Here is a 144,179-nt window from a genome sequence, read left to right as displayed (position 1 = left end):
GCAACACAGGCCTCCGATCACAGGGCATCAGCCAACATTATTTTGTGAGTCAAGGGATCTTACTTTGAGTTGAACCAGAAATACCTGATGTCTGGTCCTTTTTTTTCTAGAATTGCCAGTCGCTACATCTTTGTATTACAGCTGTTTCCTCTTTAACGCCATGCCTCTGACTAAAAACTTAGTTTTTCTTCATCATGAAAAAGTCACGGAGTCAAGTTGCTTTATCTCACCTATTCCAGGCCTGCTGTTCAAGCTAATCAGTGTTTCTCCCCAGAACACTCTTTAAATTGAAGTGCTACATAAAATTCAAAATTATACATTACAAATTGTTTCCTTTTTTCGGGGCTCTAGTATAATGGTACAAACTTCATAAAGTACTTAAGGGGAATGCTTGTATTTTCAGGTTGCCCAGGCAGGGGTTTTATGAACAGCAGACTTCCTTTTTCTAGAAAAAGTTTGGTTTCCTTAAAAGCCAGGAAACGTTCAGGTTGCCATCTGAGGGGCTGACCGTTTGGGACACTGAGGAAATGATAATATTATTTTGGAAGCCTGGTCAGTGTGATAAAATAATTTACCCATTTTGAGAAAGTGAAACTAAAGAAGATTGGCATGAGATTATTTTGCAATGAGCTTATACATAGGAAGATAAAAATCAGACAGCCTTGGGGACTTTTGGCTACAGCTGCGTGAAAAGGATGGTGAATCCTGTTGGCAAAAACAAAGTGTAAAATTAGATAAAATTATAAAAGAAATAAAGAAATAAAGTATCAGGGCTCTGGAAATTAACCACAGGCAGAAAACAAATTGAGAAACGTATACTTGTAAAAAATTGCTAGACTTTCAGATACAAACAGTTGTCTACAGTTGTATTAGTTATCTGTTGCTGTGTAACAAACTGCTTCAAAATGTAGTAACTTAAAACAATAAACATTTATCATCTCCCGGTCTCTGTGCATCGGGAATCCTGTAGTGGCTTACCTGGGTGCCGCTGGTTCAAGGTCTCTCATGTGGTTGCAGTAAAGTTGTTGGCCAGGGCTACAGTCTTATCTGAAGACTCAACTGGGAGAGTCTGCTTCCAAGCTTCCTCAGGTGGCAGCTGGCTGGCTTCAACTCCTTACTGGCTGTTGGCTGGAGGCCTCCCTCAGTTCCTCATCACATGAAGTTCTCCACAGGGCGCCCTCACCTCATAGCACCTGGCCTCCCCCAGTGTGACTGCTCCAAGAGAGAAAGAAAGAGAGCACCCAAGAGGCAAGCTGCAGTCTTTTTTTTTTTTTTTTATGAGGAAGATCAGCCCTGAGCTAGCATCCATGCTAATCCTCCTCTTTTTGCTGAGGAAGACCGGCTCTGAGCTAACATCTATTGCCAATCCTCCTCCTTTTCTTTTTCCCCCCCAAAGCCCCAGTAGATAGTTGTACATCCTTCTAGTTGCTGTATGTGGGACGCGGCCTCAGCATGGCTGGAGAAGCGGCACGCCGCTGCGTGCCCGGGATCCGAACCCGGGCCGCCAGTAGCGGAGCGCACACACTTAACCGCTAAGCCACCGGGCCGGCCCCTGCAGTCTTTCTTAAGATATGAATTTTATTAATTACACAACTTTTTTAGAGAAGAAGTAGAAGTCTGGTTTGTATTTGGAAACACCAAAGAATTTAACAATGTACCTCCTGGTTTAAGCAAAACACACTTGTGTACTCACGTGTGCAGCCTAGTTCCACTCAAGAGTAGCTTAGAAGGCATTTCCACAAGCCAAACTCCCAAGCATTTCAATTCTGCCTCCCCACTGGTTACGTTTCCAAAATGTCTCCCTAAGCTTTTTTTGGGGGGGTATTGAGATAAAATTCAAATAACATAAAATTAACCCTTAACCATTTTAAAGTGTACAATTCAGTTGTGTTTAATGCATCTAGTCAAAACAATTTTGAGAAGAACAATGTTGGAATACCTACCTGATTTTAAGACTTATTCTAAAGTGGCAGTAATCGTGACAAGGAGATATTGGCATAAGGATAAACATTATAGACCAATGGAACAGAATAGAAAGCGCAGAAATAAACCCTCCATTTATGGTCAGTTGATTTTTGATAACTGTACCATGGTAGTTCAATGCAGAAAGGATAGTCTTTTCAACCAATAGTGCTGATTGGATATCTACGCCCCAAACACACACAAAAAAAAGAAAGAAAAAGAAGGAGAAAGAGAAGGAGGAGGAGGAGAATAAGAATAAAAATAAGAATGTAGACCCTTACCTCATGTCATAACCAAAAACTAAGCCAAAATGGATCATAGACATATGTGTAAGAACTAAAACTATAAAAATTTCTGGAAGAAAACATAATAGAAAATATTTATGTGTTGGGTTAGGCACAGATCTCTTTGTACACAAAAGTATGATTTATAAAAGAAATAATTGATAAGTTGGACTGCAACAAAATTAAACACTTTGTGCTTCAAATGACACCATCAAGAAAGCGAAAAGAGGGGCCGGCCCAATGGCATAGTGGTTAAGTTCGCACACTCTGCTTCAGCGGCCTGGGGTTCACGGGTTCAGATCCCGGGTGCGGACCTACGCACTGCTTATCAAGCCATGCTGTGGCAGGCATCCCACATATAAAGTAGAGGAAGATGGGCGCATATGTTAGCCCAGGGCCAATCTTCCTCAGCAAAAAGAGGAGGATTGGCAACGGATGTTAGCTCAGGGCTAATCTTCCTCACCAAAAGAAAAAAAAGAAAGAAAGAAAGTGAAAAGTCAACCCACAAAAGAGAAAATATTTACAACCAGATATCTGATAAAAGTCTAGCATCCAGAATATATAAAAAACTCTTACAACTTAACAATAAAAAGGCAAATAACCTAATTTTAAAATAGGCAAAAGATTTGAAAAGGCATTTCTCCAAAGAAGATATTCTAATGCCCAATAAACTCAACATCATTACTCCTTAGGGAAATGCAAATCAAAACCACATGAGATACCAGTTCACACCCATTAGTATGATTAGAATGAAAAAATTTAAAATAACAAATGTTGGCTAGAATGTGGAGAAATTGAAACCCTTGTACGTTGCTGTTAGGGCTATAGAATATTGCAACTGCTATGAAAAACAATTTGGCACTTCCTCGAAAAGTTAAACATGGAGTTATGACATGGCCTAGCAATTCTACTCCTAGGAATATACCCAGGAGAATTGAAAACATGTGTCCACACAAAAACTTGTGCCCAAATGTTTGTAGCAGCATTCATAATAGCCAAAAAGTGGAAACCACTTAAATGTCCATAATCTGAGGAATGGATAAGTAAAATGTGGTACAGCTGTACAATAGAGTATTATTCAGTCATAAAAAGAAACGAACTACTGATACATGCTACAACATGGATGAACCTTGAAAAAATTATGCTTAATGAAAAAAACCAGAAATAAAAGACCACATATTATATGATTCCATTTATATGAAATGTCTAGAATAAGCAAATCTGTGGAGACAGAATATAGATTGGTGGTTCCAGGGATGGGAAGAGGAAGGAATGCGGGGTGACTACTAATGGGTATGGGGTTTCTTTTTTTGGTGAGGAAGATTAGCCCTGAGCTAACATCCGTTGCCAATCCTCCTCTTTTTGCTGAGGAAGATTGGCCCTGGGCTAACATCTATGCCCATCTTCCTCTACTTTGTATGGGACGCCGCCACAGCATGGTTTGGTAAACAGTGCATAGGTCTGCACCCGGGGTCCGAACCTGCAAACCCCAGTTGCCGAAGCAGAGCGCACGAACTTAACCACTCCGTCACCGGGCTGGCCCCACGGGGTTTCTTTTGGGGATGATGAAAATGTTCTGGAATTAGATAGTGGCAGTGGTTGCACAACCTTGTAACTATACTAAAAACTGCTTAATTGTACACTTTAAAAGGTAAATTTTATGGTTATGTAAATTAATATCAATAAAAAAATGTTAAAATTTTTGCACTTCAAAAGGCATCATTAAGAAAATGAAAATACAAAGTATAGCTTGGGAGAAAATATTTGCAAATCATATATGTGATAAAGGACTTGTATCCAGAACACATAAAGAACTCTTACAACTCCATAGTAAGACAAACAAATCAGCAGAAAATAGGCAAAATACTTGAGTAGACGTTTCATCAAAGAAGACATTCAAATGGCTAATAATCACATACAGAGATGCTCAACCTCATTAATCATTAGGGAAATTCAAGTTAATATCACAGAGAAACCACTACAGACTCACTGGAATGCCTGTAAGCAAAAAGACTGAAAGTAACAAGCACTGGGGAGGTTGTAGAGAAATTGGAATCCTCATACATTGCTGGTGGAAATGTAAAATGATAGTTACTTTGGAAAAGTACTTTGGAAAACTGCTTTGGCAATTTCTTACGTTAAATCTACTTAAAACCTAGCAATTCCACTTCTATGTATGTATCCATGAGAAATGAACATATATGTCTACACAAATACTTGCTCATGAGTAATCATAGCGACACTATTCATAATAGCCCAAAATTGGAAACAATCCAAATGTCCATCAACTAATGAAGATATAAACAGTCGTGGAAAACCTATACAATGTAATATTTCTTAGCAATAAAAAGGAACAAATTACTGATGCGTGCAACAAAATGGATGAACTTCAAAAACATTATGCTGAGGAAAGAAGACTATATATTGCATGATTCCATTTATATGAAGTTTCTAGAAAAGGCAGAACCACAGAGACAGAAAGCAGATCCATGGTTGCCTGGGGGAAGAGTTTGCAAATGGGCAGGAGGGAACTTTTTGGGATGATAGAAGTGTTCTAAACTGGAGTGTGGTGATGGTTGCACAACAGTATAAATTTACATAAAATCAATGATCTGTTAATGACATAAAAAAACACTCAAGGAAATGGACAAGGAGAAGTTTGGGGATAAAGGTAATATACTTTTTCTTGGCCTTGGTGGTTTCTGGATATGTTCACTTGATGATAATTTGTGCTCTTACATATATATATATATTTCTCAAACTTATGACTTATTCCCTTTACTGAATACGGCATACTTTAATAAAAATGTTTAAAATAGAAAATTAATAATTCAGACAGTCTAAACGATTCATTGATGAAAGCAGAATCAGGGTGAAGTTAAGCATATTGCTGATGCCGTCTGGGCCTGATCCGTGCTATTATAAACAGCCAAGAGCACTCATTCTCCCCATAAGTTAACAGGAACGCGTTTTCCACCCATGGGGTCTGTTTGGCCTTCTCTCAGGGGGTCACCTCACGACATCTTTTGGTTTATTTCTATACCTACTGACTCCTACCTGTTCTGAATCCTGTAAGATAGGAGGAGAGGTGGATGCTTCTCAGATAAGGCTTTTTTTAAATTGAGATATAACTAGCATACAGTAAAGTGAACAAATCTTATGTACACAGCTCAGTGAATTTTTACACATGGATACCCCTGGGTAACCATTACCTAGATCAAGATAGAGAACATTTGCAACACTCCAGAGGCTCCTTTGTGCCCATTTCAATCAGCAGACCCCCACCAAGTATAACCCACCAAGTATAACATCCTGACTTCTATCACCATTGATTACTTTTGCCTGTTTTTGAACTTCATATATGGATTAAGACAGTGTGTACATTTTTGTGTCTGACATTTTTCATTCAACGTTATGTCTGTGAGGTTCATCCATGCTGTTGCACTGTACCAGTAGTTCACTTTTTCTTTGCTGTATTCCATTGTGTGACTATGTCACAATTTACTTTTGAGGGACATTAGGTTGTTTCTAGCTTTTGGCTTTACAAATAAAAGTGTACATGTCTTTTGGTGGATATAAGCACTCATTTCTGTCGTCACCTAGTGATATTTTACACTAGGTTTTAATAAAGTGCAGCATCCAGACCAGAGTAGGCCCATGACATTTGGACTTACAATACTTGATCTCTCCCATGCAAGGGTAACCCCAAAAGGCTATGATAGGGAGTAATTTTGGAAACAGAAAATAATACCCATTTCACAAGTCTATGCAAGGTCTAAATAAGAAGGAACCTGTGAAGACCCCGGCACAAATTGAAATCTGTCATGTCTTTTCCCAGCTAGTGTGCAAAACTGATCACTACTGAGTGAGCCCAGACTTCTGCCCAGCCTTCATAACCACTAATAGTTTTAAAGAATTGGGGAATTCTCAAAGAACTATAAACAATTCATTGATAATGTAAAAGATTTACTTCAAATAATATTTTCTCTATAAGGTCTTAAGAGGAAAGAAGATGAAGGGCAAAGATAATGGGTTTGATAATGACCCTGAGATATTGACCAGTCCTAGAGAAAATTGTGAAGTAGGTTAGGTGCCTTTAAGAACCTCCCCCATCCATGCTCTTCTCTTCTTTGGAATATCTTGTTCCCTGTGACCCCTCCCCTCAAAGCTTTGCCTCAGCATCAGGTGTCCTCATGAGGCCCTGGACTGGTACCTCATCCAACCTACTCTTCTCAGGTGGTGCCTAAACTCTGAATCTGCCTTGATCCCTACAGTGCATGCCCTTGGGGGCTGGCTTTCTACCAGGTGACAGGCAAGCTGAGAAACTTACACAGTCTATGTGATCCCTTCCCTCTAGGATGTTATAATAGGAGTCTTCTAGGAAGAAAGCTGGAATTAAAAGGAGCTGTTTTCATGGTGGAAAATCTGGCTGGGGAGATGCTCTCATGGGACTCACAGGACTGTTTGTCTAGCTCGGCCTGGCACAGCTCAGCAGGTTCTGCATTTCCCTGCAGATGTTTGGTTTGGCAAGTCCCTTGGCTATTTGGCTTCTGGAGTCCTCTCTCACCATGGAGCTCCTCTGTGGGAGAAGAACTCATCAATCACATTCCCCAAACGTCAAGCTCCTGCTGTGTGACCCCAGGAGAACCTTGCTTTTCATCAACATAACAGAAGCAAGGACTCTACATCTGCTGGATAGAAGCTTGAACTGCTGGGAAAGGTCTTCCCTGATGATTAGTGTTCCCAAAGATGGCGACTATTGGAAGACAAACTGCAGTATACATGTCACCCCCACCCTCTGGATGTTTGTCATTTCACCCTTCCTTCTTCTCTTTCCTACAGTCTCTTAAGAGATTCTTAGGGGATGTAATTCCCCAGCCAGAAACTAAATTATATTTAACTTTTCAATTAGATGCTATTTCAGCTATGGTAAGCCAGTACTTGAGATGCCAAGCCAGGACTTGAGATCACTGGAAGAGGTCACGGAAACATTCAGGTTCAGACTTGTAGAATTGCTTGCACTTTCCAGAACCTGCCACAACTTCCTTTAACTGCTGCTCCCTTCCAAAATAACCTAGCATAATGGAGAATATTTCCAGAGAATGTAATTCAATTCAGAATTTGCTTGCTATGCTCAAGGCTTGACCCTGAGGGATAGGGGAGAAGGAAACTAGAAATACTAATTGTAATCTCTGCCTTCAAGGAGCTTTCCATCTTTTTGGGGATGGTGCTAGTGTTGGTCACCTCCCTGCATCAGGTCAGGTCCTCTCAAAGCCCTCCTCCTCACTCCAGCAGTGCCCTGGTGACAAGTTTCATGCAGGCTCCTCCAACTGCACGTGTTCAAAGGCTTGTGGGTGAAAGAGTGCAGTGCATCCACGGAACTTCAAGAAGTTCAGAGTAGCTGAAACAAAGTGCTTTCATGGTGGGGAGGAGCAAAGGCAGTGGTGGGAAGAGATGAAACTGGAAGGCTTGGCAGGAGCCAGATCTTGAAGGGCATTCTGATCATGCAAAGTAATCTATACTGATGGCAAGGAGCAGTCATGGGAGGGTTTTGAGCAGGGAAGTGACTTGATCAGACTTATGTATTTAAAAGATTCCTCTTGGGCCGGCCCTGTGGCTTAGTGGTTGAGTGCACGCGCTCCGCTGCTGGTGGCCCGGGTTCGGATCCCGGGCGCGCACTGACGCACCGCTTCTCCGGCCATGCTGAGGCCACATCCCACATACAGCAACTAGAAGGATGTGCAGCTATGACATACAGCTATCTACTGGGGCTTTGGGGGGGAAAAAATAAATAAAATCTTTAAAAAAAAAAAAAAGATTCCTCTTGAGCCAGCCCTGATGGCCTAGTGTTAAAATTTTGCGGTCACCGCTTCAGTGGCCTGGGTTTGCTTCCTGGTCACAGAACCACACCACCCATCTGTCAGTTGCCATTCTGTGGTGGTGGCTCACATAAAAGACCTCGAAGACTTACAACTAGGATATACAGCTATGTACTGGGGCTTTGGGGAGGGAAAAAAAAAAAGAGGAAGATTGGAAACAGATGTTGGCTCAGGGTGACTCTTTCCCTGCAAAAAAAAAAAAGATTTCTCTCGGGCCGGCCCCGTGGCTTAGCGGTTAAGTACACGCGCTCCGCTTCTGGCGGCCCGGGTTCAGATCCCGGGCGTGCACCGACGCACCGCTTCTCTGGCCATGCAGAGGCCACATCCCACATACAGCAACTAGAAGGATGTGCAACTATGATATACAACTATCTACTGGGGCTTTGGGGGAAAAATAAATAAATAAAATTATAAAAAAAAAAAATTTTCTCTCGATACAGTGTAGAAAATTGACCCCCATTGGACAAAGCTGGAGGCAGGAAGTCCAGTTGGCAATTACATAGTCTCAATTCTGGTTGCACATGAGAATCATCTGGGGAACCTTAAAGAAGTATCTAGAGTTGGAACCCAGGCCTCACTTTTTTTTCTTCTAGCACCCTAGTAATTTTTGTGTGCAGCCAGGGTTGAGGACCACTCATTCGAGGTACTAGAAGACTCAGTATGGCTGGAGCATAGAGGGACATGGCGTAAGGCAGGAGAAACACACGGGAGAAAGCTGAGGTTCACATGCCCTATGGCTAGCGTCCAGGTTGTTCCATTTTCTGTGATTCACTGTAATTTTGACCCAAGTGGGTTTTAAATTTGAAGCGTTGCACAGAGGGTTTTAAGACAGTGAAACTACTCTGTACAATACTATAATGGTGGATACAAGTCATTATACATTTGTTCAAACCCATAGAATATACAACACCAAGAGTGAACCGCAGTGTAAACTGTGGACTTTGAGTGACAATCATGTGTCAGCGTAGGTTCATCAGTTGTAACAAACGTACCAGTCTGGTGGGTGATGCTGATAATAGGGGAGGCTGTGCACGCGTGGGATTGGGAGGTATACGAGGTATATGAGAAATCTCTGTACTTTCCTCTCAATTTTCCTGTGAACTTAAAACTGCTCTAAAAAATAAAGTCTATTAGAAATTTTGAATTAATTGCCAATATTATAAAATTCACACAAAATATCCAAATTTCTGTTTCTCTAAGGAAGTTGGAAGATCTGGCCACACTGGGTCTGCACACTCCCGAGGCAACAAACCAAGTACTGGCTGCCCGCTGTAGACATAGCGTGCCCTCCCCAGGCCGTCACAGTCCCCACCACTCTCCATCCATTCCTACCATTGCAGCTAAGTGCCAGTTGCTATTTCATCTCACACCCAGCCAGCTCACTTGTTTCAGTTAATTGTCTAGTCCCTATCAGGATTGGAGTTGAGAATTCAAGAGTTCCTGTTAAGGATTTTGTTTTTCACCCTGGGAGCAGCGCAAAGCCATTGAAAGGTTTTACGCAGAGCAACAACAGGATCAAACCTGTGATGTTCAAAGATCAGTCTGGATTGCTTAAATTCCAAGTGCAGGAACTATCTTACTAGATAGTGAGGGCAAATCAAGACCCCTCAGCCTCCCCCAGCTCTTTTACGTTCCTGTAATCAATTACATTATTATAATCAATTTTCAGTAAGAATGGATGCTTTTCACCAATAATTTGTCAGAAATAATAGGCAAAATAACAAGATAGGATGAAAATAGAATTGAACTAGAAGGCGAAAGGTCTGGATTTGAATCCTAAGTGACTTTGACATTGATCCCCTTACTTTTGCTGTCCTCCTCTGTAAAATGGAAATAATATCCGATTCTTCTACATGCCTCCCAGGGTCATTGTGAAGATCAAGTAAAAAATATATGATAAATGCTTTATAAACTGCAAAGTGATTCATAGATGTAAAGAATTATGATTATTCATTTATTTACCAAACTCACACCCATTCCTACTGTTCGGCCTCTACTAGGCCTGGGGTTATAAAAATGAATGGGATAAGCCCTAGTGGTCTACAGTCCACTGGAAGCACAGGTGTTGTAAAGAGATAATCATTAGGTATATACCCCAAAAGAATTAAAAACAAAGACTCAAACACACACTTGTATGCCAATGTTCACAACAGCATTATTCACAATAGCCAAAAAGTGAAACAACCCAAGAGTCCATAAACAGATGAATCGATAATCAAAATGTGGTACGTACACACAATGGAATATTATTCTGCCATGAAAAGGAATGATGTTCTGATACATGGATAAACCTTGAGAACATTCTGCTAAGTGAAATAAACCAGACACAAAAGGACAAATATTGTATGATTCTATTCATATGAAACATCTAGGATAGGCAAATTCATAGAGATAGAAAGTAGGTTAGAGATTACCAGGGGCTGGAGGTGAGGGTGGGACTGGGGAGTTATTGCTTAATGGGTACAGAGTTTCTGTTTGGGGTGGTGAAAATTTTTGGAAATAGTGGTGATGGTCATACAACGTTGCATATTTAATTAATGCCACGGAATTGTACACTTAAAAATGGTTAAAATGGCTAAGTTTATGTTATATATATTTTACTGCAATAAAAAGGAATAAATAAATAAGTTCAACTAAAGACGTCAGAAAAAGAACAACAGAGTAAACGTAATGAGAGTCTAATTAAAATACTAAAAATAAAAGAAAAACTAATGAAATAGAAAACAATAAAGAAAGTCAACAAATCAAAAGCTGACTCAAGGGCAGGAGAAAGCTAATAAAATAAATAAATATAAACAAATAAATAAAAAAGAAGTAATCATAACAAAATGTGACAAGCGCTAAGAGACGCACTCATAAAGCGCTAGGAAGAAACTCCTAATTGGAGGGGGAAGCAGGAGAAAGCATCACAGACGTGCTTTTTGACCTGCGAACTTGGGAGAGGAGAGTAGGAGTTTTCTGGGGCACAGAGCCGGGTGTGTGTGTGTGTATGCGCGCGCGCGTGTCCGTGCACGCGTGTGTGCGTGCGTGTGCGCGTGCGTGTGCACGTGTGTGTCTGCCAGGAAGAGGGACTCACGTCCTAGTCACCATTGTATCCCCTTTGTAGCCCAGTGTCTCAAACAAGGGTGTTTAATAAATGTTTGCTAAATGAATAAACATCTCCACTGTCTTATGTGTCTTTTGTCTGTCCATGGATTTTAAAGAAAATTTTAAAGTAAAATTTCCTAAGCCCTTTGTCTATAATTTCGGATTTGTCCAATTCCATGCTATAGCCTTTCAAGACAAAACAGTGTGATACCGTTTTCCTAAAGACGTTACATTAGAGCCTCCCAACCTTTTCTCCCATTTCACCTAAAATGAGGCCTTCAACACCTAGGCCTGAACTGAAAGCTAAAATTGATGGTGCCTGTTGAAGAAAAAACTGAAATTCACATATAACAGTGGCTGCCCAAGTACCTTAAGGATACATATGAGGGTAGGACGTGCCCATTGTGTGCCCCAGCTTTGAGGTACTGGTGTTTGCTGTGGGTATTTGAGGTGCCAGGAGGAGGTACTGTTGCTGCATCATGGCTGCAGTGCATGGTTGTGCAAGTTGTCCACTGCACAAGGGTTCCTGGCAGAGGTGAGGAGGAGGGCTGAAATACAGCCTATATTCCACTTATCAAGCCATGCACTTTGGGGCTCTGTCCATCCAGAAGAAAGAAGCCTTTTTCTATTTGGCACAAATGCATCCGTGAATATGGGCTAATTGCAGCCCTGTGTCCTTGTCTGTCATCACTATGCTGTACTGGCTGGCGGATTCAGCGCCTGAGTCTCTTGTCTGTCCCTTCAGGAAAGCCCCCTCCATTCTCTTCAGCTTCAAAGCACCTTTTCAAGCCCTTGGGAGGATGACTAACCCACCACTGGCAATCCACAGATGGAGAATTATCTTCTGCCAGGAGACCGTCTGAGTTCTGCAGAAAGGCATAAGCTCATTTCCCCCACGCTGCTTTTAACCCTGTGGTTGCCTCTCCCGCCACTAGATGGCAACCTCGCCCAGGGACTGGAAACAGACTTTCCTGAGGCCCGAACTGGGGGAACAGGAAGCAAGCATGCAGGGGACGCCTGTGTGGAAAAGACTTTAGTTTGAGCCCAGCTTTTTTATTGTGTGATTTGGAAATATCTTATCATCCTGTCATGCCGTTGATTACATGGAATAACAGTTTCACAGCGCTCGTCAAGCTCATATACAGCCTCTTCTTTTCTAGCTCATCTGACTGTTTCCGTCTGCAGATGTTCAAATCCAGAAGACACAGGTCAAGCCACAGGGAACTCAGCTCCCTGACACCTAGTATTTCTGGGAAATACTAGGAGGACTTACTGATAACATAATGAGGTGTTGGTTTAATAAATTCTGACTCCAGGCAACTAATAACTATTAGTCGTTTTAGCATTCTTCTTTTTTAATTGGGGCATAATTTACATTACACTTAAAGACAATTTTTAAGTGTACAGTTCAGTGAGTTTTAATAAATATATATACCAGTGTAACCACCACCCCAATTAGGACATAGAACATTTCCATCATGATTGGGAGATCTCTTGTCTGCCTTCAAAGTCAATCCCTGTGACCTGAAGAAGGCTGAAGGCCCAGAGGAGTGCAAACAGTGGGTTGAGCAGGGAGTACGTGGTCTTGAGGAGAATGTGTGCTGTAAGAGGCCAAACACAGCTCTGAATTATTCACAGTTATGTTTTTGTTTTTTCCTGGTAAAATCAAGCAACCATTTATTTATTTATTTTTTTTTTTTAAAGATTTTATTTATTTTATTTTTCCCCCCAAAGCCCCAGTGGATAGTTGCATGTCGTAGCTGCACATCCCTCTAGCAAGCAACCATTTATTTTAAAGAAAGAAACGGAATTTTAAGAACCAGTTTATTTTACCCAGCATTTTAGTAATGTAATTTTCTTCCAGATATGTAAATACATGAAATTATCTAAAATATGTTTAGTTGTTGCTTCATGATTGATTCTTGTGAAGTTCTTTTACTATGCAGTTATTAGGCTGCAGCTGAGAAAACTATCAAAACTGTTCAGTGAGACCATTGATTCGTTTTGAAAATAATTTTTCCTGAAGAACCAATCAAAGCATTCTTCAGCCCAGGAGTTGAATTCATCTGTCAGCCTGCGTTAGCTGTGCCTTGTTTACTATGCTAGAAAAATGCGGTGATTTCTACTAAGAGATGATTTCTTTATTGTAAACTTTTTATGAAAGCATAACACACATATGGAAAAGTGCACAGCTCAGTGGATTTGTACAAAGTGGACACACCCATGTAATCAACACCCAGATCAAGTACCAGATTACTAGAACCCGGAAACCTTCTAGTCACTCCAAAGATAACCAGTACCCTGACTTCTAAGAACATAGATGAACTTTACCTGCTTTTGAACTTTCCATAAATAGAATCATATATTAAGTTGCTGTTTTTTGCCTGGCTTCCACCACTCAATGTTTTATTTGAGAAGGATATTCACGTGGTTGTGTTGTAATTTGTTCTGTCTCTTGCTGTACAATATTCCATTGTGTCACCATACCACAATTTCTTTATCAATTACACTATTGATGGACATAAAAATTGTTTCCAGTTATTGGCTATTACAAATAATGCTGCTCTAAAAATTTTTGAAAATATCTCCTGATGCACATTACCTGCACATTGCTGGGTCATAGGATGTACATTTGTTCAGCTTACATTGATGCTGCCAAATGTTTCCCAGTGTGGATGTTCTAATTATAGTCCCACCAGCGGTGTAGGAGAGTAGTAGTTGCTCCAATTTGACATTTGATATAACCGGTCTCTGATATAACCGGTCTCTTTCCTTCCGGACACTCCGGTGTGTGCAGGTGACTCTCACCAGGGTTTTAATTTGCATTTCTCTGGTAACTAATAAAGTCAAGCTCTTTTTCGAATGTTATACTGGCTATTTGGATCTCTTCTTTTGTAAAGTGCTTGTTCAAGTCTTTTGCCAATTTTCTGCAAAATACTTGAACAGGTACCTTATGAAAGTTTTTAATTTTTTATTTATTTTTAACTTTTTGTTTTGAAATAATTTCAGACTTTTGCAAAAATAGTAGCAAAAAAATCCCTTATTCTCTTCACCCAGCTTCATATTTGCTGTCTTGCATAACTATAGTCCAATGATCAAAATCAAGAAATTAACATTGGTACTCATCTACAGACCTTATTAAAATTTCATCAGTTGTCTCACTAATGCCTTTTCTGAACCAGAATTCAATCCAGGATTACACACTGCCTTCAGCTGTCATGTCTCCTTAGTCTCTGTTAATCTGGGATAGTTCTTCTGTCTTACTTTGTCTTTAATGATCTTAACGCTTTCAAAGAGTACTGGCCAGTTATTTTGTAAAATTTGTCTGTTGTTCCCTCAAGATTACATTCAAGTTATGCATCTTTGAAGGAGTGATGTTGTGTCCTTCTCCGTGCATGACAGTGGGAGAACGTGTCCATATGTCTTATCAGTGGTGATGTCAGCTTTGATCACTAGGTTAAGGTAGTGTCTGCCAGGTGTCTCCACTGTACAGTTACTATTTTCTCCTTTGTAGTTAGTACATATCTCATAAGGCAGTATATAAATACCCTGTTTCTTGTCATTTGTTTGCTCTACAGTGGTTTTAATTTAGGTATTCTTCATATATTCTTGTCATTAGTCCTCTTTTTGATATATGTGTTGAAAATCTTACCCCACTGTAAGGCTTGTTTTTCACTCTTCATGTCTTTTTTTTTTTTTTTTGGTGAGGAAGATTAGCCCTAAGCTAACGTCTGTTGCCAATCCTTCTCTTTTTTCTGAGGAAGATTGGCCCTGAGCTAACATCCATGCCCATCTTCCTCTACTTTATATGGGACGCCGAAACAGCATGGCTTGAGAAGCGGTGCATTGGTCCGCACCCAGGATCCGAACCTGCGAGCCCCCGGGCCACCGAAGCCAAGTGTGCGAACTTAACCACTACCCCACCAGGCCGGCCCCGCCAATCCTCCTCTTTTTGCTGAGGAAGATTGGCCTTGGGCTAACATCTGTGCTCATCTTCCTCCACTTTATATGTGGGATGCCTGCCACAGCATGGCTTGATAAGCAGTACGTAGGTCCAAGCCCAGGATCCCCCTGCAAAGTCCGGGCCCCTGGCAAACCAGAGTGTGCGAACTTAACCACTACGCCACTGGGCCAGCCCCACACTCTTCATGTCTTTTGATGAACAGAAGTTCTTAAGTTTAATATATTTAAATGTATCAATTTTTACCTCTATGGTTACTACTATTTGTGTCCTCTTTAAGAAATCCTTACCTACCCCAAGGTCATGAACACATTCACTTATGTCTTCTAAAAACCTTATTGTTTTTCATTTCATGGTTGGATCCACAATCCATCTGCAATTGATTCTCTTTAAGCTAAGTATCCAGATTCATTATTTTTTCATATGGTATCAAATTGACTCAGCACATTTATGGAAATGTCGATCCTTTCCCCTTTGTTAGAAATTAGGTGACTGTATGGGTGAAGGTCTGCCTCTGCCCTCTCTCCTCTGTTCCATTTGTCCATATGTCTCTTTGTGTGAATACCACACTGACTTCAATGCCATATTATTAAGTCTTGATGCCTTTATATTTCTGGCTTTGATCTTCGAGAGAGAGATTTGGCTATTTTTGGCCCTTTGCATGTTCAGTCTAAATTTTAGAATCAGTTTGTCAATTCTCATATGCCCATCATAAACCCATGCTGGGATGATTTGGATAGTGTTGAATCTATAGATCAGTTTGCGAGCATTACATATTTAAAATATTGAATCTCCCAATTATAAACATAGTACCTCCCTCCCTTTAATTAGATCTTCTTTATTTCTCTCAATAATGTTTTATAGTTTTCAGTGTAGTGGTCTTGCACAGCTTTCATTGATTTATTCCTAAGTACTTGATGTCTGACAATTTATTTTTAAAATATGACTACGTGAGAAGAGCAGTGTTTCTCGGTGGGAGGTGATTTGGCCCCCAGGACAACTTTGGCAATGTCTGGAGAGATTTTTGGTTGTCACACTCGGGGTAGTGCTACAATGCCTAGGACAGTCTCCCACAACAAGAATTATCCAGCCCAAAATGTCCATAATGCTACTCTCAAGAAACTTTAGCATAGAGTTAAGAATTTCCAGAAAGATGTCACTTAGTAGTGACATTCTTTTGTGTACATTGTTTACGGATTTTTGTATTTCATGTGGCGTAGTGACCTACAGTGACATTTTCATCATGTGAAAGTTATTCTTTACTACTGGGGTGTGAATAAAACTTCGCATTTTCAGAAATTTATAAAAAGGATGTTAAAATTATTGGGAGATAATTCTCCATGGGTTTTGGGTTTCTGTACATCTTCTGAGCAAAAGGCATTGACAGTTTTGTTCAAGGATGTTTACATAACAGACAGCCTCGGCAGGTAAAGACAGAGATTCCCTGTAGAGAGATTTGGAGACATCTCTCCCTGGAGATATTCCAGGGTAATAAATCTAGAGACAGTGCATTTACTTCCCTGGAGATGATTTGCTTACATTCCAGGGTAATAAAAGATAATAGCTCTCTCTGGGGGGATAGGCAGGTTTGTTAGCAGTCCCCTTATAAGATTAGGGGTTTTCTAGGTTCTCAGCTGTGCCACAGATCCGCTGTGTGCCCAGTATCCACTTGGACCTGCCCCTGCATCACCCCATGGGACTTGGAGGCAAGAGGGAACCTATGCTGCCTGGTTTATATTCACGGTGAGTAATAAAGTGTCTAAATCTATTTGGACTTGTTGTCTCCTTACTGGCTGAATCTATAGAAGTATGTGAAGCTGACTTAGCAGCTGTAGTAATCTCTGTTGCTTAGGGATTGTTTAACAATGACCGGTTAGGAAGGCCTACCATCAATGTGGGAAGGGGAGGAGGCACCACTAATGTCACAGGTTTGTTTCCTCTGTCTTGTAGTGATGATGCAGTTAGACAAGGCAAAATTGTGTCTGCATCAAGGGTTCCCAAGACCTGCCTTTTAGGTAGCTGGGTTTGAGGGGCTGGCCCTAAGACATTCAGAGGAGCCAACAGCCACCATGTCACTGTCTATGTTCAAATTCACAACTTAGTTGCGTTACTGAACCCTAAGGGACTGGTGACCCGCAAGTGGGTCCTTTTGCCTGGAGCCGCTTGTGCCAATAGAATGAGACCAGGTTTGGAATAGCAGAGCAGAAACTTTATTTATTGACCAACGAATGGAGGAGGCAGAGCTCATGCTCTAAAATACCTTTTCCCTAAAGGGAAGGTGAGCAGAGATCTTATGGGACGTGAAGGGGCAGGGTCTCCAAGTCATTGCTTGGGGCGGGGACATTTGAGGCATGCGCAGATCTTCCCTTCTTGCACACAGCACGTTTAGCACATGGCACTCCGTCACCATCTTGGACATTTCCAGTTTGGACTGGTTCTGGGATTTGGCCATCTGGCAATATTCTGCTGTGGTTCCTGTAAGCAAGCACAACTTAAAAACAAAGCATTAGACATGGAAAATGTTTTAGGGACTTCTCTGGGTGACAGTTGTAGTCATCAAAGGCCTACCTTTGTCTATGCAGATGATAACATAAGGCTTGGTTCAATCCCACTCAATATTTGACACTTATTTCCTGGAGGCTGAGTCCCAGTTCTGTTCTTGGGGTCCTGGATCACCTGTAACGACCAGGTCTTTGTTACTTAATTAAGTTCAGCATGCCTGGCTCCTTTCCCCTCTTGGATGAGGTTTCTCAGACCTCTGCTGGACCTTTCCCACCACTTCGCCAGACCTACCCAAACTTGCCTGAACCCGGCAGTGGCCACAACCTCAATTCAAGCTAAAAGCCCCTCTACACAAATACAATATATGAAAAGGATGAGTTATCATGGTAACTCTCACCCTGTACCATTTGCAGCTGCTGTGTGTTTGTGATTGCTGACACAACTGCAGTCACTTCAGGGCTGTCCACATCCACCTGGAGTATTTGCAAAAACAAATGAGACCATGTCAATTCCTATGATCAGAGCTAATTTTCACAATGATGGTTTGATTTCATGAGGCATACACGTGAGCAGCAGGACAGCAGCAGGAAACATATAAGCTAGAAGAGCAGATGTTAAAAAAAAAAACAATCTTGAAGGGAAAATATCTTCTCTGTCAGCTGCCATGCTTCTGAGTGAGGTGAGGGGTAGGGGTGGGGCACTTCCCTGGAGGCAGTGATCTGCAAATGCGTTGTTATTTGACTATCAAACTGTGCTGAAGTTTATACTGATATAATGCAAATGATTAACCTCCCTGTGCTCAGATCAGGTTTCTTTTGTTGGAGCTGCAGCAGCTCATGGTAACCAAACAGGTTTTGGAGAAGAAAAAAAAGGTGTTCCTCCATTGAGGCATGGAAAAAGGAAAAATAGCAAATGCTGCTGGTTTTCCTAGATATATTTTCTGTAGAATATTAGACCACCTCCTGATGGGGAGGGGGGTTTGCAGTATAGAGGATTCATCACCTTTGCTCACCATGTCTGTCTGTTAGGCACACATAAAGTTCTGACATCCTATATCTAAAAGTGGAATAAATCAGACAATACTTCTTTCCAAATACCAATAAAGTTCACTGAATAAAGAGTATTACAATAGCAAAACAGGACCCTAATCAAAAGCTTGTGCTAATCTCAGGTGTGTTGCTCATCTGCTGCCATGCTGTGCCTTAAATTCCTTAGAAGCCCAGACCAGAGGTGAAATGAGTTGTGGTGGATCTGCTGGTTCATGCTTGAGAAGGTGGGGGAAAAGTGGAAGTCGAGTGCTAGACATAGAAGGTGGAGCTGTCACTACCATTGGACTGGGGCTGTCCCAAAATAGACCTGTCTTCCTATCTCCTTCTCACGGTTCCTTCCCTCACTCTCAATTTAGCAGATTGGAAATGTTATCGCACAAAATTGGGGTTCTCTGCTCCATGTGCATAAACAAGCCAGATAATTATGGCATCAGCCTTTGGGGGAGAAATCAGCTCTTATTCTGTGAGATTGATCTGCAGGGAGACAGGGGGCATGTGCCCTCAGATGTGTCTCCCTGATTCAGGATTTGGGGAAAAATTTAAGAGGTGAGGGAGAACAAGCTGGCATGCAGAAATGCTGGTGGGACAGGATTGGTGGGCTTCAAACATTTATGGTAAGGTTTTTAAACATTTATGACAGGGTGGGGAAGGAATTTTAACACCAGGTTTTCCTGAATGAGGGACCCCTTGCTTCTGATGAAAGTCCGACTTGCAAGTTCCTGTCATGTCCTGGTCCTTGTGTTCCATGGGGAGGAGGATCTTTAGTTCCGAGGTCGTTTCAGGTCACGATTTCTTCTTTTAAGCATGCTCTGGCTGTGTGACTTTGCAGTTTTTCTGAAAGACAATCCTTAATCACTTTGTTGATAAGAGATGGGGTCTATTCAAAGTGGCTCTAAATGGGCCTGCAGTTATAGACACACAAGTTTTCAACGTGAGAATCCTTCTCACAAACCTTACGTGTGTGTATATATATATATATATATATATTTTAGCAAGCCTAATATGCTGCTGTGACTTCTGATTGGGATGTCCTATTCCGTAACCTCAGGAATCAGTGGATTCTATGGACCTCAGAAGGGTTTATCCTTAAAGCAGCACTAGTTGCCTAGAAGGGTGAGAATGCGGAGATGGAAAGCTGCTTTTTTCTTTTCGTAACAAGCCTTGTAGAACTATTCACCTCTTAAAACTATGTGTATTTGTAACTTTGATAAAAATAAAAGTTATATTTAAAAAAAAATTGGTAAATGAACTGAATACAGTGGACACAACGGAAAATGGAATTAATGAATTTGTAAGCTTAATCCTAAGGATTCTCTCAAACTAAAGCTAAAGGACTAAAATAAAACCAAAAACAGAGGCTGGCCCCGTGGCATAGTGGTTGAGGTCGGTGCGCTCTGCTTCAGCAGCCTGGGTCCGAGGGTTTGGATCCCAGGTGCAGACCTATACACCAGTTGTTGGCCAAGCTGTGGTGGCGACCCACATACAAAATAGAGGAAGACTGGCACAGATGTTAGCTCAGGGCTAATCTTCCTCAAGCAAAAAAAAAAAAAAAAAAAGAAGGAAGATTGGCAACAGATGTTAGCTCAGGGTGACTCTTTCTCAACAAAATAAATAAATAAATAAAAAATGACCAGTGAAAGAAGGGTTAAGTGAGATGGAGGATAAAGTCAAAAGTTTCCACAACATCAATTGAAATTCCAGAACAAAAGAATGAGAATAATGGAAGAGAGAATAATAGAATAGAGGAAGATTTCTGAGTTCGGAAAAGATTCAAGTCTTCTGAGTGAACAGACCTAAGACTGCCTACTAGAAGGAGCGAAACAGGTCCCACTCCTAAACACATTCTTCAAAGGAAAGAGGAAATCTTAAGTTTTTCTAGAAAGAAAAACTAGATTACCTACAAAAGAACAAGAATCAGTTTGACATCAGGTTTTTCTTTGATACCATTGGATTCTAGGAGACAATGGAGAAACATCTTGAAGGATGATGTCAAAGTTAGCTTCTCTTAGAGCCCCCAAAACATGGCATGTATATAATTAGGTGGTAGCAAACACTGCTGATTGGGGAAGGGAGCGATTGGTTAAAAGTTTTACTACTAAATTTTAATTTTATTTAATTGTGACCAGAAAAATAGCCAACATTAATATACAACTTACAATGGGCCAAGAACTCTTCAAAAAATTTTACATATATTAAGTCATTTAATTCTTATAACATAGCGCCTATGAGGTAGGTACCATCATTATCCTTATGCTACAGATGAGAAACTGAGGCACAGAGAAAATAGGTGACTTTCTTAAGGTCACCAGCTAATAAATGGTAGAGCTGGGACTTAAACCCTATTTTTATTTTGAAATTTATTGAGGTTTTCTTTGCAAATAAATATTTTGTCAGTTTTTAAAATATTCAGTAGATAATTGAAAAGAAAGTGCTTTCTCTGTAGAATATGGAGTCCAGTCCAGTCCATAACTATCAATTCTACCTCATGAATAATATTACTCAGTTTACTTCTATGTTTTTTGGTCTATTTCATCTATCAAAGACAACAGAAACAGTTTACTTCTGCTTTATATTGTAAAACTTAAAAAAATGGTTTCTTCTCCTGCCTGTTAGATGTTGTTTTCTTTTCTATGTTCCAGAATTTTTTCATAGTACTATGTGCTTTTTATGCTTACTCATCCTTGAACATTAAAAGTTTTATCTATACTTTGCATTTGTCCTCAAACAGGATGAGGTAATTCTTGGCTCCCTGCCTGTCTATTTGGATGCTTTTAGAATTTTCTGCTCATATCTTAGGTTGAAAAGATAGTGGAGGGAGCCATCTGGCAAGAAATGTCACCCCTGCAAGATTTCTTCTCAATGCAAAGCCACGGTTATCTGGCCTTTGTTCTCAAATATTTCCTGGCCAGCAGCCAAACTGGGTGTGGCCTGGCCATCCTCCCGAGATTGCCATCTCCTGTATCAGAGAGGAGACTTGCCACTCAGGGTAATAATTCCCCCTCTTTACATGCAATGGGTCTTTTCAATGAGTGTTGGGAAGGGAGATTCAGAAGTATGGGCTAAACCCCCACGTTTATCTGGAAGAATTCTGGTTATCAATTGCTTCGTAAAATACCCCAAATTTTAAAGTGTGAAACAACAATTATTTACTGTTGTTATTGCTCATGATTCTGGTGATTGACTGGGCTCAGCTAGGGGGTTCTCGCTCAGGGTCTCAGCCGGCTGCTGTGGGACAGGAACAATGTTGGAGTCATCTCCAAGGATTCCTCATTCACACATCTGGCACTGAGACTGGGAAAGTTCAAACTGCTGGGGCTGGAACAGCCAGGGCTCCTCCGACTCTCTCTTTATCTTCATGTGGGCTGACCACGTGGTCTCTGCAGCATGGCGGCTTCAGGGCACCTATACTTATTACATGGCTGCTCGGGGCTCCAGAGGCAAATGTTCTGAGTGAGAGAAGTAGGTGGAAGCTGTATCACCTTTTAAGACCCAGCCTTGAAATTCACATAGGATTACTTTTTTTTTTTTTTTGTGAGGAAGATCAGCCCTGAGCTAACATCCTTGCTAATCCTCCTCTTTTTGCTGAGGAAGACCGGCCCTGAGCTAACATCTATTGCCGATCCTCCTCCTTTTTTTTTTTTACCCTCAAAGCCCCAGTAGATAGTTGTATGTCATAGATGCACATCCTTCTATTTGCTGTATGTGGGATGCAGCCTCAGCATGGCCGGAGAAGCGGTGCATCGGTGCGCGCCCAGGATCCGAACCCATGCCGCCAGTAGCGGAGCGCGTGCACCCAACCGCCAAGCCCCGGGGCTGGCCCACATAGGATTACTTTTGTTGTGCAGTCACAGAAGCCCAGCCCAGAAGCCCACCCAGGTTGACGGGGGCCAGTTGGGAGCAGGGTTTTTGGAAGAGCATGTAAGACTGAATATATTATTTCAATCAACTTTGAAAAATACCATCTACCACAGGAAGTTTAATACAATTTTGTTGAATTAATAAATGACTGTATACCATCAATAGTGATACCTATTTACCTCTACTTTATGGGAGTATCTAACTCGTAGAGCTGTTGTGAGGATTAACTGATGAAGATTGTATATCTAAAGCACTTAGAATACTGATTGGCACATAGTAATTGCTTATATAAACGTTAACCATACCCCACAATTAAGGAAAATTAGAAATCAATAACTATATGTAGTGTTAACTAACCACTCTTCCCTGCCATTCAATTTTCAGTTGTCCATTCTGCTATTCACTTTTTTTTTTCTAACCATCTCGGTTTACCTCCCTGTTTTGGTGGAGCACGTCATCTGAAGGCTTCTTAAGAAAAGGTAGATGGGAGATAAATTTTTTGAAATCTTGAATGTCTGAAAATCTCTTTATTGACCCCCACACTTGACGGATAGTTTGGATGGGTATGAGAATCTATGTTGCAAATCACTTTCTCTCAGAATTGTAAAGGCATGATCACATTGTCTTCCAGCTTCATGTGTTGCTGTGGAGAAATCTGATGCCATTCTGGTTCTTGGCCCTTTGTATGAAACCTCATTTTTCCCTCTGGGTGCTTGTAAGATCTTCTCTACGTCCCCAGTCTTCTGAAATTTTATCATGATGTACCTTAGTGTGGTTCTGATTTGTCCATTGTGCTGATCTCTGTGAGCACTTTCAATGTGGAAACTCACGTCCTTTAGTTCTAAAAATATATACAATTGAATTATTTAATTGCTTTCTATTCCTCTGTTTCCCAGATGTCCTGGATGGGCTTTCTAATTTTCTTATCCTTTCTTACCTCTTTCTCTTCTTTTTGCCTTTTATGTATACATTCTAGGATATTTCCTCAACTTTATCTTCCAGCCACTCTATCATATTTTTAATTTTAAAGAGCTGTGTTTAGTTCTCTGAGTGTTCATTTTTTAGATACTCTATTCTATTTTTATTCTATTTTAATCTATCTTTATTTCTCAAAGGAGGTAATAGATTTTTCAAAGTTTTTTTCTCTTCATGTAATGTGTTTCTTCCAAGTTTCCTTTTTCCTGTTCTATGTTTCATTTCTGATCCCTCCCTTAAATTCTGATGACTTTCGGCTGTCTGCTCTTATTTAAGAATACCAGACTCAGCATGGGGCCGGCCCTGTGGCTTAGAAGTTAAGTGCCCACGCTTCGCTACTGGTGGCCGGGGTTAGGATCCGGGCATGCACCGATGCACCGCTTGTCCTGCAGTGCTGAGGCCGCGTCCCACGTACAGCAACTAGGACGATGTGCAGCTATGACATACAACTATCTACTGGGGCTTTGGGGAGAAAAAGGGAAAAAAAAGGAGGAGGATTGGCAATAGATGCTAGCTCAGGGCCAGTCTTCCTCAGCAAAAAGTGGAGGATTGGCATGGGTGTTAGCTCAGGGCTGATCTTCCTCACAAAAAAAAAAAAAAAGAATACCAGATTCAGCAAAACAAAATACAACAAAACAAAACAGGACAGCTAGTTAAATTTGAATTCTAGATAAACAACAAAAAATTTTTTGGATGAATATGTTTTGTGAAATATTTAGGACATACTTATAGTATATCAATATTTTATACTTTAGTAAAAAAAATTATTTCTTTATCTGAAATTCCAATTTAACCAGGTGTTCTGTATTTTACCTAGCAACCCTACGAGTAAAATATCACATGCCACCTGGGAGCTCTGTGTGTAGATGTAAGTGGGTGGGGCCTGCCTACGGAGAGTTGCTCAGTTTCATTAAGTAACTGATGACAGTCTCTTTAGGTCTCTACTTTTCCCCTAAGGAGAATATTCAAACTCCCCATTTTGGCTGCCAGTGTTTTAGGAGCCAAGTGAAGGAAGAACACTGAGCAGCTCAATATTCATCATATTAAGTTTCAGACAGACCTTCAATGTCAGTACAGTTCCATTAGCCGTGTGTGGCAGATAAAGGTGGCTGCAATTTTTTTTCTAGTTCACCATTAGGAGATGGAGCCTAATCCCCCTTCCCTTGAATCTGGGCTGGCCTTAGTCACTTGTATGAGCTATGCGATGCAACAGAAATAACGCTTAGGCGCTTCCAAGCCTAGATAATAAGAAGCCTAGTAACTTCTGCCTGGATCTCTTGGAGTATCCTTTCTGGGAGCCCTGAGCCTCCATGTAGGAAACCTGACTACCGTTAGACTGCCATGTGGAGGGAGCATGTATAGGTGCTCTGGTCCACAGTGCCAGCTGAGACCAGCCTTCCAGCTACCCTTGCCATGGTGCCAGACATGTGAGTGAATCCTCCAGACTGGCCCATCTACCAGCTGAATACCACCAAGTGACCTTTGCTGATGCCACGTGGAACAGAATTGCCCAGCCAAGCGTAATCCAAATTTAGACCCACAAAACCATGAGATATAATAAAATAGTCATTGTTTTAAGTCACCAAGTTTTGGGGTAGTTAGTTAGCAGCCTCAGATAACCGGAACATCTTGTCTACACCCGGTGTGCCCCGTTCCAGAGATCCTCTGCTTTATCCCGTCCAGAGACTACGTTTCCAATCTTCTGCCCAAGTGGGAGAGGGGCAGTGGCAGCCGTGCAGTTTTGGGAAGCGGGTGGAGGAGACTGCTTCCTGTACCGACTTACAAAAAATCCTCCTGTTTTTAGTCTTAACTATATACCCACTTTCAGAAGCACCTGGGGCAGCAGTTTCCTGCCTATCCTGAGAAAGTCTACAGTATCGTGTTGCTTCTCAGCTTTCTCTACTCTGGCTGCAGAGTCAGTTTTCTCAGGTCTAAGTCAATTCTTACCTGTCTATCTGCTTTCCAGTTTCCAAAGTTTTGTTATTTTTCCTGTCTTGTTCTCTTGTTCTTGTGAGATTTAAAAAAAAATCTCCTATTGCTTGAGTTGGATTTCAAGACGGAGCTGAGGCAAGTGCATGTGTTCATCCTGCTCGCTTGAATGCAAAGGCTCCCTTGAGTCTTTCATTTCAACACTTACATTAATTTTTAAAATACTCTGTGTTAGATCAGATTCCCCAGAAGCAGAGCGTAAGAAAGGGATTCCTGTGCAAGTGCCTTAGTGAGGGAGGATTCTCAGGAGAAACCCGTGAGTAAGTGAGAGAAGTAAGCGCAGAGGAGGAAGCCAAGCAAAGCTGTGGTTTCCCCTGAAATGCAGCCTGAGCCTAGCCCCAGGCAGCTCCCCAATATGAAGGGCATCACAGGTTTGTTCCTGATCTTTGGTACTCCGTAAAAGTTGGCGTCTCACTGTGGCCTCTCAACCTGGTCTGAGGGCAGTTATGGGGAGAAGGGGGCATCTGTGAGTTGGGCGCACCCTCCTAGTAAAGGTGCTCGGAAGGGTGCTAACAGCATCTGCCCCATTCCTAACCTTTTATTTTTTTAGGGTAGCCTAATAGTTATTTTTTAAGGGATGCAATAGTTTCTCTAATCTCTCTGAGGAAATGTATTATCCTTATTTCCTTCTTTTTGTACTGTTTGTCTTGTTAATTTTGTTTCCTCCAGGTTAGTTCATAAACTGAATCTCAGGGCCTTTAAGTTACGAAGCAGAGAAAAGGGGCAGACCCAGGTCTAGAATCTGCATCAGTCTGATCCTTGCTCTTAACCGTGTTAAACCACCGCCTTTAGCTACATCTTTGTGTGTGTGTGTGTGTGTGTGTGTGTGTGTGTAAGGAACATTAGCCCTGAGCTAACATCCGTGCCCATCTTCCTCTACTTTATATGGGACACCGCCACAGCATGGCTTGACAAGCAGTTCGTGGCACCGCGCTGGGATCCGAACCCGCGAACCCCGCGCCACTGAAGTGGAGTGCGGGAACTTAACCGCTAGGCCACCAGCCGGCCCCAGCTACATCTTAATGAAATAATTTCATGTTACCTCTCCAGCTTTAAGGGTGCTAATAGTCACTTGGATTTTGGTCTGCTGGATAGCAAACACAGTCCCCAAAGCTACCTATACTTTGTTAAATAAAACCGGAATTTGCCTGTAGACTCAACGGATTCATTCTGCAAGCATTCACTGAGCACCCACCATGTGCCCGAAATGGTACTGCGCGCGGGTGCGAAGACGCCTTAGACTCAGTTGGTGCGGTCAACAGGCTTGTGTTCAGTCGGGAAAGCGGATAGGAACACACAAAACTGTATTACAAGAGGCGAGCGCTGCACCAAGGCCGAACCCGGGAGCTACTGACCAGCGCCACACCCTGGTAATTTACAGGTGAAGAGAGAAAGATCCGGGGCTGCTCCTAACTCCCATTCCCAAAGGCTTCCCCAAGGAAAGGGAAAGCAGTTTTCCTCAAGGGAGATGAGGAACTGCTGGGAACTTTTCGGAATGCATGCTTTATTGTGCAAGAGGGAAACGCAATGTGCCATCCTGATTTGACTTTCCACTTTCCCGGCCACAGGCTCGGCGTGAGTCCTGACGTTGAGAGAGTAAGTGCCGTTTCCCGGGAGGAAGCGTGGACTCGCGGGCGCAGGCAAGGCCCGAGGGCTTGGACCTCCGACGGTGTGGGGGCGCCCGGGCACCGGAGACCGGAGAGTCCAGCTGCTCCGGCTCTGCGGGGGCAGGAGCGGGGCTGGGCGGTGCCGGGCGGGCTGTGCGATCCGGGCGGGCACGAGGCGGGGAGCCGGCAGAGCCGGACTGGCCGCCGCCCGGGGCGCGGGCACGTGCCCGGCGCAGCTCCCCGCCTGGGGGCGAGGCCGGCCCCTCCCTGGGCGCCCGGCGCACGGTCCCGGCCCCCGGCTCCAGGTGCGCTTCGTCCGCGGAGGATTTTCCGGTCCCGTGGGCAGAGGGACGACCAGGAACTCGGCTCAGTCTCCACCCCGAAGTGGGGCGGGTCCGCCTGGAATAAGACCCGCTGCCCGGCCCCGACGAGGGTGTGACCTCCGTGGCCGCAGAGGACGAGGGCAGTCCCTTCTCGGCACGAGCGGTAAGGGCGCCCGGGGCCGGGGGTCCTGGGCTTCGGGAAGGGGGCGCGGCAGCCCCGGAGCGCCTCGCGGGGATGGCCGGCTCTGCGCCGGGCCGAGGAGGGGGTGCCCGTCGCCGGCCTTCGGGCGGGGCCCGGGCGGCCACAGGGTGGAGCCCAGCCGGCGGGCCCGAGACTCGCTTGCAGTGGGCAAGAGGCAAGCCCGGCTTTTATCCACTGGCACCGTCGAAAAGGCCCTCCAGAGCCTCTTATACTCAGGACGTAGAGTAGTTAGAGACCAGAGCAGCTCCTTATTGAGTTCTCGTGCCGGAAACACTGTTTCTGGCATTAAGAAGGGTTTCGGCATTAAGAAGAAAGAATTTCACTCATATGTGGAAGGTAAAAACAACAACAAACAAACACATAGACACAGATTAGATTGCTGGTTAGAGGGGGGAGGGGGTAGAGGGGAGGGGGGAGGGTGAAAGAGGTGATAGGGCACATGTGTACCATGACTAATGGTAATTAGTCTTTGGGTGGTGAACATGGTGTAGTCTACACAGAAATAATGATGCACACCTGAAATTTATATAGTGTTATAAACCAACGTGACCTCAATAAAACTTTAAAAATTAAAGAAGGATTGAGTTCATATTCCCTGGAGCTGACTCAGACTAACACCTAAGTTTTCTTTCTTTTTCTTTTTTTGTGAGGAAGATCAGCCCTGAGCTAATATCCGTTGCCAATCCTCCTCTTTCTGCTGAGGAAGACTGGCCCTGGGCTAACATCCCGTGCCCATCTTCTCTACTTTATATGGGATGCCGCCACAGCAGGGCTTGACAAGTGGAGCGTAAGTCTGTATCCCGGAACCGAACCTCCAAACCCCAGCCTGTGGAAGTGGAGCGCCGGAACTTAACCACTATGCCACTGGGCTGGCTCCCTTGAGTTTTCTTTTTAACTGTTTTACTTTTAAATTCTTTCTTTGCTCCTTTTAAGAAACTTACTGCTTCCTCCTAGTTTCTTATCCTTTCTCTCCTTCTTATGTATCTAATGCTTTCAGTACAATGCTTGGCGCATGGGAGCCTGTGATTATGAAGTCCTTGACTTGAGTCTACCAGTGGCACAGTCTCATTCTTTTGTCATGGCTTTGACCAGCTGGAGACTTTGGGACCAAGGAGGTTATTGCTTTTCAAGAGTCGGCCCAATTTTAAGTGCTCCCCAAGTTGATGCAAGTCTTCTCTGAGCTGTTGGGAGCATTGTGAGTCCTGATTAACCCCCACCATTTATGGAAAATGGGCATTTGCTCACTCCAGCTGACTGGGAAGAACGGATAGGGTGTCCTCCTCCAAATTATTCATCTCACTGCCCATCAGTTCTAGAACTCTCTACCTCCTCCTTATATTGCAAGTACAGTGGTCCCTCAATATCTTGGCGGGATTCGTTCCAGGACCCCCACGGATACCAAAATCCGTGGATGCTCAAATCCCTTGTATAAAATGACGTAATATTTGCATATAACCTATGCATATCCTCCCATGTACGTTAAATCATCTCTAGATTACCTGTAATACCTAACACAATGTAGATGCCATGTAAATGGTTGTTATACTGTATTATTTAGGGAATAATGACAAGAAAAACAAGTCTATATGTGTTCAGTACAGGCGCAACCATTGTAGGCCTTTGGATCTGCGGTTGGTTGAATCTGCGGCTGCAGAGCCGCGGATACAGTGGACAGATTGTAACTGCTGATGGCCAAACCCTAGCTCTTTAGTTGCCAGGGAATTCTCAGATGACAGAGAGATGGAAGGGCAAGCAGGAGAGGAAGGGGACAGGAATGAGAAAATGGGTTACCATGGCTGCCCAAGACCTGCTTTCTTCCCAGAGCCCCGTGTGGCCAAGGCCAGATCCCCTACATTCAGCTCAGGTCAGATTTCTGTTGCTTTGGGGACATACGCACGCACCCATACACACATATACACGAGCATGCCCAAACACACAACTGCTAGATCAAGGGGTCTGTGAATTTCCCTCCTAGATGTTCTTGCATTTGGTTGGGGATAATTTTTCTCTGAAAGCAAGTTAGAGAGTAACATGCACAGTCAAGTTGGAGCATAGCAGCCCTCAGCATCTGAGGAGAGACTCGTGGTCATCCCCAGACTCATAACCTGTGGCCCATTTCTTTGCTTATGTCTAACACTCATTTGTTTACCCGATCTTGCCCATCTGCTTGTAGACTAAGCCTGCTCTTCTCCAGGGGAGATGGAGGTGAGTGGCAGGCACTTGAGATGGTAGACTGTGTGCCTGTGAATACCTGAAGCTTCAGAATAAACAAGGGGGGGATTTTCCTTGGGTGTCAGTTTTATCCAGATATTTGAGGAAAAAACACTTTTGTATTAAAACAGTCACAGATGTATTTTGGAGTAGAATTCAAAATTTAGATACCTTTTTAATATAAAACAAGAAACTTCAAACAATTTTGCTTGGGTTTTGGGCTGCGATTTGGCCCAAACCTAGCCCTTGAGTTAGGGCTACTTATGGAGGCAGTTTGATAGATGCAGGAATGGCCTCCCTGGAGGGACTTTGAATGACAATCACCCTAGGTTACTCATTTAATCTTTATTTCAACCAGAAGCGGGGTTATTATCCTTGTTTTACAGATGAGGATCCCAAGGCTCCAAATTGTGGTCCTTGGTCAAGGTCAGACCACCTGTAAACAGATTTATTCTCTCTGTCCTACTGTGGCTCCGTCAGCGCTTGGTTCATAGTGATTTGGGATTTAGATTTGTGGCTTCCTGGCTTATTAACTAAATCTTGACTGAATGTTTTCCTTTTCCTCTTCAACTTTCTTCTTGTCAAGCTGACGTGTGAGATATGATTGAAAGAAATGGAGCCGTTTCAACTAGAAAGGGAAGATTGCAGTGGGTGTGGGAACTCATGTTAAGGGCCCTAAGTTGTTTATTTTATTGCGGTAACATTGGTTTATAACATTATGTTAGGGCCCTAAATTCTTGAAGGGCTTGGCATGTGGACGAGGGAATAAATTTACTCCTTGTGGCTTTGGGCAGAGCTGGGTAGGAGTTTTTTGGATGGTGAGTTCTGGTTAAATTTAAGGAAATTGCTTTTGAAACCCATAGGGTAGGTGGCCTTGGAGTTGGCGAGAGCTTTCTCACCAGAGGTGTCTAAGCAGAGGCCCCACAGCTCCTTTTTGTTGGAGCTGTGAAGGATAGAAGGTTAAACTAAGATGACTTCTAAAGCCATAGTTCCCAGACTTCAGGGTCTATCAAAATCCCCCAGTAAGCTTGAACAACATCCAGAATCTTGCCCCACTCCCCAAAATTCTGATCCAGTATGACAGGGTGGCACCCAGGAATCTGAATATTTAATAGGCTCCCTGGATGATTGTAATTCAGGTGTTTCTTGGCCCTTTCTTTGAGAAACTAAGCTTTAGAAACAGTTATAGGAATATATGCATGCCTGATAAATTGAATAAGCATTAATAAAAACATAGGACTTAAGGGAACTTAGGCCTGTCCGTATACTATAAACTCTAGGAAATGTGCTTAATGCTGAAATTGTCCCCATTCACAAGGATAGCTCTTTATTACACCTATCATATCAAATTCACCCTATAGTTTTACAGTGCTTAACACTTCTAGACCAACATGAAGCTCCGACTAAAGGTTTTTTATGTTGTTAAACTTAATATAGTAATCCTTCTCAGTTTCAATTAAGATTAATTTCCCTAAGATAAGTAAGTACTAGGGATATAGTTATAACATGAAGACCATAGGTAACACTGCTGTGTGACATATAGGAAAGATGTCAAGAGAGTAAATCCTAAGAGTTCTCCTCAAAGGAGAACCTTGTTTTTTTTCTTTTCCTCTTCCTTTTCTTTTTATTGTATCTATATGAGATGATGGATGTTAGCGGAACCTGTTGTGATAATCATTTCACAATATACTTAAACCAAAAAAAAGAGATTAATTTCCCTAGGAATTTAGGATTTCCGTCTAAGGCCTGTTGTTTTTTTTATTGGGAGTAACTTGTAGTGTTCAGTTGTGTTTGAGCTGAACTGAGAGCTATGGGAACCTGAACCACTGCCTTTGAAGAGTTCTTTTTAAAGGTTCAAGATGTTTGAGGTCAGTAGATTGCCGTACTGCTTCTTGGTCTGGACTGCTAGACATAAAACCCAGAGTAAATGTTTTATCCACAATCAGCCTCAGGGATAAATCGAAGCTAAAAGCCAGACTGTAAATTTTTCTGGAAAAGACCTTCACCTTTCCCCCTCAACACTGTTAACCCTTTAAGGCCTAGGTATAACACAGCATGAGCAGCCTGACTTGTAACAGAGCAGGAGGCCCCACAAGTGGACTTTTGTCAAGTCGTCAGAAAGACCTCCCTGCCCAGTTGCTGTGGCTTCCTTCCTCAGGGTTAAGGTACTCTCCTCCCCTCTCCCAAGAGGTAGCGTTAAATTATTACCAGAAGCTAGCGTAGAGGGGCCCTGTGGGGAGTGGGAACAAGTTCTCCTGCTTTCTATGTAATTGACCCATCTTGCCTGGAGGAGGTCCTATGAATACAAGCCCAGTAGTATAACGAGCCCCCAGCATCTTCCCTCTCACTCCTCTCCAGGGGCCTCAGGAAGGCATTTTCTGGGTCCTGCTTACCTTCAGCTTCTGCCCTTCCTGCTTTTTGAAGCTGTACAATGACCTGTTGACTCAGTAGTTCTCGTCTTTGTTAGAGTCACCGACCCGTTTGAGAATCTGATTAAAGCCGTGAATCCTCTCTCGAGAAAAATAAACACATATTTGACATTTTTCATACAACTTCAGAGGTGTACGGACACCCTTCTAAACCCAGTCATGGATACGTAGCAGGTATGTAGACGTCATGTTAAGAATTGCCCTGAAATTTGGCAGTGTCTGTCAAAGTAAAAAAATGCATTTACCTTTGTTCTGGCAATTTGAATTCTAGGAATTTATCTTAAGGATATACTTGGACATGTGTGTAGAGACATGTGTACAAGGATGTATACATTGCAGCCTTGTTTGTAGCAGCAGAAGATTGGAAATGACCTAAATATCTGTCGGTAAGGGGACTGGTTAAATTATGAAACATGCCTTCAGTGCAATACCGTGCAGCTTTTAAAAAGTGATGTAGCTCGACAGGAACAGATATAGGATGATATTGAAGATATGTGAAAAAAATCCCAAAATACAGCTTTGCATGATATGCTACCATTTCTGTATATAAGAATGATGGGGGCTGTTTATATTCCTACATACTTGTTAATGCATTAAAAACTTCTGAAAGGATACACAGGAAGATTATAAGAGTGGTTGCTGCTGGCGGGGGCGTGAAGTTCTTACAGACTTATCACTATATATGTTTTTGTACTACTTGTACTATTTTGTGCTTTTGTACTTTTTGTGCTATTTGAATTTTTTTACCATGTTTTTGTATTGTCACTTTTTTAACAAAGTGAGTTACAGATATTACCTGACCGTTTAGCACTGTTTGTGAAGAGAGAGAATGAGACAGAAATGAAGAATGTATAATTATCAAATTTTCCAACCTCAACATTAATATATAATCGTATACTTTCTTATTTGTATACAAAGAGCTAACATACAGTTATGCTTCCATTTCGTATGAGATGAAGTAGCAATCGTTTATTCTTGTCATACATTTCAGTTGGGTTATTTATTCATTTGGCTATACTTCAGCTGTTCCAAAAATTATGTAAGGTGCCTTGAATTGCATGGTGGGGAAAGCTCTGTATGTAAATGGTCTGGTTCCATGTGTCTTCAGCTGCAGAAGCAGAGAGAGGAGGTGGGGGATACGTCATGGCCTGTAGACTAGATAGACTTGCTGGGGCAGGGCCCTTTGTCAGAGAAAGTTCTGGCAGTGATAGCAGGTCATGGGCACTGAGGGGCCTGGCCTTGGCTGCAGAGCCTGGACCTCCTTCTTCAGCCAGACTGTGCCTTAGTCTGTGAGGGCTCTGCCTCTCTGCATGCTGGAACCTCTGTGCCACAGGTATGAATAGCTAATGTTCAACCAAGTGTTTCCTGTGAGCTTGACCCTGTCCCAAACACATGGAATGTTATTTTTTTTTTTTTAATTTTCACCCATATTAGGTGGGTGCTACTAATATCATCCCCATTTTACAGATGAGGAAACTGAGGCACAAAGTGGTTGAGTAATTTGCACGAGATCACATACTAGCAAGTGGTAGGGCCAGGACTTGAAGCGGGCACTCTGACTCTATAGCCTGTGCTCTACCCTCTGTTATACTGTATAATGGGTTAAAAGTGGGGAATCAGCCTGAAAAGGCGGGGCTGGGAGGTTAAGCTGACTATGGGACTGGACTCTCTCAGAGGGGAAGAGGTAGAGTCTGTGTCCAAACCACTTGTCCAGAATGAACTTGATGTTGACTTGGGTCGTTCTAAGTATCCAGGGGGTCCCAGCTGATAGGTGAGGAGTGGAGAGCAGACATCGAACCAGGACGATGTGCTGTGTCCAGATTCTGGGGGCCCATCCCTGTGGGATCAAGTCTTGGGGTAGCATCTAAAGGCAGGAGAGGCAGCTCAGTGCCTTGAGGAAGGGTCTTCAGGTACCAGGCACAAAGTCAGCAGTCCCTGACAAGTGGTTCATTTATTTATTATATAATGTGACAGACACTAGAGATTCAAGGATAAAATAGAGAGACCCCATCCTTAGGAAGATAAACAAGTAAATCGGCAATACAAAGATCAAAGGACTGCGTGATAAGTGATTTGATACTTTATGCACAAACTACCCATGGAATAACAGAGGAGGTGCACCTAACTCCATCATGGGTGGTCAGAGAAGGCTTCCTGGAGGTGGCATAGGAGAAGGGCTTATGCACAGGCATGGGGATGAGAAAGCAAGACCAGGCACACTGGAGGAGTGGCATGGTGGTCAGAGCAGGGCTAGTCTCAGAGGGCAAAGTGGGAGGGTCCTCAGAAATTAAGGTCATTCTGTAGGCCTGTGGGAGACAGGACCAGTCACTGTTGAGTGAGATCCTAGAGAGTCCAAGGATCCCCGAGTAAGAGCTACTGGCCTGGATTATAAATCCCTATTTTCTTTTGCATCTGCTCCAGTGCTTAGCACAGTTATGTAATAAATGTTTTTGAATAAAATGGAAGTGCTGGGTACCAGGAAGGAAATCAAGGCAGAGATTCAGCCTTGAGAAACAAGACTCCCTGCTGCCCTGTCCTACACCTGGCAACTCTTCAACGTTCAGCTTGGACAGTCTCCTTCCCTGACTGACTGAATCTGGGTGAGGGGCCTCACTGTGTGCCCCTGTCTCTGCGAATCCCCCATCCCAGGAATGTTCACACCTTATTGGGTCTCATCACAGGCCTGTCCTCCTCTCAGCTTTGTGCTCCTCTGAGGGCGAGGACCACACCGCCCCCATCCTCTGGCCTAGCACACAGTGGGTGCTCACCGAAGGTGTGCTGAATGAATGTACGATTGCCTGTGGCCTGGAAAGTTTAGTCCAACCTCCAAGCCTGGCCTGCCACAAAATGACCCACTTTTGAAAATTTCTTTCCCCTTCTTTGTCTCCCACTGCTCTCTTCATGTCCTTAAGCTCCAGCCCAACTCCACACGAGCTACTATTATTTTCCAAGTAAGTCTTACCATTCATAATCGTAGCTGAGGCTTCATTTTTACTGTTCTCTGCCCGAAAGTCTTTCCCTATTGAAATTCTGTCTGTCCTTCTAAGCCTTAGTCAAATGAGAGCTCTTTACTCTGTGGAGTGTAGAAGGGACTTAATCTGTCGTCTCCCCTGATCTTGCAACTCTGATGATAGTTACCGCATGCTGCTTTGTCACTGGATTCGTTACATACCTGTTTTGTTTCTCTTATTAGCTTACATGCCCCTTGAGAGCAAGGTCATGTCTCTTCCATCTCTGTTACTCTGACAATGCCTAGTACCTGGTAGGGGCAAAATAAATATTTAAGTAAGACTGAGTGCCTGCACACACCGTGAGTGGCAGTTTTGGAGCTGGGCTCTCAAGCAGGGACTCTCTGCATGAGAATCAGGGCCTGGAACTGGGTGTGAGGAGAATAACTGGGGCTGCTTATTGAAATTGGATTAAATAGAGTCTCTGGGCCCCACCCAGGAGTTACTGACTCAAGCTCTGGAGCCTAGCATCCCCCAAATCTGTATTTCTAAACATTCCCCTGGTGATTTTATGCACACTAAAGTTTGAGAACTGTTCCCAGATACCGTGCTAGGTGCTCTGCTCTCTGTATTAATTAGGATCCCTTTGAAGCCATAGCCCCGGACACTGTCTGGATTCCCAGCCTCTTATCTCCAGCGCTGAATGCTCTCCTTCACAGCCTACGCCAGCACTCGCGTGTGGCAAGAGAGTTGAATGTGGAATTTCACAGATTTCCTAAAATAACAGATCAGGCCCACCGGGAGTAATGCATGTTTGCAGTGGATGGCTTCGAGAGCTCTACTGTTTAAATAATCTTTGGCAAACACATTTGCTGAGTCATATTTATGCAGATATTTTAAAAAGTTAATGTTCTGATTCCCCCCATCTGTTAATCTAATTTCTCCTTTTTCTTCCTCCATTCCCTTATACTTAATGTAAGATTATGAATGAGAATCTACACTTATGAAATGCCCATGGGGTGGTTTGAGGGCCTTTTTTGGCATCAATAGTTGGAATCTGGAATCATCGTAGAGCAGTGGTTCTCAAATTTGAGAATGCATCAGAATCACCCGGAGGGCTTCTTAAAAAGCAAGTTACTGGGCCCCACTTCTGAGTTTTGGATTCTGTGGGTCTGGGGTTGGGCTGGAGAATTTGCCCTTTTAACAAGTTCCCAGTTGATAATGATGCTCTTGGTCAGGGGACCACACTTGCACAACTACTGAGTTGTGTGAACTTCTTTTAAGTTGAAACACTGGTCTGGATTTATTGAAAAGATAAACATAGTGAGATTGTAATCATGAGCGTGGCATATTCTACCCTGTCTAGGTTCTTTTGTGCTCCCTATTAAAGGTGCCTCTCCACTGGGGCTGTGCTTTAAGTGGACAGGATTCCTGGGTCTTCTGTACTTCCGTGAATCTGGGCTAGGCTTATTCCTGAGAAGTGAGAAGGTATAGTGACATCCACACACCCGTCCTCCAGACCAAGCATGGTTGTCTGGGCAGCAAAGGTGGCCCTAAATGTTGGTCTTAAAATCCCACTTTCACCTTAAAAAGGAATGAAGTTCTGATATATGCTCAAACATGGATGAACCTTGAGAACATTATGCTAAGTGAAATAATCCAGAAACAAAAGGACAGATGTTATACGATTCCACATGTATGAGGTACCCAGAATAGTCAAATTCATAGAGACAGGAAGTAGAATGATGGTTATCAGGGGTTGGAGTGAGGAGGAAATGGGCAATTATTGTTTAATGGGTACAGAGTTTCTGTTTGGGATGATGGAAAAGTTCTGGGAATGGATAGTGGTGATGGTTGTGCGACATGGTGAATGTAATTAATGCCACTGAATGTTACACTTAAAAATGGTTAAAATGATACATTTTGTTATGTATATTTTACCACAATTAAAAAAAATCCTGTTTTCATTACTGTTCTGTCTCCAGTGGTGTGCTGGAGCATACTTTGTGTTCTTATATCAGCTCAGGAGAGCTGACTATTACATTTTCAGTGGTTTTGCGAGCTGATTGTAAATATAGCCATTATTTAAAATTAAATTATATGATTTTAGGAGTAAATAAATAAATAAGTTATATTTAAAACAACTTATCACTTTCTAATTATTTTGCTACCTCTTACTATTATATATGCTCTTGAGGTTATTTATGTCTATTATGTCTGTGTGGTGGAAATACTATATAATGGTGTACTACTGCCTGCCTATTCCCAACTACTAAGTTTAGTAACATCACATTGGTGACTTGAAACTGGTCGTGATAAAAATATTTACACCAAAGATATAGCTACAGATCAGGGTTTTCATTCCTTGGAGAGCCATTTGTTAAGTTCATCAGCACACCCCTGGTCTTACCATGCCTTATTGGTGGGGCAGGATTGGAGTAAGTTTGTAGGAATAAAGTGTTAGCTATTTGAAATCTTCCAATGAAACTTTCTTTAATTGAATTCTAGCCCCTTCCAAACAGCCCTGCCTTTGGGTGTTTTTGTTGTGCCTGAAAAAGAAGAGGTTGTGGCTGAGTTTAGTGGGTGGGAAACAAGATGAGTCATATGCTAAGTGAGTTACTTATCCTCCTGAGCAAGAGTTTCCTCAACTGGAACATGAAAGGGGTGGGAGAAAAACTAGTAGAAGTAAAATAAAGTGATTTTTCTAGCAATGGGAAAGAGATACTTTTTTTTTTTTTTTGGTGAGGAAGATTAGCCCTGAGCTAACATCTGATGCCAATCCTCCTCTTTTTGCTGAGGAAGATTGGTCCTGGGCTAACATCTGTGCCCATCTTCCTCGATTTTTTTATATAGGATGCCGCCACAGCATGGCTTGACAAGTGGTGCATCACTGTGCGCCCTGGATCTGAACCTGCGAACTGCAGGCTGCTGAAGCAGAGCACGTGCACTTAACTGCTACGCCACTGGGCTGGCCCGAGATACTTTTTTAAAACATTTTTATTATGAACATTTTCCAACATGTGTCCAAGTGAGAGAATAGCAAAATGAACACCCATGTTCTTATTCAACACCCAACTCAACAATTATCAACCTTTCACCAAAAAACAGACTTTTCTGACTATTGAGTAAGAGGGAGGAGTACAAAGGAAAACTTGGATAGGTATGATTTAAAATTTTCCTTCCAAATTTTGACTATACCAAAAGGAGAATATTAAATTGGAAAAATACTTAATAAAATTTTAGATATAAAATATTAAATTTTATATATGCATAATTTCTATAAATGTATTAGTAAAGCACCAAGATCCTAAAAATGGGCAAAAAATGCAAACAGATAATTCACAAAGAGGGATACAAGTAGAAAAAAAAGAGAGAAGGATTCAATGTTCCTACTACTAATTTTAAAAAAGCAAGTTAAACCAATAATAAGGTTCAATATTAGACCTAAATATTAAATTACAAATAAATAAATAAACAAGTTTATGGCTGGCTGGGCTTTGGATATCCTTGTAAATTTGCAGAACAAATGGAAAAATTCATAATTATCAAATATCACAAGCAATAGATCAAAAGAAGAATAAAACATCTACAAAGCTAATTATGAAGATTATAGTCATGGTATAAAAAATCTGAACAACCAATAGTAGGGACATTGAATATATTATATCAATATGATGGAAGAGTGTAAATTTAGTGAAATGACAAATACTGTGATTGTGTAGAATATTGAAAATTAAGAGGAGAGAGTAGAACACAAAATTATATACATACTGGGATTACAAATGTGCTCAAAGGTTGGAACAAACAGAAGATCAAGGTAGATGGTAAGTTACATTGTTTTAAAATGTCCTTTTGGTGCTTACAGTTGATTTAATAATTTACAAAATAAAATGAAAGGGGGAATAGACGATTGCTAAAGGCTTTACAGTCTAAAATTTTATGAAAGTTAATCTTTTCTGTTCAAAGGCAGTGGAAAGATCCATAATTTTCAGCATTGCAATGGAAAATATTACCTCTACCCACATTCTGCTGGGTTTGGGAAACAAGTTTATCAGATCAAGCAGGCAATTTTGCTAGTAACACCTGGAGGGAAGGCCAGGTTGAGAGTGGTAGGTAAAAATGAGCACTAACTCTCCAGGTCCATGCTTCATCACCACCACCATAAAATTCTGAGTTGCTAAAACAGAAATAAAACCAAATAATAAATTTTATGTCACGTACATTTATTTTCTTTAAAATTCAAAAATGTTATTTTAAAAAAGCTAACCAGTATTTTCTGTTTTATCTTTTTTGTGATTTCCTGAGATGCTAATATTAAATTTTCTGTGATCTCTGCAGATAGTCTCCGTTTCTTTTAGAAGGATTCCTGCTGGAGGATTCTCTTTTTATGGAAAAAAAAAAAATTTTTTTTTTTAGTTGAAACCAAACAGTAGTGAAAAGAATGATATTTAGATATGATTTGGTAAGCCCTCTTAAATACACGTGTGTTTTAAAAATCTAAAATCTCTTTCCACTTGATTAAGTAGAGAGAAGGAGGAAAGGGTGATCATAGAAAATTAATCTTGGCGTTGATGTGCTGAGTATGGAATATTTAAGCCAAAATCTTTAGTCTCAAAGGATTAATTGATATTGTTATGCTAGTCATCTTTCTCCTTCTATTTAGAATGCTGTTATTCTGCCAAATATTGAGGATGCCCAAGAGTTCCCTGAATGTTTCTTCTGAATAATTAAGTGGATTATTTTCTGGGATAGGCTTTTCCTTTAAATATTCCAGGCTTTGTTTCTTTTCCCTTGTTCTCTAGCATTTTGTTATAGGCCCATATTGTGTTTTGTTTCTTTTTTTTAACAAATTGGGAAACGAAGCACTAAGAAGATAAACAAGTTTTTTGTGAGATTGAAGAGAGCTAATCTGGTCATTTGTGTGAAGTGTTTACAATACTATCTGATATGTAATAAAATAAGTGCTGGACAATAGATCTAATTATTACTAAGCGAGGCGAAATATGTCTAGAGCAGTGCTATGCAATGGAAATATAAAGCGAGCCATAAATGTAAGGGTGAATCTAATAGTGACATTTTAAAAAGTCAGAAGAGACAGAAGAAGTTAACTTTAATAATATAGATTATTTTACCCAATAGATCCAAAGTATTATCATTTCAACATGTAATTGATATAAAAAATTTTTAGTGAGATATTTTACAGTCTTCTTTTTCTACTAAGTCTTAACAATCTGGTGTATATTTTACACTGAGAACATCTGAATTCAAATGCTAAATTTTCATCAGAAATACTTGATCTGTATTTAGATTTCATAAAATGGAGTTTTCACATAGATTCACGTACCCAAGGTATTTCAAACATACTTAAAAGTTTTCCAGTATGTGAACTGAGTACCAAAAAATAATTTTCCTTTAATATTTGCATCCACATTGAAAAAACTGGTTCATCTTTTTTAGAATTGATTTGACTTTAAAATGAAAAGCATATCACTTTTAAAACTTCACCTGTCCGTGTTAATTCACTAACTCTCGTGCCAGTTCACTCTCTTTTTCTTTACTTGCTGGTCTTAATGCTTCTGCCTCTCCACATAATTCCACATCAATAACATGCCTTCATTTAAAATTTTAAAATGTGTCCGTAATTATTTTTTCAAACTAGAAAATAATTTGTTATAATTAAGTATTTAAATTTAACGACAAATTACAATTTACATAGATACCGCTATAACTCGTGCTGTCAGTAAGACATATTCAAATAAACACATTAAAAATGTTGCATCAGTGCATGGAAAATATCATTGATCGTGAATAAATCTGTTGACACCAACTGGATTGGTGATGTGATTAGGTGTGGTACTAGAAAAGATGCAACGCGCCTGACATGTGCACTCCACGATGCAATGGTGAAAGTGAAATGTAGCAGGACCAAAATATTAAAGTTGTGTGTTATGGAAAAACAGTTTATATTGCTTCAGTTTTAAAATTTAAATTTAATTAAAACTAAACAAAATTAAAAGTTTAGTTTCTCGGTCACACTAGCCACATTTCAATTGCTCAGTGACCACATGTGACTTGTGACAACCACATTGTACAGCTTGGATATAGAGATTGTGTCTGTCAAAAGACGCGGTGAACAGAATACCTTAGTCCCACTCTGTGCACCTTGTTATGTAGGCATCAGCTTTAAGCAGGAGAGAAAGTTGTACGGTGCCTGGTCCAATTCCCAGTTTCTAACTGGTTTTCTCTTTGTTCCCCCCTGCCTGTCGAAGGTGGCATCTTTTCCTACCCCCAGTGCCCGATTCTCTGAGCTAAATATGTATATATACTTCCCAGCACGCATTTCTGCCAGGGTTCTTCTCATTGGTCATCTTTTCCTGCATCCACTCTGCCACCACAGTCTCCACCTCAACACCTCTTGGCTAGTTTGAGGGTGAGTAGGATCGGTAATGGGTCCATCTCACAGATCCTCAACTAAGGTGGGTGGTTAGGGTTTTCTGGATGGACCCCTACATCAGACAGAGCTGATGGGAGGTATAACCCATATCTCCGCTATCACACTCACACGCGTGCGTGCGCGCACGCACACACACACATTCTATCTGCCTTAAGTTAGTTTCAGTTCCTCTCAGCTACTGCCATTATCTCATGTCAGTCTTAGTCTTTTTGGTTTTGTCATGAGTTTCTTCCTTTGCCTCCCCATGCCTTCATGAGGTTTTTCATTAAAAGGTGGGAGAGGCTTCATCAGAAATAGCAAGTTCCCTATGTGAATCAGAAATTCACTGTGGAAGAATTTTAACAGTTCTGTTTTTTGTATTCTTATGCCAGAATTCTGGAAAGATTTGGAAATAGAGCCCTGCCCTGGCCCACTGATGGTGTGGCTGATCCAGGGGGAGGGGGAGTTGCCCACAGATCTAGAACTCGCATATTTGCAGGGCGTGGGAGGTGTCAGAATAAAATATGACATTTAAGAGAGCAGTGTTTATTCTTTGCTCGCTTCCAGATCTCCAAAGTTGAAACCAGTGTAAATCTGTGGAGGAAAACTCAGCTGCTTTTCCTGTTCATCTAGGAGGAGAGTTTTTTCCCTCATGGGCAAACACAGGTGGTGGTGTTGGTAAGGAAAGGACTGGGCTGCATAATACCTGTTTTCCTACCTACAGGCAAATAAAACAACAGGAAGCCCTGCCACATGTCTGGCTCTCTCACTGACTCACTGCAAATCCCTTCCCTCCTGTACTTTAGTTTCTCACTTGGGTCCAGTCTGTCTATTCCCTTCCCGCATCACAAGGATTTTGTAAAGAAAGATAGAGTGGATTTTAGTTTCTCTGGGAAAGACTATACGAGAGAGACCAGATGCTAGATTTAGGGTTCTTTTTTCTGATGAGATGCTCCTCTTGTTTTATCCCTAAGACTTATGATTGCTGAGACAAGAGAAGATATGAAGAGTACTGGTCAACCTTGGAATTTGAGTCTCGGGATATGGCAGCTTTTAGTTTGTGATTCATAAGGAGAGGCCAGGAGTGACCCAAGGGCAGTTGGACATATGAGAATACCTGGTACTAGAACAGACAAGAACTGGAGATCAACACCAGTAGCTTGTGATCAACTAGTTGGGGTTCCTGGGTGATCACCTAGTTGGAGTTCCTGTATTAGATTCTCACTTGCCTGGAATAGTTTACCTATGGTGTTTCTGAAGGAGGAATGTGGAATTAAGTGACTTTTCACATTTCCATGAGGGCCTTTGATTCTAAAGTAACTCTGAAAATGGATCAGGGAACACAGTGCAACCTTGTATATCTTTCGAATATATACCCAGAAGTGGAATTGCTGACTCATACAATATTTATTCTATTTTTAATTTTTTGAGGAACCACCATAATGTTTTCCATAGTGGCTGTGCCATTTTATATTCCCACCAGCAGGACACAAGCCTTCCAGTTTCTCCACATCTTCACCAACACTTGTTATTTTCTGTGTGTGTGTTTATAGTAGCCATCCTAATGGGTGTGAGGTAAGTTCAATGAGTTTTGACAAATGTATACATCTGGGTACCACTACCCCAATCAAGATAAGGAACATTTCCATCACCCCCTAAAGTTCCTCCCTCCCGCTCCTCTGTAGTTAGTATCCCCTCTGCCTCACTACTACCTCCAAACACCGGCCCCATGCAAGCACTTTTGTGCTTTCTAGCACTATACATTAGCCTTGCTTGTTCAAAATTTCATATAAATTCATATAAATATTTTGTTTGGCTTCATTCACTCAGAATGTTTTTGATCTTCATCCATGTATCAGTAGTTTGTTCCTTTGTTATTGCAGAATAGTATTCCATTGCATGAATATACTCTGATTTGTTTGTCCATTTATCTGTTGATGGACATTTCTTTCCAGTTTGGAGCAGTTGTGAATAAGGCTCATGTGAACGGTCTTGTCCAAGTATTTTTGTGGACATGGGTTTTCTCTTATCTTGGGTAAATATCTAGAGATAGAATTGCTGGGTCAAAGGGTAGATGTATGTTTAATTTTATTAGAAACAGCCAAATAGTTCTCTAAAGTCCACATGTAATGCTTGAAAGGTCTAGTTGCTCTGCATCCTCTTCCGTATTTAGTGGTGTCAGGGTTTTTGTTTTTTTCATTTTAACCATTTTAGTGTGTGTGAAATGGTGCATCATTGTGGTTTTAATTTGTGTTTTCTGCATAAGCAATAGTGAGCACTTTTTCATGTGCTTAATTGGTCATTCACATTTCTTCTTCTGTGAAGTGTCTGTTCGTCTTTGCCTTTTTTTAAAAATGGCATTGTTTATCCTCTAAAAATTACACCGTTATGATTTTTAGTTCTTTCTATATTCCAGATTCAAGTCCTTTGTCAGATATATGTGCTGTGAATATTCTTTTTCAGTCTATGGCTTTTCTGTTCATTTTCTTAATGGTGTCTTTTGTTGAACAGGCCTTTTTAAATTTTGATGAAATCTTATTTATCAATATTGTCTTTTATGGCTAGTGTTTTTTTGTGTCCTATCTAGGAAATCCCTGCCTACTTGAAGGTAGAGAATGTATTCTCCTGTGTGGGTGGAAAATAAACCTCAATGTGACTGGAGTAGTTGAAACTGTGCTAATGTTTGTTTAGAGAGAACTATGGGGCTCAGAAACCAGGTGAGAGGAGGAGACCCTGGAGAGGGCTAAGGGGGAGGGGGCCCTTCTTGGAGACCAGGCCTTCAGGAAGTCCAAGGAACCAAGGCAGTTAGTATCGGTTCTCCAGCTGCGGGAGCAGCCAGTTCAGTTAAAGTCAGCAAGCATGTCTTGTAGTCCCACTATGTGTAAGGCACTGCTTAGAAGCAGGAAGGTGGGGGCCTAGGGTAGGAATCTGGTGAGCAGAGTCCAGGGAAGGTGCTGTCGCAGACTTCAGACAATGTGAGGACAATGTTCTTGTCAGAGGACAGACACATAAAAGACCTCATTGACTTGGAGGCCAAAAGAATCATAAGGGAAATCTGGTTTGACATGTATGTAGATGTGAAAGCCTGAACTCTGTATACCACAGATGTTTTTAATGTGGGTAGAGTTGGTAACCCACACCTTAAACAGCTCACTGAACAGGTACTGCTAGAATATGTGGATGTGGCGGATACAGGTTACTTGGAGAGAGTAGTAATAAAAGGAATAGCTAACATTTGTTGAGTACATAATGTGTGCACCATTCTAAGTACTTCATGTGATGTAATAACTTGATTAATATTTGCAAGAACCCTTTAACCATTGTTACTAATTCCATGTTACCAATGAAGAAGCTGAAGTGCAGAGAGATTGTAACTTGCCCCACATCATGCAGCTAGGAAGAATGTGTAGGAGAGTTACAAACCCAGTGATTGGGTTCTGGGCTTCAGCTGCTTTGTTATGGAGGAAGGGTGGTGTGGAAGGAAGGATGGGTCAACGGAAGGAGGAGTTCCTGCCTGTCTGAATGGCCATCAGGTAAAATTAGCAACTAGGCTGTGAAGTTGGCCCTACCACCCTCAGATTCGGACCTTCTGGTTGCTGTTTCTCCTCAGAAGGATGGCATGATTTTCATGTCCTAGTGTGACCCTGTGCTGCCCATGATGCCAGCACCTGCCAGACCTCAGGTCAGACAAGAGAACCCAAGAGGTTATTACCATGCACATTTCCCAGAAAGTGGACCCACCACTTACCTGTAGACAGGGCTGTTTCCTTATATCTCAGTCTTGGAATTGCTCTCTCGCCTGTAGTTTGCTTGACATTTTGATCTGAAATAGGGGAAATCAACTCTGGGAGATCAAAAGAATAGTTGTATTTTAAAATCTAGAGAGACACTGCCTCTAATAGCATAAGTAACTGCCATCTAGGGCTTGAGAAAACATGTCATAGCTGTACCAAATCCATCTTAGGCTTTGAATGAAAGCCCATAATGTTTTCTGTTCTTAGCATAAGCTAGAAGAGCTATTTCTGGCATTCCTTCTCTCTTTCTACTGGTGTACACTGGATAGTTCTAATATTGCTGGCACTAGGATAAACATAACCAAATGGGGTCATTATTTCCAACCTCCTTTGACACTGGATTCAGACTACCCCAAGGGTGTGATGTGTCAGTCCCTCTCTGAAGCGGGCTGCACTTTGGGCAGTTTTATATTGTGGTTGGATCAGCCGTGACCTCCCTCCTGCACTGAGCTCAGGATCCTGGGCCCTGTTATAGGGAGTGGGGTGAGCACAGAGTGTGCCTGCATGGAATCTTTATGTCTCTCTCAGCTGGAAATGGCACGATTCTGACCATATGTCTGCTCCATTCCAGCCATATGTCTGCTGTTATCATGGAGCCATTTGCATTGCTCTCCCACCAGAAAGGCTGGATGGCTGAACTAGGGCAGGAGTGTGTGGGGTTAGAAATGTGCTCTCTCTTCAAATAACCAACAGCCTTGTAGTCAACACTTTCACTGGGGAGCTGTCTGCCAGTCAAAGTGTGGTCCAGTTTCCACCAGGTAAGTCTGGGAGAGGAGTATTTTTATTGTTGTTGTTTTATTTTGCATCCAGCTTGTTAAAGATATGAAGAACAAGGAACTGTTTAGCTCAGCAAAAAGGTGTGACAATTTAGAGTTTTTATTCCAATATTACTCTAAAAGCTTCTAGTATTGTCACCTGCCTTTATACATAATTATACACACATGTACATATACATGCATTTGGCATTGCTATTGTGGGAGATCAGAATTGGCCACCTCACAATGTGTCTTTTTACCTAGGTTATTTTATTGATAGACTGGGAGGGTCCTTGGTAAGCCCATTCTCATCAAAGTTCTGTTTAAGGGAAATCTCCATTTGTAAATGTATCTCCCTCTCTGTACCAGGAAGAAGGGGGGATGACCTTATCTCTAGAAACTCTTATCCGTGCGGAAGGCAAGGACTTAAATCTGCATACTCTTGATTACTCTGCTTTCTGGTAACCTCCCATAGCTGACTCCCCCACCCCAACATCCTCCTTTGTCTACCTGAATATGCTATTTAAGGTGAAAACTTCTGCCATTTGTTTAGAAACTCAGTTTCCCTGGTTTCTCCCATGTGTACATGTTATAAAGCTGTGTTTGATTTTCTCCTGCTATTCGGTCTCATGTCATTTTAATGTGTAGCCAGCCAGAAAGGACCCAGAGTGGGTCGAGGATAGTCTTCCTCCCCTTCTGTATGATACAAAGGTCCCCAGAGTCGGACAGACCTGTGAAAACACAGCTCCTACCACCTGCTACATGAGTGACCTTGGGCGCTGCACTTAACTTTTCTAAAACCTGAGTTATCATGCCCAGTTCATTGGACAATGAGAGGGAAAATGATACAGTATTGATAAAACCAGCTAGGCACTCATATAACTAAGTGGTCAATAAATATTTATTTAAAAATAAAGTCCCTCTAGTTCCAGTGCACAGAACAAGGAATACAAGGCCAGCTTTCCTGAGCAGTGACAGAGCCTGCCCCATGGAGGAGTGAGCCCCGTGACCAGAGGGAGGATGACTAAATTCTGGGAGATGACCATTCAGGAAGGTTGTAGCGAGTCCTTGCAATGGGAAGGAAGTTCAACAGCCTCATTGGCAACAGCTTCCAGGACTTTTTTTCATAAGTTACTCTTGAACAGACAAGGCATAAGGGATAATTTTCTGTATGAAGGGTATATAGGTAGAAATTTAAATTGTGCCTTTTAGTACCTAGAATGGTACCTGGTGTGGGACAGGCATTCAGATGTTTATTGAATGGATGAATGAATGAATGTGCCTGAAACATCGGTGAAACTGTCATAACAGTCCCATGACTGTGAGCAATAATCAGTGTTACCAGTACATCAACTCCTTGTTTCTGTGGTCACTGACCTGAGAGGAGGGGAATCCAAACAGCTTGTCTGCAATTAAAAGGCAGAATAGTTAAAAAAAAAAAAAATACCACCAGCAATGAAAAACCAGCCAGCCAGAATTCCAAAGGTCTCCAGTCCACAGGTGGCACTAGAAGTCACTCAGATAACAAAAGAAAATCACTTAGGAAAATCTGAAGCACTGTACTATGCAAGCCAAGTACAGTACCCAGAGAAACAAGGTAGGGTAGCTACACATTTATAAATTTTATTAGAATATGCTTTGATTTGTACTCTGCTCGAAGCTTGTACCTGGGGAAACTGAGGTATTACGTGAAGTAGAAAGACATTTAGCAAGACAAGTATTGAACTAAGAGTGCAGGTCCCAACCAGCTCTCTCAACCATCATTTACGCCACCTCGGCAGTCTTCATTTTTCTAATTTTATCTCTTAATATAGAACTCACCATAGCCAGCTTTCCTTATTATATCATCCAGCTGGTTTGTAAAGTGGAGATAATAATTGTGACTCCAAAGGTTTTTGGGTAGATGAATTAGGAGGATGTAGAGGAGTATTTAGTAAATGTTCCTTCCCTCCTTCCACCTGCCTTTTGGACAAAGGAATTGTTGGAGTAGAGTAAAAACAATAATAGATCTTGGCATGATGTGGAAATGGTAGAGAAGGAGTGAGGCTGTTTTAAATTATATATAAAATACATCTTTTCTATTATTTGTGGATTGGAATTACTATTATTATTGTCTCCCCAATGCTGTGAATAAGTAGCTAAAATTTGGACAAAAGACTGTCAGTAAGTTACCTGCCAGGTGCTGGGTTGGAATAGATTCTTCCTTAAGATGTTTAGCAGGCAGGTTTCCAAATTTGTCTCCATTCATTTAGCTTACACACTTTGCCTTTGATTAAATGTTTGAAAATGCTTATTTCTCCAGACTCAAGCTCCATCATTGCAACAAAACTTCCTTTACCTTTAGAAGGATCTAAGTTCCAAGGAAAAAGACTTGCTTTCATTTTCCTACTTCATAGGGAGTTTTGAAAGCTTTTAGTCTTGAGTGGGGCCCAGGCATACCCTCCACAGATCCACAGACAAAGTTTAAATTTGTCATCCTGTGGGATGTAAAATGAAACCATATACCAAAGACAAATGGTGAATGACTCACTGACATGTGATCTTTGGGGAAGACAGAGATTCAGTAAGAATGTGCCACAAGGACAGCAAATCCCTTTGTAACAAAAGTTCACATTGCCTGTCCTGGGATGTGGGTCGATGTTATGAATCTGAATGGAGGCCACCAAGCTAAGTTGGGGTCTCAGGGAGAGCATCTGGTACCAGGGTGAATTCATCATGGTGCCACATCCAGCAGGACCAGAGAAATCATATTCATTAGCACACCAAGAAGGGGTTCAACTCTCAGGGACGGGTTTATGTTTATAGGCTCACCACACACATGCACGCGCACGCACTCACATGCAAACACACACACTGCTAACTTATTTATTTACATTGAGAAATATAATTGTTACTTAGACAAAAATGCTCATGCTCCTGTACTTTGTAGACATGTCTGTGTGGGAAGCCAAATTCTAGTCCAGAGGTTGCTTGGCAACCAGGGAATCAGAACAAAGGGTTTCAGATGGATAAAACTCATCTTCACAGTGGGGAAATATCTGACCCTGGACCATTGGATCCTGGGGCTGAGCCACACTTTCTTTAGGACAGGGCTTTGATGACCATTTCAAAGTAAGCTTCTCTGAGGGTTTTATGTGGAGCTTACATTGCTGATGGACACAGTTTTTCTTTAAATATGCTGATACCTTTCAGCAAGCTGGCTCAGCTCAGGAGCTGTTCTTTCTCTCTGAAATGAGTTTGCATATCTTTGTTTTGATGGTATTTGCTGATTTCAATAGTTAATGCTCAAAGAACAATCTAATTTGCATGGTTTCCAAATTCTGGGTGAGTGGGGAGGAGTACACCACATTGCTGTCTCCATGTATGGCATGCTGAAATATTACTTGAAATTGGTGGTCCTTGTTCCACGTAGCTGCAGTCTGCCATAAGGACATGAGAAACTTTATACTTGAGTCAGCACCTGGCTTGCCAATTTCTGGCAGTGATACAATAGGACAATTTGTGGGATAGTGTAATAATTATCCTTCTGGACATCCAACTGGAAAACAGTAGGGATGTGTTCTTGACATCCCTAATTTTTCTTTATGAATCCATCATAAATTTCTGTAAATTTATGTAATCTTATCTGAAATAGGTTGAACTTATTTACAACTTATTAATCCTTTATGTAACTGCTATTGGAATAGATCCCTTATGTTTAGTTCCCAGCTGTCTTTCCGTTGCTCTGACACTATGTCTTCAAATCTTCAGGAGCCCTATGATGAGCTCTAGTTGCAGAGTTCTGATATTATAAAGAAGTTGCAGTTTCCCACCCACGTACTGTATAACCCTTAGATTTTTTTGAGACATCACTAGCGTATTTCAGTCTTCATCTTTACGTCTTGAAGGGTCCTGATGCTTTTAGGGTTATTTGAGCCATGCCCAAACCTGAGTGTGTTTACATTTTATAGACATAAAAACTGAGGCATGGTTGCTTAGCAGCCAAGGAGCTTGTAAAACCCAACACAAAGTCTGAGTCATTGTAAACTTGGTTGTATTGTTCAGTTTACGGAGTTGTCAGCCGGCGTTCAGGGAGAAAGAATGAACGAATCAAGGAAGCTGAGGCGGAAAAGGGTCCTGTAAAGAATCGTTGGCTTTGCAGGGCTGTGGAAAGCGTGGGAGGACTTGCACAGGTGGAGCTTCGGGGAGAAGGGCCTTTCTCCTTTGGGGACCGGTCATTTTGTGCAGTTAGGAAGAGGCCCACAGCGATTCTGTACTGGGGGAGGGGTGTATGCGATTCCTTCCCTTCCTTTCTGGTCCTCCCCCATCCTTGCTAAGAGTTATTGAGACCTTACTTGGTGGCAGACACTATGCTAGGAAGCATTTGTGTGGGTTAACTTTACATGTTTTATCTGATGTCTAGTGAAAGAAAGAAGGAATACCATTTTCTGCTTTCATTTCTATAATCTATTTAGAAGCTTGTTTGGTACTAGTAAATAATAAATATACAGCAGCTGTCTCTATATAAATGGACTTCTGCTGTGTGCTGTCCAAGTTTCAAAATAAATTGTGTGGCTGAAAGCATCCTGTGTTCAAGTATGATACGTTTTTTTCCTGTAGTAAAATATTTCTAACTCGTTGAATAATGACTCAGTATTTCCAGAAGGCTTTGCTCAAGGGGTCTTTCCACTTCTTGCTGTAGTAAAAAGGACTGGGAGTGTTCATATTAAAGGCTGGCTTTTTGAGAGATGTCCCCCTTCTCTGCCTCCTCACTCATTGTCATTTATTCCAAAACTATATGGAAGCAAAGGAAGGGCCCTTGCTCCTAAAAGCTGTGTCTGCCAGACTGTCAACCAATCAGCAGCAACTCAATCCAATTCACATATCAATTATACTTAATGAGGGATATGCATGCATTTTGATAATTCATATGATGTGAACCAGGGCCTCCAGATGAAGGAGTGGCTAAGGCCTATGACAGTCTCAAGCAGCCTTGCTCATGGCTTCCCTTAGCATGTTCTGTGCAAATGAGAAAGGGGCACCCCTTCCTGCCCCACAGATGGTCCTGGCCCTACTCCAGCCCAATCTCATGCCACTCTAGCCCTTGCTCTTGGTGCTTTTGTCCATCCCTCAAACACAGTAAGTTTCTTCCTGCCTCAGGGCCTTTGCACTAACTGCTCCCTCTGCCTGAAACTCTTCTCCCCAGAACTGTGAATGGCCAGCTCCTTTTCATTCATGTCTGAGCTAAGATTCTTTGGAGATGACTTCCCTGATCACCCTGTGCAGGCCAGCTCCTTCCCAGTAACCTGATCGTGTCATCTCTGTACGAGGGGTCGACAAACTTTTTCTGTGAAGAGCCAGATATTAAATATTTTCAGCTTTGTGAACCAGACAAGCTCTGTCCCAACTCCTCAGTGCTGCCATTGTAGCATGAAAGCAGCCATAGACAATATGTAAACCAGTGGGTATGGCTGTGCACCAATAAGTCTTTATTTATGGACACTGAAATGTGAATTTTATGTAATGTTCATGTGTCATGAAATATTATTCTTTTGATTTTTTGTCAACCATTGAATATGTAAAAACCATTCTTAGCTTGTAGTCCGTACAAAAACAGAATTTGGCCCATGAGCTGTAGTTTACTGATCCCCATTCCTGTTGTATTTTCATCTTACTGGTATCTGAAACTCTTATTTATTCATTTGTTTATTTGTTGTCTATCTTTCCTGGTAGACTGTAAGCTTCTTGAAGGCAGGTTCTTTGTCTTATTCACTGTATTATCTCTATCAACTAAAACAGTGCCTGGAATATAGAGGTGCTTTATGAATATTTGGTGATTGAGTGAGTAAATCCATATAGTCCATGAGCCACTAAATCCAATCAAGTCTTCCTTCCAAATATCTCTTGAGTATATCCTGTTCCAGGTGCCACACCGTGCCCAGGTCTTAGCCTCGGCCGGTCTGTTCCTGTAGTAGTATCTTAAGCCTTCCTGACTCCTTCTCTCTCACTCCAATCTACCCTATAGTATAGTAACTTGCTAAAGCATGTCTTTTATTATATCATTTCTCTGCGAGAACCAAAAACTTTCCACTGTTTTCCCATTACCGACAGTGTAATGTCAGACTCCTCACTAGGGCATTCAAGGCCCTTACTAATCAGCTCCCCAACTGCTTTTCCAGCCTTATCTCTGAGCCTTCCCCGGAACAAGCCCCCTGCTGCAGCAGTGGCATCTCCTCATTGTCCCTGAAGCCAGTGCTCATTCCCCCCTCTGCATGTTTGCTCAGGCTGTGCCCCAGAACTAGTTGACATTTCCCCTTAGGAAGGGATTGACTCTCTGTGTAACATGAGGTTTGTCTGCAGTGAGTGGTGGGAAACAGGGAAGAATGGAGCCTAAGGAAAGTTGGAAGATGAAAACTGAATGTGACCAGACATGACCTAATCAGTAATAAAGTGGGTTAAGAAGGACTTAGTTATTTCCGGGGGTAATAATTGAAAAGTGCTGCTTGGGAGAATTGTCTAGACTAGTGCTTCTCAAACTACTATGCAGACAGATATTTGGAGAATCTTGTTAAAATGCAGATTCTAGCAGTAGGTCTGAGGTAGGGCCCGAGATTCTGCATTTTTAACAAGCTTCCAGATGATGCGCATGCTTCTAGTTCTAGGACGATTCTTTGAGTATCAAGGATCTAACTAAATGCCTAGGAAAGGAGCCTTTTCCACAGGACTTAGACATGGAAATGAGAAGCCAGTTGGCCTGCCCCTTAGAGCCCTGCCTATATGTCATGAGAATCCCCCAGGCGTCCTAGCCTACAGTAAAGACATTTCTTGCATTCTGAATGACTGAATAAAGGTGTGATGATTCAAGTCTTCTTGATAAAGGAGGGGATGCTAAAGAGAGCTAAGGACAAAGCTGAGTCTGTAAGGCTACAGCTTAAAGGGAAGAAGCAACTTTAAGTCCTGAAGTGGTGACAGTGCAAGTGGTCACAACGGGCCCCTGGCCTGTTATCACATGCGCACACAGCATGCAGGCTGGAGGGCAGTACTGTCCCCTGATGCAGTTGGATTATCTCTTCTCTCCAAGGAGGCACCTCTTCTGATCCACTGGACCATACAGTTCAGAATCTAGGTTTAGCTTGAGTACAAGTGTGTACTTCTCCCTAACAAAACAATAGGAATCATTTCTGTAATGTGGATCTCCAAACAGAAGAGCAGGTAGGAAAGCACATATTTTGCTGATGTAATAAACTTGCCTGTTTGAACAGTTTCTCTTTAATTATTAGCCTGGCCCTTGTATCTTTGGCTAATCAGTAGCTGGCCTTTTGATGAAATTGGGTGCTATTTCCCTATGGCTTCACTTCATGCAAACTACAAGTTATCCCGATTAATGATTTTAATGGCACTCCCTGATCACAGTAATTTTCCCTCTGCTTTTCTCACAGAGGAGCTTCTGCCTGGGTGACTGAACTCTGATCCCGACAGAGAGTCATGGCCATGGTAAGTGGGGAAGCGCCTCACCCTACCTGGTACCAGCCACAGACAGGTACAGGATGTGTACTCAGGGAACCTTGGCTTATACAAAGGGTTATTCGCTCCACAGAGGGGAGGGAGGAGGAAATGAAAAGGCAGGTTTTTTTTTAAACACCAATTTAGTTTCTTTCAGGGGTGGTGAGTAACTTGACTCTGAAAATTAATTCAAAGAGAGATTCCTTTGAATTCTTCTGACAGCTTGAGATATAGAAACAAGTTATAGTTTTCTTGCTGCAGAAGCACTTAATGCTCATGGTAGAAAAGTTAGGCAAATAAAAAGGAAAAACTAAAAATCCTGCAGATTGTACCACCAGATGACTGCCGTCCACTTTTTGGTGTAACCCCATCATTTCAGGCTCATCAAGAAGGGTGTTTCTTAGCCATATGGGCTTGTCATCTGCCTTCTGCTTCTGGCTGTGACTGGACTCCTTAGAGCTTGGATATCTGATCTTTGAGACTGGCAGGGAATTGGATCCCTTTGCGAGTTCCATAAAATTCTGATGTAGAAGCTGAACCTCTGAGCTGCAAACCTGGCTCTACCTGAGGCTGGCCATCTGTTCTCCTCCCACCCAAATAAGGTTTCTGAATAGGCAGGTGATTCTGATCCCTGGTCTTCTGGGAAGAAATAATGGAAGTAGAATTTTATCCCTGGAGAGGAACTAAGGATCCCACCAGTTCTACATGCCTTCCTTTAGGAAGATGGATGTGTAAACCATCCTGAACAAATAGTAATATACTCTTAGAATTTTTTTATATTAGACATTCTAGAATTTTCTTCATCATCCCTGATAGTCGAAGTCTCACTCATGTCTGCTTGGAATCTTCTTATGCTTTAATTTAAAATCGATTTCTTCTTGATTGATTCTCCGCAGACATGGAGAACATTTATTTAGAAATGTTTATGGTGCCCCTACTTTGTGCCAGATGTGGTACTTGGCTCTGGGGACTCAGAATTAATGGGACAGTCTTCCTGTCCTCAACAAGATCACAGCCCTCTGACATTGAAGACTATAACCAAGTGACCCTTTAGTGTGCTTTCCACTCGAGGAAAATTAGCTCAGTCATTCTTGTCTTTCATCCTAGAATCTGTTTTTCCATCGTGAGTGTTATTTATTGGACAGGTAAAGGACATTTTTAAAGGAAAAGAAAAATAAACAATAGTCACAATATTGTCATTCCCAAATATTTTCCATCATTTTATTTTAGACCCTATTCATATGTATAATGGTTTTTAAATGGTAGTAATAATAAGCACATAACAGTTAAGTATATATTCACTCTAATCTTTGCTATGCTAACATGTGTATATTACTTCTTATAGCATATTAAAATTATTTAGATTAGAAAGTAGAGTTATGAGTGTTTTAATTTTCTTCTTAATTCTTCTTTTTTTTAAATTTCCAAATCTCTACAATGACCATATGATACATCTCTAAAAGAAAAACATGTTCTTTTTTTGTTTTTTTTCGTGAGGGAGGTCAGCCCTGAGCTAACATCCGTGCTAATCCTCCTCTTTTTTTTGCTGAGGAAGACCGGCTCTGCGCTAACATCTATTGCCAATCCTCCTCCTTTTTTTCTTCCCCAAAGCCCCAGTAGATAGTTATATGTTATAGTTGCACATCCTTCTAGTTGCTGTATGTGGGACGCGGCCTCAGCATGGCCGGAGAAGCGGTGCATTGGTGCGCGCCCAGGACCCGAACCCGGGCCGCCAGTAGCGGAGTGCGCGCACTTAACCACTGAGCCACCGGGCCCAGAAAACATGTTTTAAAAGCCATTATATTCAAGTATTAAAAAAAATTTTTTCTAGAGGTTTAATTAACATATAGTGAAATGCACAACTCTTAAGGTTAATGAGTTTTGACAAATATATGTACTCTTTTATCGAAATAGAACATTCCATCTCTCCAGGAAGTTCCTTCATGTCCCTTCCGGGTCAGTCCCCACCGTGCTCCCAACTCCATGCCAGAAACGTAACCACTGTTCTGATTATCCCATAGTTTAGTTTTGCCTGTTCCAGAACATCCTGTAAACGGAATCATAGAGCATGTACTCTTTTGTGTCTGGCTTCTAGTGCTGAGTGTTATATTTCTTGCAACCATCCATGTTGCTGTAAGTGTCAGCAGCTTGTTCCTCCACTCCTTCTGATTGCTGATTAGTATTCCATTGTATTGCATTTTAATATTTTGGACATTTATCATCTTCATTATTATTTTATTTTGTTTTATATTATTTTATTTTATTTATTTTTTTTGTGAGGAAGATCAGCCCTGAGCTAACATCCGTGCCAATCCTCCTCTTTTTGCTGAGGAAGACTGGCCCTGGGCTAACATCCGTGTCCATCTTCCTCTACTTTATATGGGACGCCGCCACAGCATGGCCTGACAAGCGGTGCATCGATGCGTGCCCAGGATCTGAACCCCGGGCCGCCAGCATCGGAGCACGCACACTTAACTGCTACGCCGGCCAGCCCCTTCATCATTATTTTAATAGCCGAATGACATTTCATGGATTGTGATATAACACCTATTTCTAGCTATTTGTTTTTGTCATTCTTTCCTACATCCTCCCTGTTTCCTTTGCTTGCTGCCACAAGAAGCCTCCCTGGGGTGGAATCCCCTTCCTTCCCAGAAGGGACAATGGTACATTATGCCCCAGAATTTAATCAATACAGATACTTTAGGGCTAACAGGAAGAAATTTCCTGAGCTTATCTTTTTCCTGGAAAAAAGAGTCACTATGAATGCTAATTGATAACCTGAACGATCTTTGCAAATCCCTGTATCGATTCATCTTGTTAGATATTAATTTTAATCCCACAGTAGTGTCCCTCAGCAATGCAGTTTGCTTTAAAGTTGAATGCAGTATTTGAATACCATCCAAAATTTTTGAAATACCTGAGTTCTAAAAGAACCTTGTGAAACATTTGACTTAGAAAGCTATCTCGTGGTGGGGCCAAGGGCTGAGTTAGGCCGTGTTGGAATTTTGACAGCAAATCACCAGTTTGTGTATTACCACAGATATATAGTAGAAAAAAGAAGTAAAGTGCTTGTATTAATTTTCTAGGGGTGCCACAACAAAACATCACAAACTGGGTGGCTTAAAATAATAGAAATTTGTTGTCTCACAGTTGCAGAGGCCAGATATCCAAAGTCAAGGTGTTGGCAGGGCCATGATCCCTCTGAAACCCATGAAGGACTCCTTCCCTGCCTCTTTCTAGCTTCTGGTTTGCTGGCCATCGTTGACATTCCTTGACTCCAATCTCTGCCTTTGTCATCATGTGATGTTCTCCCTGTGTGTCTCTGTCTTCACATGCTGTCTTCTTATCATGATACCTGTCATGTTGGATTAGGGGCTCACCCTGCTCCAGTCTAACCTCATTTTAATTTAATTAATTACATATGCAATGACCCTATCTTCAAATAAGGTCACATTCTGAGGCACTGGGGTTAGGGCTTCAACACCTCTTTTTGGGGAGGGAGTACAGTTCAATCCATAACAGCGCCCAAGGAAGTTAGTGTTATAGATTTCTACTTTCCCCTGTGAGGTGAGCAGAGGGTGATGACTAAGTGCTGGACGCTGACCATATCCAGGAGGTAAAAGCCTGGTCTTTCAGCAGACAAGGCCCGTACTTTCTGGTCCCTGAGGCCTTTGGATGGGCTTGATGTAGCCACAGTGGGCCTGAGAGGTCCAGGCCAAGGTGAACTAGCTCATCTAACTTGCAAGAGAACTGCCCTAAGGGTGTAAAAGTCCTCCATTCCTTTATATGGCCCATATCACATCCTTGGATAAAATTTAATCATCAGAGAGTTGTAGATCTGTTGTACATGGTTTTCACCACCTTGTACAAATGCCCTATTCTCGATTTTGCTCTGGCATTTCCCCGTAGGCTTACATTAAGGGATATTATCAGAAATAGGTGTAAGAATCTCACTATTACGTTTACTGTGGAGATGCTGTCAACGTCATATTTAATAATAATGATGATGATGGTAGCCACTGAGTTTGAGTTTTTGTTTTAGTGGTTACTATTCGCTGGATTCTGTGCTAAGTGCTTTGCCATATTGTCCTGCTTCATTATTACAACAAGCCTGTGGGTTGATATCATTATTCTTAACATACAGGTGAGAAAAATGAAACTTCCTCTAGACCAGCCAGCCAGAAAGGGTTGAAGTCAAGGCTCAAACCTGGGGCTATCCCACACCAATGCCGCCTAAGCTTTACTGCCTCTCACTAGCCCACCATGTCTCCTTCATGAAGGCCCACAGATGATACTTCCCCAAATTCAAGGATTCCCTTTATAGAGTCCATGACCCCTTGAGTGATGTAGAGGAGACAGAACTGACTGTCTCCGTGAATATTAGGAGATTTTCGTGGAATCATGGGCACAAGGCTATGGGTTACGTTTCAACCAAGGCTTATATAAGATGTAAAGCTGTTCTCCCTTTGCAGTAATTCATAGTCATCTTCATGTTCTGTTCCCTTCCATCACCATAGCACCCTACCACTTGGCTACTAAAAGGGGCATTATCAGAAAGGTCAGGAAAAACAGACCTACTGATGTGACCTCAGCCTGAGTTTAGCCTTGGCTGTCTCTTACTCTCTGCTGTGAACTCTTAGCATCTTGAAAGCACACAGCACCAGCTGTGAACAGAGGAAGGTTTCCGGATGGGTCTGAACTCCATCAACATCTGGGCACCGAGAATATCACTTAGATCCTTCCCGCTGTGCAGCCTCAGCCGATCAAATGCACCACAGTGGCAGACACCTGACAAATTAAGGGAAAAGGGATGAGGCAGAACAATTTTAGAAAGTGCTGGTTATGACTGATTAGGCCGTTTTTTTTTTTTTTGTGAGGAAGATCGGCCCTGAGCTAACATCCATGCCAATCCTCCTCTTTTTTTTCCCTTTTTCTTTCCAAAGCCCAGTAGATAGTTGTATGTCATAGTTGCACATCCTTCTAGTTGCTGTATGTGGGACACCGCCTCAGCATGGCCGGACAAGCGGTGCATCAGTGTGTGCCTGGGATCCGAACGCTGGCTGCCAGTAGTGGAGCGCACACACTTAACCACTAAGCCACGGGGCTGGCCCCTGATTAGGCCATTTTTAAAGACAGAATTCGGAATATCAAAACATGGGTTGCTAAAGGGTTATAATAATGCTTAGTGTCAGTGAAGAGAGGCGAAGATACATTAAAGACCAAAGTTAGTTTGATTCTACCCTTTGCTGCTAAATCAGGGAGCCCAGAAGAGCTCCACTAATGCAGACTGCCTCTCTCTAAACTCAGTACAAAGAAAGGCAGGGCATTTCTTGGGTTACTGGTCTCTTTTCTTGTCACGGACACTGCGAGTTTCAGATTACGATTCCCTCTTGCTTTGGCTTCTAGGCAGAGAAATCTGTGGCTTCCCTCTAACTACACAGGCCCTTAAGATCTGCATTTTGGTTTCCTTCCCACCTCCCTGGCTCTACCTTAATTTTCTATGCTTTGTGCCCCATCACTGAATTTCTCCGTCTGTTTCTTTATTTTTTATATTGAGTTATATGTATTTTTTGTGCTGCTTCATGTAACATAAATAACACATTAATACATCAGTAAATACATTAGAAATACTCAGGGCACTTTGATGTTTATCAGTAAATTATCTCTAAATTATAATCCAACTGAGATGGTTCCTACTGGTCACTAACCCCTGTTTTGCTTGTTGATGTTTTCCATTTTTAATCTTTCTTTGCAGAGGGTCAGGCTCACTAACTTTTCATCCCTGGTACACATCAGAGGACGTCTTACTTTAAGGCAGGTTGATCATTTCCAGTGATGCTAGTCATCTTCTCGGTTGTCTAGAGTTGCTGTCTCCTCCTCATGACTTTCCATTCTCCCCTCTGCCCACTCAGTCAGGCTTCAGTCTCCTCCTTTCCATTGGAAAAGCTCTTGTCGGGGTCATCTGGAACCTCCATGTTGCCAAATCTGACTGTCCCTTCTGTGTCCTCCTCTTGTGCCTGCATCGGCAGACACTGACTCCTCCCCCCTTCCTCAGCATCTGGACAACACGCTCTCTTGGTTTTCCTTTGACCTCAAGGACTGATCCTTCTTGGTCATCCTTTCTGGGTTCTCCTTCTCTGCTGAACCTATGCTGCTGGAGAGGCCCAGACTGGTCCTAGCACCCCTGTTCTTCTCTATCTTCACTTTCTCCCTGGGTCATCTCGTCCAATACCATCCAAATGCCGATGTGTCCTAAATTTATTACTCTACACTCGACCTCTAGACTTAGATTGTATAACCAACTGTCCTTTTGACAACTCCACTTGGATGTTTAATGGGCATCCCAAACTTAATGATTTGAAAATAGAACTTCTAAATCCCACCCCTGACTGCCACCTCAAATCTGATAGTCCTCTTCCGGTTTTCCCCATCTGGGTAAATGGTACCACTCTGCCTGACTGCTCAGGGAAAAGGATTTAGAGTTACACTTGTTTCTTTTCTTCACCTCCCACACCAGTCCATCAGCAAGTTCTGTCGCCTTTGCCCTAAAACATGTGCTGAGTCTGTTTCTTTCCATCTTTACTATTTCACCCTCTAGCGTCATATCCCTGGATCTTGGCCCAGATTGTCAACTGGTCTCTGCATTTCCCTACAGCAGGCTGAGTGGACTTTTTAATATGTAAATCAGATCATCTCCCCCATCTGCTTGCTTAAAACCTGCCAGCAGCTTCCCACTGCACTTAGAAGAAAATATAAACTCCTTACCCGGCTTGTGAGGACTTCCTTGTTCTGGCCCAGCCCTCTGAGTTTCTGTCTTTCTTTCTCTTTTTAAAAATTTTTACCAGGGAAAACTGTAAACACATACAAAAATAGACTATTAGTAGTAGAATATTGAAAAGAACCCCTTTTACCTAACAATAATTATTAACTCATGGTCGATCTTGTTTCTTCTTTATCTCTACTTACTTCCCCCAACCTGTGTAATTTGAAGTAAATTCCAGACATCTTGTCATCTCACCCCCTCATCTGTAAACTATGTATAAGATTAAACTCTTAAAAAAATAAAATATAACTAATACCATTATCATACCTAAAAGTGTTCACAGTAATTCCTTAATGTCATCATATATCAAGTCGGTGTTCAAATTTCCAATTGTCTCATAAATGTCATATCTTTTTTACTGTTTGTTTGATTCAGGATCCAAATAAGGTTCACAAATTGTGATTATTGATATGCCTTTTTAATCTTTTTTAAGCTATAGTTCCCCTCTATCTCTCTTTTTTTAAATTCCCCTTGCAATTTATTTGTTGAAGAACCTAGCTCATTTCTCAAGTGGTGTTTCTCACAGTCTGGATTTTTCTGATTACAACCCTGTGGTGTGGGTTAACATTCTCCTCTCTCCTCTATTTATGGTAAATTGGTATTTGACTTGAGAGGCTTGGTCGGATTCAGGTTTGAGTTTTTGCCTTTTTGAGGGACAAAAGCTAGAAGCTTGTCCCAGCCTCAGGGCCTTTACCTTAGCTGTTTCCTCTGTCTGTAACACTTTCTCCTCCTTTGCATGGTCACTGCCTCATGTCATTCAGATCTCAGCCTAAATGTCACTCCTCAGAGCAGCCCTTCCAGGACCTTTCAATCTCCATAGCACTTCTCACCGCCGGGCACTTGGTGGAATATTTACTTGTTGGCTTGTTTACTGTCTGCCCTCTCACCCCCGAATTAGAACATCAGCTCCATGGGAGCAAGAGCCTCATCTCTCATGGTCACTGCTGTATCCCTAGCCCATGAGCATGTCTGGCCCATGGTAGGTGCTCAGCAAGTGTTTGCTGCATGAGAACCTCTGTGTTAGTAAGATGCATCCTCTCAGTCACATCTTTCTCTGTGTGCTCAGTCAGCCAAAGGAGGCACCATCAAAGCGGCTTCAGGATTCAACGCCATGGAAGATGCTCAGACCCTGAGGAAGGCCATGAAAGGGCTCGGTAAGTGTCCTGTGGAGGTGAACACTCCCTCATGTGTTGTCGCAGAGTCACACAGAGGGTGCTGTGTCCACTCGCAGATGTGAGTCGGTCTCACTGTAAAAAAACACAGTGGGAACAAAGTTTGCTTTTCAAGACAAATAAGATGGGAGGGCATTAATTTCACTTTTACTACAGAATTTTAAATTTAATTCACTCATTCTAGAGTTCCCCAATTATTTAAATCTGTTTTGGATTACAGCATTCTAAATCTATATATAAAACTTGAGAAATGTATTTGTTTTCCAGTTAGTGCTGTATGTGTGTAGTGCCATAAGGTTTACAAAGCACTTTCACAAATATTTTCCCAATGCAATATGCAACAACCCTGTGATTTAGTGAAAGCAGCTGTTGCTATTGTTATTTTCACCTCGTTTTACAGATGTGAAGCTGAGACCCAGATAAGTTAAGTAACATGGTAAATCACATAGTAAGTGGGACTGAGCCATGAGTCACACTTGGCAGAGCCCGTCTCAAGGTCGGGCCTGCAGCTCTAAGTCCATGTTCTTTCCCCTGAGTCCCTCTGCCTGTTGCTGCTGTGATAGGCATGCAGTGTGTGGGATTTCTTGTGAGAAGCCTATGTGTACAGGACCAGAAGGGTTTGTCTTCCAGTGCACTACCCTCCGGCTAGCTCCCCAAGGGCGGAGGCCTCATGGTGGCTGAGCACAGTCATGCGGGGTGCACTGCAGGCTACCCTGGCCTAGTCCCTTGTCTGGGTGGACATTTGGCCAGAGAAGTGTCCTCTGGTTTGTAGCTGCTATTTATTTATTGATTGATTGATTGATTGAGGAAGATCGGCCCTGAGCTAACATCTGTGCTAATCCTCCTCTTTTTGCTGAGGAAGATCAGCTCTGAGCTAACATCTATTGCCAATCCTCTTCCTTTTTTCCCCCCCAAAGCCCCAGTAGATAGTTGTATGTCATAGCTGCACATCCTTCTAGCTGCTGTATGTGGGACGCGGCCTCAGCATGGCCGGAGAAGCAGTGCGTCGGTGCGCGCCCGGGATCCTAACCTGGGCCGCCAGTAGCGGAGCACACGCACTTAATCGCTAAGCCACGGGGCCGGCCCAGTGTAGCTGCTATTTAGAATCTGCTTGAGATTTAGATAAAAACACTTGACTATGAGGCTTTATTTCCTAGTTTTTCTACCCAAAAGGAGTTCATTTTACTTAGCCCAAATGCTACTAACAGCAACAACAACAGGAACAATAATAGTGGACATTTATTAAGCTCTCCTACGGATTGGGCACAATTCTTTACGTGGGTTATCTTTTAACCCTGACAGCAGCTTATTTTACTGATGAGAAAGTTGAGGTTTAGGGAGATTAGCTAACTTGCCCAAGGTCTCAGAACTGGTTAATTGTTAGAGTCAGGATTCTAGGCAATTCCAGGCCGTCTGACTCCAGGGCTGGAGTTTAAGCCACTGTGCTGTCCTGCTGCCCACCTCTGAACAGAGGTTTTCTTTTTGTTTTGTTTTGTTTTTTGTTTTTGTTTTTTATGAATAAGTCTTTATTTATTCATTGTATTTTCTCAGAGAAGACAGAAGGGAAGGAAAAAAGGTCAGCATGTGTGTTACAAAATGATAGCAAATGGCAAAGAAGTACCCGGCACAGCAAAATCAACCATCAAACAAACACTCCCCAGTGACAGGGTTGCCAAAGCCCAAGGGGGCTCTGTCTCCTGCAGTTCAGGAATGAGGGCGAGGGATCAGGGAAAGAACAGACAGGTACATGCTTTCCTACCCTACCTCCCTCCCCGTAAATTCAAGATTTCACACAAAGCTTTGGTTTCTAGCAGTAAACATGGAGTTACATTCATCCGTCTCCTATTAAACAATCTTGTGGCCACTTTGACATAAGTTTCTTGCACCTGCATAAAAGTTTCCTGAGTGGCTTGGATATACATTCACCTTCCCTTCTTTGGTCTCCCGACCCCACTTTCTACATTGTTCTGAATCTATGTATCCTTCTCCTCATTTTCCCTTTTTCATAGATAAAGTGGAAAATGTACTTGGCCTGCCCTTTTCTCAGGTTATCGTAAGTCTTTGCTGTATAGCAAGAACACCGTAATTCAGAACGTGGACCACATGGCATTCAGAATTCTCAAAATAAGAGTTAGGAGACATTCAACATAACCAACCCTTTTCAGTGCTTGCTGTGTGGGGGCCAGTGCAAGGTGGCTGGTTGGAGGAGACAAGGATTATAGAACCTAGTCCTTGTGGTCAAACAGTCCATGGATGCTAGATGGCTAAGGCATGCACAGAAATAACTATGATCAGTTCATAATATGATAGCAATAGGAGGGGCACAAATAAGATCCCATTAGAGTTCGGAGAGAAGATCACATTCCATTTGGGGGCATCAGGCAGAACTCCTTGGAGAATGTAGAATTTGAGATAGGCCTTGGGAGATGAGTTGAGTTTCAGTAAATAGAGGTAAAAGAATGTGTTTCAAGTGAGTGGAATATCATTTGCAAAGGTGTGGATGAATGTGAGCATGGTCCCATTTTCCAGTTTAGCTGAGGCCTAGGGGAGTCACCGTAAATACATGGAAAGGTGGATTGCAGCAGCAGGTACTTGCAAAGCAGGAGTAGGCTGGTTGGGAGCTTTCTGAGAAGGCAAATACCAAAGGGAGGGCCTGGAGGTGCTACTGAGAAGGCCACCTAGAGAATCATGGACATGGTGGGGATGGCCCAAAGGCGTTGGCCAGGAAACAACAAACGCCAGAATCATGATGCTAAATGGATGGGGTTAGGGAGACATAAACCATTAGACTGATAATGAAGGAGGTCAGGAGAAAGAAGTGCAGTACAGTCGGGTCAAGTATAATAATTCATGAGCTGAGTCTGTGGGTCTGGCTGCCTGGTATCCTTTTGTGTGGGTATTTACAATAGTGAATGGGATATCATGGAGAGTCTCAAATGCCAGACTACAGTGCCTGTGGTAAATCCAGCAGACCCGGGGGGAGCCATTCCCGAGCAGAGGAGGGATACATTTTAGGAAAATGAATCTGGCAAGACTTTGGAAAGACCAAATAGGAGGTAAGATTACTAGTTAGCAGACTTTACAGTTATCTAAGAAGAGACCCCAAAATCCTGAATTGGAGTGGTAGTGGTAGGAATCAAAAAGAGGGGACAAATGTGAAAAAGATTTTAGAGTTAGATTTTGCATAACTTGGCAGGAAATTTGAATGTAGAGGAAGAGAGAGGGTAAAAAAACACAAAGCTATTTTGAGGGTTCAAACTTGACTGACTGGAAGAAGGGTGGTGTCTTTCACAGAAACGGGGTGAGCAGAAGGTGATGGACCTTCTCCCTGCAGCTTAGAGTTTTGAAGGAGAACAGGATGGTTGTATCTATTACCCCCTTTTCTTCTAAGAGACCAGAAAGTAGGTACCTAAGATATGTAAACTTAAAGTTCTGTAGCTTCCTCCCTACACCTCACATTTTTCTGGATCTCTGATCATGCAAAGAATAACTCTGATAAATCTATATTTTTTCATTTCTCCCTGAAATGTTTCAATAGAATATCTTCGCCCCAAATAGTATAAACAATGAGGCAACAGGAAACTCACTAAACATGTGTGAACATCCAGCTGTTACTTAGACGAGGGATTTTGAAAATTCAGAATATGAAAAATCAGAATAAAGTCCTCCTGTAAAAGTTGATGCAAGAAACAGGCAAACAAAACTTAGGACACTTTTAATTTGTAATTCATGTTGTAAAGTTTTAATAGGATATCACATCATGGGAATTTGTTGGCAGTTATAGAAAGGGAACCATCTGAGATCAGGAGAGGTAGCTTGGAGATGAAAAACACAATTACAGATCTTAAAACGCAGTGAATGCAGTGAGCGGCCAATTTAAACCCTGCGAAGTGCCAAATCAGTGAATTAAAAGACGAGTTTGAATTGTTTCAAAACTTAGAGGAAATGATAAACAGATAAAAACGAGGAAAGAAAAGGCAAGAACATGGAAGATAGATACAAGAGATTCAAAAGACATTATAAGAATTCCAGAGGAGGGGAAAAAGCATGATCCCAGTCAACACTTAATGAATATTTAGTAAGTTCTGGGCATTGTGCTAAGTAATTCACTTAATTGTTTTATTTAATGCTTGCAGCAGCCCTGCGGGGGAAAGTACTGTGATCACTCACATTTATAGATAAGGAAACTAATGCCCAGAGAAGTTAACTATTTGGTTCAGTGGTAAACAGCTAATTAAAGAAGAGGCTAAGACTCAAATCTAGTGTCTGATTCCCCCCAAAATAGACAGACCCTCTGAACAAGAACCTCTTTTCTTAGAAAGCTCTCTGCGGTGCTTGGGTTACTCCAGCGTCTGCAGAGGACACTGCAGACGTTTTTCTCATTCCTTTTCTCATTCCTCTCTCGAATCGCACTCACTCACTGTCTCTGCTCCATCCAGGCACCGATGAAGATGCCATTATCAGTGTCCTCGCCTACCGCAACACGGCCCAGCGCCAGGAAATCAGGACGGCCTACAAGAGCTCCATCGGCAAGGTGGGCCCGGCCTCTCTGCTCCTTGTTGACGAGGGACCTGTCAGGCCACAAGGAAGCAGGGGCCTCTTCCCAATCTAGATTCCTGAAGTGGCCCTGTGTTTTTAAAAGATGGATCCTTTGCCTTGTGTAAAGATGTGTATTTTCTCCACTATCCTTAGCCAGAAGTGATGTCAGGGAACCCTTGATTCATAGAACTCAAAGCCAAGTGTGGTCTTTTCCCCCTCAAGTCCTCACAGGGACTTGGTTGTTGAATGGGCTCAACCACCACCCTTTCGAGCGCCGAGCAGGGCTGAGCTTCCTGTGTGGTTTCCCTGAGCCTGATCGCTTCTTTTAGTCCACTGTGGATGAAGATCCTCTGAACTGACTAAAATATTTAAATCCAGTTTGTTTTAAATAGGCTCCAGGATTTAGGGTCTATTCTGGCTCTTCCACATAAACCCATTGGTAGCATATATTCATGCCTTTGATGACCCTCAATTGAGGGACACCCCCTCAAATTCTAGAATGGGGCTTTCTGTGTTTGTGTATGTATATTTTAGTAGCTTATGCATTCAGAGGTGGTTCATTCACCATGTTTTCCTCTTCCAGTTTGAATCCCACACCCCTCAGGAACCCTCTCTCAGTCTCATCTTCAACGACTCACTTACCAGACTCATTCCACCCAGTCTTTCCACATGGCTGAAAACCTATCTCTGTGATTAGTGAGAATCTTTTTATTGAGGAAACATTATCAATGAGTGTCTCCAGGTCTCAGAGTACGGTAACTATGATAAGTGCTTCTATCCTCGAGATACTTTATAGCCAGTCAGAGTCTCAGAGTACGGTAACTATGATAAGTGCTTCTATCCTCGAGATACTTTATAGCCAGTCAGACTGTGGCTGCTTCTCAAAGACAGCAATAAACTGCTGGGTGGGACAGGGCTGGCTCAGCTATTCCCCAGAGCATTCCGCAGCCTTGACTGGGCACCCCAGTAGGGAACAGGATTCTTCTGATCAGATTGCTTGTACTATCTTCTGGGTGTTGTAAACTCTTCTCCATCCCCGAAGAAATTTATTGAGCACAAATAACCATGAACACGCATGTGATGTGTGAACTGGAGACCTAAAGGGTGTTGCCACACACATTCGGATTGATTATCTAGCTTCAGAACTAAGCTAATCTGGTGGCAGTTTGTTAAGTTGACCAACATTAACAGATTACCTGAGCACTAATTTATTCATCCATTCATTTATTCATCCGCTATGTCTGGATGTAACATAAAAGTAGGCACAATAGATTGAAATACAGTGTTATGGAATCAGGTTTGTGGGAATCAAAGATCTGGACTTGAGTAGCAACTTAGCTCCTTATTAGTTGGTTGATCTTAAGTAGGTTCCTAAACTCTCTGACCTGTTCTCAGAGGAAATGTGAATAAATGTCTTTAGTATTTGGTCCTTTGTCCAGATAATTACATTTCTTTTTAGGAAGTGAGGCTTAAGAAATAATCATGAGGAGCCAGCCTGGTGGAGTAGTGGTTAAGTTCACGCACTTCCCTTTGGCAGCCTGGGGTTCGCGGGTTCGAATCCTGGGCACAAACCTGTGCACTGCTCATCAAGCCATGCTGTGGCAGCATCCCACATATAAAACAGAGGAAGGTGGGCACAGATATTAGCTCAGGGCTAATCTTCCTCAGCAAAAAGAGGAAGATTGGCAATGGATGTTAGCTCAGGGCTAATCTTCCTCACACACAAAAAAAGAAATAATCATGAACAATCACAAAGATACAACTAAACGTACGTGTATTGAACAGCAGGAAAACAGAAGCGAGACTGGTTAAAATTATATTGCATCTACATATAGAAATTTCAGCAGCTGTTAAAAAATGTCATAGGTGAATATTGACTTGGAACATATTCAAGGTATATTGTTAAATGAGCAGATTCATTTAAGTCAGTGTCTACAAATTTTTTGATCTCAGGACCCTTTTACACTCTTAAATTATTGAAGACTGGTTTTATGGGTTGTATCTATTGATATTTACCATATTAGAAATTAAAATTGAGGACGTTTAAAAATATGTATTTCTTATTTGAGAAACAACAATAAACACATTACATGTTAATATAAATAATTTTTTTTATGAAAAATAGCCATGTGTTCCAAAACAAAAAAAAAATTTAGTGAGAGGATTTGCGTTGTTTTACATTTTGTAAGTTTCTTTAACATCTGGCTTAATGGAAGACAGCTGGATTCTCATATCTGCTTCTGTATTCAGTTTGTTGTGATATGTGGTTTTGGTTGAGTATCTGAACCAAATCTGGTCTCCTATGGACATATAGTTGGAAAAGGGAGGAGTATTTTAATAGCCCTTTAACATAATTGTAGATATGTCAAGTAACCTTTGGAAAACTCCACTGTACCGTGGTGATAGAATGACCATGTAAGGGCAAATAGTGTCTTAGTGTTATTGTAAAGATAGTTTCGACTTTGCGGGCCCCTGGAAAGTGTCTCGGAGACCCCAGGTGTCCCTGGACCACACTTTGAGAGCAGCTGGTTTAAGTTACTGTGGCAGTTAAGCGGAGCTGCTTTCTTGTGTTGCAGGACCTGATAGACGACCTGAAGTCGGAATTGAGTGGCAACTTCGAGCGAGTGATCTTGGGGATGATGACGCCCACCGTGCTGTACGACGTGCAGGAGCTTCGAAGGGCCATGAAGGTTTGTGCTGCTCCTCTCATGCTCTCGGTGCCACCAGTGCAAACGCTGAGGAGCTTTCTCAAGAAACTGTGACAGTGGCCATCTGAGAGTGGGGAGGGTGAGGTACGGGAGAAAGATTTTCCTTCATTTATGACAACTTGAAAACATGACATTACATTATAGCAATTGTAATTTAAAAATTGTTTTCCAGAAGTTATGGAAGCTTTTGCTCTTTCCTATGCCTCCAGGGGGAGTGATTACGGTTGTGCTTTTGGTGCAGTTCCAGAAACTTTCTTGTCGTGTTAGCTACTTTTGAGATATGAAACTATGATTGATACGTTGGGGGCCTCTCGTCTCCTGTGGGCCCAGAACTGGCAAAAAGGGTTCTCTCCCTCCCTAGATGCTGGATCCACTGTGCCCTGGCCCCAGGGTCTGCCAGTTTTAATGACCAAGTATGAAATTCAAATACAGTTACCCTCCTCAACCATGTCAATAAATACTCAGCCTCATGGAAGGTTCTGGGCTAGGCTCTTGGGTAAGCAAAGAGTTAACAGTCTTTGTCAGAAGATTCTGCCCTTCAAGGGAAAAGTGCAGAGAGGTCAAGGAAAGATTAAGTCCCCAGAGGGCAGAAACTTTCCCTAACCTGGCACATTAACCAACCAATAGTAACAGCCCATAAATGTTTGTTATTACTACTAATAATTATGGTAAACACATTGGAATTTGGGCAGAACAATTAAAAATTAGCAAATCCTGTTGCTAGATCCCTGAGAATTGTCTTCTGTGTCTGCGACTCAACTTTGTAAACTGGCTCATAACACCCTTTCCTCTGGGTTTCGTGTTTAGGGAGCTGGCACGGATGAGGGCTGCCTGATTGAGATCCTGGCTTCTCGGTCGCCGGAGGAGATCCAGCGCATAAACCAGACCTACCAGCTTGGTATGTAGCATCCTCAGTGGCCTGGCTGAGGTTTTGCTGTGATTTGAGAAGTAAACTAGCAGTAAACTAGACTCTCTTCGTAGAAACACTGACTGTGAGGGATCCTCAGTTCCAAGCTCTGCTTTCAGGCAGATCCCTGTCTAGACAAATGACTGTCTGTTGGCTTCTCAACACTTCTCAGGTGAAGACGCCTCTCTGCTTAGGCTCCGCAGTGCAGTGTTGTATTACCCTGAAAGTTGGCAAGTTGTTCCTTGTTACCAAGCAGAGAATCAAACGTGCTTGTTCAAAAGTGGTGGCACCAGTGAATCCTAGTGTTCCAGGGAATGGCCTGGGGGTGCTGTCTGGCCCAACTTCTTACAGCCAGACTGGACCATATGTCCTCCAGCCTTCTCAGAATGATAACCATTTACTCCCTTCTTAAAAATCTCCAGACGGGGCCGGCCCGGTGGCGCAAGCCGTTAAGTGCTTGCGCTCCACTGCGGTGGCCCGGGGTTCGCCGGTTCGCATCCCAGGCGCGCACAGACGCACTACCTGGCAAGCCATGCTGTGCCGGCGTCCCATATAAAGTGGAGGAAGATGGGCACGGATGTTAGCCCAGGGCCAGTCTTCCTCAGCAAAAAGAGGAAGGATTGGCAGATGTTAGCTCAGGGCTGATCTTCCTCATAAAAAAAAAAAAAAATCTCCAGAGGATGATACATATGAAAAGCCTTTAAAACATACATGCCTTTTTGCCATGAGAATGTAATAAAAAAAAATGCACAAAGGTTTAGATCCTGCAGTGTTTATTTATTTATTTTTTATTTTATTTTTTTCCCCCAAAGCCCCAGTAGATAATTGTATGTCATAGCTGCACAGCCTTCTAGTTGCTGTATGTGGGACGCAGCCTCAGCATGGCCGGAGAAGCAGTGTATCGGTGCGCGCCTGGGATCCGAACCCGGGCCACCAGCAGCGGAGCGCGCGCACTTAACCGCTAAGCCATGGGGCCGGCCCTGCAGTGTTTATGTGATATTGTTTATATTAGCTAAAAATGTCCAACAGTAGCAGATTGGCTAAACAAAATTTGATGCACCCACACCACAGACTATTATGTAGTCATCAAAATGTGTATTGAAGGATATTATTAAATTACATTAAAATGGTATGGCATATGGATAAATGAAAAAAGACAAATCATAAAATAGTATGCTATGATCCCATATTTTTAGGAAAGAAAAATAATTGGTCCATGTGGGGAAAAATGAGGAAGGATATTCACCAAAATGTTATCAATGTTTATTATTTTGGGGTGATTAGATTATTGTGACTTTTTTTTTTCCCCTCCTTCATTTTACTTATTTGTTTTTTCCTAAGTTTTCTGTAGTAAACATGTAGTACTTTGGTAGAAAGAAAACAAAACAGTAAGAGTTTTTTGGTAAGTGTTCAGAGCGGGAGATTCTAAACCTTGAGAGTTGGGTTCTAGCACCTGGATGCCCACGTCTGCTGAATGCAAGTCTTCTTCCCCTGAGGGCTGTGAAGGGTTGCAGCTTCTTTGGGGAAGCTCTCGAGCAAGTGATATGGCAGGGAAGGCACATGCTAGAATGTGGGCCTGACAGCACCCTGCTTGTCCCCAAACACAGGTTCAGAAACTAGACTCTCTTTGCCTGTCTCTGTGCCGATCATCAGTTGCTGTTCTCTGTGTCACGTTCAGGAGAGACCCCTGGACAGTAGGCACCGTAGAGTGAGGATTACACCCAGCCTTCTTGACCTCCCATTTTTTTTTTTTTTTTGTGAGGAAGATCAGCCCTGAGCTAACATCCATGCTAATCCTCCTCTTTTTGCTGAGGAAGACCGGCTCTGAGCTAACATCTATTGCCAATCCTCTTCCTTTGTTTTTTCCCCCCTCCCAAAGCCCCAGTAGATAGTTGTACGTCATAGTTGCACATCCTTCTAGTTGCTGTATGTGGGATGCGGCCTCAGCATGGCCGGAGAAGCGGTGCGTCGGTGCGCGCCCGGGATCCAAACCCGGGCCGCCAGTAGCGGAGTGCGTGCACTTAACCACTAAGCCACGGGGCCAGCCCTCGACCTCCCATTTTGAGGAAGAGGAACATCTCGTTTCCACTGTAATTACAAGCTAAGCTTATCTTGACCATTTTACCAGAGTTTAGTTTTTGAAAAACTGTGTGTGGGGTGAAAAACCTCATGAGGAGCTGCTTCAGCAAACAGGTTGGTCCTGGAGAGGACAGAAGGCTGTGGAGTGTGACAGAGTATTGGGCAAGACTATTCTGATGTAGCTAATTTTACTCTTTTGCTAGAATACGGGCGGAGCCTTGAAGACGACATTCGCTCTGACACGTCGTTCATGTTCCAGCGCGTGCTGGTGTCACTGTCTGCTGTGAGTGGCTCCCTCTGTCAGCTGCTTCTGATGGGGGTTGGGTTTTATTGAGATGCCTACTCTCTGTCCCCTTTTCCAGACTTGCTCATCCTTTCAATCACCCAAATGTGAATACCCCCCAGGTCTTTTTCTTGGGCCTCTCTGTTGTTTTATCTTCTCTCCTTTAGAGACTCGGGCTAGTCATATATGCCCAATTGTTCTAATTTATATTTACAAGTACCTAATACATGCCAAGTAGCCTTATTACTCAGTGCATTGAGAATTAGGAAGATTTAGGAAGAGGCAGTTCCTGGGCTTTAAGAGTTTATTTTGTCATAAGGGAATATATCAAGTACACAGGTTGCTATAATAAAGGCATGAAAAATAAGTGCCAAAGGAAAGGTACAGAGTAAAAGGAAGATTCAAGAAGATTTTGGTTGCAGAAACAAAGAAAAGACTTCATGACAGAGGTGCTGCTTCAGAGAGGACGTGGAGGGTTGCTAGGATTTCGGGAGGCAGAGGTGTGGGTGGGTATACTCCAGGCAGGAGGAACAGCAAGAGCCAGCCAAGGAGGTAGGACACAGGAATATTCTGGGAAGAACTGGCTGAGCAGTTGGGCTGGTAATTCTAGGAGCAAGGTGGAAGGATGAACTGGGATTCTGTGTTGGGAGGAGTTTCCACTTTCTTTGAAGCGCAGTAGGGAGCCCCTGAAGGTGTGGAGCAGTCGAGTAATGTGATTGGAACTGCATTTTCAGAAGAGTAATGTAATAGTGATGTGTAAGATGAATTGAACTAGAGGCTGGGAGACCAGGTAGGAAGTTACCTCCATATTCTCAATGAGAAATAAAGCAGGACTGGGCTAGCGTGGGAGCAGGGTGCCAGAAAAGAGACGATGGGTCCACAAGATATTTCACATGACTTCCCAGTTTTATCTTTATCCCTGCCCTCCTTCCTGAGTGCGAGACTCTCATTTCTCACTGCTATTGGATGTTTCCTTATGGACATTCTACCATTGCCTCGAATCAGTCCTCCTAAACTAAACCTGAACTCATTTTCCCTCCAAACCAGCTCATCTTCCTGACTTGCCTGTTTCTGTTAATTTTGTTGCTCTTCTTCTGACAACCAAAGCAGAACCCCAGAAATCATCTCCAACTCCCACCTCGCTCTGTCTCTGATATTTACTTAATAATGCCAGCCTGCTTTTCTTATTTCCTATCCATTTTCTCTTTTCCTCTCAGATTTACCACTCTTCTGAGCCATGCATAGACTGTAGAATATTGAGACAGCATAGCAATAAAAATAGTCTAACAAACCAGAGTAGCCTTTTGTGTCACTCTGTAGCATTCCTTGAAGCCTTCAACTGTGCTCTCCCCATGAGCTGGTATTGGTGAAGGGTGGGGGCATTTTCATGTGCTCCTCAAGCCTCACTGCTGGCCCACATTCTCTCTTTTTTTTTTTTTTAAATAATTTTATTTATTTATTTTTCCCCCAAAGCCCCAGTAGATAGTTGTATGTCATAGTTGCACATCCTTCTAGTTGCTGTATGTGAGACGCGGCCTCAGCATGGCCGGAGAAGCGGTGCGTCAGTGCGCGCCCGGAATCCGAACCCGGGCCGCCAGCAGCAGAGTGCGCGCACCTAACCGCTAAGCCACAGGGTCGGCCCTGGCCCACATTCTCTTGATTCTCCTCTTTCCCAGTCCCTATTTGGCAGAAGTGATCAGTGTAGCTTTGCCAGTTAGGAAGGCCCGAGTCAGCTGGGAAGACCCAGGAATGGGAGAGGGGAGTCGGGGAGAGGAGGAGGCAGTAGTGGAGGGAGCGGTCAATAGGCAGCATTCATTCTCCTTCCCCTCTGCTGGCAGAGACACCCATGTAGCATTAGGGAGCCACACCGGGGCTCGCCCTCTGGTAATGTTCTCTAGGCGCAGATCAGAGCTGTGGGAATAATGCACATTCAAAAGACACCTGTCCTCTCTCCCTAGCCTGGAAGTGTGACCCCTAGTGGCATTCTGTCTAATGACCATGTGCTTTGGTTCCCAGACATTCTATCTTAACAGTGCCCCCCAGTCGTCATAGATACTCTCTTATTCTCTTTGGTTTGTTTCTCTTGTCCTCAGGGTGGCAGGGATGAAGGAAATTATCTGGATGATGCTCTCGTGAGACAGGATGCCCAGGTTAGTAGAACTGCAGCTTCTTTTTTCTCTTTTGCCAGTAAGACAGGCCTTAGTTGGGGGACACCTTCTTATATTTCAGTGTATATTGGCCAGGCTGGGAAATGTTATGAAAAAAAGATTCCTGCAGGTGACCTTGAATAGCAGAAGTTTCTTGCAGAAATACCTGGGGCTTGGGGGTGGCACAGGGTCCTTATCATTATATAAGCACCCCTGGATTCCAGATTTCTTGTCATTGGGACCATGGTGGTGTGGCCACCCCAGAGAACCATGGAGTGTCTTCTGAATCACTTGGAGGTGAAGGGACCTGCCTTTGCTTCGTTTACCTTGCATTTTTACTCCCCAAAGAGAACATTTGATAAGACCTGTGTAAAACAGCTTGGTAGAGTGTGTACCCTGTTGGGTAAAATTAATACCAAACCCCAAGAGGGGGTTGCTTTCCTGGTACCCAGCCCACTGATGGTTGCCTTGGCACCAACCGCTTGTCTATTTGCTGTGGCCAGATAACACTAATAATAATAGCTAATAAAAAGTGAGTCCTTACCAGTTACCAAACACTGTTTTGAGCTCTTTATATGAAGTATGTCATTGAATCCTTGCAGTAACCCTATGAAGTAAGTATTGCTATCCTCATTTTATGGACAATGAAATTGAGACTCAGAGAAGTCAAGCTCCTTGCTCAAGTTTGCACAGATAATAAATGGCAGAACTGGGATTTGAACCCAGGCAATTTGGATCTAGACCTCGTATTCTTTACTAATATACAACCACAGAGAAGGATTGGTCCCATCCGGTATGTGAAGTATGAACCACTATGGATTCTGCAGGAAAGAACCTGTTGTTCTCACCAGAAGGGAGAGGAGTATGTATGTCATAAGAGCTTTGAAGACTCAGGGTGGCCCATCCCAAGCAGGAGATATAAGAAATTGCCTTTAATCCAGAAGCTTTGAGGAGGGAGAAGGTATTGAAAGTACTGGAACTCTTGGATGCTTATGTGAATTTCAGTTACCTCAAGGAGACCATTTTGGGGCATGCTGGAAAGGAGCCTCCATAGCCCAGGTGAATCCCAAATGAAATGAAAAGTCAGTGAGCAATTTATTCCTGAAACACTATATCCACTGTCAAATTTGGTGGGCTTACTAGGTGCCAGGCATTGTGTTAATGACTTTACATTTTTTCCTTACAACAAATTGTGAAGTAGATATTATTACTTCTGTTTTATAGAATAGGAAACTGATGCACAGATTTACATAACTTGTCCAAGATCACATAGTGCTGGAATTGGGCTCTTTGAACCCAGGTCTGTCTGATTTTTTCAAACCATGAAATTCAACAAACAAATATTTTTGGGCTCTTCAAGGAGCACAGTTCTCTTTGGAGGTGACCAGGTGAAAAGGTGCTCCCAAACAAGTTTGGGCTGGGGAAGTTGGACAGAGGAAACAGAACTCAGAATAGAGTTTTGCTGGATCCTCCAAGTCTTACCAAAAGGCAAGGAATTTAAGAACAACTCCAGCCAACGTTTCAGCTTTTCCAGGATAAGACAGTTGGAAAACCTTGTCAGTCTTTGCTCTTTTAACTTGCATCAGCAGCAAGGGAGCATTTGCAAACTTTGGATGTTATAGCTGGATTTTGATGTAGGAAAGTAAAGGAGTTTGAGATGAGAAGAGTGATCAGGGCAGGCGGAATTAGGTAGTAATTTCTTATAAAAGGTAGAAATTTTAAAATATAGAGAGGCTATTATCTAACAAGTCCAATTTTACCTATTCTTGGGATGAAACTTGCGCTCAAGGAAATAATAGGTAATGTTCAGAATTCCTACTTTAAAAAGAAATTCATGATATATTGAAACTACATTACAAATGCCCTTCAGAGTTTTTGCTAGAAGATGACACATTTGATTCCCTTCTTCTGAAAAACGAATAAACCAGGAAATATAAAAATAGGGAAAAATCTGCATCAACACTGGAAGCTATGGAGGAGGAGCATTAAAATGCCAGAGGGGCAGCAGACCTGGGCCAAGGATGCAGGAGGGCCATTCCTGCCCCAGGAAAGAGGCCCAGCCCGCGCCCCCCCCCCCCCCCCCCCCCCCGCAGCTGGAAGCAGGCACAGCGGCTTCAGGCAAACAGGAAGAGACTCCTCAGAGAGGACTTGCTGTCAGCTGCCCTCAGGGGACAAGTAACAAGCGCTCCTGCTTGAAATTCGTCCAGATGAAAAGTGAGGAGCTCCAAGAAGAATCCACCCATCTTGTTCTAGGGGGAAAAAGCAGATCTGGATAGACTGCTCATCATTTACGGATGAATGAGCATGAAAATCAACAAATCCTCAGCTCAAACACTGTGTGGCCTATGAACAAACTGAGACACAGAGGGAGGCAGACGTGGCCAGACCGTAAGAGACAGATTTCAGATTGCTTTGGACCCTAAAATAAATGAGAGAAAAATGGATTTTAATTAAACAAGAACTAAAAAAAAAAAGATGCAGTGAGGAAATAACAGAGGTGAAAATGGAGCTGGATGAAGGGAAGCAGAGACAGAAAAGGGAGCTAGATGAATGGAGGAGAAATGTTCTTAGGTGAAACAAAGAAAAAACAATTTTAATGCCTATCAGAAGCAGGAGTGATCAGAAATGACATTGCTGAAAACGGAATCGTTGTTGTGGAAAGCAATGCTGAAAAAATCTCCAGAATTCAGAAGAAAAGGACAAAGTGATCAGAGAAGAGGAGGAATGTAGAGGAAAGACGATGGAGATTAGAATCATGACAAAAAGCGTGTGGACAAACTTGCCCTGATCTATATTTAAATTTAAAATAAGTGTAAAAATAAATTAAGGCCTGTGGTCCTGGTGTAAAAATAGAGAGAAACCAGTGGAATGATTAGAAAGTCTAAGAACAGAACCAAGCCTGTGTGAGAATACACAGGTAGCATTTCAAATCAGTGAAATACAGATTACTTACTCAGTGGAGCCGGGACAACTGCCAACCGTTGGGTGAGAATAAAGTTAGATCCCTACTTTCCCCTCACATCATAATGAATTCCAAGTAGACTGAAATCTTAATATAAATAAAAGAAGTCAGAAAGATACTGTAATAAAGAATAGTTAAATATTTTTCTAATCTGGAGCTGGGAAAGGATTGTGTATGCATGACACAAAAGGCTGAAACCATAAAGGAAAACGATTGCTAGTTTGGCTACATTAAAAAACATAAATTGGGGCCAGCCTGGTGGCGTAGTGGTTGTTCACATGCTCCGTTTCGGCAGCCCGGGGTTCACAGGTTCAGATCCCGGGTGTGTACCATCGCACTGCTTGTCAAGCCATGCTGTGGCAGCATCTCATATAAAGTGGAGGAAGATGGGCACGGATGTTAGCCCAGGGCCAGTCTTCCTCAGCAAAAAGAGGAGGATTGGCCGATGTTAGCACAGGGCCAGTCTTCCTCAGCAAAAAAGAGGAGGATTGGCAACAGATGTTAGCTCAGGGCTAATCTTCCTCACACACACACAAAAATATATGAATTGTTTTAACAATACCACAAACAAAATTAAAGTTTCAACTTATGTATAATAAACTTAACGTTTATTTAAAGAGATTTTATAAATAAATAATATGGTTAACTCTGTTATTGATAAATCAAAACTATTGTTTTGATACTATGAATAAGAATGCCCCAGTATTTCTGAAAAATGGCCAATGGACATTAACAGTTAACTCAAATGGCAAATACACAAAAAATGTGCAACCTCACTAGTTATTAAAAAAAAATTAACACAAAAAGATACCATTTTCTAAGCATTATTAAAAAGGTTACTCTTGTCAAAGTCATTTTTATGATGTTTTACAAAAGTATCATTCTGTGACAGGTGGAAAGTTGGTTCTCTACCCACATGTTCTAGTTACTATTGCTGTGTGACACACCGTGACCTAACTTAGTGACCAAACAACCACCATTTTAGTATGCCCATGGATTCTGTGGCTCAGGAATTCAGACGAGGCACAGTGGGGATGGCTTGTCGCTACTCTGTAACGTCTGAGGTCTTAGCTGGGAAGACTTGGACAGCTGGAGGTGACTCAAAGGCTGGGGCTTGGAGGCTCCATCACTCATGTGTCTGGTGTCTGGGTTTCTCTGACTCAAGGCTGGGCTCACCTGGGACTGTTGAAAGGATCTCTTCCATGTGGCCTCTCCAGGTGGCTTGGGCTTCCCAGAGCATGGCTGCTGGATTTCAAGAGGGAGCATCTCTAAAGCCAGCATTGCAAGAAAACTGACCTTTTGTGACCTAGCCTCAGAAATCAGTGTCACTTCCACCATACTTTATTGATTGAAACAGTCACAAGCCTATTGAGATTCAAGTTTGAGAAGCACTGAATTAGATGAACCATCCTGCCCCCCCAGCTTTAAAATTCCGTGATTCCATGAATGACTCTAAAGCAGTGAGGGAATTAGAGAAGTGAAGAAACAGATGAGTAGATGGAAGCAAGCCCAATAAATGACAAAATGTGTCAGTTAAGGTCATTTTGAGAAATTTAATAAGCCAGCTGCTGATTATCGATGAACAGTAGGGTTTTTACAAAAAGAATTTTTAAAAATTTTTTTATAAAATACACATAACATAAAATATACCATCTTAACCATTTTTAAGTGTTAAGAACTTAAAATCTCCAGAATTTTTTCATCTTGCAAAACTGAAAGTCTATACCCATTAAACAACTCATGTGCCCCTCTCCCTTGCCCCTGGTAACCACTATTCTACTTTCTGTTTCTATGGGTTTGGCTACTCTAGATGCCTCATATAAGTGAAATCATGCAGTATTTGTCTATTTGTGACTGACTTATCTCACACAGCATAATGTCCTCAAAGTTCATCCATGTAGTAGCATGTGTCAGAATTTCCTTCCTTTTTAAGGCTACGTAGTTTCCCATTGTGTGTATACCATATTTTGTTTATCCATTCATACATCAATGGACATTTTGGTTGCTTCCAGCTTTTGGCTGTTGTGAATCATGCTGCTATGAACACTGGCATACAAATATCTCTTTAATATCCTGCTTTCAATTCTTTTGGGTATATACCCAGAAGTAGTATTGCTGGATCATATGGTAATTTTAATTTTTTGAGGAACAGCCATACTGTTTTCTATAGCAGCTGCATTATTTTACATTCTCACCAACAATGCACAAGGGTTCTAGTTTCTCCACATCCTCACCAACACTTGTTATTTTCTGTTTTTAAAAAAATTTTTATAGCAGCATCCTAATGGATGTGAGGTGATATGAACAATAGTTTTGATTTATCAATAATATAGTTAAAGCGACAAGAATCAATTTCTTATATTCCTATCTGGTTGGAATATAAGCAATTACTAATGGGGTTCTGATTCTACTGTGAGACCTTCTGTGGCCTCCAGCAAATTATAGATCCTTCTAGATCAGTGTTGTCCAATAGAACTTTCTGCGATGTTGAAATGTTCTACATCTGTATTGTCTAGTACGGGTAGCCACTTGTGACATGTGGCCACAGAGCACTTGAAATGTGACTAGTATGACTGAGGAGTTGAATTTTAAATTTTATTTAATTTTAATTAAAACTTAAATAGCTACATGTGGTTAGTGGCTACTGTATGGGACAGCCCAAGTCTAGGGCATTCCTTTTAGCTCTTAAGATAGAACCACGTTGTCTGCGTAGAGGGGGCTGCTGGTGTTTGCCCTAACTCTCAAGGAGATATTATAGGATCCCGTTAGTAGCTAAGGAAAAACCCTGAGTCATTTCCACTCACTGCCAACACCACTTCCACCCCCATCACCAACAAGATAAAACTAAGCCAGCTCAGCTCTTTGAAGTTCTGGAAATATTTGCATATGTCCTGGCACCTTCCCTGTGGTGTTTCAAACTTGTGCTTTGTTTGGCTTCAGGATCTGTTTGCGGCTGGAGAGAAGAAATGGGGGACAGATGAGGTGAAATTTCTAACTGTTCTCTGTTCTCGGAATCGAAATCATCTGTTGCATGGTAAGGCGCTTGCTTCATCTTCCAAAGAAACTGTTTGAAAGACAGTCAAAATTATTGCCCGTAATTAATTGATAACCTTTTCCCCATGGTACAAAGAACTGATTGTACTGAACGGTCTTAGATATTTTACTTTGGAAATGTGTGAGTGCAGCTTTGTGCACAAAGGCCAATTTCTGAAAGATTAATTATGAATAATTATCAGATATACAATGTATTCACAGAATTTTGGCATTCCTGTTTGTAGGAAACCGACCTTCCTAATCAGTCCTTTTTCTAAAGCATCCCATTTAAATTTAGTTAGAAATTAAATTTAAGAAAAAATCTTCAGTACTTCAGTGAGCAATAAAACAGAAATATTGGTTGACATTTATTCCTATTTAACATCCAAGTTGTAAAGGTAATAGCAGAGATTTCTTTAGGGGGTATGTTGCATAAGATGAATAGTGGATAATTTCAAATTTTATTTCCCATGTGTGATGTTTCTAATTTGCTTCTGATAATGCTAGTCTTTGTAATGTGCTTTTAAGTTCTTTGGGGAAAAGATACTATCTATACAATTGTAGCATATTTGTTGTCAGGTTTATTTTCTTCCTGTAAACAGCGATAGGGTTTAATAAGACATTTCATCTGTATCATACTTTCGTAAACCCACCATGCCCTTATAATCACACACAATTTACAAAGCTTGTGGGAAAATTAAGAATGAATTTGCTAAATCGAAAACATAAACTAAGTAATTGAAAAGTACAACACATTTGGAGGTTGCAGTCATTTCACATATTCCACAGTGACAAGACATAGATGATTACTCCTGTTAATAAATGCATGGGCTTCATGCACCAACTTCTGACTCAGCTCCTTATTTCTTTGCCTTCCCTTCTGCGATTACTAATAACACAAATCTCCCCCTGGTGGCATATCTCAAGAACTGCAGGTCCTCAGAAGCCGATTTCGTGCAAATACATTTGTTAACAATTTTCGCTTCCAGATACAAGTCAGTAGTTCAGCAATTATAAAATACTATCTCTTTGTAAGCCATTTTAAGCACTATTTGGATAAAGAATACTTCATAATTTTCTTACCAACCAACAATAATAGTAAGGATTCACAATAATGAAGGTTTTGTTAATAGTTATCTTCTAGGTGCAGTGCTAAACGTATTATAAGCATTGTTTCTTGCAACATCCTAATGGAGCAAATTTCCTATTTTATAGTGGAGAAAACTGAGGCTTAGAAAGTGTGTCAATTAGATTTTTCGATTCCAAGCAATATACACTGACTCTAACTTAAGTAAGAAACGAGGAAATAATATAGAATGGGACGAGAGGGCAAATGGAAGATACTGTGGTGGCTCACTGAATTGAAGGAAGAGCTGAACAACTCCAGGAAGAACAAAAATCAAGGCAGTTCTGGGGATCTCAGTAGAAGGGTATCATGGATTTTATTTCTAAGGCAGAGTTTCCCAAAGTCTGGTGTCCATTCTTGAACCCCTACTTCAGACTGGCTGAGTTGGTGTCTCTGAGAGTGACACCCAGGAGGTCTGACAGGCTTCCCAGGTGATTCTTATATTCTCTGAGGTTAAAGATGACTCAGTGCCTTTGGCTATCCCCATGATCTGCTCAATTAAAAAATTCCCAGGAGGGTAAGACTGATTGGTCCTGGTGGGGTGAACTGATCACTCGTTTGGTAGACCTTATGGTGCATGGTGTGGGGCAGGGGTGTCCCAGGATTGACATTTGGGTGAGGCAGCACCCTGAAGAAGGTGATGTTAAGATAAATGAAACAGATGTCCACTCTAAGAAGGCTCCAAAAGGAGGCAAGAGAGGAAAACATGTTCATCACATTAAAAAATACTTGGCAAAAATGCAAAAAAATTATGTTAAAGTCTATTAAAAGATGCAACCAGCTGTTATGAAATATGACTCAGTTTTGAAGAGGTTGAATTGTTCTAATTTTGATGAGCCAAAAGGAAAATTAAGGAAACAATGAGAAAAGCAAATCCCTCCAGAGGTTATCTCTATTTTATGTGTGAGAAAACAGGGTCCCAGATAAGGGAAGGGACTTGCCTGATGAGTGTTCCTTACTCGTCTCCTTCGGCCCATTCCACTTGCCCTATGTCTCTTGGGTTCTCACTCACATTGCTAATTAGTTTCCTCTTGAAATATGCCAAAGAATACATGGTGTGGTCTAGTTGAAAGATACTCATTCTCTCCATAAATTTTAGTTTCCTTTATTCTTTTTTTATTATCTATTATGCCATTTTGTTATTGTTTGTAGTGTTTGATGAATACAAAAGGATATCACAGAAGGATATTGAACAGAGTATTAAATCTGAAACATCTGGTAGCTTTGAAGATGCTCTGCTGGCTATAGGTAAGCTGCTAGGGGGTGGGGAGTGGAGAAACAAATGTCTGTAGACTTTTCTCCTTGTTACCAGTTTATTGTCATGGGGATGTAGAATTTTTTTTCAGGGATAAAAAAATTGTTCACTCATGATGTGTTCCAGAATTTTAAACAAGAAATATTATATACAATCTGATTGTTATTGTACCACGTGGTTTTGTATATTTTATATCCTCTGTGCCTTTATATTTCAGTATATGGGAAAGATAATCCTATACTAGCTTCATCTTGCAAGACTGAATGCTTAGAACTAATAACTGTTTCATATGGTAGAGATAGGAATCATTTTGAAACTATATGCTGCCTTGTGCTTTATAAAATGGCCTTTATTAATTACTTCTCCAGGAACTTGACAATAAATTGAGGATACTTTCCATCTGTGAAAATGTTTTCAGCATAGCCTGTGTTAATAAAACATTGTTTGGCTAAAATTTTTCTGACAAAGCAATCAAGAAATAACTACTAAATACCTTGTAGAAACAGAGGAAACAGCTGTCACTTTTTTCTCATGGATTTTATCTGTAATCTTTTCATTTCTTTTTTTATGTCTTGACAGTAAAGTGCATAAGGAACAAATCTGCATATTTTGCTGAAAGGCTTTATAAATCTATGAAGGTAAATAGCCTCATTTTTAGCATCTGAATGACTCTGACATGTCTTGTGTCCATCTTCTTTGCTTACTAATATCCCCCATTCAAATTAGCCAAAATCAGCCTGAGATATTCAATTCATCAGATACTTCATTGAGTGCCTGCTAATAATAACACTAGGTAATATTGAATACTTATAATGTGTGAGCACTGTACCTAATGCTTTGTATGTGTAGATTAATTTTATCCCCACAACAGCTCTGTGAGGCAGGTACTGTTATCAGCCTCCATTTTACAGATGAGAGAACTGAGGCATGGAGAGGCTATGCAATTTCCCCAAGGTCCTCAGTGAGGAAGCAGTGGATCAGGGATGCAAACACTGGCAGTCTGGCTTCAGAACCCAGGCTCCTAACCATGCATTGTACTCTGTGCAAGCACCGTTGCTGGGAAGCATGGGAGGTGCAGGAAAGATCAAAAAGCAGTCCTTGCTCACAAAGACCTTCTAGCCTTGAGGGTAAGGTAGGTACGTGCAAAACACCAATAAGAACAAAACAGAATGTAGGACAGTAGTCAAGGATCCAAATATTAGAGGAACACAGAGGAAAGGCTATTTTTTTTCAATATTTGTTTGTTTAGGAGGTGAGGATCTGAAAAGAACATATAAAGATGCTGGTATATTTGAGCAGGATCTTAGAGGAAGTTTTACATCAGAGGATTTTACATGGTAGGAAGGAGGGGAAGGCTGGGGAGGGAAGGATGACATGTGGAGGAGTCATTGCAGGTGAGGCAGGCAGGCTGCAGAACACCGGGTATGTCCCTAGAATGGCAGAGAGCAGTCTCCTCTGGTCAGAACACAGAGTGTTGGGGGAAGTGAAGTTGTGGAGAGCCTTGAATACCGTGGTGAGGAGCGATATTCCACGGCCTCTACGCTTGTGGCACAAAGGACATCATCAGGAGAGACATACTTACTCTTGCCTTGATAGACTTAAGATGAGCACTGTCTGAAAACCAGCTAGGCTTTGAGACGCGGGGATCTTGTTTTCTTCCCTAGGGCTTGGGCACCGATGATGACACCCTTATCAGAGTGATGGTTTCTCGAGCAGAGATTGATATGTTGGACATCCGAGCAAACTTCAAGAGGCTCTATGGAAAGTCGCTGTACTCCTTCATCAAGGTAGGTCACGGGAGGCTTACTCTGGCCCAGGGGAAAGCTCTGATGAAAGGATGGGGTTCTGGGCTAGGTGTTTAGACACTTCTTATCTTCTCCTTCTTGGCAGATATCACTTCCTTTAAAGATGGTCCTCTAGTTCCGAAAATTCCGGTCTCTGTCCTTTCGCACAGATGTTTTGATCTCTGCTAGGTTAGGAGCTGGAAATGTTTGCTTTCTAAATATAGTAATTATTTCATGTTGACCGCAGACAAAGATTATATTTTAATGAATACTTTAAGAGTACTGTTTCCTTGTCTACCTGCTCACAATGAAAGATAAGCAGCTGAAGCAGTCATTCAGGACCCTATCCAGGGCCAGCTGAGGTCTGCTGAAAATATGGGAAAGCATGTTAGTTATCTTAAATGGCTTTTCTTTACCCGGCGTCAGACTTCTAGGAGTCCTAACATGGCATGGGAGTGACGAGAAATGATTCGCATCCCTCCAGACCCCTTATTCCTGGGATTTTGCTTCTTGAAGAAGCCAGAAGGTCTCATGAATATGAAGCCAAGACCCATTTCCCTAGAAGTTGGTGATGCATGCACAATAAACTTCAAATCAGGATTTGATCTGTGAATTAAATATTCTGAATCCTAGTCATAGCTTGGAGGGGTATAACTATTAGGTGATTTGAGCTGCAGTTTGTTACTATGCCTACAAGCCATTCAGGAATTTGTTTCTATTTCTGTAGAGTCTATGAGGTAACTTTATTTTGCAGAGCTGAAATATAGCTAGCTGTAAGTAAAATACTTTTAAGATTCAAGGATGACCATAAATGAAGTTATAGGAAAATATATTCATAACATGTACTATAGGATTAATATCCCTATATGAAGAACTTCTATAAATCACTAAGAAAAAGGAGAAAAATCCAAAAAGAAAACATGCATTTCACGAAAGATGAAACACAAATGGACAATAAATATTTAGAATGTCTAATCTCACTAATATACAATGAATTGCAAGCAGAAACAAATCATCATTTTTCACCTAATACCTTAACAAAGTTTAAAGAGATCATAATCAGCGTTGAGAAGTGCCGGGGGTAAACTCACCATCTCTTATACAAAGACTATAAACTGGTCTAACCTTTCTGGGTGGCAACTTGGCAATAAATATTTAAAAAATAAACTATAACTATTACTGAGCTATTATATGTTTAGGAATTTCTTTAGAGAAAATAATAAAAATGCACTAATCTACAGAATGGGAGAAAATATTTGCAAATCATATCTGATAAGAGTTTTCTATCTAGAATATATAAAGAACTCCTACAACTCAATAACAAAAAGACAAACAACCCAATTAAAAATGACAGAGGGGGCCGGCCTGGTGGCGCAAGCAGTTTAGCACGCGCGCTCTGCTGCGGCGGCCCGGGGTTCACCGGTGTGGATCCTGGGCGCGCATGGACGCACTGCTTGTCGGGCCATGCTGTGGTGGCGTCCCATATAAAGTGGAGGAAGATGGGCACAGATGTTAGCCCAGGGCCAGTCTTCCTCAGCAGAAAAAGAGGAGGATTGGCAGATGTTAGCACAGGGCTGGTCTCCTCACCAAAAAAAAAGAAAATGACAAAGAATTTGAATAGACATTTCTCCAAGGAAGATAGACAAATGGCCAATAAGCACATGATAAGATGCTCAACATCATTAATCATTAGAGAAATGCAAATCAGAACCACAATGAAATACCACTTCACACCTACCAGGATGGCTATAATTTAAAAAAAAAAAACAAAAACAGGGCCAGCCCCCGTGGCCTAAGTGGTTAAGTTCAGCACGCTCTGCTTCGGCGGCCCAGGTTCCGTTCCAGGCACAGACCTACACCACTCTGTTAGCAGCCATGCTGTGCTGGCAGCCCACATACTGAAAAAAAAAAAAATAAAGGAAGATGGGCATGGATGTTAGCTCAGGGCAAGTCTTCCTCAGCAAACAAAACAAAAAACCAAAACCAAAAACAGAAAATAACAAATGTTGGTGAGGATGTGGAAAAACTGGAACCTCATATATTGCTGGTGCGAATGTAAAATGGTGCAGCCACTGTGGAAAACAGTTTGACGCTTCCTCAAAAAGTTAAACATAGAATTACCACATGACCCAGCAATTCCACTCCCAGGTAAATACTCAAAAGAAGTGGAAACAGAGACTCGAACAGATACTTGTACACCAATGTAAACATTATTCATAATAGCCAAAGGGTGGAAACAACCTAAGTGTCCATCAACAGATGAACAGATAAACAAAATGTGGTACATACATACATAAAAAGGAATGAAGTTTCTGATATGTGGATAAATCTTGGAAACGTGTTCAGTGAAATAAGCCAGACACAAAGGAACAAATACCGTATGATTCTACTTACATGAAATATTTAGAATAGGTAAATTCATAGAGACAGAAAATAGATTGGAAATTAACCAGGGGCTAGGGGAAGAGGAGAATGGGAGTTATTGCTTAGTGGTTACAGAGTTTCTAATTGGGGTGATGAAAGGGTTTTGGAAATAGAGATGATGGTTAGGGAACAATGTGAATGTAATTAATGCCACTTAAAAATGGTTAAAATGGCCAATTTTGTTTTATATATATATTTTTTTACCACAATAAAAAAAATCTATGAAAGAATTTGAATAAAATTGTTTCATGAAATGTGAAAAAAGTACACTAAATATTATATTTTCATCATAGCATTATTTCTATTTATATTACTTTATATGATTTATAATTGTATAAATGTTATACATTTATAGTATATAATTTATTATGTATTATTATTATTATTTTTGTGTGTGTGTGAGGAAGATCGGCCCTGAGCTAACATCTGCCAATCCTCCTCTTTTTGCTGAGGAAGACTGGCCCTGGGCTAACATCTGTGCCCATCTTCCTCCACTTTATATGGATCGCCGCCAGAGCATGGCTTGCCAAGCGGTGCGTTGGTGCACCCCCGGGATCCAAACCGGCAAACCCCGGGCTGCCGCAGTGAAGCTCACACACTTAACCGCTTTTGCCACCTGGCTGGCCCTGTATTATTATTTTTATTAACCAATAAGGGATGACTCAAATAAATTGTGGAAAATCTGTATGATCTAATACTATTCAGATACTAAAATGATGGGATACAAAAATATTGATTGGCTTGTGGAAACATCACTATAAATATATTTACATTATATGTTTGTATATATGTAATATGTAAATATATGTGTATTCACACACTCACACAACACTGGAAAAGATTAAAAATAAAGAATACATTGCCCATTCAATGACAATTGCCAAAAGGAGAAGAATAGAAATATAAAATATGTAAATAATCAAAAAAAATGACAGAAGATAAAAATATAAATTATGATAATAAACTCTTAAGTTAGGTAAAAATATAAAATCCTACTCCATGCTGTTTATAAGGAACAACTTATATAGTGACATGTAAGAAGCTTAAAAAAAAACACCAGAGAAAAGAACATTTGACAAATACAAAAAAGAAAGTAGGGATTGCACTATAAGTAAAAAGAATTTATGGAGAAAAAGCATTAAATAGGAAAAAGTGGATCACTTTATATTGATAAAGGCAACAATTCACAGCAAAGGTTAAATTGTCATGAAACTTTAGATGCCAAATAGTATTGCATTCAACTAACTAAATAAGAAACTTGAGGCTCCAAAAGAAGACATCAGCGGAAATACTATGCTAGATAGACTTGAACACATCCTTATTTCTTGTCAGATCAATAAGACAAAGTATAAACAAGGATATATTAAGATTTATTTTAATAGATGTATATCAAACTTCGAATCCTATAGATAGAGATTCCATCTTTTCTAGTGCCCATGAAGCACTAACAAAAATTGATCTATAGGTTAGACCATAAAAAATTCTATGTAGAAATTATAGCACCTTTCTGAAAGGCTGTTTTGAACCCATATTAAAAAGCTTAAGGGCCGGCCCCGTGGCTTGGCGGTTAAGTGCTCCAGCTCCACTGCTGGCGGCCCGGGTTCGGATCCCGGGCGCGCACCGACGCACTGCTTCTCCGGCCATGCTGAGGCCGCGTCCCACATACAGCAACTAGAAGGCTGTGTAACTATGACGTACAACTATCTACTGGGGCTTTGGGGGAAAAAAGTAAGTAAATAAAATTTAAAAATAAATAAATAAAAAAATAAAAAGCTTAAGAAAATGCATGATCAGGGCCGGCTCTGTGGCTTAGTGGTTAAGTGCGCGCGCTCTGATGCTGGCGACCCGGGTTCGGATCCCGGGAGCGCCCCGAGGCACCACTTCTCCGTCCAACGCGAGGCCGAGTCCCACGTACAGCAACTAGAAGGATGTGAACCTATGACATACAACTATCTACTGGGGCTTTGGGGGGAAAAAACTGAATAAATAAAATCTTTAAAAAAAAAAAAAAGAAAAGAAAATGCATGATCATTAATCTGGTAATTCCCATTTTGTGAAAATTCATCCTGAATAAATCATCAAGAAAATGCACAAGAATTTAACTGTACTATGCTTAATGCAGCAGTATTTATAATAGTGAAAAATTGGAAACAACATAAATATCCAGCAGTGGGGAGGGTGATCAAATAAATTATTTTACCCATGTACAATAGAATATTCTGTAACCATTAAAGAATGATGTTGTAGAAGAATATTTAATAAATTAAAATAGGGAAATAGGCTATACTAAGTAAAAAAGCAGAATACAGAAGAATACTACCACCCCATCACATGGGAATCTATATGCATAGAAAAAAGTCTGGAAGGATACGCACAAATCAAAATGCTAAGAATAGTAATCTCTAGATGGTGGAATTATGGATGATTTTTATGTTCTTTTATGTCTTTTTTTTTTTTTTTTTTAAAGATTTTATTTATTTTATTTTTTGCCCCCAAAGCCCCAGTAGATAGTTGTATGTCATAGCTGCACACCCTTCTAGTTGCTGTATGTGGGACTCGGCCTCAGGATGGACAGAGAAGTGGTGCCTCGATGCGCACCCGGGATCCGAACCCGGGCCGCCAGCATCGCAGCGCGTGCACTTAACCACCAAGCCACAGGGCCGGCCCTATGTCTTTATTTTCTACATTGAACAAGTATTATTTTTGTAATAAAAAATAACAAATGTTATTTTAAAAAAAAAAAACCTCTCTGAGAAAAATCCAGACAAGATTGAAAAAGTTAACCTAGATGACTTGGAGCTGTATTCCCTTTTAAAACCCATTAATCTGAATGTAACTTTGCTTCCTTTGCCCCCAGGGTGACACATCCGGAGACTACAGGAAGGTACTGCTCATTCTCTGTGGAGGAGATGATTAAAATAAAATCCAGGAGGGATAAGAGGATTCCCAACTCTTGAATTTTTTTTAACTTCATTTTTCTACAGTGCTATTAGCATTATCTCAGAATGCTTATTTCCAATTAAAACGCCTACAGATGCCTCCTAGGATATACACTGTCTGTATTATTATTCATCTGTAATTACTCACTATGATGCTTTAAAGCTGTACTTGCATTTCAAGGCTTATAAAACCTAAAAGGAGATTTAAAATTAAAAATAAAAATGTATTCTTTTTGTTTCACAGAAATTGGAATATTTTAAATTATTTCATGTTTTCTTTTTTTGGTGAAAAACTACTGAAGTGAAAGACTGGAAGACTGTTCTAAAATCACTTTTCTTCCCTAATTCTATTTTCAGAGTGGCTGGTAATTTCTTGATTTGGAATTGTGAGCATCTAGTCAGTAAGAATATCTATCCAGTTTGCTATTTTACATAGTCATAGTTTGAAAGCATCCACAAATCTCCTTTGTTTATATTTTGTCTATAGCATTAGTTGATCTTTGCTAAGTTTGGCATGGGAGACTTCCTCCATCACATTATATGTTAAGATCACTTACTGTCTCCAGGTTAAAGTATACCAAGATCACCAACTTGTCTGAACAAATTAAATTCTAAGTGGTTATACAGATCATATATGTCTGGTTACCAAAATAAATGCTGAACATTCCACAGTATTATGGTTAATGTCTTAATCCAGCTTGAAGATGGAGAAAAATAAGTGTCAAACTAGTATAAAACTGGTGATGGTGTAATGCTCTGAATTTACTTTTACTTAAAGGAAATTTTTTGTGTTAAAAATAATTTTTTAAATCATTTTCGATTTTGTTGATTTGTAATAATTTACATTTGCACTGTGCCTTTCAACTCTAGAATTGTTCTGAAGGTGTATTTGGATTTCATTCAAAAGTTCAGTTTGTATACAACATGGAAAAATAATTTTAATAAAACATGGTGCCTTTAAAATGAGGTATATTCTTTCTTTGACTGATTTTGCCACTTGTGAGTTATTTCATCCTAGACCCTGAAAGGAGATATTTTTGAAGGACTTGTGTTACTCAGTTTCTACTAGGAACTACAACATTAAGAAAAAAATAACATATTTAGTCTTTTGTGCATTTAGTGCTATAAAACTAATGTTCATATATACTAAACACTACTTAATATAAAATAATGTATTCTTCAGAAATGAGTGATGCTCTCTGTCCTACTAAGTAGAACATTTATATAAAATAAGAGTATTAGTCTTTGTTCATTCTATAATATATACTGTATTTTGATGGGTGAAATATAAAGATTTGTTTTTCAATTTGTTTCTACTTGCCTATTTATAAGTGCTTGAGCTATTGGTGAAAGCTATTTGCGTGAATACTTAAGTCATTCCAGTTAATTATAGGAAATAGTACTGCTGTTTTGATACCTACCCAGAAGAGTATGGAATCTCTAAATCAACTTTAATTGGCTATGGAAGCATTACAATTTTTTGGTTGTTTTGTCTTTCAATTATATATGACTTAGTTACAATTTTAAAACAAAATGCGTTTCTTGACTGGAAGCTTTCCAGAGGGCAGGATAAAGCTACCCTGGAGGAATGTTTATTATATTAAAAAAGCATGACTTTGGAATATAACTATGAAGCAACTTTGTTTTTCTCTCCCACTGTCCATTTTACATTTCTTCATTGGGCCTAGTTCTTTGTCTTTAGATGAAAATTCTGAGGAGGATAGAGTTGTGACTTTCCAGGTCACTCTTAGGTTTTAAAAAGTCCTACTGTGCAGCCCCTTAAGTGTCTTTTCAGTAATTAATATGTCCAGTCAAAATTCCAAACTTGATTTACACTTGAGGCTTCTTCCCTCATTCAGCTCTGGCCTATTGCCAGCAGGAAGCTGGCTTTTGGGGAAGGGGATATGTGGGTTTCTCTTTCTCCACCTAGGCTTCCTTCTATACCTCCTCACCCCCAACCTAACCTAGGTTGTAGTAGGAGGAGGGAGGAGAGTAAAGAGAAGCAGGAAAGGTTCTTACTTGACTGTTATTGCTGTGGTGGTAGAGGATCATCTATGTTGGCAGATGTTTAAAGCTGATTCTTGTGTGCATTCTTGCGTGTTCCTTTATCAACCCCATAACCAGGGAACCACTCATCTTTGATTCCTCTGGCAAGGCAAATGCACTTTTCCTTTTTCAGCCCCTAGGAATTCTATGATACCTTCAGGTTCTCTGTGGAACCCACGCCTCTTGGACAGAATCTAAGATGATGCCATGCTGGCTGTCTTATGGTGGTCCCCACTTGTTTTATGGGAAACACTTGCACACCCTTTGCGCTGACAAATTCTGGGCATGCAGGCTGATCCTCCTGCAGCCATCATTGTCTGCCCCTCCCCTTGCTCCCTGCCCCCCTCAGCTGCCTCAGCCAGTCTCTCTTCATACAGATTTCTCAGGCCTGAGTCCACCAAGGCCCCCAAACTACACATACTACTGATGACAATGTAAATAGGTGCAGTCATTTCAGAGAGCAATTTGGCAGTAGCTACTAAAGCTGAAAAGTTCCCAGCAAATCCACTTCTAGGAATCTATTTAGTGACTCTCTTGCACGTAGTGTTCATTGCTGCTCTATAACATTAACCTAGAAAAACCTAACTCCCTCAGTAAGGGAAAAGATAAATTATGAGTTAGTCACACAAAGAGCAGTGAAAATTAACTAAAGATTTGTCAATTAGATAAATCTCAAAACTATAATTTTGAGATGAGAAAGGTGTAGAATGATAGGTACGGTATGATTCCATTTAATTACATGCCTAAATGTGCAAAAGAAAATATATTGCTTATGGGTATAAGAACATGAATGGGAACGATATACACCATTCTCAGGATAGTGGTCACTACAGTGGAGAGAGAGACAGACTGAGATGGAGAGGGAACTTCTGCCTATCTGTGTAGTTCTATTTAAAAGAATGAATCAAAGCAAGGTGGTAGCCTACGGATGTTATCATATTGCTCTATTTGAGTAATTCATTATAAATACTTCATTTAAAATATTTCACTATAAATACTTGATTTAAAAAGTAGAAGGAAGTCAAAGAGTGAAAGCTGGCTGTCCAGAGTCCATGACAACGGCTGCATACTCCAGGCAGTCAATTTTGCTCGGACACATGTAAATTTTGCTCTGGCCACCAAAAGGCACTTGAAGCCCTGACAGTCCCGGAACCAGACCCTGATTCACACGTCCCACTGCTGCTAGGAGGGAAGGAAAGGAGGGCAGGGAACGTTTGCCCTAATTGCTCTAGGGCAGCGGAGGGCTGATGTTTAAGAAACCCAAGAGCCTAGCAAAACTCCACATTCTAGGTCCTCCTCCCCCAGGAAGCCATGCCCACCTCCGCAGGGCGTGATCCCAGAACTTGGTGAGCTCCTCCAAGGAAGAGCCCAAACAGCACCGTCTTTTTGCCTCCTGCCTAGCACAAGGCCCAGCAGGCATCTGGGGCTCAAGGAACCTTTGCAGAAAGCATGAGTGAGCTGGAATTCCCGGTCTTGCTTACAAAACCGGGTGTATGAAGTGACGCTAAAAGTTCGGCCCCAAATTTCAAGCTAGTGTGAGACCCAAGCGCCCCGCAGGTCAGAAAACAACTGGGACACGGGCGCCCCACCTCCACGCCGCGTCTCGTTCTGCGCAGGCTCCACCCGCCAAGCACACCTTTCCCCGCCCCTTCCGGAGGCTCGCCGCGCGCACGCGCCCTTCGGTCGGCGCTTTGTTGCGAAAGCGAGGGGGTGAGGTCCTGCGCTCCCGGCGCGCCGCGCGGCCAGTTGCGGCGGGCGGGGCGGAGGATGGAGGTGGTAGCGTGTGCTGCGACGGTTGGGGCTGGGCGCGAGAAGGTGGCGGTGTAGGCACCCGGGCTGGGTGGAGGCCAGCGGCGGCCTGACCATGGCGGGAGACGGTCTCCGCTGGGCTCCCTGAGGTGCGCTCCCTGAAGTCCCAGGGAGCCGTGGCCCATGGGCTCGCTGAGCAGCCGAGTCCTGCGCCAGCCGGGGCGAGCCCGAGCCCAGCAGGACCCGGCTTCTGGGCCGGGGGGCTCAGCCCGAAGGCCGGAGACTGGCGGCGACGCGGCCGGCCACGGCTTCTGTTACTGCCCGGGCAGCCGCAAGCGCAAGCGGAGCAGCGGGGCCTTCTGCTACTGTCACCCCGACTCCGAGACAGACGAGGATGAGGAGGAAGGGGACGAGCAGCAGCGGCTCCTCAACACCCCTCGAAGGTAGGTGGGGGGCCGCGCCCACACGGACCTGCGCCCGCACCTGTTGGAGGTCCCGCGACCCGGCCTGGGGACTAGCGCGGCGCCCCAGAGCCTGTGAGGAGCGGACGTGCTCTTGACGGGGTGAATGTGGGAGCCGGCCCGATGCAGGGCGGATGGGGGGCACCTTGGGAGACGCCTGGTGTTTGGATTATAAACCACAGACGCTGCCAGGGTGGTGGTACAGCCCCGAGATGAGACGCCAAGCCAGAGCTTGCGCCTCATTAAAGACACGACCAGCTGGCTGGCCTTCCGTAATACACCTTTGTCATCTCTGAGTAGGTGGCAGTAGAATAAGTTGTTTTGCATCCTGTTCCTTAAATTGGACAGACACGTCAATTTAGTGTCTGAGATGGGCACCGCGTTATCGTCCACTCATTGTAGGGGAAATGATTACACACAGCAGTTCTCCGTAACTGTAAAGGTGAAGGTTATCAATCATGTACATTTGTTTCTTACCAGGAACAAAGTCTTGCAAGGTCTCTGGGACTTGGACGTTGACCGTGGATATGTGTGAAGCTGTGCTGCAGCTTGCTTAAGCTTTTTTCAGAGTTGAAAAACAGGATATTTACTTGTGAACTAGAATGTAGTTTATAAGTAGAATGAATTTTCACATAAACAATCTGGTTGCTCCTTTTTTTTTTTTAAGGTCCTGAGTGGGGTCACATAGATGTAATTTTTTAGATTCAAAAATTTTTTGCTACACAAATGTTACGTATTTATTGTAAAAGAAGAGTATCATGATAACCTCTGTTAATAGTTTGATTTATAAACTCTTTCATACAGTTTTATGTGTGAATGCTTTGTATTTGTTTACAAAAATGGACCTCCACTGTCAAATTGTTCAGTTACCTTTTTGGAGAGTCAGTATAGTATAGTTTTAAGAGCTCAGATTCTGAGTTCTATTCTGTATTCTGCACTTACTAGCCTTATTTCCTCATAAGTAAAATGAAGATACTAATACTTGCCTTATGGGGTTTGACACATATTTGAACACATACAATGCACAGTGCCTGGTGTGAAAGCATCAGTAAATATTATGTCTCCTTGATGAGTTGACCTCGTTTATCATTACAAAATGTCTCTCTTTATCCCTGGTAGTATAGCCACTACCACTTTCTTTTGATAGGTGTTTAAAAGGTGTATCTTTTTCCATCGTTTTCCTTTTTACTTGTGTGTTTATGTTTAACGTAGGTGTTTTATAGACAGCATATAGTTGGGTCTTGCTTTTTTTTTTTTTGTGAGGAAGATCAGCCCTGAGCTAACATCTGATGCCATTCCTCCTCTTTTTTTTTTTTTTTTTTTTTTTGCTGAGGAAGACTGGGCTAATATCCATGCCCATCTTCCTCTACTTTATGTGGGACGCCACAACAGTATGGCTTGACAAGCGGTGTGTCACTGCGCGCCCGGGATCTGAACCTGCAAACCCTCGGCGGCCGAAGCGGAGCTCGGGCACTAAACTGCTGTGCCACCGGGCTGGCCCCTCTTTGCTTTGTATTTAGTATTTAGATCACTTATATGTAATGTCATTTTTGAAATATGTATGTCAAGGTCCATTTCAAAGAGAAAAATCACGTAGTAATTTGAACAGGGAAAATTTAGTATAACCATTATTAACAAGTAACTGGGAATTAACTACTGAAAAAACTACTAAGGTAAAGAGATCTCTAAAAAATACAGAAATAGAAGATATAGGGAGCAGTCACTACTTCCAGGGCTGAGACAGAATACCCAAGGAAGGAACAAATTTGGAATGGGGCCACCTTTCCCAAGCTGAGATTCAGATGTTGAAGGAGGTGTGGCTGTAGCCCACTAGATGGTGAAGTTTGCTGAGATGCGGTAGACTGAGGTTGGCAAGCAGGAAACTGCCCACTGGGATGCTGTCAAAACTTGCTTGCAGGCCATCTAGCCCACAAAGCTGAAAACGTTTGCTTTCTAGACCTTTACAGAAAAAGTTTGCCAGCCCCTGGACTACATGAGTGCACTGAAATGGAAAGTCTTTAAAGCAAACATATCAGAATTTAGTATGTTTTATATCAGTGGAAGATGCCTAGCTTATCTAGCCCAGCATGGATGAAGGGTGTAAGAAAATATTAAGATCTAGAATTTTGTGTGTTGGCCCTGATATGCTTCCTCAGGTTGCCTGGTATGCTCTCCCACCTCAACCAACTACTACTTGAAAAGCTTTGGCTTCCAGGTCCACCTTCCACCTCATACCTTTTGTCAGCTGCATGCTTTACATTAACAAGACTATTAAAACTCAACTGTGCTGCAACCAGATCTTGAATGTTTGATGTCCCTAGATTGTCTCTAAAAACTGAAATCTAGTAAACAGTATTTGTTGTTATGATGATGTAAATATTGTTTACTGCAGAGTCCAGTAGTGTGCTAGGATTATAAATCACACTTCATGGGTCCAATGTCACAACCCCTTGTTTTTCTCTTGAAGAAGTTTTCTAACCTTGTAGTTAAATGGAATCATTTACTTATGTTCTATCAAGTGCTTAAAGTTGGGCCCTGTTTTCGTTTTTATCTTATTGAGATAATGCCTTTTTTTTTTTTTTGAGGAAGATTAGCCCTGAGGTAACATCAGCTGGCAATCCTCCTCTTTTTGCTGAGGAAGATTGGGCTAACATCCATGCCCATCTTCCTTTACTTTATATGGGACGCCGCCACAGCATGGCTTGACAAGCGGTGCGTCGGTGCGCGCCCAGGATCCAAACCTGCGAACCCCGGGCCGCTGAAGTGGAGTGCGCTCACTTAACCGAGACGCCACCAGGCCGGCCCCAGAAATAATGCCTTTGTTTTGTATTGCTTTTTTATTTTCCTAGAGTTTCTGCCCTTTCCCACCTTTGTTGACAAAAGAAAAATATTTCTTCATAATATCTTCAGGTTTTTCTGTCTTGCCCAACACACTTGCAGGGAGTCCTTCTCCTCTAAACCCAAGACCACCCTCCTGGCTCCCTTCATCCTCTTGTTCCAATCTGGATTCATTGCTCTCTATCTAGGTCTGCACTTGTCTTGGGACTTACTTTCACTCCATCTCTAGGTTTGGATCCACTATTTTCTGTAGCCTGTATCTGTTTCTTTCTCACTCATTTTAGGGAACTACATCCTCAAATATTTTCCTAAGAAAAGGTGCAAAAGGAGGTAATTTGTGTTTATCTAAATGTAAATTTAGTCTTTCTCTTTATTCATCCTTTGACTAGATAGGGAAATCTAATCTAAAATAACTTTTCATACCTTTGATGATATTACTTCATTGTCTTCTAGCCTGTAGTGTTGATGAGAAATATGATGCTGGTCCAATTCTCTTTAGGTGATCATTTTTTTTCTCCCTGGAACTTTTGGAATTTTTTCTTTGGTATTTTGGAATTTAACCGGAATGTGCTTAAGTGTGGGTCTTTTAATGGCTTTGGTACTTGGTGGATCCTTAGAATCTGGAGACTACTTTAGTTTGGGGAAACTGCCTTCCATTAATTTCTTCCGTAATTTCCTTTCTCCTGTTATCTTTGTTTTCTCTTTTTTGGACCCCTCTTAAGTGGATTTTGGATTTCTTGGATTGTACCTCTTTCTCTTTTCTTTTTTTCCTTTCTAGGTCTTTTTTGCTTTATGTTCTGAGAAATTTCCTTAACTTGCTCATTTAGCCTCTCTTTTGGCTTTTTCATGTTTTTAGTCTCTAAGAGCTCTTTTTTCCTTGTTCTGAGTAATCCTCTATCATAGCATCCTGTTATTTTGTAAATGTAATAGTCTCAGCTCTCTAGATGTACTAATTAGAGTGTTTTGGTTTTTTTTTTTTTTCCTTGAATTATGTTTCCTCTGGGACCAATTTTTCTCTTTTCTTTACCAGTCTTTAATGCTCCTAATTTTCTTCGTGTTGGGTTATCTTTGGTTGTCCGCTTATATTTAAGAATGAGTAACTGGGGTGTGGGTGTGTGTATTTTAATTGAGTAAATAGATCTCTTTCTACTAAGCCTCCTCTTTGAGCAGGAAGACTGCCTAGTAAATTGGATATGGGTGGGGCATGCTTTGTTTTAGAGTAGAAATTCCCAAACTTTCTTGGTTCAGAGCACCCTTACTGTCTCAGTAATATTTTTCATGGCACTTCTGGAAAAGAAATATCTCACAGTTAGGTCCAAACAACCTAATAGTAGATTACATGGTATCTGAAAGATGTTGCTGTGTTTCCTTCAAATTTAAAATATTCCACATGCCTCCCTGAGTTTGCTGTGGTGCTCCAGGTGCTTTGGCACACAGTTTGGGAACCATGATTTAAGGTGAATGGGTTAGGAGCTAACAGGCTACAGATCTTCCTGATAGATTCGTTCTATTTCTTTCCTGAAGAGCCTGGGAATCTTTATGCGTGAGTTATCTGTGCTCTGGTTATCTGTACTCTGTGTTGATAGAGAGTGGAGGAGACCTTTAGGGGAATAAGTTTCCCCATTTTCTGCCTCACTTCTCTCTTTTGTTTCCCCTGAGACCTCATCTTCCCAACCCCCAGAAGGGTTCTGAAGGGCACATGGGCTTCAAACACTATCTAGACTTTCATGATATGTTTTGGGCTGTGGCTTTCATTGCTCTTTTCCATTCCAGTTTATTTTCTAACTTCCAGATCTATAGAATTCTCTCATTAGGTGATAAGCCCACCCTTACCTTTTTGCTGTTGTGGGCTTATTCCTTTCTGTACTTTTAATCTTTTAATGCCATTTGGGGAGCGTGCTGTCAGGAACTGGAAATTACATTATCTCATTTATTTCTCACAGTAACCAAGTGAAGTGAATACTGTTAATATTCTCTTTACATCTGGAGTAACTGAGCTGTAGTGGAGCTGGGACTCAAACTCAAGTCTGTCCCCCAGCAAAGCATGTGCTGTTTTTACTGTCTGTTGGGGAGAGATGTTAAATACACTGGTTCAAGACACCATCAGAAACAATTACTACTTCATTTTTTAAAAGATTTAAAATTTTTAGCTACTAGGAAAGGTGTCAGGATTGGCCAGGAATATAAAAGATACTGATCAGCGTCTGCCTACGGCTTTTCTTATTTACTAGACCATCTTGAGCAATGACTATCAAACTTAAAAAAAAAAATACAGTTCTTCCTTTAAATTAAATCTTAGGCAGAAATCCAAGATGTTTATACATATGATATGTGATGCTACTCTGGTGGAAGTTAGGTGGGATGCCCAGAGTTCACTCCTCAGCGCTTCCTGGTGGCCCCTAAGACACTTCTCCATTGAGCATAGTTTTGAAAACCTTTGGCCCATGGCTGAAAATCATTTGTACAATGAAAAAAAAAAATTTTTAACTAGTTTAAGAATAGTTTGGTACCAAAATAAGATTAAATGTAAATTATTTTAAAAATTACTTGGGTAGGTGAAGTTTTTACTCTTGTTCTCTATTTTGTGGTTGCAAAGCAGTATTATTGCATTTATATTGAGATCTTCCACAGTGCTGATTTCTAAATAAGGAAATAAGCAAAAATCACTGTGCTGACTTATCTTCTTAATTTACTGAATAGATAATTCACTTGACTCAAAAATCGAAAGTTAGAAAAACGTGTACAGTGAAAGGTCTCCCGCCCATGCTGCCCCCATCTAACTACTTTTACCCCTCTGGGGAATAGAGTACTCCAGAGATAACCAGTATTATTCGTTTCTTATGTATTCTTCCCTACATGAATAAATTTGAATATATAATATTCCTCTATCCTTTTACACAATGGGCAAGTTGGCTCCATTTAATAGAAATTGAACAAAAGGAGTATTTTGAGTTATATGCAAAATCAATAAAACATTCAATTTTACATATATATATATAACATCTGCATTTCTTTTAACAGGAAAAAATTAAAGAGCACATCCAAATATATTTATCAAACATTATTTTTGAATGGTGAAAATAGTGACATTAAAATTTGTGCTCTAGGAGAAGAGTGGAGTTTACACAAAATATATTTATGTCAAGTAAGTATTTTATTTTTCTTCTTGAGTAACCACGGTAGTCACTTAAAAAAACTCAAACTCATTTAAGTCATGTTCTTTCTCATTGCATTTCACAGTAATCTTTAGTATGGACAGTAGTCGTTTAAGTCCTATTATCTCATAAAAAGTCTTTGTTTTACTAGAAATATGGTGAACATTGTTAGTGAAAACTTAGTTTGGTCTAGAAAACAGATTTTGAATTTTCATTGTCATACCAGCCTAGCAAAACCTTTTTGTCATTACTTCAATAAAGTGCTTATTTTGGTGTCTTCTGTAGTCAAAAGGGAAAAAGTTAGGGAGAAAATATTAAAGTTAAGATTGCTGAATTTGTTTATTTTGTATATGATTATTTTAATTGGATAAATTCAGCTGAAGTGTTGCTTTGTAGTTAAGGTTGAATGTGAATGGAAAGTTCTTTTTTTTTTTTTTTTTTTAAGAAAATGCCTATGCGGCATCTATTGTACTGCATGTTTCAGAAACCATGATTGCCTCGGCTAGAGTGCAGTGGTAAGAATCCCACCAAGAACTGATTTATATAATGGATATTAACTATGTAGACTCTCTTAACTCTAAGAGAAGAACTTAAGGAGAATTAAGAGGAGTTGAGGGCAAGTCATGGGTCCATAACGGTTATAAAGAGAAAAGGGGGATGCGTAGGTGATTTTCTCCTAATCTTCATGATTAGTTTCTGAAGAACTGCCACAAACCATTTTCAAAGAAAATAGTGATCTGTTTGCATCACTAGTTGGGCCTATGGGATAATTTTATGATTTTAATATATGTCTCAGTCCTACACAGTTTTTTGAGAGCATTAAGGCACACTGCATAATAAATTAGATACTGACATCTATATTTGATGCTTCTATCACAGAGGAAAATATGAACAGGGCTATATGATATTATCTGACATGGGATCACCAAAGAGTTCCCAGGAACCTTTAATGTCAAGATTAAAATGAATCTAAGAAATTCACACATTGAGGGGCTGTCTATTCCTGGGAGAGAGGACAACAAATTTGAAATCATAGCTTTTAAATCCGCTGCCCAAGCCAATAGCCAAGGAAAGAGAATCAATATAGTAAGAAGAATTTCTTGCTCTCCTGGGAAAGTACTTTTGGAGATATTCCTCTATTAATTTTAACTCTTATAACTTCCTCTTTGCCATCATCAATTTGTAACTTTTTTTTTAAATTTTTATTCAATTTATTTAAACTAAAAGAAAAAAACCAAGAACAGTTCACCCATTTCTCCTACCCCCCAGCTCCTGCCTCTTGCAACCACCAATTTGTTTTCTGTATCTATGAGCTTGGTTTTTTTGTTTTTGTAAGATTGAATGGAAAGTTCTTGACACTTACTCTTCCTTCTCCCCTGGAAAATGCAGTTAAATTAAAGACAAGACCAAAAAAGTATTTAGACTAAGTCATTTAGCTGATATACCTATTTGATTTCTATGCTGAAAATATTACTGTTTGCCACCCCATTTTAAAGATTCAAAACTGCCAGAATAAAAGAAAATGTTGCTCTAATGGCTCAAATATTTTATTCATTTATTCTTTCATCAAATCTATCTATTCTTTCTTCAAATCATTGTTCTAGGCACTGGGAATAGAACAGTGAACAATTCAGTTTTTATCCAATGGAGGTTATATTTTTCCTCTCTTCGTCGTTTGACAATAATCACTGGTAAGATAGTATGGTATAATATTTTTCAGTAGAAACGTTTGAAAGGAATTTTTTCTCTAACATTTTAATCATAATGTTTTTTATTTAACTTTTTTTAACAAGTTTACTTTGGCTTGAAGTATATAGCCCAGAGAATATATCAGAATATTGGTCTCAACTTGAGGATATGGTCCATATCTTTCTTTTTAATCTCTGAAAGCAGTTTTGTGAATTTAAGGATGAGAATGCCTCTGTTAAGATTTTCCCTCTCAAGAGAAACTGGATTGATTATAGTGCAAGCCACATGAGGACAGAAATATAAGCCCCCTGAGGACAGAAACAATGTCTGTTTTGTTTACTGCTATATTCACAGTGCCTTATACGTAATAAGTACTCAGTAAATATTTTTTCTTTTGCTGAGGAAGATTCGCCCTGAGCTAACATCTGTTGCCAATCCTCCTCTTTTTTTTTTTTTTTTTTGCTTGAGGAAGATTAGCCCTGAGCTAACATCTGTACCAGTCTTCTCCTATTTTATGTGTGGTTCGCCACCACAGCATGGCTGACGAGTGATATAGGTCCACACCCGGGATCCAAACCTGTGAACCCGGGCTGCTGAAGCAGAGTCTGCTTAACTTAACCACTAGGCCGTGGGGCCAGCCCCTCAGTAAAATTTTTTAAATAAATTAGTTAATATTTGATTCATTTCAAAGTAATTCTAATTATGAGAGGTTCTATCAAGAAGGTAACTAAAGACTTCATTCTGGTACCTTCCCAAGAATTCAGGTCCATTCTGGAATTTTCTGATTAGATAAAACTAAACTTTGGATTTTCCCTAATTTCTTGAGGATGATCCTGTTAGTACTGACTTGAGATTGGTCTGGACCCTTTACAGCCACTAAGATACAGTGAGGATTTAACAGTTTGAGGGCTTAGTCTTCTCTTGTCTTCCTCAGTACATTATTATCTATCCACCTTGTATGTTGTCATATGTTTATGAGAGATACTTATTGACACAATTTCTAAGCTTGAATTTAGAATGTCATTGAGAAGGAAAACATACGTGTAATATACTCAGAAATTGCTTTAACTAAGTAGAAAGCTAATGAGGTTCAAGTAGTAATATAAAAATTCAATTCAGAGTAATATGAGAATTTGGTTTAATTTTCATTAAATTAGTACTAAACTGAAAGTATTTTGATACTCATAGTGGTGGCCTTAACTTCTTTTCTCTTGTAGACATATTTGGCAATTCTGTTTCTCTTGAAATAATATGATGGATTAGTTTTGATAGAATAGTTGCTTGGAGTTAGAAATGGAAAAATAATTTGTAAGACACAGAAGGCACAGGATAATCGTTGATTTTTTTTTTTTTTTAAAGTCCGGTTACTTTTCTAGTATGTTCAGTGGTTCTTGGAAAGAATCCAGTATGAATATTATTGAACTGGAGATTCCTGACCAGAATATTGATATAGAAGGTAACCATCATCATAATTACTGTTATGCAAAAATCATAAAAACATAATGTTGTTTTTATTCTTTTGGTAGAAAATAAATATTTTCTTCTAACTTTTTAGACTAGAAAAAAGCTCCACTTAACACCCTAAGGTGACAACTTTATATGATTTGTTCCATAGTTTCTCACTTCTGTTTCACCTGTCCCTAATCTATTTAGTCATGTGGGCCTTATCAGTCTGTTTACTTATCTTTGTAAATAGATCTGCCTGGGATATGGAGGATGTAGAGTGAAGGAAGGAAAAGTGTGACCATTTTTTTAAATTACATAGAAAAGCTGGTAAATAATATTCATTGATTATTCCCTATATATGAAGATCATCTCTGGGAATAATAAGGGCATGAAACATGTAATCAATGTTGTTTTAGAGCTATAAGGGTTCTTAGATGAGGAAGCTGAGGCCCAGAGGATTTAAGGGACTTATTTTAGGTCTCAGAGCAGTTTAGTGAGCCTAGATCAGACTATAGTTCTCTAAATTCCTATTCCAGTGCTCCCTCTGCTCCCCTCTCTGATAGCCCAACTGGAAGTACCCAGTACTCACCACACAGGCAAAGGAAAAGTTAAGACTATTTATAAAGCAAACCATGTGGGACATGCATGAGATTGGCAGTGGAGAGAAGGATGGAGAGGCTTAGATAGCTGTGGCGGCTGGGTGAGAGTGTGGCATGGACAGGACCAGGAGCTGTTCCACACTCCCCAGTGATGCAGCACTGAAAGCACCAGGGTAAGATGATCATTGGGTCTGTGTGCTTGTACTTAATGATTGGTCTACTTGGGTATCTTTATAAAACTTTTTCCAAGGGTGTCAATTCTGACCACTAACTAATGTCAAGATTAGATGTAGAAGAATCCAGCTCAATTTGGTAGAATAATGGAAATTTATAACATTGTTATTAAATTAGTAAACCATTACTAATGGTTATTAAGTTAGTAAACCATTACTAATTAGTAAATCAGTAACCATTACTAGCATTTCAATTAGTGATACTTCTCTTAACCTTTTATGTACATAACTAGATTTAGACATAACGTTTTAGTGTGTGAAGACAGTCATTATTTTTGTAACACACTTAGACATATAATTGTCATTTCATTCTACATGTGTACTTTTGCTTTCAGCACTGCAGGTTGCATTTGGGTCACTGTATCGAGATGATGTCTTAATAAAGCCCAGTCGAGTTATTGCCATTTTGGCAGCAGCTTGTATGCTGCAGTTGGTAAGTATGCACATTATTCAAAGAAAGGATCACAGTTGTATCTTTGTTTCAAAGTCTATTCCAAAAACAAAAATAAAGCTTGGCTTTTTACAATTTTTAAAATAAAAATGAAACGTATAAATATGCCATTTGTGATAAGTAATTTAAAATGCTTAACCAAAAGTAATTTATTACAACTGAGGGGGTCATGATATCTGTGTAAGATGAATGCAAGCTATTTCTGTGTAGATATCTTAGAATGACTATAATGTGGAAAGAATTTACTTGTCTAAGTCCATTTACAGATTTTTATTCCTTAATGACTTAACTGTTATTAAGCAGATGGCTTATGATTACTAATTCATTTAGTTCATGGATTCAAAAAACATTGAGTGCTTACTATGTAAACTTTTTCTTAATTATGACATAATTGTGTGTAAACCACATAAATGTATATAATCTATTGATAGAATGACAGATTTGTTCATTCAACAGAGCTATATTGAGCAATGTGTCAAACTCGGCATAGAGATCCAAAGGTAAATTAAGATAGGTCCCCACCTGCAAGGAGCTCACAATATAATGTGTGTGTGGAATGGGGGAGGGAGGGTTAATAGAAGACCCAAAGGTAAAGTAAAAGTTGTCCAATATTATAGGTACGATAATAAACATCCTGTAGGATTTAGTAGATATACAAAGAAGGGAGTGGTCAGTTAAACTTGGTAATGTCAGAGGAGTCATATTTGAGGTTGAGTCTTGAAAACTGAAAATGTATTTTTATTGCAAGAAAGCAGAGGGGAAGGAAGAGCATTTCATACAGAATAAACTAAGATGTAGAGATGTGAAACAGTGGCAGATTAGAAAATCTGAATGGAACACAACTCTAGCGTAGAATATAAAGAAGGGTTGGAGAGGCTGGCCCTGTGGCCTGGTGGTTAAGTTCCGTGTGCTCCGCTTCGGTGGCCTGGGTTCGGTTCCTGGGCGTGGACCTACACCACTCGTTGGTGGCCATGCTGTGGCAGTGACCCACATACAAAATAGAGGAAGTGTTTTTTTAGCTCTTTTTTTTTTTTTAGCTCAAAAAAAGCAAAAAGAGGAAGATTGGCAACAAATGTTAGCTCAGGGTGAATCTTCCTCAGGAAAAAAAAAAAGGGTTGGAGAGAGGGGGGCAGAGGCCAGATCATGAAAGTCTCTCTGTACCTCTTAAGAAGTTCAGGCTTTTGGGGCCGGCCCCCTGGCGTAGCGGTTAAGTGCACGCGCTCTGCTGCTGGCGGGCTGGGTTCAGATCCTGGGCGTGCACTGACGCACCACTTGTCAGGCCATGCTGTGGCGGTGCCCCATATAAAGTGGAGGAAGATGGGCACAGATGTTAGCCCAAGGCCAGTCTTCCTCAGCAAAAAGAGGAGGATTGGCATGGATGTTAGCTCAGGGCTGATCATCCTCACAAAAAAAAAAGAAGAAGTGTAGACTTTATATATAAGTACTTTTGAAAGATTTTAATCAAGGGAAAGACAAAGTTATGTTTTAGAAAGAATACTTCAAGAATAACGTGAAGGATGCATTGAAGGAAAGATGAGTACATTAGAGACAAAAACTTAGTGCAGTAGTCTGAGTGAGGTCTAAATTAGGGTAGTAGCAATAAGCATGGAGAGGAACAAAACTGAATACCAGAGAAATTAAGCAGGGATAATCCACTGGACTTGGTGACAGGTGATAAGTTAAGAGGAAGGGGGAGGAGTCTAGAATGACTTCCAGGTAAATTTAAAACCCCAATGGATTCAGTGTTTTATTTTGATCTTTTAAAAAAGTTAATTGTTTCCTTTTATGTGGTATTTGTATACCGATTTATTTGAAGTATTAGTTAATAGCTTGCTAAATATACTTGGTTGAGGTCATTTGATTTTTTAAATGTTTTGATCCTTTCAGTACTTACTTCCGATAAGTATACTTTATTTTCTAACTTTAGTCCTTTTGGTTTTGTTCTAAATCCATTTTCTGCATTACCTTTATAACTTAACTATTTAACTATTTAACTTTGCATGATGATTATATTTGAGAAATTTGAGTAAAAAGTGATGTTCTTTCCATATATTAAAGTTAGTTCATTTGAAATCTTCTATATGAACATTTTAGATTAAAATTTCAATGTAAATTTAAAATAATAATATATTTGTTTTACGTGCATCTCTTAGATATTGATAGGTATTTTAAACTAATAAACACTTTCTAATGATTCATATTGTTTACTTGCCTAGCCCATCACACGGTCAGCTGACTATGTGCAGAGGTCTTAATTTAAAAAAAGCAGGCAAAACGGACAGAAAGCTGCTTAAATTTGCAAAGGTCCCAGAAAGAAGAAGAATAGAAAAGAAAGAGAATAGCCATATTCATTCTCTACCTTGCTGCTTTTACCCCCTCCCTTCCATTTTTCAATTCCAAGTATTTAGCTGAATACTTGCTGGATTTTTTTCGGTATTGTTACTGGACTTATAAAAACCTTAGGCTTGCTGCACTTAATGAGTTTTCTTTCTTTTCTTTCTTTCTTCCTTTTTTTCTTGTTTTATTTTTTACTTTTTAATATGTAAAAGCACATATTCAGAGCTAATTTTTCCCATGTGAAATGGGCCTTTCCAGTGCTTATTTATATTTACAGGATGGTTTAATACAGCAGTGTGGTGAGACAATGAAGGAAACAATTAATGTGAAAACTGTATGTGGCTATTACACATCAGCAGGGACCTATGGATTAGATTCTGTAAAGAAAAAGTGAGTTACCTTTCTCGTTTTTCCTCCCATCCCACTTTTGGGAATTTGGCTGCTTTGATTTCTTAAGAGAATGTATAGCTATAAGAAAGAAAGAAAAAAAAAAAGATAGGGGACTAGAGTTTTGCTTTTAAAAAAAAAGTCCGTTTTTAGATTTGGCCTGATAAGTAAATTCGTCAAAAGTGTTGTCTTTGTAAGTGACCATGGGTGTTATACATGCTTATAAAAACTATGGTCATTCTTTACAGTACATTTTCTATTAAATTTTTTTAAGTAGTAGGCATATTAGACATTATATCATTGAAACTAGTGGCAGTGTTTTTAACTCTTGACAATTGCAGTACCCATTTTCAAATTATAAAGAAGGTAATAGAACTATGCAAACCCCTTCATAAACCATTTAACATAAACTTGAAGTTTTCTTAATTAGAAATGCTCTTATTAATATAAAGGGAATATTCCCTTAATAACTGCTGACAAAAACAATACTAAATTTCTGACTGTTAAATTAAAAAATTAGAGCATGATCTAGCAAGACTAATATTCTGTTTTTATTTTAACTGTAAGTCCTACTTAATAAATCATAAATACTTGATATATAATTCCCATGTTTTAATTTCAGGTGCCTTGAATGGCTTCTAAACAATTTGATGACTCACCAGAATGTTGAACTTTTTAAAGAACTCAGGTATTTGAATTTTAAATAACTTTATAATTAGTCATCCTAAAATAATGTTTTTCATTTGTTAAAATATGCAAAATAGGGCCGGCCCCATGGCTTAGCGGTTAAGTGTGCGCGCCCTCCGCTGCTGGCGGCCCGGGGTTCGGATCCCGGGTGCGCACCGACGCACTGCTTCTCCGGCCATGCTGAGGCTGCATCCCACGTACAGCAGCTAGAAGGATGTGCAACTATGACATACAACTATCTACTGGGGCTTTGGGGGAAAAATAAATAAATAAATTATAAAAAAAAAAGTTTTTAAGATGCAAAATATTTTTGCATAAAAATAAAAATATATTACTTATGAAAAAGTGAAAAAATTAATGAAAGGTATCTTGACTGCATCCATGAACTGAACAAATGCTTCACAAATTTCTTTCTCGTAAATGTATAATGTATATTATGTCTACTATTTTAACCAATTTTAATAGAAAAATTCACTGCTGCTACAAAACTATAGAAAAGTCTCAAGTGTTACCTCACTTTTGCTGGGCTCTTAGAGAATCTAAAAGTTTGTTTTAAAAACCATCTTTACCATTGAGAAAGCAAGTTTGAGGAAACTGTTTTAAACTTTTTGCTACACCTAATGAAATTAAATTCACAATCAAGTTGGCCTGAATCTAAAAGTTTGTTTTAAAAACCATCTTTACCATTGAGAAAGTAAGTTTGAGGAAACTGTTTTAAACTTTTTGCTACACCTGATGAAATTAAATTCACAATCAAGTTGGCCTGAATCTAAAAGTTTGTTTTAAAAACCATCTTTACCATTGAGAAAGTAAGTTTGAGGAAACTGTTTTAAACTTTTTGCTACACCTAATGAAATTAAATTCACAATCAAGTTGGCCTTTTGAATTAAATCTTATTATTCATTCATTCCTTCCATCAACAAATACTTTCTAAATGTCCACTATGTAATATGTATAAAAGTATTAGGGGCTGTGTAGGATACAGAGATGATTATGTCCTGGTCTCTACCCTTAAGGAGTTTATTTGTAGTAATGGGGCTAACATATCTGCGATGAGTCTGAGAAATTGAGGGTGGAAATGAACTTTTAAAGGCCAGTAGGCTTTACAGTCATTTTCAGGCTTGCATTTCCTTGACAGTTGTGCTTCTGAGACAAGAGTACAAATGTCCCTAGAAGTTTGTGGCATTCCAGTGGAAATGTACAAAACCAAAGATTTAACATTGCATAGCTTCCTGGGTTGTCAATTTTACTAATTTTTTTGGCAGGGGGGTATGGGGTATGGGGAGAGAGAGGTAAACGTGTTTATGTTTAAGTACATTATGGAATAGAGAGAATTCACATTTCTTTGAACTTTAAAGATGAAATACAAGAATTAATAGAAATGTTATTTTTATGGCTGACCACCTCCTAGATTCCTGGGTCCTTTCTTTTTCTCTGCCCGTAAGAGGTACTTTGGTAGAAAAGTTGAGAAGCACTGTTCTACAAAAAAAATCATCACCTGGTGATGTCAAGGTATAGACAAAACTCTTCAGTGTGTTTGGTTTAAAAATCATTAGAGGGGCCAGCCCGGTGGCGCAGCAGTTAAGTGCGCGTGCTCCTCTTCAGTGGCCCAAGGGTTCGCAGGTTCGGATCCTGGGCTCGGACCAACGCACTGCTTGTCAAGCCATGCTGTGGCGGTGTCCCATGTAAAGTGGAGGAAGATGGGCATGGATGTTAGCCTAGGGCCGATCTTCCTCAGCAAAGAAAAGAGGAAGATTGGCATTGGATGTTAGCTCAGGGCTGATCTTTCTCACAAAAAAAAAAAAAATCATTCAAAACACTTGAATTTTTTTTTGTTGTATAATTTCTTATTGAACTTTTTCAAAAGAAGATAAATTGTACTGGTCATCTTAAAAACCCAGATGCTCTTCTGGCTTTTTATGGCTTAAAGGATGGAAAGAAAAAGAAAAAAAAGAAGAAAAACAACTGGTGATATCATTTCCACTCTAAATTTAAACTAACACAGGGGCCAGCCCCGTGGCATAGCAGTTAAGTGCGCGTGCTCCACTGCTGGCAGCCCTGGTTTGGATCCCGGGCACGCACTGATGCACCACTTGTCAGACCATGCTGTGGCGGCATCCCATATAAAGTGGAGGAAGATGGGCACAGTCTTTCTCAGCAAGAAGAGGAGGATTGGCATGGATGTTAGCTCAGGGCTGATCTTCCTCACGATCAATCAATAAACAAACACATATTTCTTGATCTTACTCTCTTTAATAGTAATAAAAACATGTTTTTTGACTAAGCAGTTCTCTTAAGCCTAGAGGTTAAAGGTTACTTTGAAGATACAGATGTTCCAGTGAATTTTGACAAGTGTCTTTTTTCTTTTTTTTTTTTTTTTTACATTGAATGGGGAGGAAAGGCAAAAGAAGAAGGCTGCCACTTTATTCAGAGCATACTAAAAATTATCTTATTGGGACCTCACTTTAACTTGATTAATTAGCAGATCAAAGCTCTTTATTTTCCTATCAGTGCCAAAAAAAAGACTTTTCACAGCACACTGTCTGAATTAAAAGTATCCTTGTATTCAGATAGATTGTTTTCTGTCTAATGTAATTTTTATTACATTGCATTTTAATTCCATCTTTTTGGGGTTTTTTGTTTTTGTTTTTTTTTTGGTGAGGAAGATTGGCCCTGAGCTAACATCTCTGCCCATCTTCCTCTGTTTTATGTGGGACGGCTGCCACAGCATGGCTTGACAAGCAGTGTGTAGGTCCACACCTGGGATCCAAACCTGTGAACCCTGGCTGCCAAAGTCGAGTGCACGAACTTAACACACTATGCCACTGGGCTGGCCCCTGGTCTCTTTTTTCTTTTTCTTTTTCTTTTTTTTTTTTGGTGAGGAAGATTAGCCCTGAGCTAACATCTGCTGCCAGCAAGATTGTCTCTGGGCTAATATCTGTGGCAATCTTCCTCTGTTTTGTTTGTGGGACACCACCACAGCATGGCTTGACAAGTGATATGTAGGTCCACACCCAGGATCTGAACCGGTGAACCCCAGGCCCCCGAAGCAGAGTGCCTGAACTTAACCACTATGCCACCAGGCTGGCCTCCACATTTTCTTTCGATCAGAAAGACTTAGGGGCTGGCCTGGTGGCATAGCAGTTAAGTTTGTGCGCTCCGCTTCGGCAGCCCGGGGTTTGCCAGTTCAGATCCTGGGCATGGACCTACGTACCACTCATTAAGCCATGTTGAGGCAGTGTCCCACATAGAGCAACTAGAAGGATGTACAACTATGACATACAACTATCTACTGAGGCTTTGGGGAGATAAAAGGAAGAAAGGAGGAAGATTGGCAACAGATGTTAGCTCAGGGCCAATCTTCCAAAAAAAAAAGAAAAGCAACTACAAGCTATTACCTTGCTTCATTGTAACTTAGTGAGGTTCTAAAAAAAAAAAAAGACTTAAAGTTTTTAGTTCCAGGAGGGTCTTTTAGCCTGTGCATGAAGATAAACTCACTACCTCTATTTTATCTTTTCTAGTATAAATGTCATGAAACAGCTCATTGGTTCATCTAACTTATTTGTGATGCAAGTGGAGATGGATGTATACACAGCTCTTAAAAAGGTATTGACATAATATGATGTATTTAAGTATATCAGCTCAGCATTGCTTATAATAGTGAAAACAGCTAGTGTCCAGTGATAAAGGAATAGTTATAATTGCAAGAAAAGTAAAAGGAAAGATGCCAAAATGTTAGAAAGTCTTTATGTTTAGGGATTTGGTATCATGGGTGATTTTAATTTTGTTCTTTATGCTTTTCTATCCTAGGAATACATTTCTGTTTTTCCCAGATTTTTTCAACAATAAAAATGTTATTGTTATGTTATTTACATAATCAGAAATGTTAAATATTTTATATGATTTTCAGAAATGTTTTCAAAGTTGAGCTTTAGTTGAATTAATGACTTTATGATGAAATTTTCACATACTTTTTCTAGAAAATGCTGAAGTTCTTTTAAAGACCTTATTTGCACTTTCAACATTTTTAATGTAATTTTATTTTCAAAACCCTCTATTATACTTGTTCTGCAGATGGTAAGACTTAGAATTGTTATAATTACTAAGTGGCAGACTTGAAGCAGAACCCAGACCTTGTGAGCCCTAGTCTGTTACTTTTCTCACCGCATAATTTCGCCTTTAGCCTTTTGTCCCCAGCAACTACTTTTAACACAGTTGTGAAATCGGGGAATGAGACATTTTCTGGGTTATATCATTGCAATCATTTGTGTTTATGGTAGAGATGAGGTTCTGTTACCCTTTTTCTTCAAGGAAGTTTAGTAACTGGGTTATCCAGTCATTAAAGGAGTGATAGACAGCCCATTTCTTTTTTTTTTTTTTCTTTCTTCCTTTTCTCCCCAAAGCCCCAGTAGATAGTTGTACGTCATATTTGCACATCCCTCTAGTTGCTGTATGTGGGACGCGGCCTCAGCATGGCCGGACAAGTGGTGCCTCGGTGCACGCCCAGATCCGAACGCGGGCCGCCAGCAGCAGAGCGTGAGCACTTAACCGCTAAGCCACGGGGCTGGCCCCATGACAGCCCATTTCTATCTCTGAGCCACTTAGTAGCATTCGTTCTTTCCTGTTGCAACTGCTTTTATGCCAATAGTGATAAATGCTTACTATGTGCCAGGCACTATTCGAAGTATGTTACAGATATTAATTCTTTAATGTCCGATGAGGTAGACATATTATCATGCTCATTTTACAAATGAAGAAATTAAGACCTGGAGAAATTAAGTAATTTTCCCAGCTGTTAAGTGGCAGGGCCAGAATCTAAAAGTCCATGTTCTTAACTACTCTGCTTACTGTCTCAACAGCAATAAGATAATAAGAAACTACTTTTTCCCTCGTTTAATTTCTTACTTTTATGATCTCACATAGTATGTAGGGAAACTGTGTTAATTGGTGAGTAGAATAAATTAGTATAAATTACTAATGTAATATATATATTAAATGTTTGCCTTTTTGATAGTGCTAACTACAGTGTGTATGAGACCATAATACTTTTACGAGATTAGTTGATTCCTTATCACATACTCATCTAGTTTTTATCATTGGACTGTGGCTAATGCCATGATGAATTTTTTGATTTCTTTTTTTAATTTTTTTTATTGAAGTAACATTGGTTTATAAGATATAAATTTCAGGTGTCCATCATTATATTTCGACTTCTGTATAGACTACATCATGTTCACCACCAAAAGTCTAGTTGCCATCCGTCACTGGATAAATGTGCCCTTTTACCCTCCCCTCAGCCCCCTTCCCTCTGGTAACCATCAATTTGTTCTCCAAATCTGTGTGTGTCTGTGTCTGTTTGTTTATCCTCCACATTTGAGTGAAATCATACGGTAATTGTCTTTCTCCTCTGGGTAATTGTCTTTCTTGTTCTGACTTATTTTGCTTAGCATAATACGCTCAAGATCCATCCGTGTTGTCACAAATTGTGTTGTGACGAATTTGAAAGCCCATAAGCATGTCATGTAATAGTTCTACTTCTTTCAATTGCTTGTAATGAAAATTAAATTTTTTAGATATTATGTTTTAAGGTGGAAGCAGTTTGAAAATATAAAATCATAACATGATAAAATCTTGTAATGTTTTCTTTATTTACTTTTTTAACCTAGTGGATGTTCCTTCAACTTGTGCCTTCTTGGAATGGATCTTTAAAACAGCTTTTGACTGAAACAGACGTCTGGTTTTCTAAAAGGAGAAAAGGTATGCCTGAAATTTTTATTGAGAACTTGTTTTTTTGGTTTTTCTAAATTGAAATTTATTAAAATCAGGCCCTGACTTATTTATAGACCTGGGGAATTTTAGAGCTGGAGAGGATCTTAGCAATTATCTAATTCAGCCCCTCATTTTCACTGAGAAAATTGAGGCTGGATAAGAAGAATGCCTTGCCTAGTATTAACTTAATTATTACTCCTTGAACTAACACCATATTTTGATCCCCCAAACTATTGTCTTTCCCATTTTATCACCAACAGATCTCAGCAATTACATTTGTCTTTTGTTTGACCACACTGAATTTTCCCTAACAAATTAAATCCTGTCTATCAGGCAACAATTCTTGTTCTTTTTTTTTTTTTTTTTTTGTGAGGAAGATTAGTCCTGAGCTAATATCCATTGCCAATCCTCCTCTTTTTGCTGAGGCCCTGGGCTAACATCTGTGCCCATCTTCCTCTACTTTATATGGGATGCCACCACAGCATGGCTTGACAAGGGGTGCACTGGTCTGCTCCTGGGATCTGAACCTCTGAACCCTGGGCTGCCAAAGTGGAGCACGTGAACTTAACCACTATGCCACCGGGCCGCCCCCAATAATTGTTTCTTTTTTTTTTTTATCGTGAAATTTTTGTTGTACATTATTGTTTGTCAGTCACCATATAAGTGCATCCTTCCACCCCTTGTGCCCACCCCCCACCCCCTGAGCCCCTGGTAACCACCAACCAGTTCTGTTTGTCTGTTTGTTGGTTTATCTTCCACATATGAGTGAAATCATGCACTGTTTGTCTTTCTCTTTCTGGCTTATTTCACTTAACATAATACCCTCCAGGTCCATCCATGTTGTTGCAAATGGGATGATTTTTGTCTTTTTTTATGGCTGAGTAGTATTCCATGGTATATATATACCACATCTTCTTTATCCATTCATCACTCGAGGGACACTTGGGTTGCTTCCGTGTCTTGGCTATAGTGAATAATGCTGCAATGAACATAGGGGTGCGTAAGCCCCTTTGGATTGTTGATTTCAGGTTCGTTGGGTAGATACCCAGTAGTGGGATAGCTGCATCATAAGGTATTTCTGTTTTTAATTTTTTGAGGAATCTCCATACTGTCTTCCATAGAGGCTGCACCAGTTTGCATTCCCACCAGCAATGTCGGCCCCAACAATTCTTAACATAGAGGGCCCATGAACAGGCTTTGATGTGTCACTGATCCCCAGCAGTGGATGCAAAATTTTATTTATATCTGTGTGTTGCATGCATTTTATGGGGGGAGAGCTTCCATATCTTTCATCAGATTCTCAGGGGAAACTGATCTAAAATTGGTTAGGATTGCCATAAGTTCTTTCTTAATCTGGACACAGGTGGAGCATGCATTGTATTTATTTTTCACTTTGCTAAAACAGATATAGAATAAAAATTTTAATAGCTCTCAAGTGCAAAGAAGTGGATAAATCATAATCCTTAATTCACGCTTTTCTTAGTTCACTGTAGTTTTTGGTCCATGCTGGCCACCTTTTTTGTTTATTTTTAATAATATATTGAACCTCCACGAACTAATCTTCAAGTACTAGAACATTAATAACTTCAGTCTACTCATGTGTTTCTCTCCTATTGTGTCCCTCTGACTTTCCCCAACCACTATCTTCAATTGTGTGTTTATTATTCCCTTGCTTTAAAAAAAATGTTATTGCATTATGCATGGATATCTTAACATACATAACATAGTGGTGTGCTGGTAAGCTGGCTCTCTGAAAAACAATAATCCCTGATTTGTAGCATTTTTTAAATTTCTATGATACAGATTCTTCCAACGTCGCTGATTTTAAGCTCACAACGTGACATCACTGAACGTGGAGCTGGGAAGAAATGCACACTTTCAGCTCCTGTGAGCTAGTACAAACCAGCTCCAGCACACCACTGGACAATATATTATTTTGTTTTAATTGCTATTGAACAATATATTTCATATTGTGGTCTTGATTTTCATTTCCTTGAAAACTAAAGAGATTGAACAGCTCTTTATATGTTTATTGGCCATATGTTTCCTCTTCTGTAAATTGTCTGTTCAGGTCTTTTTCCTGTTTTAATATTGTATTTGTCTTTTCTTAATGATTGTAGGCATTCTGTATATATTCTTTTTTTTTTTTTTTTTTTTTGTGAGGAGCATCAGCCCTGAGCTAGCATCTGTTGCCAATCCTCCTGTTTTTTGCCGAGGAAGATTGGCCCTGGGCTAACATCCGTGCCCATCTTCCTCTGCTTTATATGGGACGCCGCCACAGCCTGGCTTGACAAGCATTGTGGTGGTGCGCGCCCAGGATCTGAACCTGTGAACCCCGGGCTGCTGAAGCAGAGCGTGCGCACTTAACTGCTACACCACCAGGCCGCCCCCTGTATATGTTCTTGATAACCAATTCTTTGTCACTTATCTTCTAGTTTGTAGGTTATCTTTTTACTTTCTTAAAGGTGTCTTTTGATGAAAAGAAGTTCTTAATTTTAAAATTTAGTGCTTTTTGTCTTGTTTAAATAAATTTTGTAGGATTATTTTATGTGGTGAGATTTTCTGGTTCAGAGCCAGATAAATTATTTTTCTGTCAAGCTCATGAACCAAAAATGTGTGAAAGACCATATCAATAAAATCTAATTTGATTTACTTAAAGAACAAAATACTAAATTTATATCTTAAATTATACTTCAGTGCTACATTATGGTAATTACAGAGGGATTAGAGAAATTATAGAGGAGGAAATTTAAATAAAAAACAGAGAGAGAGATAAAAACTGATGGAAGGTAAAAAAGCTAAAAAGACAAAGGGACTCAATAGAAACAGTAGATGTTAGGTAAATGTTGACATAAATTTATGCTCATCTGAGCTCCACATGGATTAACCGTAGCAATCCATCAAGAGAGAAATTATTCTGTAGCCTAAGTGGCAGAAAGCAGAACAGGAAGCTGTGGTCCACTTCTGGTTTTCCCTCTCTGGGCTCTCCATCTCAGCCTCAGCAGTGTGAAAGTATACAGTTTAAGATAATTTTCCAGGGAAACATTTATTACATAAAGCAAAATATATGTCTAATGCCCTTGTTTTTCAGTGGGGACTTTTGAAGTCATTTCAAACAATTTTAAAATTATAAAAGTGATGAATACTCAGGAAATAGGACAAAAAAATCACTCGTGGTCCCCTCACCCATTATATTTTGGTATATATTTGGTATATATATTCTCTTTGATTTTCTTAATTATTTGACTTTTCAGATATATATGGGTTAGGACTACAAGAAACAATAGAAATTTAGAAATTTTGATACACAGTTATATGTAGAGATTGCTATTGAATTTGGCTGGTGCAATTAACATGGCCACATTTTGGCCAGCTAGAATCTTTAAAACATATTTTTTTAATTCCATGAATTCTTACAAAAGTAAATGAGCCAATCTCTTCTATGCCCTTGAAGAAAAGTCTTCAGGGGATAATTTCCAGATTTCTCTGAGATGATCTAGAATTAGATTTTTATGACTTGTTCATGTGATGGAGCACCTGTAAGAACATAATGGTATTCTCAGTACACCCCATGAAATTGGCACATTTAATTCAACATATGAACTAGAACTAATGTTATCATTAAAAAAAAGATAAGACATAAATCCACAGTTAATGCCTACTATATAAATAAGCAAAGTTAACTGTTAATTTTTTAAATGAATTTATTGCTTTCTTGTTTGCTTTGTTTGACTTTAGGCAAGCACCAAAGGAATACAAAAAAATGTATGGGATAAAAATTGGAAAATGTGAAGATTCTTTTCATTAACTTGACTTTTTGCGGTTTTCAGGAAAAAGTATTTTAGTGGGCAACACCTCCTTTCTGGTTCACAGCAAACCTGTGTTCCATGTGAAGCATAGATTGAGACCTAATAGTCTACAATAGCAACTCTCAACTTTTTTCCCTATCCTTAATAGCAACAGGGCTGAGTACACTCCCATAGGTATACCTTGTTTAACAGAAAACAGACTAGAGCTTATTATGCACAAGTCCCTGTTTGATAGCAGTAACTCTAGACCTTTCCTTCCCGTTCATGAAAGCACATTTACTAACTTTAAATTCTTCCTAAAAGAAAAAACTTCATATACTTCATAAACTTGGATTATTTTAATAATTAATACTACCCATGTTGCAAATCCGTGGCTACAATGTCTTTGTATCTTATTTTGTAGATATACACAGATTGTAGATATAAATAGAGAATTAATATATTAATTAGTGTTCATGACATGTAGCTAAAGCATAAGTTAGAAGAATCCCAAGAGACGTTCCATGTCCCGTGTATCTTGTGAAGACCCTTGAGTAAGGTATTTGGGCTCTCGAGTTCCACTAGAGTGTTCAGTCCCTGGGAGCGGGGATTCTGGAGATACCATAATCCTATTTACCATTCTCAAGCCTTCCTTTCCCACCTTGCTGCTCTGTAAACTCAAAACCCCAAAAAGGTGTACAACTAAATTCCTAGCCTCTAAGGGTCTAGTTAGGACCAAAGTTAATTTCTTGGGGCTTTTTTCTAAATCTCCCCAAGTTTTTATCCACACACCTGAGGTTTATAAAATCCTTGAAAACTTTGAAACTAGCTTATTTGGATTCTAATAGATGTATGTGTCTGTGTCTGTGTCTGTGTCTCCTCCCCCATAAAAACTTTTAGGAATAAAATAAATAGATTTAAAAAGAATGGCTATTTAATTTAAACTGTTTTTTTATAGATTTTGAAGGTATGACCTTCCTTGAAACTGAGCAGGGAAAACCGTTTGTGTCAGTATTCAGACATTTAAGGTTACAGTATATTATCAGTGATTTGGCCTCTGCAAGAATTATTGAACAAGATTCTCTAGTACCTTCAGGTAAGAGAACACGATGAAATTATGATTTTAAGTATATATTTCTGCTTATAATAGTATATATATCATAGAAAAGAATAATAAAGAAAATAAAAATTATGCCTAATCTCAGTAAGGTATACATTTTTATACAAAAGCCAAATCATACTATATAGTAATTTTCTTTGTTTACATTATATATTATGGGTATTTTCCCATATCATTAAATACTCTCCAGAATATTTAAATGGCTCTATAGTTTCTATAATATGGGTATTCTTTAATTTGATTAACCAGTACACTATTTTGGACCAGACTTTTAAAAATGACTTTTGAAGTATTATTTAAAGTTCATAACTGCGTTTTTTATTAATACTCCTTAAATTTGCTTATTTTCCTTTTTTATTCTAGTCTTAAACCTCATGTCAAAGCAAATGTAATATCTTTGCTAATTATAACTTAAATTTTTTGAAACAATTACTGATTTAATTTTCTAAATTAAATCTCTAGTGCTTGTATAAGATTCAGTTTAGTACTATATATGCATATAAGAAATAGAAAATAGAATTTCTGTTTGAAGATTTATTTGTAAATTTATAAACATTAGTAATAGTGTTATATAGATTTGTTTGAAAAGTTGTAATTATTTTTGACACCTTAATTTTTAATGTAACTTTGTGTTTACAGATTTAAGTTGTTCTTGAAGTCTGTATACTTAGAAAGGTATTGAATGGACACTCCTGGAATATTTGAAAGTCATCCATTTTTATAAAATCATTCTAGCAGATACTGTTTTTCTGTTAATTTTATATAAATCATCTTTATAGTATTAATTTTAGAGAGCCAAGATGAGAGAATGTGTATTATATTTGCATGATTGTGGTTTCCTTGAAGGTTATATTTCCTATAGTATAGCAGTTCTACAATAGTTTTAGTATATTTATACACCAAGCCCTAGCAATGGTGTAATATTAGATGCCAAGGCCAATTACACTCTAATTGTACTTCCTTTTTAAATTTCTTTAGAAATGAATTTTGAAAGAAGTTAAAAAAAAAAGTCTTTCTAAAGTAGTTTAATTTAGGTGTGTCTGTGATGCAAGTGGATAAGCTTTATATTTTTGGAATACAAGATAAGTACAAGTATTTCTAATCTGAAATATTTTATTCAGTATAAAATTGAAAAGAATTTAGATCCTATATTTCTGACCAGATTTCAGCCATTTTTTTTCTGACTTAAAATTACAGTGGAGGGCTTTTTTTCATTTCAGAATACCCCATCTAAGATATAAATTGATAAATAGGTTTTCCTATAAATCCAAATAAAAGTTATAGTTTCATAAGCAGAATATAAATCAAAATTATATGCTGTGCTCTTTGTGAGGGGGCAAAAAGTGGCCACATAACTCAAATTATTGAGACAGAGCATAAAGATTGGTTGGTATATGTTCTCAATAGCATTGTATCCTAGATTTGAAATAAATTAAAATAATTTAGATTACTTAGCTAAAATTCATTGATCATTTTTCAGAAATAGTGCCAAACATGTGTCAATATTATTCAAAGTTATGCATTCTGGGGAGTTGTAGTACACCCATTTTGATCATCTTTAGGTCAAAAATTTTAGAAATATGTTTAATTCCAAGTTAAATCAGGATTTATACAGAAGCATTGTATTTTAGGATTCAACTATGTCAAGTACAGTTGAACTCCATTATTTCATGGAATTAGATTTATCTTAGGTCAGATCATTGTGTGTTTTATTTCATACTCTCATTGTCATAATTCCCTCCACCTTGATCTCTCTGACCTATCTTGTTACCATTCCTCCCAAACTTTTCTATTAATGTGCTCTGGAACCAGAGTCAACAAACTCGCACATCTTCCATCTATTCCCTCTTATTTACTCAGTGCTCCCAGAAGATACCATTTTCCCTCTATAGAGGACTTTCTGTCACTTAAGACACTCTGCCAATATAGGGCTAGGAGGTCAGATAGTCATAGTCCTAGCCCCTCAGTGCCCTTTCCAAACCATTATTGTATATGATCTGACTCACCCTCTCGCCTTTCTCTCCTGACCCCCAGTCGTTCCTCCACGTTCATCTAAGACTTGGACACTTGACTTACTGTCAACCTCTCCACCCCTGTCCAGTCACATAATGAGTTCATGTGATCATTCCATTTAATACCCTAGCCTCCTAGTAATTTGACCTCAACTCCAGTAACATTTATGTTTGCTGAACATTCATTAGGCACTCACCACCCATGGAAACACCATGAATCTTGTAACCCAGAATTTCTCAGCATTAGAAATCCAGTAGTTTTCAAGCTATATATAACCTTTTAGTGTGTTCATAGCCTCATTCCCTTTTATACTGTTCTTTGACTTCCAATCCATTTTAAGCCCTCCATTTTCTGCCAGTCTTTCAAACCTCTCTTGCTTTTTACAGGCCGGCATTTCATGACAGATCATCTGAGCCTCTCTCTCTCACAATTGCCTTCAACTCTTTGTACGTCTGTTTGGCAAAATCCTAAAACTAAATTAAACCCTCTTTGTTCCTATACTCTCTATTCTGTGCTGAGTACTGCTGCAGGGCATTATACAACTTTTGTGTTGGTGCCACTGCACATTCGCATTTCAGCACTAAGCTTGGACCTTGGGACTCCTTATACTACTTTTACTTGGTCACTCCTCTTTTGCATTCACTTCAGCAGTTATATCAGACCTCTGCCACTTTGTTCAGGCTTCCTATCCAATCACCTCATTGCCATTATGGGAACTCTCTTTCTGTTTCTTATATAAATTTGAGGTAATCAGGCAATTTTTTCAAATTCCATCTTTCTCATCTATCTGTTCTTCCTCTCCTGTCCCATGGGTTGAGGTGCTTCCTCCTGTTCAAGCCAACCTTCTACTGTGTTCATAATCCTATTACCTCCTGTTTGTTCTAGAATTTTACTTTATCAGGGGCCGGCCCCGTGGCATAGCGGTTAAGTGCGCGCGCTCCGCTGCTGGCGGCCCGGGTTCAGATCCTGGGCATGCACTGAGGCACCACTTGTCAGGCCATGCTCTGGCAGCGTCCCACATAAAGTGGAGGAAGATGGGCATGGATGTTAGCTCAAGGCCAGTCTTCCTCAGCAAAAAGAGGAGGATTGGCATGGATGTTAGCTCAGGGCTGATCCTCCTCACAAAAATAAATAAATAAAATAGAATTTTACTTTATCATTTATTTTGTATCTTCAATCTTTTCCCCACCTATTCTCTCAGCCTATAAAATGTCAAATCTCTTTTATTAAAAAACAAAACAAAAAACCCTCTCTTGACCCTGAGCACCCCCATAGGAACTATTCTCTCCCTTCTAAGCCACCTTCCTCAGAGTAGTCTACGGATGCTGTCTCCTTATCTTTCAGTTATTTCTCAACTACTACAGTCTGTCTTTTGCCCTTACTATTTCACTGAAACTTTCTAGCAAAAGTTAAGATTGTCCTATTTGCAAAATCTAGTGACTTCATTTTAGCCTTATTTTAACTTCTCTAGAATTTTATATCATGGTTTGTTAGTTTTTTCTTAAAATTCTCTACTGTACTTATATACTGTACTACTTTAGTTTAGAGATGCTATAGCCTCCTGATTCTTTTCCTAGCTCTCTGACCATTCCTTCTCTTTTTATACTGTAAGCTTCTCTTTCTCTGCCCACCTCTTAACCTCCTGAGGGTGCCCTTGGCCCATTGATCTTTTCATTCTATATAGTGTCCCACAGTAATCTCCTTCATTCATATGATTTATTAAAAGATTCCAGTTCTGACCTCTCCCCTGAGTTTCATACTTGGACATCCAACTGCTGGCTAGCCCTCTATAAATTGCTTCAATTCATCTGTTCAAAACAGTACTTCTCTTTCCTTTCCAGCCCCAATCCCTGCTTGCTTTTTTCTTCCTGGGTTCCCCATATAAGTCATCAACACCATTAATAATCCTGCCTCACAAGAAAGGCAAAACCCTGGAAGTCATCCTACACTCCTCCTAAACTCTTTCCTCCACATCCATTCACCAAGTCCTCTAGATTTTTTTTCATAGATGATTCCCAAAATCACCTCCTTCCCTTGCCCAAGACATTTCCTAGTTTAAGACATTGCCATCTCTTGCTAAATTACTTTAGTACAGAATGTATCTGTGTCCTTGTTGGACTGTGAGGGCCATATGTTTTTTATCTTTTCCCCTCCAGTTCGTAGCACAGTGCTTGACAAGTAGTAGGCACTCAGTTTGTGTGAACTAAAACTGTTTTCTAAAACATACTAACTTACATATGGCCTAATAGTACATTTACTCTCAGAAAAGTTTGAGTTCTAGCTCCCAACCTAAGAATGTTAAAAAGAAGAGGGAAAAGTAAATAAATATTGTAGATTCTTCACAGTGTCCCAGGCAATATGCCAGATTATGCATTTAATGTCTATTTTGTAACATAATCTTTGAAATTTATCAGGGCAGTTGTCCCCATTTTATAGATGAAGTGAAGTATAGCTGTCACGTCATACAGCTAGTGAGACACAGAGCTCAAATGCGCCTGCAAGTCTGTTTTGTTCTAGGGCCATACTGTTTTCACTGTATTTTACTGGTTACTTAAAAGAATTCCACTGTGTTTAATCTGTTTATGTTTGTATATTCAAATGCAGAAACTTGAGCAGTAACTTTGAATCACCATTCTTTTGAGTATGCTGAATTTTTTGGCTTTTGATAACGAAGTAATAAAATAGATATATTATCCCTTATTTTGCATTGTGGGCAAAAAAATAGGTATTCTTGTAACTTTTTATATCAGGAATTACTGTTGTGGGAATAATGGGGAAGCCTAATGCTTAATATTATTGTAAGTGGAAGGGAGATGATAATTTTTAAAGCAGTATGAGTTTTGTGAAAATAAGGTGCTTAAAATGAAAAAGTATCTAAATCCATGTAAATTAATTTTATTCAGAAAATAGCTTTGAATTATTCAGTAAATTTGTCACCTTTTAGAACTAGATTTTTAGGTTATTACACCTGAGAATCTTTGAGCTAAAACTTCTTCATAATTTTATACTAATATTACATACCTAGTTGCTCTGTATAAAATATTCTTATTTGTCCGTATAGGAATTTTTTATTATGTAAACTTTTTGTCCTTCACCTTCATGATCTATATCTGACTTATATGTTTCATATAAGAGTTCAACTTGTAGGCTGTTTTTGCTATAAGCTTTACTGGTTGTAAGTAAATTTTTGTGTGTGTATATACCTGAAAAATACACTTTCTCTTTCACTTAAACAGTAAAATACTGGGCAAGTTAGGAACGTTTCTTTTTGGTTGTTTTTTAAAGTTTGTAAATCTAAGACATTAGATTTTCAAATAGTATGCCTTTGGAGGCCTCCTTCCACTTTTCCTTTGTATAAGACAAGAGAAATAATCTAAATAAATTCATTCTGACTTTTCTCATTTATTCTACTGGAAAATTTTGTGTTTACATTTAAAACAGCTATAGACTAGATCTGCAGCTGCTGATCCATGGCACTGTCAGATACCACCTTGATATGCCCATTTTGAGTTTTTGTTTTGGACTTTGGTTTGATAAAGTTTAAAATAAGTGCTTAAACTTGTTTTCACTGAGTGGAAGTTTCTTGATGGTGCCTTTTCAGAATCTTTCCACTGAACATTAACTCTCTGCCAAAAAGGATTCTGGCGCACTGCCTAATATATCTGCCTTTTGGAGATATGACTGCATAAAATCATATTAAAAACTCTGTATAGTATAAAGGAACCTATTTCACTTATTTTCATCCTGTGTTTTTCAAATTCATTTTAGCAGGGATTCTTTTTTTTCCTTCATATCGGCTGTCAACGTTGCATTTGAACTAGCATTCTACTGACTTATTTTTGGGTTGCTACTACTGGGTGAACTACCAGTGACCAGAAAGATTTCTAGTTTGACTTTCTGCTCTTTTAGATTAAGGCAAGAAAGGAGGGACAAAAATATGTACCCATGTTTTTAACTTGTTGAACTGCGTTTTGTTTTAAAGATTATTCAAAGGTTGTTAGAACGTAAATTTTAAAATATTTTCATGAGATATATCTTACATGATATTTGAGACTATATATGTATAACCCTTTCATTCCAGTTTTATAAATGAATCATGAAAAGCCGTATTCTAGATCAGTGAATTTCCAACTATAGGCATAACCATTAGTGAGTTGAGTGAGAAATCCTTTTAATGGGAAGGGATCAACATTTTTTTTTGAATAAAATACAGTAGAACAGAACTTAAAAATCTAAAGGTATTGCAAATAAGATACACAATATGTGTGTATGTCTTCTGAGTCACATAAACTTTACTATTAGTCTTTACCTGCTGAAGACAAATTGTCTGTGGGCTAGATATTTAGCAGTTATTCTGTATAATAGCAAGATATTATTTTGGGGGAAAGAAACATTCAATAGTATATTTATAGAGAGTTTTAAGGAAAGATACCAATAAATCAGTGCAAGTCATCTGGATACCTTTATTAAGTAGAGACTTGTGAAGTGAAAATCCAGATTTTAATCTACCAGGGTTTTTCCTCTTCCTTTAGGTAGAGATTGAGAAATCATTTAACTTGAAAAATAGAAGAACTATTAATTTGGTTGAGAATAAATAAGAGGAGAAAAATAAATATGGTGCTAAGCCAATTCTACTTATATTTTTAATAAATCTATGTTTTTATCTAAAATAATTAAAATTTCAGCTTACATAGACTTGTTTTGTGGAAAAATTTGTATGTTTATTATTAAAGGAAAAATATCTATAATTATAATTTTTATTTCATTTAGAATAATTTAAATTAAAATCTTTTATTTTTAATAATAGTTACCTAAATCTAATATGCCACAATTATTTGAATGTGTATGATTTATCTGATAATTTAGGGATGATTTATTTCCCATTAATTAGTTGTTATTTTTAGATAATTTAATAAAGGAACAATCCGTTATTAGTTTTCTGTTAAAACTTTTATAAAAACTGAAAATATTGCACTAGTTATATTTCTTACAAAAGAAAATTAATATGAACTATGAAAAGGAAACTATTGGGGCCGGCCCGGTGGCGCAAGTGGGTAAGTGCACGCGCTCTGCTGCGGCGGCCCAGGTTTCGCCGGTTCAGATCCTGGGTGTGCACTGATGCACTGCTTGGCAAGCCATGCTGTGGTGGCATCCCATGTAAAGTGGAGGAAGATGGGCATGGATGTTAGCCCAGGGCCAGTCTTCCTCAGCAAAAAAAAAAAAAAAAAAAAAGAGGAGGATTGGCAGATGTTAGCACAGGGCTGATCTCACAAAAAAAAGGAAAGGAAACTATTAAATGCAAGAATATACTTTACTTTTTTATTTTTTTTATTTTTTTTTTCCCCAAAGCCCCAGTAGATAGTTGTGTGTCATAGCTGCACATCCTTCTAGTGGCTGTATGTGGGACGCGGCCTCAGCATGGCCAGAGAAGCGGTGCGTCAGTGCGCGCCTGGTAGCGGAGCGCATGCACTTAACCGCTAAGCCATGGGGCCGGCCCAAGAATATACTTTTAACTAGAGATTTAAATCCTAATTTAAATGTATGTAATCTAAGTAGAATCTATCCTAAGGCAAAGCAAGATAATGTTTATACTTTTAAAAACCATTAAGCCATAATTGTTGTAGCATATTTGGAAAATATAAACTATCAGCTTTATTTATTGCTATTTTAAACTTGAATTTAGACATGGTAACAATTTTATCAACTTCTTAAAATTTTTACATCCTTTATGTTCTCCCATATTTCTTATTATTATTCTTATTATATTTATTTATTTTTACATTTTAGAATGGCTATCTTCTGTGTATAAACAGCAGTGGCTTGCTATGCTCCGGGCAGAACAAGACAGTGAGGTGGGGTAAGTATGTTACATCATATCATTGTTTATTAAAAAACACAGAGCCAGCCCTGATGGTCCAGTGGTCAAGGTTCGGCACTCTCACCACTTCAGCAGCCTAGGTTCACTTCCCTGTCGCAGAACCACACTACCTGTCTGTCAGTTGCTATACTATGGTGGTGGCTCACATAGAGCTAGAAGGACTTACAACTAGAAGCCCCATGCACTGGGGCTTTGGGGAGAATAAAAAAAAAAAAAAGAAGAAGAAGATTGGCAACAGATATTTAGCTCAGGGCGAATCTTTTCCTGCAAAAAAAAAAAAAATTTGCTATGAATTTTTAAATGCATTCATTATATTGGAAAGTCAGGAGCTGATAAAGTAGAGAAAAGATCATTAATCAACTTTTATTCTTATGTTTCTATAGCATTATCAATCTTATAAATATTTATCTTTCTGGTCAGTGTAATGGAATGTTTGAATTGTCATTTACTATATTAGTAAAATTGAATAAATTATATACTTTGTTTCAGCTAGTGTTATATTATGATTTTCTTTCAACATATTGAAATATTACTTGGAATAATGCTTTCATAAAGCATAATTTTCCTATTTATGTATAGGGAAAGCTAATTTTCTTATTTGTAATAGTATTGTCAAACTCTGATTAATGTAATAGGTTTTTTGAAGACTTTTGAGTCTAAAATCAATTAACTTTCATCTGGTTGCAGATGCCTCCCCCAAAAGCATATGACTCCCTATAAGATATTTATGTACTTTCTTCTTTTTAAGGGAAAGCAGATTTTCTTTTCTTTCGATGTATAGTGCTTTGCAGTTCACAGAAGTACTTCCACATACATTATTTGATCCTTATACTAGCTCCTTGGTATAGGCAGTGTGAAGAGACTGTGAGTATATAGAAAATGCCTTAAGAAGTTTAATTTTTTTGCCCCTGATCACTTTTTTTTTTTTTTAAGATTTTATTTATTTTTATTTTTCCTCCCAAAGCCCCAGTAGATAGTTGTATGTCATAGCTGCACCTCCTTCTAGTTGCTGTATGTGGGACGCGGCCTCAGCATGGCCAGAGAAGCAGCGCGTCGGTGCGAGCCCGGGATCCGAACCCTGGTCGCCAGCAGTGGAGCGCGCTCACTTAACCACTAAGCCACAGGGCTGGCCCCCCCCGATCACTTTTAACCCATTTTTATACACCAAACAACTTCCTAAAATAATGGCCTAGTTATGTTTATATCCAAACAGTGAGTGTATGAAAGTGTTATATAAACTCATGATAATGATTATGAGGTTATTATTATCCAGGGTTCTTAGTTTCTACTTTATTTATAATTTATATTCTATCTTTTCCCCAATATATGCACAGCATACTAATCCTGCACAAATACACTAAGATTGTTGAAATAGAAATAATAAATCAAAAACCAAAAAATGAGAGTTAATTATTTAATTCGATTCAGATTTGAAACATTTTGTAAAATATGAAATATTTTATAAATCACCCTACTTGTTTTGTATATTCAGTTTTTAAATGTTATTCTTTGTTTTTAAAGATTTTTCTCATATTATCCTCATTGAGTTTATAATATAGAGTCTGACCTAAGAGACTGAGCTAGAATAAGTAGCTTTCTTGCCCTCAGAAGTATATGATTAAAGTATCCCCAATGAAGTACTCTATTGCACAGATACTGAGTATCTGCTCACTGCTGCAAGGCTACAAAAGTGAGGAAGACAGTGTATTTCCTGGATACTAGGTTATAATCTAGTAATAAAGTCTCCCTCCACACTTCTTCTCTTCCAAACTCTTTTCCAAATTGCCGACAGGGTTCCTTTTCTCAAGCGTAAATATAATTGTATCACTTCCCTGCTTAAATATGTCCAGGGACATTTGATGATAGTTAGGGATTATTGCTATTCTTTATGTGTGATATATATTGTGTTAATATTTTTAAAAAGTCTTTATCTTTAAGAAATACTGTACTATTTATAGATTAAAGGATATGATGTCTGGAGGATTAGCCTCAAAATAATCACTTGGGAGGGATGTGGGGAGAAGTGGGTTGGGAGTAAAACTAAAACAAGATTATTGAAGCTAGATGGTGAGAAAATTTGGCTCATTATACTATTTTCTCTACTTTTATGTGTTTGAAATTTTTCATAATAAAAAATTTAAAAGTAACAGAACAAATACCCAAGAACTCTCTGTTATCTCTGAAACTCTTATTAGCATATCCTGGGGCCCTTCAACAGTCTATCCCAAATGCCCTTTGCTTCATCTCCTCTTATGCTCTTCTTAGGTTCCAGCTGCATTAAATTCTTCATACATTTGGTATTCTTTTCTGCTCCAGTTCCTTTTTACCTACTGTTCCTTCTACCTGGAATGCCCTTCCCCTGCATAGAATTCACCCCTGACCACCACCCCAACAAACTCCCACTCAGGCACAAATAATACTTCCTCTGTGATGAAGTATTTATTGCCCTCTGACTCAGGGCAATAAATTTGTGTCTTCTTCATGCTCTTAACATCACAACTCTCTCCACATTATTATAATTATTACTTATGTCTAGTTCCTTACTACATTGAGCTCTTGGAGGTCAAGAACATGTTTTATTAGTTTTATTTACATTTACTTATTTTTTATTTATTGTATTTGTTTCAGTATTTTTATATTATGATGATGATGATGTCCCCAGTATCTAGGTACTTAATAAATGTTGTTTATGAATGAATATATTGTATTACTTTTATCATTTGGAATTCCAAGCTAATAATAATGTCATTTTATTATTACAACTTGAATAACAGTGTTTCTTTTAGTTAAGTTTTTAAAGTAGGGGACCAAGTAAAGATTAATTGATAAAATTCTACAGCTATTTCTATTAAATATTGAGTTTGTATGGTTATACTCCATAAAAGATGGCTTACAGTGTCAAATGCTAGGTGATACTGGGTCACATCTTAAATAATAGATTTTAATTTATTTTACTTAGTAGCTAGACTTTTAAGTGTTTTATCTTCTTGAGGAGCAGAATTTCTCATAGATTTTTTTTTCTCTCTTCTCTGGTTTGGCTGAGCCTTAATAAAAGTATTCTAGGGGCTGGCCTGGTGGTGTAGCAGTTAAGTTCACACACTCCGCTTTGGCAGCCCGGGGTTCACGGGTTCAGATCCCCACACACTGCTCATCAAGCCATGATAAGGCGGCATCCCACATACAAAATAGAGGAAGATTGCCGCAGATGTTAGCTCAGCGACAATCTTCCTCAAACAAAAAGAGGAAGATTGGCAACAGATCCAATCTTCCTCACCGAAAAAAAAAAGTATTCTAGAAGTCAGGGCAATAAGTAAAACATTAAAGATTTTACATCTTTTTTATTTAGCACAGGCAATGGACTAGATTTAATTAATGCATTCTTATTTTTATCTATTCCACAAAAATTTATTTTTAAATCTAATAGCAAGTTTTTCTATTCTTTTTAACTTAAAATTCTTTTTAAATTATTAGTTGCCTGTTTTCTATGAAATTTCATGTCTTATGTATATTTCTAGGCCTCAAGAAATCAATAAAGAAGAACTAGAGGGAAATAGCATGAGGTGTGGTAGAAAGCTTGCCAAAGATGGTGAAGTAAGTATGGGTTGTGACTCTTAATATTCTCTTACAAATTGTTGTACTACTAGTGCAAAATACACTTTCAGTAACAATCATGAAACTTGTCATACCTCAGAAGAGCTTTTTTAGTACAGTTTCTATAGCATGATCTCCTGGGCAAGGAGTTACATGCTCAGTGGTGATTGATTATTTGGCCTTCCCTGAAACTGTTGAACTTTTTGGCTCCAGATAGATATGAAGAGAGGATCTTTAGCAATCTAGAAATTAAGATAAATAAGAAGTTATATGGGAGCTGTTCCATAGTCTTAAAAGTGATCCTTTCTATTTTACAGTTACCCTAAATCAAAGACATGATTCAAGCCCTTTGATTGCTACCCACATTAAGAATTACATTTTTTATTACCACCCAGTATAAATGTATATAAGTGAAACAAAAGTATTATGAAACAATAGTTACTGCTGCTATGTCCAAAGATCCTATTTTCTATTTAATTTTTTTAAAAAGCTGATTATGACTCATTTAAATTGACTTTACAACCCGCTAATGGAACATGAACTCCGTTTTTTAAAATTCCACCCTAATTGTAATTTTCATCTTACAAAACACTCAGCCTAATTTAGATAACCATTTGGTTATTTTTCTTCCAAATTTTCCCTCATTTCAACTTTATTTTTAATTTTTAAAAGTTAATTTTATGTTTGCATTCATGATTGTGATAAATGTTCGGAGTCTGAAAGAGGAATAGGTATCTTCTTTATTCCTTAGTCCTCCTTGTTGCTGCTTCCATACCTTGTTCTTCCCTCGTCCCTAACTGAACCACAGCTCCTTTGAAGCACATGCTTCTATAAACCACTCCCTACCTTTATTGTGGCCAACATTCACTGGGCTCACTCCCTTTCTTTGTCACTATTCCTGTTATCAGTCTTGGTGATTTCAGTATCTCTATTCCCTGACCTTCCCTCCCCCAGTGATTTTGTGTTCTACCCAACCTCAGGCACCCATTTCCTGTGAGCATATCCTCAATTTTTGCATTACTAATTAATATACCCCCTTCGAAAATCTCCATTTCAAGCATACCATTTTCAGATTCTGCCTCCCATCATCTTTCTGGCACTCTCCCTCTAGTATCTGGACTCCAGCAGTTTTTTAACGACACTGAGATGTATCATACATTGTTCTTACTACCTTTTTCCCATTACCCTCTCACCACATCCCTACTACTTTCTTTACTCTATATTTTATGTTTCATGTTAAAATTGGCTTCTACTCTTAACTTCCTTTTTCCCTTTTTCACTCTCTTAAGCTTGCCTGTCTAAACCCCAATTCTTGTTAAATCCCAACTTTCCATGTACTTCACGCCTGCTTCCAAACAGATGAATGTGACTAAAGAAAAACACCATACCCAGTAAGGTTCACTTAAATGTTTGTAACTGTAAACTTCAAGCAGGTCTTTAGTGCTGCATGGTGATCCTCTTACATTTCCCTAGTGAATTTATCCTCCCACTCTTTGAGTAACTCTTATACCTTCTCAAGAGGGCAATGCTACCACCCTCATTCTTACTTGATGGCCTTGCTTCTTTCTTCATTTGGAAAATAAAAGCAATGGGAAGAGAATCTGTACATCTACCAACAATTCTACCAATCTACCTGAATTTGCAGCTATGTGCTGTGCTTTCCCTTTTATTAGAATGGATGAACTGTCTGCTTCTATCCCAGTCCATCCCCTCCCCTTGTAATGCACTCCATCCCTTCTCACCTATTCAAAAGCTTTGCTCCAACAGTTATCTCCTCCCTTTCCTGCATCATTAGTTTTTCTCTTCTACTGGATCATTCTCATTTAGCATATAACATACTGCAGCATCACCCATCTTAAATCATACCCTGACATTCTGCTCTAGCTACCACTCCATTTCTCTGCATCCCTTTTAAGCAAAAAAAAAAGTTGCCTGTATTTGTTGTCTATACTTCCTGTTTTCTGCTGCTCTCTTAATCCCCTCCAATTCATTTACTCCAGTAAACTCCAGTGAAACTGCCATGCCCTTGTCGCCAGTGATTTCCACATTGCCAAATCAAGTAGTTAGTTTTTAGTCTTCCAAAAGCTCCTGGCAACATGACACATCTGTTCACTCACTGCTTCTTGCAGATTTTCTCCATTTGACTTCCAGGATAGCATACTCTGCTGGTTTTCTTCCTACTTCACTGGCTGCTCTTTCTAAGTCTTTGCTAGATCTTTCTCCTCTTTCTCAGCAAATGTTGGTGTGACTAGAGGCTCAGTACTTGGGCTTCTTTCCTATCTATGCCCACTACTAAGTGATCTTATCTAGTCCCATGACTTTACACTGATGACTCCTAGCTCCAGCGACTTATTTGACATCTTTCTTAGAATCCTAATAGCATCTCAAATATAATATTCCCAAACTGAACTCTTTAATTTTCATCCCCAAACTTCCTCCTTCTCAAGGATTCTCCAAGCCATAAATGGCCCCTCTGTTCATCCATTCCATAAGCTCCAAACTTTGGATTCTTCCTTCTTTCATACCACACCTGGTGTCGATAAGAAATTCCTCCAGGTTCTACCTTCGAAATATATTCTTAGCATGTCTACCACTATCACCCAAGTCCAAGCCAGCATTATCTCTTGCCTGGGCTATGGTAGTAGCCTCATAACTGCTCTCCTTATTTTTACTCTTGCTCTTCTACATTCTGTTTTCCACACAACACCCAAAGTCATCTTTTTCAAATGCAAGTTAAATCATGTTACTCTCTTCCCCAAAACTTTTCATTAGCCTCTTACTACACATAAAAGAAATCCAAACTCTTCCTTACTATGGACTAGTAGATCCTACGTGTTCTGGCTCCTGACTCTCTGAACTCATCTCTTCTGTCCCCCTCAGTTACTGCCCTTATTGTTGTTCCTCACATATGCCCGGCATGTTTTTACCTCCAGAGCTTTGTACTTGCTGTTCTCTTTGTCTAAGTCGCTCTTTCCCCAGGTAGCTACATGGTCCGCCCCTTAGTTGAGTCAGGACTTTACTCACCTAGCATCTCCTTAAAAGACTTTCCTTGACCACCAGTCTGAACCAGCAGGCTCTCCAACTGCAAGCCCCCCTCCTCTACCATGTCACTTTGTCCTGGCATTCTGTTCTATTCTATCCTCTTCCATTCTGTTCCGTATGTATTATTCATCTATTCCTTCCACACAAACACATACACATATTAAAATATACATTCTACTAGGGCAGAAATTTATTCACTGGTATTTCTTCAATGCCTAGAGCAGTATGTGGCACATTATATGTGCTCAATAAATATCAGCGAACTATTGAGTTAATGTAGTTCAGAGTGTCAACCAAATACTTGAAGTCCTAACTTCACTATACCACACCACCTTACTTAATAGTCTCTCTTGAACTATTAGATGATAGAATAAACAAACAAACTTGTGAACCTCATGATGGTGTTTAAAATAACTCAGTTGTGTATCTGTTGGTTAGTTATGTAAGGTATTTTAGAGTATTTTTAAAGCAAGGTAGATTTTAATGGGTTCTTATACTCCATCTAGACTCCTAGTCCCCTAAGCAACTCTAAAGACCTACTTAGAGTTGTAGTGAAAAGCCATGTTACTTATGATAGAATTACAGTGTGGAGAGATAATGAAACAGATCATGAAGAGGCAATATTAGGAAAGTATCTTAAGGAATAATGATCATAAAGGCTGCTTTTCTGGCTTTGATATATACTATACCTATGTGGTAAAGCTTTACATATAATCACAGATATATTCTGTGTGTTAAGCCTTAAGGGAAAGGCACTGACGAAAGTAGGGACCCATGACAGAGAAATATTTGGAATGTGTCAGAGAAAGAAAAGACATTTGGAACTTTTTATTTTTGACTTGCTAGGATGATAAACTGAAATAAATCTTTCTCTTTTGTATTTCTTAGTACTGCTGGCGGTGGACAGGTTTTAACTTCGGCTTTGACCTGCTTGTAACTTACACTAATCGATATATCATTTTCAAACGCAATACACTGAACCAGCCATGTAGCGGATCTGTCAGTTTACAACCTCGAAGGAGCATAGCATTTAGGTAGGATGAGATTTCCCCACCCCACCCCTCCTCACTGCAGAAGAAATGTAAGAAATATAATAAAACCTTGATAATTTACACCAACAATAAGAGAACTTTGGTAAGATACAATATATATGAATGTGCAAGAAAATGATAAGGCTCCATTCCTATGAAATGTATTAATAATCAAAATCATAAGATCTAGATCTAGTATGTCAGGGAGAAAAAATAGGCTAGAACATGAATGATGTAGGATTGATACTGAGCTTGAAGCTGTTGCCTTGCTGCTATTCCTAGCAAATAAGAGGTCCAAACTGGAAATACAACAAGGTATTTTTTCAGGAAAACATGTCTGGTATCATCCTTCACTTTCTATAGGATTTTTTATGTCCACCTTTGCCTGATAGTTGAACAATATTTTTCTGGAAAGGATGCTGACAAATTGCAAAATAGCTTAATGAACAGGTTTTTTTAAAGTCATATATTTAATACTTACCTTATGTCATATACAAAAATTAATTCAAAATGAATCAAGATCTAAACAGAAGAGATAAAACTATAAAATAACTCTTGGGGGCTGGCCCGGTGGTGTAGTGGTTAAGTTTGCCTGCCCCACTTCAGCAGCCAGGGGTTTGCTGGTTCGAATCCCAGGCATGGACCTATGCACCACTCATCAAGCCATGTGTGGTAGCATCCCATATACAAAATAGAGGGAGATGGGCACAGATGTTAGCTCAGGGCTAATCTTCCTCAGCAAAAAGAGGAAGACTGGCAACAGTGTTAGCTCAGAGCCAATCATCTTCACCAAAAAAAAACTATAAAATAACTCTTGGAAGAAAACGTAAGGTAAAAGCTTCTTGACATTGGATTTGGCAATGATTTCTTCAGTATGACACAGAAGAAAAAGATAAATTGGACTTAATCAAAATTAAAAACTCTTGTGCATCAAAGGACACTACCAACAGAGTGAAAAGGCAACCCACGGAATGGGAGAAAATATTTGCCAACCATTTATCTGCTAAGGAGTTAATATTCAGAATATATGAAGAACTCCTAAAGCTCCACAACAGAAAAACAACCCAATTCAAAAATGGGCAAAGGACTTAAATAAACATTTCTTCAGAGAATATATACAGATGGTCAATAAGCCCATGAAAAGATGCTCAACATCACTATCATTAGGGACATGCAAATCAAAACCACAATGAGATACCACCTCACACCCATTGAGATGGCTTTTATTAAAAACAAAACAACAAGTGTTGGTGAGGATGTGGTGAAATTGGACCCTTGTGCATTGTTGGTGGGAATGTAAAATGGTGGGAAATGGTATGGCACTTCCTCAAAAAAATTAAACGTAAAATTACCAGGTGATCCAGCAATTCCTCTTCTGGGTATTTACCCAAAAGAATTGAAAGCTGGGACTCAAACAGATATCTGTACACTCATTTTCATAGCAGCATTATTCACAAGAGCCAAAAGATGGAAGCAACCCAAGTGTCCATCAGCAGATGTCCATAGATAAATAAAATGTAGTATATACCTATGATGGAATATTATTCACCCTTAGAATGGAAGGAAATTCTGACACATGCTGAACCTTGAAGACATGCTAAATGAAATAAGCCAGTCAGAAAAGAACAAATACTGTATGATTCCACTCATGAGGTACCTGGAATAGACAAATTCATAGATATGGAAAGTAGGATGGTGGTTGTTAGGGGAAATGGGGAATTCATGTTTACTGGGCACAGAGTTTTAGATGGGGAAAGATGAAAAAGTTCTGGAGATGGATGGTGGTGGTGATTGCAGAAGAGGGTGAATGTATTTAATGCCAAGAACTGTACCCTTAAAAATGGTTAAAATGGTGAATTTGATGTATATTTTACCACAATAAAAAAGGCATATTTATAAATATTTTTATGTCTCAGCTATGTATAATAGCACAAGCTTATAAATCTAAATGGAATCAGTTTATAGTTTGAAGAGACTTTTAAAGTCTTTTATCAAAAGACTTATAGAGAATATGGAAAAAAATAAATAAATATTAAAGTGAGGGAGGGCTTATTTAAGTTAATCTGTGGTTTAAAAATCATATATTTTTTTTATTTTTATGTTTTTTTAATCCTAGATTACGTTTGGCCTCTTTTGATAGTAGTGGAAAACTAATATGTAGTAGAACAACTGGCTATCAAATACTTACACTTGAAAAGGACCAGGTATGTTTGATTACTTTTCGGTTAATTGTTTCATTATAGTATTTGTCCTTTGATTCCTCTTTTGAAAATTCTTAAGTAGAATTAACATTTGATTTAAAGATTGGTTTGAAAGTTTTTTAAAGGTAAAGATGGAAGTACCATATTTATTTCTGCATAATTTACCCCATTCTACTATAAGTATAACACAAAAAAAGAAAAAAGAAAACAATTCAATTTGAGGGGCAGGGAAAAGCTGATAATAGAGAAATAATGGTTTATCTTGAATATCATCTTCAAAAAGTTATGAATATTAATTGCTTTATCCATTGTGTTCATGAATGAATTTATTTATATATTAATAGCAGCAGCTTGAAGATAATCCATTATGTCTCTATAGCTCCTGAATATTAAGAGAATATTATCCTCTAGTACAAAGGTTTTTAAAATGACAGACATCTGTAATATTCCAAAAATTCTCTCTAAGGCCATTTGTTTATATATCACATGCATGTGAAAGTTTCAAAATGTCATGATGAGAAAGTAAACCATTTTCAAAAAGTAAAATAAGACCTGTTAAAATATTGAGGAAGTTTATTTGTATTAAAACTAACCACGGGGGCCGGCCCTGTGGCGTAGCAGTTAAGTGCATGCGCTCCGCTGCTGGCCGCCTGGGTTCGGATCCCGGGCTCACGCCAAGGCACCACTTGTCAGGCCATGCTGCAGCGGCGTCCTATATAAAGTAGAGAAAGATGGGCACAGATGTTAGCCCAGGGCCAGTCTTCCTCAGGAAAAAGAGGAGGATTGGCATGGATGTTAGCTCAGGGCTGATCTTCCTCAAAAGAAAACAAAACAAAACAAAACTAACCACCATTCCAAAGACATAATGTTTTAATAAAGGGTTCAGAGCCTATAGTTCGTATAAATTATTAGAAGTTAGCAATTTTCATCAGACTGAAGAGACTCTCATAGAACATGAGAATTTAGTTTCAAGGAACCTTGGAAGTGATGGTTCTAACATCACATACCTTATATGAGAACTTTAACAGCATTCTTACAGAGGGTCCCTCACCCGTTGTTGGAACTCTAGCGACAGAGAGCTGACTTCCATATGGTAGGGAGTATTTGAGAAGGTAGATATACTATAATAAGAAAGTTCAGATCTGCCTCCATTGGAATTCTCTTTTGGTCCTTCCTGCACCCTCTGGATTTGCATGGACAATGGCTATCTTTACCGTCTACCTGGAACTTCATAAAAAAATATTGTCATGGCTCAAAGCACCTAGACACTTAAAAAGCACCAGGCCAAGATAATAGTTGTATTCCAAGTGTTCTTTGAATTGTTAGTTCAGCAAACATTTGTGTCCCTACTGCATGCTAGGTTCTATGCTAGGAGTGGAGAAAATAAAGAGGAGCTTATGCTGTATAGGTTAGTATAAGTAGCATGATACCGATGAGCTCAGAATAGTGTGTAACCATTACCTAGTAGTGAGTAGGTTGGGGGTGGGTGTGGTTATTGGGAGAGGAGGAGAAGAGGAGACAGCTCAGGGAAGACCTCCTCTCCTGGAAAAGTTGAAAAATGAATGGATATCTGAAATAAACCTCAAATGATGAGTAAGATGGAGGCAAGGGAGCACATGGATCATTCAAGGAACTGAAAGAGGTATGGAAGAGTTCATTAGGACTAGAGCCAGGGCATGATGGGCTGTGGATGGAGTTTGGACTGTTTCCTGAAATCTGTAGAGAGCTCTGGAAGAATTTTAGTTGGGGAGTTGTATATGTGTGTTTACATAGGTTATAGATGTTTGTATAGAAAATATAAATAAGCAGAAAGAAAAGTCATACATATCCCACTTCGAGATGACACCAAATTCTGTAACCTGCTTTTTTTCCACTTTGTTTTACATAGCTTTTCTTGTCAATAAATATATATCCACAACATCATTTTTATTACCGCATATTAGTTATTTTGGATATACTCTAAATAATTCTTCCTTTTTGAGTAAAGCTGTTTTTTTATTTTTTTCACTATTATAAAAAATGTACATATATCTGTACATTTTTCTCATTTTTATTTATTTATTTATTTTTGCTGAGGAAGATTTGCCCTGAGCTAACATCTGTGCCAGTCTTCCTCTATTTTTTTAGTATGTGGGCCACCAGCACAGCATGGTCACTAACAGAGTGATGTAGGTCCACACCCAGGAACCCAACCCAGGCTGCCGAAGCGGAGCACGCTGAACTTAACCACTAGGCCACCGGACCTGGCCCCATTTTTCTAATTTTTTAAAAGATAAATTCCAAGAAATGGAATTCCTGTCAAATGGTGTATACATTTTCTAATGGCCAAATTGCCCTCTAAAAATACTGTCTAATTTACATTCCTTCCAGCAGTATAGGAGAGTATACCCAACATAGTATATTATCATTCTTTCTAATCTTTCCTCCAATATAAAAAGTGGAAACAAATTATATTTGTTTTAATTTTCATTTCTTTGGTTACTGGTATAGTTGGGTTTTTTGTATGCTTATTGGATATATTATCTTGTATAAATTGACAGTTTATTTTGTTTATGTTTAACTTTTTATTAAGGTGTTTGTTTTCTTGTTAATGTTTAACAACTTTTATATCTTAAGAATAATATTTGTGATGCCATATAGTTTTCCCATTTCGTCATTTGTCTCTCAACCTTCATGAAACGATCTATCAATCTATTCCTTTAGTGATTTCTTCTTTTGGTGTGATGCTTAGGCCTTCTAATTAGGATTATATCTGGATTTTTTTCTATTCTTTTCATGTAATTTTTCACATTGGAGTATTTAGATGCTGTATCTGAAGCATATCAGATGTATCAATGTATTTGAAATGCTGTTTTTATCATACATTAAATCCTTATATACTTGGTTTCATTTCTGAACTTTCTGTTATGTTTTATTGATTTCTTTGTTGTACAGACAACAATACATAGTTTTAACTAGACTAACTTTAAAATGAATTTTAATACCTAGTAATGCAAACCCACCTTCATTTTTCTCTTTTCAAAAATCTCTGGGTTCTTTGTGTATGATTAGTCTTCTGTATGGGGTATAGAATCATTTTGTCAAGCTTCCTCTCAAAAATTCCTTTGAGAATTTTAATTTATATTTGTTAAATATATAGAGTAATTTGTGGAAAATTGATATTTTCTCTCCTGGAATGTGGTATTTCCTACATTTATTTGGGTCTTCTCTTACATCTCTCTCTAAATTAATTTATAATTTTCCCCCATATTGTTTCTATATATTTCCTAGAAGTATAATGCTAATATTTTAATTGCTAATATGAAGTAAATCTTTTTTTCTAATAGTTTTTGATGACTTATAGGAAAGCTAGTGATTTCTGTATATTTATTTTATAACTATCCATCTTACAGGACTATGCTAACTAAAATTGCTTTATAGAAGGATCTCTCAGCAATATATAAGAAGGATTAGAGACATGATAATGGCAGGAAGACTATTTAGAAGCGATTGCTATAATCCAGATAAGAAATGATGAGAACCTTAATTTAAGGAAGGTAGCAATGGAGATGAAGAAGTGTCTTTGGGTTCTAGAAATAAAAGAGTGCAACTGATAGAATTTGGTACCTAATTGTGTGTGAGGGTGAGAAAATAAGTAGTCAAAGATAGTTCCTGGTTTTCTGACTTGGGCAACTTGATTGATAGTGGTAATTTTTCTTCAGATTTGAATTAGAGGAAGGAAAATGAACATGACTTAAAGTGCAGGTGAAGAGATGATGAATTCAGTTTAAGGCATATTTAATTTGAGGCCATTGAGGTGAAAATTTGATAGGGCAGTGGGTAAAAGGATCTAGAGTTTACAACCCATGCCTGGGCTAGAAATAATGATTGGATGAGATAACCTACAGGAAATGCCTAGAGAATATGACAGGATGGAAACCTAGGGAACACTGGTATTTAAGGGGTGGGCAAAAAAAGTAACCTGATGAGACATTCAAGAGCTGGGATCGGGAGTCAAAGCCAAATTGCAAGAGTGAAAGTATAGATGGCCTAGAAAGAAAGGAAGGAATAGGTAGTAGCCAGTAGCTGATGGTTTGAATTTGAGTTGCTTTATATCTAAGTGAAGATTTCCAGTAGGAAGTTGGATTTATGGATCCTGGAATTTAGACCTTTATGGTAGAACGTGGGGAAGTAATAGAGGTATATAGTACAGAATAAGTGGCGTGAGCCTCAGAGAAGCAGGGATTTATAAACGAAGATGGAGAAATAATGGTCTGGCAGTAGAAATGGAAACCTAGAAAGATACTGCCACTCTCTCTGATGCTGTGATGTGTGGGCTTCTCAGGTTCCACTCCATACTGGAAGAAGGAAAATGGAACTTTATGGTGCTTCAGTGCAAATGTAGATGTAAATTGAGCCCTCAGGTGGAGTTAAAGGTTTGCTGAAGCTAGGATTAGATATGTCTAGTTTGGGGATGGGGAATGCGGATTAATACAATTTAATATTAAGAAATGGTGTGTCCTTTCAGCTCCCAAGTGATGTCCACATGGTTCCCTTCTTTTCCCAGTGTTGGCCTTTTGATCCCCCCACCCAAACCTTAACTATATCAAATACCAGAACACTAATCCTCCTTGGGGTCTTTGTTTTGTCATAGTACCAGATCTTGGCTTTTATTATGAATATACATATCATCAAAGCATATGTCCTCGACAGATTTAGTAAATGTGCCTTCACCTGGGTTATTGCTACAAACTTTGTCTAGGCCTGGGTGACTCAATCATCTAAAGACCAGCTATGCTTTGATATCATTCTTCTCTTCTAACCCTGTCAGCACCCTCAGCCCAGGTGACCGCCTTACCTGACCTATCGTCTTTTCCATCTTGTTCACTAACATTTTTTTAAAAAACACTCCTTTCCCTGGTTTGGGATATATATAGATATCATGTGCGTTTGTGTGTGTGTGTGTGTGTTTGGGTCACATTTTTATTCTTTACTTTCTTTATCAATTTATCTTACTACTCCCCCAACACAGAAGCTGTGTCCAGTTGAGCCTAGGTCAGTCACTCAGATGTTCCAGTTTTAGTCTGTCTTCATTGCAGGAGCATTTCCTCAGTAAAAAATATAAAACTCTAGATTTAAACAGTGTTTAATAGTATATTCTCCAAAATGTACAAAATAAGGTGAAACTAATGCATATTACTGCAGAGAATGTATCCAAGTATTCAAAAAGTAGAAGTTCTCATTCCAGTGCTGCTGCTTTTACTCTGAGGATTTATTCTGTTCACCAAATGCTATTGGTAAAAGGTTCCAAACGGAGATCTGTAGCATGAGAGATGGTCACATTTGTGTCTGTCAGGTGTAGCATCAGCTCCTGTCTCTGGGATTTCAAGGTATTCTCGTGTGTATTGATGTAACTGAACCTGAAATTGATTTTACATGATAATGTATTTTATGTTCCAAGAGACAAATAACACGTTTGCATTAGAGACAGTAGGAAATCTTAGATGAGAGTGGGAAGCATGCTTGTTGGCGATAATAATGACTCCCCTCCTTCATCCCAATTATTTGCTATACCTAGGGCCATCAGAAAACAAAGCCAAATGAGAAGTCAAAATATTTCTGGACTGTATCTGTTCATAACATATGTAGGTACTTCATAGAAATTTTTCAGTAATGAAAATAACTACCATTATTGAGTACTTCATATATAGCTGGCTTTGCTGAGCCCTCTATGTACATTATCTCATTTAATCCTCAGTGTAATCCTGTGAGGTAGGTACTCTCATTGTCTCCATTTTACAGTGAGGAAGCTGCAGTTGACAAGGTCAGTGACTTGCCCAAGGTCACACAGCTACTGGGTGGGAGTTTTGAGATTTGAGCAGTGGCTCTCAGACTCTAGGTGCAAGCTCTTTTTTTTTTTTTTTGTGAGGAAGATCAGCCCTGAGCTAACATCCATGCCAATCCTCCTCTTCGTGCTGAGGAAGACCGGCCCTGGGCTAACATCTGTGCCCATCTTCCTCCACTTTTTATATGGGATGCTGCCACAGCATGGCCTGACAAGCGGTGCGTCGGGGCGCGCCTGGGATCCAAACCCGGGCCACCAGGAGCGGAGCGCGTACACTTAACCGCTACACCACGGGGCCGGCCCCTCTAGGTGCAAGCTCTTAACCACCATACAATCTCCTTCAATTCACTCAATCTCCTTCAACACTCTGGTTTTCTGTTTTATTTTTTTAATATTACTATCAATTTGTGTTGTCATTAAAGCTACAAATTTGTTTTATAGGAACAAGTAGTGATGAACTTGGACAGCAGGCTTCTGATCTTCCCTTTATATATCTGCTGTAACTTCCTGTATATATCACCAGAAAAAAGAACTGAAAATAATCGTCATCCAGAAAATCCAGAAAACTGAGGATCTCATCAGTTGGAAACAGTAGCACTTTGAAAACTTTCAGCCAGCTTTAATTTAATGGACCTACTGATAATTCACATCCAAGGTGACTAACAACGACAAAGGCCTTATGAACTGTACAGATAATACAGAAGACTATTCTTATCCTCATTACATTTCTATGCATATATGAAAAAAACATTTTAAAGCCAAGGAATATCTGTCAAGCCATTTCTGTTATAAAGATGTCAACTCATGCTTTTAATTTACCATCAGTAGAAAATCGCTGTAGGTAAATTATACATTTTTCTGCAGCCAAATACAGATTTAGCTTTTAGCTTAAACTTTGATCCTACCTGATGTTAGTGAAGCTCGGTTATCCATCTGTAAATTTATTTTTATTTGGCTAAAAGAATGCTAAAGGAATAATCTGAATGGCCAATTATAAATGCTCTTTCCATTGGTGCGTTTAAAGCCATCCTTTAATTTTTTCAACTGCTGTTTATGATTCCTCCTCCTATTCTAATATCCTTCCAATCTATACTTGTTTTTAATCATTAAATACTTTTTTCATGGTTTTGGAGACTAAGCTGGGGAACTTTTTATTTAACTTAAGCATTTTCAGGCTATTTTATTTTGCTCTTAATTTAGCTTTCCTAGGATTTTAACAACAAAAAAATCAGCTTCAGAGTTTCAAATGAACTTGATTGGGGGAGAAAATCAGTTTGATTCTGAGGATAATCTTTTGCCTTACATGGTCTTTTCTTTGATGTTCTGTATAACTTTATTATTAGGTCATGGATTATTTCTGTACCAAATATTACACTTTAAACATTTTCGTATTCTCTGATCTTCAAAATTATTTATGTTCAAATTTTAGTTGGGAATCCTATTTCCTACTTTAAGCTCAGGACTTTATAACCTCTGAATTGAGTGCCTTTGAGTTACACATGCTAATAGAAATTTCATAGTAAATGTAAATAAGGTTGGAGGATCTCATATAGAAGCTGATAATAAAGCATTAATGTAAAAATAGAACTTATTTTTATCAAAAATGAGATATATACTTGTCATGATTTATATATGTTGGCTTCTTGTGTTTACTGCTGTTTTGAAAATAGCCATGCTCATCTTTCCAGTCAGAATAAGTACTTTTTGTGGTTAATGTCTATTTTTAGTATGTTTTTTAAAATGGGAATCATTTTTATATATCTGTACAAATAATAAATACCCATTTGGAAAAAGAATAAATAAGCTCTTATATAAAATGGACAAAAAAAAAACTTAGTTAAAAACAATATTTTCTTTCTACTTAGATTTTTTCAAATTAGATTTAACTTTTGGAATGTATTGATAGTTTTTCTTCCCCAGTAATGTGTCCATA

General features: G+C 39.8%; 2 protein-coding genes across 5 annotated transcripts; both read left to right on the top strand.

Annotated features, from left to right (window-relative positions):
* Positions 1-26,992: 26,992 nt before the first annotated feature.
* ANXA4 (annexin A4) lies at positions 26,993-90,895 on the top strand. Of its 3 annotated transcripts, none has more exons than XM_087436624.1 (13): positions 26,993-27,142; positions 53,667-53,721; positions 61,620-61,707; positions 66,165-66,259; positions 68,841-68,954; positions 69,780-69,870; positions 72,162-72,241; positions 74,335-74,391; positions 80,291-80,384; positions 82,662-82,757; positions 83,344-83,402; positions 84,429-84,551; positions 89,830-90,895. In XM_087436624.1, exons 2-13 carry the CDS (start codon positions 53,713-53,715, stop codon positions 89,887-89,889), a joined length of 966 nt encoding a protein of 321 aa, XP_087292750.1. In that variant the 5' UTR covers positions 26,993-27,142; positions 53,667-53,712; the 3' UTR covers positions 89,890-90,895. The 3 variants fall into 3 exon arrangements, with proteins under 3 accessions (XP_087292750.1, XP_014646931.2, XP_087292751.1); XM_014791445.2 differs by lacking the exon at positions 26,993-27,142 and adding an exon at positions 27,410-27,639; XM_087436625.1 differs by lacking the exon at positions 26,993-27,142 and adding an exon at positions 28,353-28,465.
* A 2,821-nt stretch (positions 90,896-93,716) lies between these two features.
* Positions 93,717-143,384, top strand: GMCL1 (germ cell-less 1, spermatogenesis associated). Of its 2 annotated transcripts, XM_004435585.3 has the most exons (14): positions 93,719-94,149; positions 100,027-100,150; positions 103,209-103,305; positions 104,463-104,560; positions 107,193-107,305; positions 107,925-107,990; positions 111,511-111,595; positions 113,656-113,746; positions 118,505-118,642; positions 126,467-126,536; positions 130,073-130,148; positions 134,079-134,224; positions 136,338-136,425; positions 142,688-143,384. In XM_004435585.3, the coding sequence occupies exons 1-14, from the start codon at positions 93,890-93,892 to the stop codon at positions 142,814-142,816; spliced, it is 1,581 nt and encodes a 526-aa protein (XP_004435642.2). In that variant the 5' UTR covers positions 93,719-93,889; the 3' UTR covers positions 142,817-143,384. The 2 variants fall into 2 exon arrangements, with proteins under 2 accessions (XP_087292746.1, XP_004435642.2); XM_087436620.1 differs by lacking the exon at positions 118,505-118,642 and having other exon boundaries at positions 93,717-94,149.
* Positions 143,385-144,179: the final 795 nt, after the last annotated feature.

Source organism: Ceratotherium simum, chromosome 11 (genome assembly GCF_057802395.1).
Source record: "Ceratotherium simum simum isolate JZ-2026a chromosome 11, ASM5780239v1, whole genome shotgun sequence".
NCBI lineage: Eukaryota > Metazoa > Chordata > Mammalia > Perissodactyla > Rhinocerotidae > Ceratotherium > Ceratotherium simum.
Note: the sequence above shows the minus strand (reverse complement) of the source record. Positions and strands in the feature narration are given on the sequence as shown.

Coding starts and splice junctions, on each gene's coding strand:
- ANXA4 (XM_087436624.1), top strand. Junction 69,871..72,161: donor AAACCAGACCTACCAGCTTG/GTATGTAGCATC, acceptor CTCTTTTGCTAG/AATACGGGCGGAGCCTTGAA. Junction 82,758..83,343: donor AGATGCTCTGCTGGCTATAG/GTAAGCTGCTAG, acceptor ATGTCTTGACAG/TAAAGTGCATAAGGAACAAA.
- GMCL1 (XM_004435585.3), top strand. CDS start 93,890: ATGGGCTCGCTGAGCAGCCGAGTCCTGCGCCAGCCGGGGCGAGCCCGA. Junction 94,150..100,026: donor CTCCTCAACACCCCTCGAAG/GTAGGTGGGGGG, acceptor TTCTTTTAACAG/GAAAAAATTAAAGAGCACAT. Junction 136,426..142,687: donor TTACACTTGAAAAGGACCAG/GTATGTTTGATT, acceptor TTTGTTTTATAG/GAACAAGTAGTGATGAACTT.